Below are 118,494 nucleotides of genomic sequence, written 5' to 3'. Positions count from 1 at the left end.
ACACATACATGCCATGAGGCCTGAAGTGCTAGTAGATTCTAAAATTCTGCTACTTCATTAAACTGTCTCATTTGACATTCCTTTCTATACAATTTCCGTGGGGTTAGGCACATTACCTGTCTTATGAGAACTTTTGTTGTTTAGTCGTTTAGTCGTGTCCGATGTTTCTGCATCTTTGATGGCAAAATATCTGCTTCAACCACATTGATTTTGATGGCTCAGCTGATTTATTTTCAGAGATGGAAACTTCTAAACAAATCAAGAGGGGATTTTTTTTAAAAAAATGCTTTAACTACTTACACAGCTGATCCGAAAAATAAAAAACATGTTCATACCTGCATATAGATGTTGTCTTCTACTGCTGCCACCTGGCAGATTATAATATGGAATGGTTCTTTTACATCAGAATCACTGGAGTTCACATTAGCCTCCTAGAATTTAAAAGCAATCAACACACCTTCTTTTGTTTTTACAGATCTCGGTGCAAGTGCTTTCCCAGGCTTCTCTGTAGAAATGGCATCCCACAAATTCACAATTCCTTCCCTGATTGGCTAGGGGTTTCAAATCCTTTGTCTGTTGGTCCACAATGGGCTACCATCATGAAAGAGGGTTCACATGACCACCACCACCCAAAAGTGCATGTCATGGTGGTCCACAGGGGCAGGACTACTGGTGTGGGACATCTGAGGCAGGACATCATGTGACATCACCTGTCAAACCCTAGGAGACCAATCAAACCCTAGAGGGAGTGTGATTATGTTATATTACTTCACCACCAGCTTGAGGAAGTAGTAAATAAACTGGGCTGTGACATGACATGACATCACTTCATCATGTATTCCTTTGCCCTGTTTTGCTATTGGCTACCACATGGCGATGTCATATCCCTTGTTTCCACTACTGTATGTCCCATGAACAGTGGCCAAGAAAGCTGCTCAGGTGCCTGGGGCAGGACACCAAGGGACAGGGTGAACCGCCCGGTGACACACGCGCGATATCCGTATGGACTGATCATGTGCGGCATCCCATATGGAGTGTGCATGCGCAGCAACCATACGAGCTGCCACGCGTGTGCACTCCATATGGGATGCTGCACATGCACACTCTGTATGGGCTGCCGCTCCCGTGCGGCGGTCGTATGGACTGTTGCTTGCACAGCATCCATACGGGCTGCCGCTTGCACATGTGTGGCATGTGTGGCATCCTGTATGGACTGTGCGTGTGTGGCATCCCGTACGGACTGCGCACGCGCAACAGCCTGTATGGATGGTGCATGAGAGTGGTGCCCATACGGACTGCGCGGGCACTCAGCCGCTGTACAGCTGGGGAGAGGCAGTGGCTGGACTGTTTGGGCAGCGTGGAGCCTGTGCGTGCCCAAGCCACCACTTCTGTCCCAGGAGAGAAGTGTGGCTCAGGCGCACTGCAGGCCCCGAGGTGAGTGCCGCCCGGCATTTTGTCACCCCCTCAGTGGTGACACCCGGGCCAGCCTGCACCTATCGCACCCTCCTTCCTCCGCCCTTGTTCATGCAGAGAAAGGAGAACAACATGCATGAACCTGCATTTTTGGTCATGTCTAATCCCAGCCTTCGTAACAAAGAACAGTCCAAACAATTCTTGTGAGTGATGAAAGGCAAAGGGGGTAAAAATATGTTCCCATCAGGGCAACCTCTCCAAAACTAATACACAATTGTGGCAGCTTAATCCTTTCAGAGACCACACTACTGTGTAGCCTGCACTTGAGTTTCGATAACACAGCTTCTATCACCTCTTTGTGTTATGTTTACTTTAAAGGGGACCCAAACATCCGCGTTTTGAATGAATCAATTGTGTTAACGTGCGGAGAGTGCTTTTGCCTTTTAATCGCATCACGCTGCCTAATGACATCAAGCTTTGATAAAAATTGTGAAATCGCTGCTTCCTCATGTGTTATTTTCATGGTTCCGGCTAACCTGTTCCTTTCACTCCCTCTCAGGCAACCTGATATGTGAACAAACACTTATCTCTGATGTTGTTTTTGCCTTGTAGCAACAAATATCCAAGACACAAAAAAGGAAGCCTATGTACAATATTGAAATTGCTTTAATCTAATTTGGTTATTGGGCATTACATGACTTGCACTTCATCTGCTCTATACAATTAAGCAGTATCATACCACTTTAAACAGCTTCTTCCAAAGAACCCTGGGAATTGTAGTTTGCTAAGCAGAGCCTAGGAGTTGCCGATCAGAAGGTCGGCGGTTCAAAACCCCGCAACGGGGTGAGCTCCCGTTGCTCAGTCCCTGCTCCTGCCCACCTAGCAGTTCGAAAGCATGAAGTGCAAGTAGATAAATAGGTACCGCTCCAGCGGGAAGGTAAACGGCACTTCCGTGCGCTGCTCTGGTTCGCCAGAAGTGGCTTATTCATGCTGGCCACATGACCCGGAAGCTGTACGCCAGCTCCCTTGGCCAGTAAAGCAAGATGAGTGCCGCAACCCCAGAGTCAGTCACGACTGGACCTAATGGTCAGGGGTCCCTTTGCCTTTACCTTTTTAAGGGTGCTGAGACTTGTTAGGAAACCCCTGTTCCTCTCACAGAGCAGCAATTCCCAGAGTGGCTTAACCATCTTTCCCAAGAACTCTTGGGACTGAGTACCAGCAACTCATTCTTTGCCAAATCGGGTCCTCCCTTAAAGAGGGCATGTATTGTGGTGAGACCTGGAAAACCGACACCCTGTGTTGTGGGTGGGTATGACTGGTCAGCTACAACACCCGATTCGTAGGTCCCTCAAAGCTGGGTGCAATCTGGCCAATGGGACACAGTCCAAACGGTTCAAGGGACCTATTTATGCCCATGCACGTGACCTAGAGCTTCCTCTTTCGGCGCGTGCATTCGGAACACCCGCCTACCTCTCCCTACTTTTAGGGCTTTGCGCTTGACCTTGCTATGCCGTCGTGTGTTGTCCGTCGTTGGGACAGGGGCATGGCAGGAATTTTCCCCACTTGGCTGATTGGCTGTTGCCATTTGGGTTTCGCCTGCCGCATAGCAAATCGTCAAAACTTGTAAGGTTGCGGATAGGCTCTGGTTCAGGTGATAGGGATGGGAGAATGCTCTTGCCATCCCTATGTGAAGAGCATCCCTATGTGAAGAGGAATGCAGGGACTCAATGGTTTGGTCAACCTCTGTGAGGGGGTTCTGCCCGTGCCTGAGTCCAGGGGGACATTTGGGTGGCGGAGTTAGCCTGTTCCCGGCTTTCCGCTTATCCAGGTGTTCACCCTTGGCTGACCTATGCTGGAACCCTGGGTCAGTGCTACCTGCATGGCAGGGAGCTAGTCGAACCAGAGCCTATGCAACCAGTCACTTTCTGTAATCACTAAAGTTGTGGCCTAAATTCTGCCAAAAAACTAAACCAAAATTTGAGTCAAGTGTGAATTTATTTAGGGGGGAGGTTTCTGGGTCTGAACACGCAAAAAGAAAAAAGCAACAAAACCAAAAAAGCACACTGCTGTAGGCTACCTATCATGTAGCAGAATGAAGTATAGTTACTACCCACTAAAGAGGTTGTGTTTATGTAATGCAAAAATTGTTAGGTCAGATAATGTGAAACAGAGTCATCACCCGCTCTGTTTGGAACAGAATATACCAATTAGTAGTCAACCCTAGATGAGTACTGGCACTTGGTGTTCAAATTAATTTCAATCTGTATTAATATATCAACTAATTCTAAACACAGAATACATATTTTATACATATATAAAACAGAATACTGTTTTATATTAACATAACATATACCATGTACTGTAACATTTCTGACTATGGACGATAGCGCACAATACACACACCCTTCATCATTCTGAGAAAACCCCTTAATCCCAATTATATTTCATTTTACGAAAAGAAAAACATACACCAATAAATAAATTTTAGAAAGGGGGCACACGGACACACAAAGCATTTTAAAAATAAAAACCAAGAGTAGCTCATAAAGTTCAAGGAAAAAAGTAGATTGCCAACACCTGTTACTCGAATCAGTATTGTGCTTGTCCATATAACTCCACTCTGTAAAAGCAGCAACTACTATGCTATAAGATCCACTGTCCTATGATATCATATATGGTATGTATGGTTGTTGATGGTTTTTATATTAATTTTGCTGTAAAAATGTGTGAGAATACGGTATTGTATTTTTTTGCGTTACCTAGTTTGTACTACTGATGAAGCCTAGGAAGGTGAAACATGGCTAATATTCCAGAAATCCTTGTCTTAGACTCCGTGAAAGGATTCTGTGGAACTGCAACAACCTTTCGTGTGGATTGTTAGACTCTGTGAACAGACAGGTGAAATAGACATTTTCACATACATGGACCTTATGCATAAACTGATTAGAGAATGAACTGATCCACTGGGTCTTGTACTTTTTTCATTGAACTTTATGAGCTACTTCTGTTGAAATCTACCATTCAATACAATGAATAATACCGTATTTTTTGCTCAATAAGACTCACTTTTTCCCTCCTAAAAAGTAAGGGGAAATGTGTGTGCGTCTTATGGAGTGAATGCAGGCTGCACAGCTATCCCAGAAGCCAGAACAGCAAGAGGGATTGCTGCTTTCACTGTGAAGCGATCCCTCTTGCTGTTCTGGCTTCTGAGATTCAGAATTTTTTTTTCTTGTTTTCCTCCTCCAAAAACTAGGTGCATCTTGTGGTCTGGTGCATCTTATAGAGCAAAAAATACGGTATATATTATTTTTTTCAAACGTAGTGCCAGTAACGCCTTGTGTGTTTATTGAATGTTTCACGTAACAAGAGGTTTGTTGTTGTTTTGCCCCTCAGAGCTGGCACATCACACAGGGCTGGAACTCAGCGGCTGCAGCTTCTTCTCCTGCTCCTTGCCAGCTCTCCAGCAGCTGCTACAAGCTGCCTAAGGGAGAGGCAACAGGACGTTCTCTCGCAGCAACCGCTGCAGCCGCTGTCACCTCATCCTCCTCCCAGAACTCGGCAGAAGCAGCACCGGTGAGGGAAACTGAGACATTCCAGGATCAAATCAAAAGCCGGGATGGCTCTTGCAATTCTGGGACTCTCCCTGGAAAATTGCCCCACACGAATGATGAGTGTGCCATAAAATGTTCCCAGAATCCTCTGCAACGTGGGAGAATTTCTGTGGCAGGAGTTCCTTGGCGAATTAATTGATTTGGGAAGGATTCTGAAATCCCTGTTCTAAGAAATGAGTCACCTCTGTGTACATAGCAAAATACTGTTTTGCTGGGCAATTCTAGTAAACTTTCCAGTCCAAGCTTTTAATATAAAAGACCTTTTGTATGTGAGGGAAATATAGTGAGACAGACCCAAGCGTTTCCACACATTTTGGGCGGATGGAATATATTTCCAGTCATCTTTTCCTGATGCCTTTGAATATTAGATGGTTTGCCCTCATTTTAGCATTCCAGGCATGAATAGATAGGGGGGCATATTGGGTGATGATACATTCCTTCTTCCTGATTATCTTTGTTCCTCAGCTCCCAACACGTGACCTTTGCTGGCAGCAAGCAAAAGCTTCGGCCTTCTGCCTACATTAAATTTCACTGTGTTTCTGCCCTCAGGCCTTGCCTGCTGTAAGGCTCCTTTGTTCAACTGGCACATAAAGGCCTGGGAGGTAAATCTAGCTGGGGCTGAACAGGTCTTTCAAGGAGATGTATTAACCTGAGTTGGGGCCAAAAAGAAAAAACAATCCTTACTGGACATTCCAGCTGAGCTGAGCTGGTTTTTGCAGCAAGCATTACACAACGGTGATGCAGAGTGATTTTAGGGGAATCACAAAGTCCTATCACATACCGCATTGCGGGGTGGGGCAGCGAGCACACAAAATGTTTCATGGGTATACCTTAGCTCTTAAATGAGGACTGATGCAATACGTTTCGCCCCATCAGGGAAAGAGGATGAGGAGCACAGAGAAAGGCAGCTGGAGAATGAGTGGACCATTACAAAGGATGAAAGATGGGAGGATCCATGCAGGTCCAAGGAGAGACGCATGTGGATGAAGGTTGAGGAAGTTTCCTTGAGAATCCATTGCAATGTTCAGATGCATGGTGTGCGTAAGCAATGCAGCCATGCGACTAGAATTGAAGGTCGCATCCTTAGAAACTTGCCTGTGGAAGCAAGTCTTCAATTACTGGTTATCATTGTGGCATAGATTACCAAACCATTACCTTGTCCAATGCTTATGGCGAGACAAATTCTCTAGCCTTTGGACTAGTAGAATTCATGCCAAACTCCTGAGTTATGGAATCTCTCCCTCAGATTCCCTAAAACTAGACCAAATCACTGCTCAAAGACTGATCCGCCAAAGACTGGATGACATCGATTTACAGCGAAATTATACGCTGGGGGGAGGTGTTTGTTCACCCCAGAACATTGGTATCACTTTAACTTACTGCGTTCCATCATACCTCTCCTCCCTTTCGACTGTTGCCCATAGACTGGCCTTCACCAAAGCGAGGTTTAACGTTTTTCCCTCCAATGTCCTGAGACATAGGTTCTCAAAGGGCCAAGCCCCGCCGTATGCGAATGTGATAAGGTGACGCTGGAGTCGCTCCAGCACATTATGTTCACTTGCCCCTTGTTTAATGTGCCACGGGCAAATTTGTTGGGATCAATCATACAGAAACTAGAGGGTACCCCACCAAAATTCCACCTTGCCCAAATCTTGCAGGACAAGGATACCCACACGACCCTGAAGGTGGCTAGGTTCCTAGTTGCTGTCCTTTCCCAAAAGCGATGCCAAGGAGCACTACAAGCTAATTAAGGTATAGTATGCCTTTCAATTTTATAGTATTTTATTGTTATAGTGGTGTTTTAGCGATTGCTTTTTTTTCCCCTACGGCACAAGCTGTTATTTATGTGTTGTTTTTATCTGTATGGGCCTATGGCCGTAATAAATGAAATTTCTTTCAGATGCATGGTGGTATGTACTGAAGTTCTCACCCTGGGCCAGCAGGGGGATACTGTAGATAGTTTTCACTCAGGTCCACATATGCAAATAAGGGATTGAAAGTGACGTTCAGTGATTGGATAGTTACAGAAAATGGTTACTGATTGGATAGTTACAGAAAATGGTTACTGTTGCATTCTAGTGGAGCTCTACATAAGCAGGCTGGCTAAACCCTTCAGTTCAGTTCTGTTCTGGCCTGTGAATAAACAAGAGCTGTTTGAAGAATTGCTGTGTCGTCTGATATGTTCACCCACAACTTAACACATAGGGATGGGGAGGAAACAGGAAAGCAAATCAATTCGGGCATCCATTCTTCATGAAGTTAGATAAATGCTAAGACCCTACCTGCCCACAGACTGTCTCGCCAGAGTGGTGCATGCTCTAGTTATCTCCCGCTTGCACGACTGCAATGCGCTCTACGTGGGGCTACCTTTGAAGGTGACCTGGAAACTACAACTAATCCAGAATGCGGCAGCTAGACTGGTGACTGGGGGCGGCTGCTGAGACCACATAACACTGGTCTTGAAAGACCTACATTGGCTCCCAGTACGTTTCCGAGCACAATTCAAAGTGTTGGTGTTGACATTTAAAGCCCTAAACGGCCTTGGGCCAGTATACCTGAAGGAGAGTCTCCACCCCCATCATTCTGCCCGGACACTGAGGTCCGGCTCCGAGGGCCTTCTGGCAATTCCCTCACTGTGAGAAGCAAAGCTACAGGGAACCAGGCAGAGGGCCTTCTCGGTAGTGGCACCTGCCCTGTGGAACGCCCTCCCATCAGATGTCAAAGAGATAAACAACTACCTGACATTTAGAAGACATCTGAAGGCTCAGGGAAGTTTTTAACATGTGACATTTTAATGTATTTTTAATCTTTGTTGGAAGCCACCCAGAGTGGCTGGGAAAACCCAGCCAGATGGGCAGGGTACAAATAATAAATTATGATTATTATGATTATTAATCAGGAAGAATGGACACCAAGGAAGCCAACTCTGGGTGTCCCTCTCTCCAGCAGCCAAAATGGAACGGGTGCTAAAAGGATGTAAGCTGGTCTGTTTACTGCCACATATTCTGTGAAATAGTTCTAAATTCTGGGATCTGGTTTCCAGCTTCCTGTCAAGACTTAACTCCAAGGGATTCCAGCTGAGATTTGTGGCAGCTGTATGGATTTAAATCAATGCATTTAATTAATTACTTAATTAACAGGATTTATACACTTCTTAATTGTAAATGGAACCTCTAAGCAATTTGCAAAATTAGGTAAAATATACATTAAAACTATCAGTCAAAGTCAAAGTTAAAAAACAAGTTTTTGAAAAATATAAATATAAATAAAATCAACAGATTAAAAACTTAAATTACAAACTAAAGGGACAGTTTAAAAAAATAAATCCATAATGGCTGGGTCTGAAAGGGTCTGAACAGCTGGGTAAGATTGCCTTTGAATAAGACTGCGCTGTGTGTGTGTTTGACCAGCATGTTTATTTTTTCAGTGCCTGGACTTGACATGTCAACTGTCAGTGAAGGAAGTTCTCTGACATCAACGCTGTGACAGAAGCAGCAGTTAACATCTATCATGATGCTGATTTTTCTGGATAGTAGGTGTGAAAGGGAATGTTGTCTTAATCCCGGTGCTGCACGCTTGCTGTTGCTAGGGAGGTATTGGCCAAGAACTGCAACCTCCTGTGTCCAACAGAGAGGATTATCATCTAACTGCATTGCTTTGACCAACCGTTGGTCCTGAACAAGAAAAAGGTGAAACTCAAGGCAAAGTTTCTATGGAAACCATTAGCTTTGTTTTGGGAGGTCATCCTTTAGTCTGGTGGTATGTGAGGACGCACAAGACAGCCATGTGTTATCTGGGGATCCTGAAACCACCACCATCTCCTGACCATCCACCATCCCAGTAAATAGCAGCAGGGACAACCCATCCTCTTTCACTGCCTGGGACAAAATAGGAAGGTGTCTTCCCACCACCCCACCTCCAGAAGCCTCGCTTACTCACAAGACCTCACCAGAAGCCACTGCCACTTTTCAGCCGGCAACTTTTTCCACTCAGTCACATCACAGCAAATTCTGCCCTCAAACTCAGGCATTGTCCTTCTAGCTATCTAAGAAATAGAGGAGGGGCCCCACTCATTTGCTCTCTTAATGGCCCATCACCTTTCCTTTGATCTCTTAATGGCCCATCGCCCAAGTGATCACCTGAACACAGAAAGCTAGCCTGGCCTGTTTAGCTTCTAACACTTGCTGGAGCCAGGGATTAGAATTGTCTGGCACACACAAACTCATAACAATATACGCATAATGAGTGGGTGTGGGCATGTTTAGAGAGAGTATATACTATATACTGTGTGCGTGCGTGCACACGTATTTAGAGTATATATTATATATTCACTGTGTGTGTGTGTGTGTGTGTGCGCGCGCGCGCATGTACTGTGGAGTGTGTATATAGTATATATACACAGTGTGTGTGTCTGTGTATTTAGAGTATATATTATATATTCATTTTGTGTGTGTGTGTGTGTATAATTTTCCTGTATAAATAGAAATATAAGGTGTCATCATGCTCTGCCAAGTTCTGTCATCTTTGCTGTTGAAAATTATACCTAACACGACACCACACCCACTTAAAACTCCTGCCAAAAATCTTGGGCTCCACACTATGACCAGGCATGGGATTCAGGTTCGCTCTAGTAACAGCACAAAGGAGCAAGTGGCGTGGCCTGATACATTTTGGGTACTTCCTGCTCCTCTGTCTTGCTTGCACAGTCCATCTGCATGTCAGGGACTGGACTCAAGAGGGCGAGAGGGAGGAGGAATGGCGGAAATCACACACACCCTTCTCCTGATGCTGCAGGAGAAGAGGAACACAGCATTGATTTACAGCAGGGGTTTGAGGAGCTTGAGGGAAGTCATAGCTCAGAGATAGGTGAACAGAAGAGTTGGGAAGTGTTAGAAGAAGCAGTTGAAGAACTGCGGCAGGGCAGCCAGCTGACACGTTGGCACTGGAAAGTATTTCTGATCCCCCTTCTCCCAGAACTCGACGTTCGTTAAGAGTGCAGGAACAACAGAATCAAAGACATTTGACCACCAGCGGCCACCGTAAAGGGAGATGCTGTTGCTAGGAAGGGGGGGAGAAGCCCAGTTTGGAGCAACCCCAGGATTAGGACAGATGGTGTTCCTTTGTCTCTCATTGTTATGATTGATTAAAATAATTAAAAAGGACTTTTATCTTGTTTCTCTGCTTCTTGCTGCCACCGGGGAAGGAACAGCATTGCAGTTCCCATCAGCGACTCTGGGAAATACTCTGAAAGGATGGAAGTTGTAGCACAGCAACATCTGGAGGGCCAACACTTCCCCATCCCTGTTTCATACCCATAAAAGTTGTAAAGGGAACTCCACCAGCCATTTACAGACCCAGATCTTTTTTGCCCTGAAGTCCACATTCACTTTTGACCAAACCTCTGGGAGCCATAGGGCAGCAGCGGGTGTAGTCACCCCATACTCTTGTGCACACTCTCACGAGCACACACAATAGGCACACATCCTCAGGGCACACACAGGATGCACACTGGCAGACACACAATGGCACACAGCCTCCCCTTCTCAGCTGATCCATGCAGATGCCAGTGCTGGATTTACGTATAAGCTAAACAAGCTATAGCTTAGGGCCGCAAAAAAAGTTTAAGGGGGGGGGGAAACTGGATGTACATTTCCAAAATATAAGATGAAAAACAAATAAAATAAAACCTACATACAGCAAAAGTGTTTTGTGTTGTGTAAGCTCCTATGATGTAAGAATTGGACCCCACCTGCTAGCCTGCTCCCTAAAATATCACTGGTTTGCTCATTTCTATATATAGGGTGCCTACATTCTGCATGGACTGGTTGCACGACAACATGTGCAAATGGCTTTAGATACCTATTTAGGTCCATAAATTACCATATAGTATATATTCAACAACAAAAAAGTGACAATTTGTTGTTGACAAAGGACAGCTAGACATACAAAGGGCCCCATTACCTTCAGTAGCTTAGGGCCTCATCAAACCTAAATCCGGCCCTGTGCAGGCCAACCGATCAGTCTCATGAATGGGGAGGAGGCCATTTGCATTCTTACAGGGATGCTGAGCTCTGCACACACCACAGCTGGGTCTACTTTTTCATTTTTTTAATGCCACTCCCACCAAAATTGTTAAGTTGTGGGCGAACATATCAGGCGACACAGCAATTCTTCCAAAGCAGCTCTTTATTTGTAAGCTGGAACAGAACTGAACTGAGGAGCTCAGTCAGCCTGCTTATATAGAGCTCCAGAACAATATAACTGTTGCCATTTTCTAAAACTATCCAATCACTGAACGTCACTTTCGATCCTTCATTTGCCTACAAACTATCCAATCACTGAATGTCACTTTCGATCCTTCATTTGCATAACTATCTACAGTATCCCCCTGCTAGCCCAGGGTGAGAACTTCAGTACATAACAAAAATAGAGAGGGTATTGTGGGGCTAGGGAAAAAACCTTGGGGGCTAGGTTAAGCTTCTGTGCAAGGGCCACACCTGCTCTAGATCAAGAATGACAGTTGTCCAAAGCATACCAGAACACGACTGGTGTAAGGTTGCCAGATTTTTTTCAATGAATCCAGGGACACTTTTCAACTTCCTACTAAATAGATGAAATTTGTCAGGGGCTGATTTGTAAATCTGGGGACTGTCCTGGTAACAGGGACACCTGGTAACCTTTTACTGGTGTGTCATAATAGGCAAATAAATTAAACGTTTTAAAACCTCTGAGGATGTGAAAGCACTTAGCTCTAGAGGAAGCTGCCCGCTGCATCTCTGCATGATTTAATGTTCAGGCCTTCCAATCAGCCTCATCCGAGCATGGAGCCTTCTGCAGATGCGACAGAGAGACAAACTACACATGACATTGAATGCATCACTTGAAGCTGCATGAATCATCATTAAACTGTAAATAGCAGATGCCGTGGGGTTGTGACTGATCGAGATTGGGACCACAGCGCACTGGGAAGGGGGATTAACCCTTTCCTCCCTTATCAAAGCCCCAACAACTCTACCACCACAAAAGCCTCTATTTGGTATAGGACAGCAGCTTCCACTGGGGCCAACACCAGCTTTCTTCCTCCCACTAATTATCAGTTTCCTTGGGAGAGATGGATTTTCACCAGGGTCATGATGCACAGGAAAACTATTCAATCTGTGTCATTTCCCTGCCGCCATAATACCACCCCTTTGGCTCAGATCACTCCATGGCTGCAATTTGCTTTTTAGAATAAAGACAGGCATGTGCCAATGTATTTTTCTTCTATATTCTCTTTTTCCTCCTCCGTACAGAGGTCTGCTCTGTGTTATGGCTGTACTGTGGAGACACCTTGTGGAGAAAGAATAATATTTTTCCTTAGCACACTTACAGCATGATAGCAATTTGGATGGTTGCTTTGTTTTGTTTTAATGCTTTGTAAAATCTGCCTTAGAAGGGATGATTCCCCCCTTCTATTTGTTATAATAGCATTTCTCTCTCTCTCTCTCTCTCTCTCTCTCTCTCACACACACACACACACACACACACACACAGAGAGAGAGAGAGAGAGAGAGAGAGAGAGAGAGAGAGGAGAGAGAGAGGGAGAGAGAGAGAGAGAGAGAGAGAGAGAGAGAGAGAGAGAGAGAGAGATTCAAATGACTTTTTTATTGAATTTATATACTGCCCTATACCCAGGAGTCTCAGGGCAGTTCACAGAATAAAATCAAGATATAAAACCACAAAATACATAATAAAAATGAAAACAACAATCCAGTCGCCCCGCCCCCCCCAAAAAAAACCCCACATTTTAAAAGGGCATAGGATGTAAATCAGATCAACCAAAGTCCTGGTTAAAAAGGAATGTTTTTGCCTGGCGCCAAAAGGTGTATAATGAAGGCGCCAGGCGAACTTCCCCGGGAAGAGCATTCCACAGATGGGGAGCCACTGCAGAGAAGGCCCTGTTCTTGTGTCGCCAGCCTCCGCACCTCTCAAGGAGGTGGCACACGAAGGAGGGCCTCAGAAGATGACCTCAGGTTCTGGGTAGGGTCATATGGGAAGAGGCAGTCCTGGAGGTATTGTGGTCCTGAGCTGTTTATGGCTTTATAGGTCAAAACCAGCACTTTGAATTGGGCCCGGAAACTAACTGGTAGCCAGTGCAGTTGGGCCAGGATCAGTGTAATATGTTCAAACAGTCTTGCTCTGGTGAGCAACCTGGCCATTGAATTGTGCACCAGTTGAAGTTTCCGAACCAACTTCAGAGGCAGCCCTATGTATTTGCTTGAATGTTCAGGAACAAGGCTCAAAAGCTGAACTTCTTCCCCACCAAACTTCATTGCTTTCTCAAAGGAAGAAGACGACGAAGGAAGAAGAAACAGCAGCAACAGCTTAACTCTGGTGAAGGGGACAAATGTAGCGCAATACCACACACTGAACCTGCATTTTTCGACCATCAGTATGTGGGAAAAGAAACCGCATTCAAAAATTATAAAAAGTCAAAGGAAATTTCAGTATTTTCCCTAATACGATCATCTTTGCAGATGTATTTTCCCCAGCGCAATAGATTCTCATATATTAATCTCACTGGCATGTGTCTTTTTTGTAAAGTTTTAAATTTTATTTCATTTTATAATGTATATAAAACAGAGGGAACAGACAAAAATTTGAAGACAAAAAACAAAATTATAAAATAGGCACGTAGAATGAGTAGTTGCCCATGAGTTAAAACAACGAAGTCCAAGAACAGACCATCAACATTGTCAGAACATAAAGTCTAGTTCCAGGTTTGTGACGAGGGCTGTCTGAAAATGATGGTTCTGTGGTATATGTCATAATGGAATGCCAAAACATATAAAAAGTGTCAGGAGGGCCTAGTCCTTGCCAAAATCTCAAATTCAGAGTAATTTTCTCCATTATAGCTATATTCCATAGTAAGTGTAAGATCTAGGACTGTTTTCCATTGAGCTGCAATTACTATTCATGCTGCCAGGGTCATATATAAGGCCAATTCTTTTGACAATATCAGACACATCTTACTTCACATTTTACCCTAATATTTGCATTTTTGTACACATGACTTGGCTGGAGAACTGTACTGCAAAATTCAGATAAGTGCAAATTTCAAAACAGTTGTCTTTCAGTTCACATAGTGTTTCGTAACGTGGTAGATTTGCTTTAAAATGCAAACTGAATGTAATTTTTCACCCATCCCTACAACTGGCTGGCTGGCTGGTCCTGTCCCCAAACAGCAGCTCTTACTTGAGAGTAAGGAAGAGAGCTTTATTGAGTCAAATAATAGTAGAGGCCCAGCAACAAACACTGGGTACACAAGCCAGGATTCCAAGGTAAGCAGGAAAGGCAAGCAAAGCAGAACTGAACACAGGCAATGAAGATGTCCCAACAAGTTATCATACTCTTCTCGCTATGCTTTCAGAGGTAGAGTGAAGTGAGCTAGCTGACAGAATTCTCACACCTTAAGGGACAGGTGCACATTCAAGTGTGTGTTCCACCTGAGTGGGTGCATCTAATTCCACCTACATAGGTGGCATTGATGCTCCTCTGACTCCAGTTCTGCCACCTCCTCCTCCTCCTGCACAGCCCCTCCCACTGGCTGGTCAAAGTCCTCCCCTCTCCCCAATGAGGTTCTGCACTCCACAGCAGGGGCAATGGAGACAACTTCCCCCTCTCGGGCATCTGGTGTCACAAGGATGCCAGCATCCCTGGGTACCAAGCTTCCAGCCCCACCCTACTTCTTCTCCTTCAGTGTCATCCTCTTCCATCTGAGGCCACCAAAGCAGGCCAGATCTTGGCAGAGTCAAGAGGTCTGTAACAGAAAAGCATGTGCTCTACGACTGAGCTACAGCCATTTCCCTAAGACTTATTTACATTCAGAATTTCTGGATGCGATCTGAATTCAAATCCTGCTTGGCAAAAAGAAAGAATGGATGTATGGAGCCCAAAATCACAATGCTTCGAAATTTGCTTTGATTGCTCCTTAATCTCCAAGGGTTACCCATGTTTCCAAAAGGGGTATTGGTTAACTTTCATTTATCTGAGCTACACATGAATGTCAAAAATCAGTTCTGACCCATGAATGTACGCCAACATATCTTTGCCACATACCTAGTCAGTACATTCCTAATACCTGCAAGGACCCAGAATCAAAGCACTATGTTTCACCAAAGCACGTTCAACCTTATCTGGCAGCATTAATAAACAGAGAAGCTTAATCATGTCCTAAAAGATCAACACAGTCGAAAGCCCAGTTCACCAAAGGTAGTGCTAATGAACCTGTTATCCAAGTTATTTGCAATGGAAAGCCTCTTCTCGTCCCACACCAGATGCCCAATTAGCAGGGGTTTCTTGTACCCCACCTAGAAAGTGGTATTTTGAAAAGGGTATTAAAATAAACTCAGCGCTAGAGAGAAAAGTCTAATTACTTGGCGAGAATGGAAGCATGTCTAGCATGAAAAGTGCAGGCTGCAAATGTCAGGGGAGTTCAGAATCAGAACGGCTGTCTCTGGGCTAGGACCAAAGGTGGCAACACTCAGGCTGCAATGCCCAGGAGCAGAGCAAGGAACAACAGGTAAATTGCCACCTTATGATAATTAATGGCAACACAAGACCTTTTTTAAACAAACAAACAAAAAAGCTCGTGACCCGCCCTTCCCTCATTTCCCCTTGCTATGAGCTCTGGGCTCACAACGGCATTAACTCTGGACACCACAAAATGGCTGCCTTTCTTTGTTGACTGTTCTTCGCATTCTCGCTTGCTGCACTCTATGCCTGGGTCTACCTTCCATAACCAACATGGACGACTTCTTCACTTACCTTCTTTCTCTTTTTTTGGCATAATTTTTATTAAGTGTTTCTAGTTTACATTTTAGAATATTCATTTAAACAACCTTAACATATCAATGACTCCCCAGTGTGGTGTAGTGGTTAAGAGCGGTAGACTCGTAATCTGGGGAACCAGGTTCGCGTCTCCGCTCCTCCACATGCAGCTGCTGGGTGACCTTTGTCCAGTCACACTTCTCTGAAGTCTCTCAGCCCCACTCACCTCACAGAGTGTTTGTTGTGGGGGAGGAAGGAAAAGGAGAATGTTAGCCACTTTGAGACTCCTTCGGGTAGTGATAAAGCGGGATATCAAATCCAACTCTTCTTCTTTTTCTTCTTCTTCTTCTTCTTCTTCTCTTTCCATGGTTCAGTTTGCATGCCATAATTCCCTGCATATTTTACATGAACTAAACCATTCAGTATTCCATTGTCACATCCATCAAAACTTATTTACACTGTTGAACTTATCTGAATGCTGCCAACGTTTTCAAGTATACACAATTCCCCCCCCCCCCATATATTGAATAAACATTTTCCAGTCTTCTTTAAATGTATGTTCTTCTTGTTCTCTTATTCTATATGTTAGGCCCGCAAGCTGCCTGTATTCCATCAGTTTAAGTTGCCGTTCTCCTTTAGTTGGGACCTCACTCGTTTTCCATTTGGGGGCTAACAAAACACGGGCTGCAGTAGTGGCATGCATAAATAAGCCTTTTTTGACCCCTGGGAATTTCCATCTGAATTATCCTCAACAAAAAGGATTCTGATTTTGTTTTGGTTTTCGGAACTTTTAAACATTTTTTTCAGTTCATTATAAATTATTTCCCAATACTCTTTTACCAAATGCACCGCATATGATAGAACGTACCCTCAGCCTCATTGCATCTCCAGCTTCACTTATCCTCTTAATCTTCAAGGATGGCCCAAAACATTTTGCTGCCTAAGGCAGAGCAGCAAATGGCTCCCCCCCCCACCTCCACTCCACACACATAAATCAAGGTGCATATATTACCCAAGAATAGCCAGGCAACTAGCCTACAAGTATTATCATACACCAGGGGTCAGAAAACTTTTTCAGCAGGGGGCCAGTCCACTGCCCCTCAGACCTTGTGGGGGGCCAGACTATATTTTGGAAAAAAGGATGAACGAATTCCTGTGCCTCACAAATAACCCAGAGATGCATTTTAAATAAAAGGACACATTCTGCTCATGTAAAAACATGCTGATTCCTGGACCGTACACAGGCCGGATTGAGAAGACAATTGGGCCGGATCCGGCCCCTGGGCCTTAGTTTGCCTACCCCTGTCCTACACTTACCCTTCCTTGGTGGTAACATAACCATGTGTGCCCCTTGCTGACATCAGCCACCTGAGGTGAACACCTTACTTTGCCCAACGTTACAGCTGGACCTGCACATACCACAGCCAACATGAAGCTGAAGGAACTCCATTTGTTCATATTCCCTGTTATTTTCTAAGTGGGCTAGGAAAAGCTTCCATTATTGGTTTGCAGTCATTCCCTGTTATAGAGGGAAGGGCACTGGCAGTGGCATCCTCCCTGTGGCAACCATGTCAGGATGGGACCAGGTAATGAAGCTGAGAGAGCTCCAGACTGGTGGCAGTAACCCTGCAGGTGGTGAACGTTGTCTCTCCCTGTCTTCTTTTCTGTTCCATTCTTTCACTGTCCTTCTTGTTGCTTATGTTTTGCTGGAAGAGAAATTTTTCTCTGAAGGAATGTGCACTTACCTCTCTCACTTTCTCAGTATGTGTGATGGCCTGGGATTCAGACTCGGAGGCTGAACCTGAGGAATCCCAGCCTGCACAGGAGTCCCTGCCTCCAGAACCAGCTGAGCCGGGGCTGGGGCTTGAGCCTGAAGGGTCCTCACCTGTGCTGGATCCTCAGGTGCAGGCACCAGCTGAGTCTGCTCTGGCTCCTGAGGTGATGGAGGACCCATTGCCTGCAGGTGCTCCACTCTCAGCCCCGTCAGGGGAAGCTGAGGTTGCCTCTGGGTCCAGTAACCCTCCAGCCTCTCCTGAGCCGCAGAGGCTCAGGGCAGAGAGGCAGAGAACTAAGTTCCCGCAGGAGGAGTGCTTGCCTCCAGGCCAGGAGAGGCAAGTCACCAGTGGACCAGGGCTGCCCTATGCCTTGGGGCAGATAAAAGCCAGCCAGCCCCAGTCCCAAGTTGTGGGAGCAACATTGTTGGTAGCCTGTTCCTGCCTGCACCTTGTCCTGCTCTTCTGTCCTCACCTGACCTCACCCGACTCCCTGCCTTGGACCCAGCTTCAGCTTTGACAGACTACCTCCATACCGCACACTTGACCTCAGACTGGACTCGGACCTTGCCACATGGTTAACCCTCAGGACCAGCACAGTATGTGTGTGTGGTGGGAAGGGGAAGGGGAAGGGGAAGGGGAAGGGGAAGGGGAAGAGGAGACAGTTCACGGGCAACTGGTAACGAGAGTGGCCTAAAGCACTTCCAAGACTAAACTGACCACTCTTTGAAATTAGTTGGTTGATCGAATATAAGTTTCATGTTGATAATATATGGACAGCATCTTTTCCAGAGCATACAAAAGACACTGTCATTGGAAAGTACCTTTGACTGAAAGAATCTTCAAGTTACAGTAACAGGAACAGTGGAGGCAGTGGAAGCAATGAGAGATTTTACTTTCTTGGGCTCTATGATCACTGCAGATAGTGACAGCAGTCACGAAATTAAAAGATGCCTGCTTCTTGGGAGGAAAGCGATGACAAACCTAGACAGCATCTTAAAAAGCAGAGACATCACCTTGCCAACAAAGGTCCATATAGTTAAAGCCATGGTTTTCCCAGTAGTGATGTATGGAAGTGAGAGCTGGACCATGAAGAAGGCTGATCGTCAAAGAATTGATGCTTTTGAAGTATGGTTCTGGAGGAGACTCTTGAGAGTCCCATGGACTGCAAGAAGATCAAACCTCTCCATTCGGAAGGAAATCAGCCCTGAGTGCTCACTGGAAGGACAGATTGTGAAGCTGAGGCTCCAATACTTTGGCCACCTCATGAGAAGAGAAGACTCCCTGGAAAAGACCCTGATGTTGGGAAAGATTGAGGGCACAAGAAGAAGGGGATGACAGAGGATGAGATGGTTGGACAGTGTTCTCGAAGCTACAAACATGAGTCTGACCAAACTGCAGGAGGCAGTGGAAGACAGGAGTGCCTGGCGTGCTCTGGTCCATGGGGTCACGAAGAGTCGGACACGACTAAATGACTAAACAACAACAACAACAGGAACCAAGATTCCTATGGTAACTTCAAGCCTAACACATTTATTGTGGGTAAACTCTGTAGACGAGAGCCCATTTCATCCGTCGGGTATTGCATAAATCTTTGTTGTCAAGGGGTATATGCAGTTTGGTATAGAGCGTGGGGGGAGTTTATGGACAGTGGGGCCCAAAAGTCTCAAAATGCAAAGGTAAGCCTATCACATCTCTGTATAAATTCCAAATGAATACAAACCAAGACACTCATTCCCAACCAGTTGCCGCTAAGATCATTTCCCTTGCTTTGCTATTTTAGCACCTGAAGAAGGGCAATTACCTTCTGTGGTAGAAACGATGTTCCAATCTAGACTGAGTCCAAATGCAGTCACTTTGAATTTGCTAATGAATTCTCCTTTATCACCTTCATACTGGAACCTTAGATGTTAGTAGCAGAATCCTGAGAGACAGAAATGTCTCCCCAGTAGTCTCTGAATGTTGCAGATTGGTGTTGTGGTGTGTGTTCTTTTATCTCTCTTTCCCTCTTCTTGTTGTTTTGGAAGAGAAAGGTGTTTAGAACATCACTCCTTCAGGCTCACTCAGGATGTGGCCCTGCAACAATGACACACACACACACACACACACACTCCTCCAGTAAGGAAGAAGCATGCTGTTGACTTGATCTACCTCAGCATCGTGGTGAAAACCTTGCTGAAGGCACTGCTAAGGAGTCCTGCAATGGTTACATCTTCTCTATGGACCCACTTAAAAATAGAAAAGGAAAGAAAGATCCGGTAATGATTCATAACTGGCCCATCCAACCAAAATCATGAACACCAATGACCTACCTGTCATCTTTTAGCATTCCACTAACAAGCTTAAAAACCCTGGTAAGGAATAGCATTAAGCCACAAAATCAGCTCCCAAAGAGAAAGGACTCGGGATTTAAAGAGAATCTTGCGTCTTTCAGAAGGTAAGCAATATTCTCTTCAGCAGCACCATCCGTCTGTATAAGACTCAATCTATAGCACTTTAAATGAGGCGTTAACTAATGACCGAGGGGTAGGAAGTCTCTATTACATTCAAAGTAGTGGGGGGAAAGGCAGATATCGGGTTTTCTAAGCTAAGTCATGAAGGAATGTGATTGCTTTCAGTTTATCCAAAGTGAGACATCATCCTAGGGGCAAACAGCCATTCTTTTAAAGGAAATAGATTGGGGAAAGCAAGGCATTTCTGAAATGTCATTGTATAGTTGCCACTTTGGCTGGGAATAGCTTGCAAAAGCACGCATCAATAAGTTCCACGAAAATGAAAAAGGCACACATGCAAATAACAAACTCACTAAGCATTGAAATGGACGCTGTGGTCTTAAGCGAACTTAGCTGCAAGTAAGACTGGAGGAACAAGTGACATCTTTTAAGAGCACTGAAGGTGGAACGACAGAGCCACAATTTACACAGTGTACACATACATTTTCTCATTATGCTTACTTGCTGGATTTGTTAGACTCCTTTCCAAAGAGATCGAGGCAATATGCAGCACCTCATACTGTAAAACATGTTTTTGAAAACTCCCCCCCCCCTTTTTTATTATAAAAAAGCCTGTTTTCTCCAATCAGGTTTCTGAAGAATTACAAAAACTTGTGAACAAAGGCAATAAGGTGAGTCTCTGCACAGCATGGACAATGATGCCCCCCCTCCCTCTCCCTCTCCCTCTCCCTCTCCCTCTCTCTCTCTCTCTCTCATTCCACTTTCATTATCTAGAGAGGAAGGACTCCTCTGTCTCCATGAGTTTGGGATTGCTACTATGTCAGCCTCATTTGACTGAACAGCATGAAATCAACTTCACATCAGCTTCTTTAGCTTAGCTGGTGTGGGCCAACTGCAAATTCAAACGTTCAAAATCAGAAGGCTGCGGCCAAATAAGTTCTATTCAGAGCAGACCCATCGAAATTTATAGACTTAAGTTAGTCACATATGCTAAATAAATAAATAAATATGAAAAAATAATAATTCCTATCAATCTCCTACTCTGAGTATGGCTAACATTAAATACAGCATAGAGTCATGATTTGGATGTTTACAAACTCATTTTAAGAGTCATCCTTTCCTTTGAAATACATGAAACCCTTAAAAATGCATCAATATGTCATCTCCTAAACTGGAAGGTAAATGTAACTTTTAACAACAATGATCCGATTTCTGGTTCATTTATTTGCTTGTTTTGGTGCAGAAGACCTGATGAAGAACACACAGTGGCTTTACCTTTGTGGGCTAGTTGTTGCAGCTTTTCTTCCCGTTAGCTGGCAAATGGTCCTGAAAGATTCGACCGATGAGTCCAGGTAAGAAGCATTTAAGAATGATCGACAGAATGGAGTTGAATCACAGGGACGCAGATACTTGATGAATCCTTGTGGAAATCTTCAGAATATATTTTCAGCACTGTCAAGCTGACACCTAGAAATTTGAACCCTTTTCCCAATCCTCTAATGGAGGAAATAGGATGGTCAGTTTAAGAAAATATAAGGAGATTAACTGGCAACCTCTGTCCACACCCCAGTTAAAGCAGAATTTCGGCATGTATGCCAGCTGAAATATATATTACTACATATTATATACTGCATTTTTCCGTGTATGTTGTTATTTAGTCGTTTAGTCGTGTCCGACTCTTCGTGACCCCATGGACCAGAGCATGCCAGGCCCTCCTGTCTTCCACTGCCTCCCGCAGTTTGGTCAAACTCATGTTCATAGCTTCAAGAACACTGTCCAACCATCACGTCCTCTGTCATCCCCTTCTCCTTGTGCCCTCCATCTTTCCCAACATCAGGGTCTTTTCCAGGGAGTCTTCTCTTCTCATGAGGTGGCCAAAGTATTGGAGCCTCAGCTTCAGGATCTGTCCTTCCAGTGAGCGCTCAGGGCTTATTTCCTTCAGAATGGATAGGTGTGATCTTCTTGCAGTCCATGGGACTCTCAAAAGTCTCCTCCAGCACCATAATTCAAAGGAATCAATTCTTTGGCAGTCAGCCTTCTTTATGGTCCAGCTCTCACTTCCATACATCACTACTGGGAAAACCATAGCTTTAACTATACGGACCTTTGTCGGCAAGGTGATGTCTCTGCTTTTTAAGATGCTGTCTAGGTTTGTCATTGTTTTTCCGTGTATAAGGCTAGGTTTTTTCCCTAAAAAATAATGTCAAAAATTAGGGGGCATCTTATACACGATAGTGTCTCCCTCCATTTTCTTAAATCTGAGTCCCCAAAAATAGAGACAGAAAAATACGGTGTATATATACTGTGCGTTTACTTAAAACACAAGAAGATGGTACAAGTTGGTGCCCTTTGTAAGTTGAATGGGAGCCTTATTTGTGGAAATAAGTTCAGGGTATGCATATGGAGGTCAAGCTCATGCCCCAGTCTGAACCCACACAGTTTATGCACACTCAGTTTAAATTGTGAGCAGACTGTTCTGCAGACACAAATGTAACAGGCATAGATTGTGCATGCACAATCCTTACAAACAGCAGAGTTGTGCAAACTGGCCTACACAGGTACTGTTTGTTTGTAGGTATATCAGGTGTGTTCATAAGACCTACTGGTCATGAATAAGTTGGGGTGGGGCCAGCAGGCATGACTATTACCACCCCAAAAATATGTGTTCTCTTGTCACATGACGTCTGCTGTGTAGGGCTTGTGGTGGCCAGTGTTTAAAAAAACATGATGGGTGCTACTCAGAGTGGACCTCTTGGAATTAAAGGACCTATCTTAGTCTTGTTCATTAATTTCCGTAGGTTCTACTCTGTGTAAAATTTAATTTTTTGATAAGGTGTGATGTGCTATGAAGATACTCTTACTATGGTTAAAAGCAGGCATAGGCAAACTTGGCTCTCCAGATGTTTTGGGACTACAACTCCCATCATCCCTGACCACAGGCCCTGTTAGCTAGGGATGATGGGAGTTGTAGTCCCAAAAATATCTGGAGGGCCGAGTTTGCCTATGCCTGGTTAAAAAAAGGATGTATAATTCTGTCCATTCTTGATTTTGGATACAGGTGGCAGTCTTATGAAACAGAAAGTGCCCATAGCTTTACATCTAATGTCAAAAGACATTCTGAAGGCACCTTTACCAGTGATTTTACTCAATATTTGGACAAAATGAAGGCCAAGGATTTTGTACACTGGCTCATCAATGCCAAACAGTACAGGTATGTGGTAGACTGCAGATCAGTTTTCCAGTCAGAGTAAAGACAAGAGGGCCAGCAGAAAGAAAGACAAAGAAGAATCAAAACCAAGGTGATTCCTGCATAACTATAAAAATACTTTCTTATGCAAGAGCAGGCAGACACAAGATAGTTCTTTGCTTTCTGCAGTAGATCAGCATAGGTTTCAGAGTCCCAGTTGTTTGACAACAGCAAAACAGTGATTATAGTTTATTGTTTAAAGGTTTTATTCTGCTTTATTATGTTTTGTGCTTTTAAATTATGCCCTGCTTTGGGATTAGAGAATAGTGAAAAGTAGGTAGGAAATGTTTTAATAACTTTTTTAAAAAGAAAAAGGAAACACAACAACTTATAATTGAATAAGCAAAAGCTTGATCTAAAGCCTATGATTAGAAGGGAAGTTGATTTTTCAACCTCAGTATGGTAACACTCCAGAATCAAATAAATGAGGGTGTTCTTAATCCTAAACCCGTTTATTTAACCCTACTCTTCATTGATTGGGCCTCAATTTAGCAAAATTGAATTAAATAATCTACTGGTTGAAATGTAAAAGGTTCATTTGTTGTTGTTATTATTGCTATTAATATCATTGTCAATACTACTACAGCTTGATTGATAATTATTCCCAGTTCAGGAACAATCAGCAATGTGGTTATTTATCTAGCTGGTCTAATTATGGTAAAATAGCTGCAGGAAAGTCAGGCTTTAGATCAGTGGTAAGGAACTTTTGTTCCTGGACTACAACTCCCATCATCCCATGCTTGCTGGGACTGATGGGAGTTGTAGTTCAGCAACATCTGGCTGGTTATTTCCACCTACTTTTAGATGTTTGGTGATTTGGGATTGGTTTGGCTCTGTTAGGCTCCAATCCTATGCAACAGGGGTGGAGAACACACAGTCCTTCAGATGTTATAGGATTTCAACTCCACGCTTATAGTACCAGCCAGTATGGCCAATGGTCAAAGATGATGGGAGTTGTAGTCCAGTTACATCCGGAGGGCCAAAGTTTCCCTGTGTCTTACCTAGGAACATTTCCTATTGAATTCAGAGTTCTTTCTAAGTAGACATGCACAGGATTACACTGTTACGGTTGTTTTCATAACTGTTGCCTTATTCCTATTCACAGCTATAAAAAGAGGTTCATCAAGGAAAGTTACCCACCTGGCTTTCTCTCATTCAGGTAAGTCTTACTGCATTTGAAAAGAGAACTGTTACCGTATGACTCACATCCTCAAGACAGATAAGCTTCAAGGGTTCTGACTTTCCCTATTTCTGGAAAGAGAAGGAGAAACCAGTGCCATGCACTAGAAGTGGTCACATTTGACTGATTCAAATCCTTATGTAATAGTAAATACTTCTCTGTCTGCATGTCTGGAAAAATCAGACACTGTGAAATACAGCCGTACCTTGGTTGACAAACGCCTTAGCAGTCAAACGTTTTGGGTCCCGAAAGGCACCAACCCACAAGTGAGTGTTCCGGTTTGCAAACGTTCTTTTGGAAGCTGAATGTCCGGCAGGGCTTCCACAGCTTCCGATTGGCTGCAGGAAACTTCTGCAGCCTACTGGAAGCCTCGCCTTGGAAGTTGAACGAACTACCGGAATGGATTCCATTCAGCTTCCAAGGTACGACTCTACAAGTGATTTTACCAGTCACACAGATGCCACTTCAAACACAGTAAGCCCACAACTCACACACATTTAATTCGTGCACATTCAGCTTTACATGCATGGCAAAAAAATTAAAAGGGAGCATGGTTCCAGGAAAAATGACAGTCCCACCCACCCTTGAACCCAGTGTGTTTTGGCTTTAGACGTGATCCCCAGAACATAACCCCTGTTTAAGTTGCAGTCTTACTGTATTGGATTGTATGAGTTCATTGAATAATCTTAGGACAGTCACTGTCTTTCCACCCAACCTACCTCACAGGGCTGTTCTGTACTTGAGCTTCTTACAGAAAATAGCAAATAGCGTATTTTTCGCTCTATAAGACGCACCAGACCATAAGACGCACCTAGTTTTTGGAAGAGGAAAACAAGAAAAAAAATATTCTGAATCCCAGAAGCCAGGACAGCCAGCGGGATTGCAGTGCAGCGATCCTGCTGGCTGTCCTGGCTTATGGGATAGCCGCACGCAGCCTCTCCCGGGCAGGGGGAGCCTTCATCCCCCTGCCTGCCTGGGAGAGGCTGCACACAGCTAAGGTTCCCCCAAGAGCCACACTCTCTTTAAAAGCCCCAAAGAGCCGCACACACGCTCCATGTGGCTCTTTAAAGGGAGTGCTGAGCAGAGCCTCCCACCTGCATTCGCTCCGTAAGACACACACACATTTCCCCTTATTTTTTAGGAGTCGAAAAGTGCATCTTATAGAGTGAAAAATACGGTAGTTCAAAACTATTTTTCTGAAAGCGGGAGGTGTGCAGCCCCCACCCATAATTGGCCCAGGCAGCTGCTAGGGCACCCCTAAATTCCTTCTGACCTGAACACAGTTCATCTCCTTATTCCATGATTTATCACTTTTACAGATATGCGTAAAAGGAAAACTCAAAATACAAGAATCCCAAGTTCCCCTGCTTTGATGTCCAGCTTCAGCCGACACTGGAGTCTTTTGCTCGACATGGTCTTACCATCATTCTTTAACTCTTCATTGTTTCCAAGTTGGTGAGCTACAGGCACTTATGAAACTTGCTGCTAAATATGTCTGCACTAATTGATGTCACATTAAAAGTGGTTTCTTCCAGCCTCTTTCTTTTGATTTCCCCTGTGTTCCTTGGAGGTGTTTGATGTTAAAGGTGGGATTTATGGGTCAAAACACACCAATGTAAAGGTTCTGTTTTTAATAAGATGTAGATTCTAAACAGTCTGGCCTCTAATAGTTCCAACAGTCTACAACTCCAGGTTAAAGGAATGCAGCAGCAGCATAATTGCTGATGAAAGATTTAAATGATTGGTAGCTACTCATCGCCTAGGACACCCAAGCCATGGTCCATCAAAATGGGAAGCTGTGCAGGTGTGCTGGTCCCGGAAGGTTACCGTGTGGCGTGGTCCGAGTCCAGTCCGAGGTGGAGGGTGTGGTATGGGGCTGTCCGTCAAGGCTGAAGCAGGGTCCAAGGCAAGGAGTCGGGTGAGGTCAGGAACTCTGGCAGAAGAGCAGGAAAGGGTGCCAGCAGGAACAGGTTACCAGCAAAGTTGCTTCCACAACCTGGGACTGGGCTGGCTGGCTTTTATCTCCTCTGAGGCATAGGGCGGCCCTGGTCCATAGGTGACTCGCCTCTCCTGGCCTGGAGGCAAGCACTCCTCCTGCAAGAACTTAGTTCCCTCCGCCTCTCTGCCCTGAGCCTCTGCATCTCAGGAGAGGCTGGAGGGTTACTGGACCCAGAGGCAACCTCACCTTCCCCTGACGGGGCTGAGAGTGGAGCACCTGCAGGCAATGGGTCCTCGATCACCTCCAGAGCCAGAGCAGATTCAGCTGGTGTCTGCTCCTGAGGCACAGGTGAGGGCCCTTCAGGTTCAAGCCCCAGCCCCGGCTCAGCCGGTCCTGGAGGCGGGGACTCCTGTGCAGGCTGGGATTCCTCAGGTTCAGCCTCTGAATCTGATTCCCAGGCCATCACAGCAGGCACAGAACCTCAGCTCTGCTTCCCTATTGTACTTTGCATGTTGATAGCAGCATCTGGGCTTGAGGAGGCATGTGGACCTCACCTGTCCTGAGACTAATCCAGCTGAGGAATCACACACCTCCTTCCAGATCCAACCAGCCCCACCTGGCCAGTTAGTGAGCTGGGCTCTGTGCCCTTGCCTGTCTCAGCTTCCTAGAGTGTTCCTCCCATTCCTCCCTATGCCTTGGAGCCTGCTGTGTTTGTGGAGATGGGGACACCTCCAGCTCTGGTAATGGGTCCCGCTTCTCTGGTGCCTGTGCACTGATCCCCTTGCCATCCTCTGACACCCTGTGAGTATTTTCTATGCCCCCAACCTCTTCCTCCTCCATCCGCAGCTTGTTCTAATGTGTACCAGTGGAGATGGCAGTACTGAATCGGTAGCTCGTGTCCTTCTGGCTTGCACTCTTTATAAAGATTTGAAGAGTGAGGTTATCACCCCTCCATTCCGGGTCGCCCAACCATTGTTACAGTGTCCTTTCTCTTGGCAGATCAAGATGAGCAGGTGACAGCAAAGGTTGCAAGGTTTTTAGTCGGGGCAATTAGAATAAGCTCCATTATTTGACTATTGATCCAAACCCCCAAAATGTATTTTATATAATTGACTTTTTACCTTTAACCTCTGTATACCGCATTTTGTTTGTTTTATTGCTATGGCTGGTGGCTGATGCAAATAAAGATTCATTCGTTCATGTGTACCAGTTGTTGCTACACCCAGCAGCAGGATCCGTTTCCTCCTCCGCATTGTCCTGCCAGCTCATGAAATGAATTCCCATATTGTCCCCATCTTCCTCCCTGCTGAATTGTACAAGGGATAACATTGAGATAAGGGAGGTGGGAACCAGCAGGCTGTGACTGCCACACTTGGAGTGGCTATAGATAAGACAGCAGGGAAGTGGGGGGTGGCAGAGAGCAGACTGCGCTTGGTGGGGCACAGCCCCACTCACCTATGCAGACTATCTTCCAACATTGCATGCTTCTTCATGTATAAAGGCTTCCCCAGGGGACATAAGGCCTCTTTCTTGTGCTGGGTTTCCACCCTCGGACATTTGAAAGAATATCAGAGACAAGAGTGCCTTCCAGCATATGCAGAATGCATATATCTCACCAATGAGCAACCACAGAAGGTAAGGGCTTTCACATCTGAGGGATTGAATCAAGGGTACAGCTGACTCCAGAACTCTCTTAGTTATAAGCTATACACATGTACCGTATTTTTCGCTCTATAAGATGCACCCGACCATAAGATGCACCTAGTTTTTAGGGGAGGAAAACAAGAAATAAGAAGCCTCCAGAGCAAAGAGGGAGTGCTTCTCCCTCTTCGCTCAGGAGGCTTTGCGGGGCTATCCCTGAAGCCAGGAGAGCAAGCGGGATCAGTGCGCACCGATCTCGCTTGCTCTCCTGGCTTCAGTGAAACCAAGCCTCCTGGCTTTCCCCCGACCTCCCGCAAGAGCCATGCACTCTTTAAAGGGAGCGCGGCTCTTGGGGGCTTTTCTGGGAGGTGGGGGAAGGGACAGAGCCATGCGCTCTGTCCCTTCCCCCACCTCCCACAAAAGCCAGAGATAGCTGTGTGAAGCCTCCGCAGGGCAGAGGGATGAAGGCTCCCCTGCAGAGGCTTCACACGGCGAAGCTAGAACAGCTAGAGGGAGTGCTGCGCAGTGCTCCCTCTCGCTGTTCTGGCTTCTGGGATAGCCCACGAAGCCTGCATTCACTCCATAAGACACACACACATTCCCCCTTACTTTTTAGGAGGGGGAAGTGCGTCTTATAGAGCGAAAAATATGGTGCATTGAAATACGTGGGACTTGCTTCTAAGCAATGTGACATTTTGTACTGCAGCTTCCATCAGCCCCAGCTAGCATGAGCATCCTGTGTTATGGTCCAAAACATCTGGAATGTATCGAGTCAGGGATGGCTGCTGTGAATTATACATTCATACGAAGCCTGGTGCACATCTACTTCGTTTGCGAAGTTCAATGGAAGTTGGTCTTGAGCTGCAGTGGGCGTCCCCATATATTTTTAAAAGAGCAGTGCTTCCTTTCAGCATTGAGGTGCTCAGGAGTTTCATAAGGGGGGAGAGGATAGCTACTCAGGCTCAGAGCATACCGAAAGGGAAAAGGAAAGAAAGGGACAGTTGCAAGGAGCAATTTCAGCCAGAAGCAAAGAGGGATGCTGACAAAAATATGTGAAGACAGGCCAGCCTGGCCTCTAGCATCTGCTTATTATCTATGTCTCGAGATGTTTTCTGTTTCACACAGAATCTGGCCTCTGGTAGTTCTTGTGATATGCTTACTGCACTCCCAACTAAATTTGAAAGGATTGGATGACATCACTCCTGGCAAAGTTCTCAATTTCCTGTTAAGACATCCTTGCTACAAATCCTATTGCATCACTTTTCTCAATATTCATGTGGGATACATAATGCAACATTGCATCCTTGGGCTTTGCATTAATTAACCTGGAAGAGGCTTCCACTACTGGTGACTCACTAAGTGACAACCCACCTGTCATGCGCAGTGGCCTGCTGGGGTTCAATAAACTCCCTGTTTTTACTGGTGGCCTGAGACTGCACAAACAGGAAGGGATGGATGCATCTAGCAGGGTGCCACACGTGGCTGCTGGGAATACATCTGGCTTGGTAGGTCACAAGTTGCACAGGCATGATCTGAAAGTCCTCCTCCTGCTCAGGGACCAGGGAACTGTAAATGCTTTCCTTTGTGATGTGATGGAGTAAGTGTGAAAGACTATATTTGATCGACAGGCGTATGCCTGGATCTCAGGTTCTACCAGAGACCACACCTTTTCAGTGACATATCTATGATATCTTGATGATGCATCCTGAGGTGTATTATGGGAAACTTTAAAATACTGAAATACTTTATTAAAATAAAGACATTGAGCATATACTGTGTGTTAATATACCCGTTTCCAGATAGTGTTTTGAAAAGGCCTTTAAAAATCCAACATCCTTTTCCAACAGAAACCATTGTCTTCTGAAAATACACTGTAGAGTGAGTGCTTAGACAAATAAGGGCAGCTTTTATTTTACATTTCTCCTTGTTATTTTGGGTGAATATGTAGATGACAGGCATAATCCTGATTGTCAGAATTTCATCATCAGTGACATTTTAGTCATAAACCGCAAGGCAGAAACCAATGCCTGTTACTATAGAACCAAACAAAAACTATACTATAGTACCGTATATACTCGAGTATAACCCGACCCGAATATAAGCCGAGGCACCTAATTTTAGCACAAAAAACTGGGAAAACTTATTGACTTGCGTATAAGCCGGTTCACCACACCACAAACCTGGTGGTGGCGGCAGCGGCGGAGGAAGAACATTGGAGGAAGAAAGAGCTGCTTTTGGGCTGCTCGTTCTTCCTCCACCGTCGCCGACAGTGGCAAAGGTGGAGGAAGAGGAAGGAGCAGCAGCCCGAAAGGACCCTCGCTCAAGTATATGCCGAGGGGGGCTTTTTCAGCATTTAAAAATGTGCTGAAAAAGTCGGCTTATACTTGAGTATATATGGTAAATAATGATGATGATGATTTATTTATTTATCTTCTGGCCATCTGACTGTACATGTCAATAATACTTGTTTCTTACGTGAATTTAGCAAAAACCCTTTTTGTCGTGCACAAAACAAGTAGCCAGAGTCAATCTTCCAGTTTTCATATTTTATTTACAACATGGAGTGTTATTTTTGAAATTACATCTCTTACAACAAAATAAATATTTTTTTTTCTTTTATTTCTAAAAAGAAAATAATCTCTCTATTTCTACATGTAGCGATTATAGGAGGAAGGAAATACGCTAGAAAAAATGTGCCAGCACCTTTTCTTTATTTGATCCCCCTCCTTCTTCAGTAAGGATTATGAAGCACTTCATGTGGGTTGCGATTTTCAAAGAAGACGGACCCTGCCTTAAGAACTTAACACAGATTCTGTTATCTAAAGCCTTTCAGACAACAAGCTTGTTGGGAGACACTGTGGAACCTGGAGTCAAGCTTATGCCCCACCCCGCAATATTTGTCATCTAATCCCTGTCAGCTATGAGCCATTTCCCTCCTTCCCATCAATACTGGGATGAAGTCAAAATTCCTGCTTTGCTCCGGATAAAGGCTTAGGTTGGCCCAACTGGGTTGTGGTTTCTCTTATGAATGGCGCTAGGAAGGAACAGCTGTGTGCTCAAAGATTCTTCCCTACCAAATAATCCTAGCCAGCTGACTACCTTCCACATCCACACACCCAAAGAAAGAAAGAAAGAAAGAAAGAAAGCTCTGCACAACTGCCTCAGGTTGCAAAAGTTCATGTTCTAAGACTCATGTAAATCTTGACAAATTCCCCAACCTTTGAGCTAGGAGGCTATAGGAGAAGTTCAATGTAGCACTAAGCAGATAACTCCATCTACTTGCCCAATGGAACAACCAGCCTTGTCCTCCCCCATAAGCTGCTCTGGCAATTCTCTGAACCCCATTATCCTAGTAGAAGTCCTTGCATGGGCCTCCACTGGCAGGGCCACTTAACTGAATGGGTGGCATTCAAGAAAGTTTTACTCACCCATTGAAATTAATGGACTTAGCTTAGTAACGTTCATGAATTTCAGTGACTCTACTCTGAGTAAAATTTAGTTGCATACCACCCTATACATTTCAATTTTTGCAAGCAGAATCACCAGGCTACGCCCAGCCATGCTTCGTGTTTTTCTCCTTGCCTTCCTAAATTCCCATAGACAACCGCTCTAGGTTAAAAGTCTTCACTTCTGGGGGCTGGGACCTGCTTCAAGTCCAGGTCCCCCACACACACACACACTTTTCTTTAGTCCAGAATAACCCCAACCACTCTGAACTATGGTCCTGACAGCTCCACAGATCCATCATGCAGCAACACCTTTCTACATTAGACCAAATGAGATTGTTTCTGTCACTTTCTGCTTGGTGCCCATCCAGCACTCTATGATTTGGCCTACAAATGGTGTAGGCTTACCTAAAAGTTCGTGCTGCTTTCCTTTGTTTAGCCATAGATGCCCTTAGAGTCGAGAGAAGCTACATATCTTGGCCTCCTATCAAGATTGCCAAGCAAATATTGCAGGGCCCTTTTGCAGAGACAAGCAGGAGATGCTTAGGGTAGAATTGAAACGAAAGCTGCTGATTATTCATGGCATGAAAATGCAAATTGTCACTTGGCATACAAGGAGAACCATGAATAGAATGAATGCAAATGTTAACATAGATACTCTGGTTTTTCTCGGCTTAACTTTCATGGCTGGTCAAGTGGTAGAGATTTTGAAATTCAAGTCAGAGAGGAAATTCAAAAGTGTGTTTCAATAAAGTGGTGCTTGGTAGGTATAGCTCCATCCATTATTTGACCTGCAATCCAGTTAAGTTCAAGCCGCTGACACCTATACCTTAATCATAACAATCGTTGGAAGTTCCTCTGACTTCAATGAAATAGCCAAGCAAACAGTGGCCCAAAACAATATTTCATCGGTGACAAAGGAGAAACCTAATTCTGCTACACACTATTTTCTGCCTCTGCTTTACCCTGACCAGCTAAATCCCATCCCAGTTATGTTCCTAATTCACCAAACTCTGCTTTGGTTCAATCCCTTACCTGGCAGGTATCATCTCGCTACCACTTGCCTTAGCTTTACTCACTAATGCTACCTGGGCAGGGGACAGAATTTTTGAAATCCTAACTAGCAAATCCTAATGCTAAATGTTCTCACCAATGAAGTATCTTAAAACAATCTCAAATTTGCGTCAGAAAAAAAAAATCAACCCAAGGTTCAGAGTGACTTGCAAACGATTTGCATCCTGTCTCCCAAACCTGCCTCCAGGTTAGGATTGGTAGGTTTATCCTGACCAATTCAGCATGCCCATTCCTGCAGGGCATTTAATGCTCTCTGTTCCCAAGGACAACAGGTGTAACCTAACAGACCTCTTGCCCCCTTTTCCCCATGAAATATACGCCTCTATTCAAGTTGTATAATCTCATAAACCACTCTCAGCATAAGGAATTAAGCCCAGGTATGAAATGTGCTCCTTTGATCTCTGCCAGTCTTAAAGACTGCTTACTTAAAGCATGGAATCCCTACAATTACAGCCACTATCAAAGGGCAATACCACCACTTTGACAACCCCTCCACAGCTCCTTGTGTGCTTGTGAATGAGATGGCTTTGCTCACACCCTTGGAACACAAGACTGCAATGCAGAGCCAGATCAGCTGGCAAGGATGGCAGTCAATAGTGAGGAGTGGGATTTAAGTATGTATGTAAGTGCTTGCTCGGGACACGGGTGGCGCTGTGGGTTAAACCACAGAGCCTAGGACTTGCCGATCAGAAGGTCGGCAGTTCGAATCCCCGCAACAGGGTGAGCTCCCGTTGCTCAGTCCCAGCTCCTGCCAACCTAGCAGTTCGAAAGCATGCCAAAAAGTGCAAGTAGATAAATAGGTACCACTCCGGCGGGAAGGTAAACGGTGCTTCTGTGCGCTGCTCTGGTTTGCCAGAAGCGGCTTAGTCATGCTGGCCACATGACCCGGAAGCTGTACGCTGGCTTCCTCGGCCAATAAAGCGAGATGAGCGCCGCAACCCCAGAGTTGGTCACGACTGGACCTAATGGTCAGGAGTCCCTTTACCCCCCCCCCCCTTTACCTTTACCTAAGTGCTTGCTCCTCCCTTGCTTGCCTCTGTGTGCCATAAGAGGGCCAGCAATGCGGCACAAGAATCTGAGCCAGGGTACTGTCACTCAAAGGAAGCAGACTGCGGGAGGCAGTACCTCCTGGCTCTCACCTTATCACCAAGAACTCATACTCTGAAAGGGGGATAAGGAGAGAAGACTTTTGCTCATTGCCGATCATTTTGTCTATCAATAAAAGTTGTGCTCTTCTTTTCAGTCCAGTTCTTGAGTCTCACGTCTTCATTCTGGGTCTTGATAATAATAGTTTTAATATTTGTACCCCGCCCATCCAGCTGGGTTTCCCCAGCCACTCTTGAGGCAAACATTTACAAGGAAAATAAACCACTCACAACTCTTTCCACCATGCTGGTTTTCTTCACATAGCCAAGAGATGAAGGAATATTGATAAGGAGAGAATCGGAGAAATGAGCAATGTAGTTTGGCTTAAGTTTCATGGAAGGGTAACAGATCTAAACTGCACTTAGATCTAGGTGGAATGAAACTGCTAAAGGATTGCAGAATAAACTGCCATCGCTTCCTCCAAAAAAATCTTGGGAGCAAGAATCGCTGCTAAGAGTCTCCATCACAGAACTTCTGTTCCAGGGTTTTCTACTGTGAAGGAATAGCTTTAAATGAGTTTTAAGCATGTGGTATTGTTGTTCCCATCTTAGTACCCTCTTTCACAATGTGTCCTCAATAAACACATGTCCAACTTCTGAAAATATCAATGAACTTGGTACAGACAAACCCACAGGAAGAACTTGAGAAAAGACAAGACTGTTCTGTCTAGGTTGGAGAACCCTGACCTACTCACCTGGCCTATCATCCCTGCCTTGTCCCTCAAAGGTTTTGGCAAAGTATGGATTGGCCATTGCAGAGCACTGCTTTATGAGGAAATCAACACACACACAATCTGGCTCTTGGGTACAAAAAAGGCAGCAGAAGTCAGGACAGATATTATTGTTTGTTCTGAAAAGTCAGCAGGCCATGCCCATCTCTTTCTTGTCTGTTTAAATTTTTTAACTTCTCTGAATTTTGAGGGGCCCAGGATGGTCAAAATGCTATGCAACCTATTCTTTTGAGGTGCAAGCAGCTTTGGAAGCATAAACTACTTATGCTACCATCAGCCCCCCTGCCACATAGTCAAAGCACCAGATTGGATGGGCGAGGAAGCAGAGTGGTTCCCTGCTCTGTAATACAGTTATGTCTCCCTCCCAGTTGCAGTAGCGGATAATGCACAGGGCCCCAATGGAGCAAACTGGTTGGTTGGCTTCCATGAAACCTGCCCTTGGGGCACCTGAAATCATGGCATCAGTTCAAATGGCCAAGCATCACTTGGGGCAATAGCAGCAGCCCTAGTCATCATTTCTTGGCCAATTAACACTTGAGGAGGTTCACTTCTTGACCTGAAAAGGCACACAAGAACCATGCTTGAGAACCCCAATGTTCTCAAATGATAACAGAAAACAGAATAATCAAGAACCAAATTTCTGTCTAGATCAATTAGCTCTGATGTTATTAATTTGAAAGGGGCAGAAGAATATCATGAACAAAGTTTCCATGCACTGAGGCACTGAGACTCCTGGCCCAATCATCTCAAAGGCAACTTTTGATGTCTGTTGTTCTCAACCTTTGAACTCAACATTTCTGATCACATTTCTGGGCTCAACTGCTGCTCTCCCCATATCAGTCCACTTTTGCCCTCATAATACATTGGGCTGCAGGGATTTGTCAAGAGAGTGCCGATTGTGACATCAATAGCTGTTGACAGAACTGCCCTTCTCTAGCCTGTTAGCTCATTTACATTGCTATGGTCAATGGCTTGGTTGCATTTATCTAGACCATGAAGATCACACACACAGACAAATCAACACAGATATGTTTGGCCCATGTCTATATTGTGACTGAAACATGTAAATGTTCTGATGAATTAGGGTTTCATCATAAAGTAGCTAAAAAAACAAAGGAATTAAAATAATGTGACTTAATTTTTTCTATAACGAGCATTTCAGAAGGCCATTCCCTGCCCCACATTTTCTTGTAAGTTATCTCTTATCAGTTGCTTCTGTGATTCTGTGTAGAAACTCAGGCAAACCCTAACTGAACTATTTCCGCAAAGAATAAGTAAATACAAAGAATAAAAAAGAAAATCCAAACATAGTGGTGGTGTTGTACATTCAAAGTTTAAACGGTTAAAAAAACCAGACACTGAAGAGGGAGACTTTAAGTATGCAGAGACAGCAGTCTCTCTATAGCTAAGAAACTGCAACACGGCAAATGTACACACACACACACACACACACACACACACAGGCTTTAACACTGAATTTTCATTGTTTCATGTGCGTTTTGATTTGCTGGTCTGAAGATAATTAGGATGCCCACTGAAGCACACTAAAGGATATTCAAAACACTTCTGAATGGCTTTTTAATATGAACCCAGTTACTTGTGTGAAGGAAGTACTGGGGCAGTTTGTTTGCTTTCACCCTTTTCCATTGCAAAAGCATTTTTCTTCCTTGCCTGCATGTCTTGGCTCTTCCCTGAGTCATCTTCATGTGCTGCTGCTCCTCATCCAAAGCAGAGGGGCATGAATGGCAAAGCTGTGAACCAAAACATGCTATTAGAGATATATTAATTCTGGACATTCTGAAGGTAGGAATCAATGTGGTTTCTTCTCCAAGTTCCATCTTCTTCTATCAAAGATGATTTAGGGTAACACAAGAGGCGCAGGGGCACTGGGTGCACAACCAAGGAGGGTGCCTTCTCAAAGCCCAGTAAGCACTTGCCTGGCTTGAAGGAGGAGGCATGAGGGCTCTTACAGGGTTCTAGAGTCTTCCTGTCTTCTTCCCAAAGCCAGGCAAGTGTTTACCAGGCTTTGGGAAGGAGGAGGGAGGGCTCTAGGACCTTGCCAGAGCCTTATGCCTCCTTCCCAAAGCCTTGTTTACCTGGCTTAAGCCAGAGGGCCAGAGGATAGCTAACAGGACCAGTGGTCAGGGATGATGAGAACTGTAATCCCAAAACAGCTGGAGATACAAGTTTGGAAACCTTGGACTAGATGATCCTCATGGTCCCTTCCAGCTCTATGAATCTATGACTCTAAGTCCGAGAGCATGAGAAACAGTGTCAGTTTGCCTGTCAGTGACTGTCAAATGCTTGGATCCTTTGCACACATAAATACAGTGCAAAATAGATTAGATGTGCTACCAGACAGCGAGCTCCTAGCACTACCTAATGATTGCTCCACTGTTGTAATCGAAGTGTAGCATTGCAATAGACTTTCCACAGTCCAGACGGCATAATGTTTTGTGTCTGCATGCATACTCTGCTATGTTCTGTCCACCTTAGTGAATGTGGAATGTGGGTGTGGGTGAAATTGTTTAATGCTCTGCTCTCACCAGTACCTTAAATTAACCACTCTAGCTGGCTGGCTTGAAGATTGCATGGGTAAGTACAGGTCCAGGGTCACTGTACAGCGAAATCTCCATACCTCTACTCTTGATTTAGAGCATTTATTGATTCACGATGTTCTTCCACAGAATTGTTTTAGCCATTTCGTCAGTGATGTTGATTTCTAAAGGATCAGGCCTGCAATAAGCATTTTAGTTAGAGATTAACTCCTAGGACAGTGAAATTAAAAGCACTGCAAAATAATGGAAAGTCAACATAAGAGTTTTGTAGTACCTGAAAGACTAACAAGTATGGCCATCTTTAGATCAGTTGCAGAGTGTCCTGGTAGACTCTCTGCCACTGATCATAAAAGTGGCGATTCTTGAAGAAATCAGTTTCAAAGGGAAGCTCCAGTGTGAAACTGCTGAATTGCAATCCACCAAGAAGTTCAGCTCTGTTTATTTGTGACTGAATAGAGACAATGGTCTCCTTGCCCACTACAGATGTTAATTAACACAGCATTGCCGAGTTGAATTTCTATCCCTGCTATTGTAAAAGGCCACTAGAACACAAAATAAGAGATATTCAAAAATAAAAATAAAAGAGGAAACACGCAATTTCTGGATATCTAGAATTCACCAAAATTATCACTCATTTGGTGCCATTTTGTGTTGATTTTATAACCTTCCCAAAGGCTAATATTTTCTTTTTGGCTTCACAATTTTGTGTTTTTACCCGTTTTGTGTTTTTACCTGTTGGTATTTTTTTTAGGAATTTTTGGTGGTGGAGTTCCAGCTCCTGGTACAGTAAGAAAATTTGGCATTTGAACTACAGTTTCTTCTGAAGATTCTTTCATCCTTTCAGACTCCTGTTAGACACAGAAAACTGGCGTAAGGCTGATTTGAGAAACATCACATCGAACAGTAACATTTTATAACAAAGCACGGTGAACAGGAATGTGAACAAAGCCTTAGTCTCTATGCATTCCTCTGAACATGTGAACAAAGCATACAAATATATAAAGTGAGTGAGAGAGTGTTTTGTGTGTGTGTGTGTGTGTGTGTGTGTGTGTACACACAGGGACCCCACTTTTTGCAAGGTTCCTTATTGTGCAAAGAAAGCCTGTGTGCATACAGTTATACGGATCCAGGGGCGGAGGAAGGGGGGTGCGGTGGGTGCGGGCCACAATTCAAGGACAATTACTAATGCTACAGTACACAGCCAGATCATCTCCCATTTAAATTCCTTGCACCGTAACTGGAACTGTGAGGCATTGACTGTCATGGTCCTGGCCAAGCTGAGAGTCAGGAGGATGGATCTGGGATGGCTGAAAAAGTGACTCAGAACAAAGTTCCTGAAGATTGGAAAAACATTGCCTAGCAGAGGACAGAACAGTTGGATATTAATTTAGATTGAACATTTGACCACTTTGAAGAATTATTGTACAGTCGTACCTTGGTTGTCGAACGGAATCCATTCCGGAAGTCCGTTTGACTTCTGAAAATGTTCAACAACCAAGGCGCAGCTTCCTATTGGCTGCAGGAGCATCCTGCACTCAATTGGAAGCCGCAGAAGCCGAGTCAGAAATTTGGCTTCCAAAGAACGTTTGCAAACTGGAACACTCACTTCCGGGTTTGCGGCGCTCAGGAGCCAAAACGTTCGACTCCCAAAGCATTGGGGAACCAAGGTATGACTGTATATACAACTGAGGGATGGCTAACTGGAAGTAATTTGACCTTTTATCTATTTCTTTCTCATTTCCTTTCTCTTTATTCCTTTATTCCTTTCTTTAATATTCTCTCTTACAGTATTTTGATAAGAATTGCATGCAGATGGAGATGATGGACAGTTGGTGAAATGCCGGGCGGCACTCACTGTGGGGTCTGCAGCCCACCCAAGCCACGTATCTCTTCTGGGAGAGACATGGTGGTTTGGGTACACGCAGGCTTTGCACTGCCCAAACGGTCCGCCTGCTGCCTCCCCCCCAGCTGTAGGGTGGCTGAGTGGGAGGAGGCAGGCAGATTCCAGAGGCCCCATGGTGCGCCCTGCCCCTATGGGAGGCTTGTCCCGCCCTCAGCTCGCCTATATGGGCGGCTCGCCCCGCCCTTGGGCGTGCTGCCCCAGGTGCCCAAGCGGCTTCCTCCGCCGCTGTATGAATCTAGGGTGGAAAATGGTAAGGGTCTGGCAACTGATCAGTAAGAGAAAGTTGGGGGGAACTAGATGGTGATAGCACAGGAAAGATCCAAAAGGGCTTGAGTCATGAGATGGGTATCTCAAGAGTAACATGTCTGTGCTCGCCCTTGATTATAAGAAAGTACAAGAGGATCTTATAGCTGGTTCCTAACTTTGCTACAGGGATGCGGGTGGCGCTGTGGGTTAAACCACAGAGCCTAGGACTTGCCGATCAGAAGGTCGGCGGTTCGAATCCCCGCGACGGGGTGAGCTCCCGTTGCTCAGTCCCAGCTCCTGCCAACCTAGCAGTTCGAAAGCATGCCAAAAAGTGCAAGTAGATAAATAGGTACCGCTCCGGCGGGAAGGTAAACAGTGTTTCTGTGCACTGCTCTGGTTTGCCAGAAGCAGCTTAGTCATGCTGGCCACATGACCCGGAAGCTGTACACCGGCTTCCTCGGCCAATAAAGCGAGATGAGCGCCGCAACCCCAGAGTCGGTCACGACTGGACCTAATGGTCAGGGGTCCCTTTACCTTTACCTAACTTTGCTACAGCATAATCAGGTTCTGAAGGGTGGACACATACATGCAATAAATAAACCTGCTTACCTCTGCTTGCTCTGCTTGCTCTGCCACAATCTGTGCATCATCCAATCTTTTCTTCTTGCTCTCTGGCATAAGGTCATCAAGCCAACTGAGTTCCCGCTTTGAAAAGCAGACATCCATGAGCTTCCGTACAAAGACCAACGCCAAAACCTTGTTGTAGTAAGGAGAAGAGAAATGGGAAGGTGGGAAAAGATAAAGAGCACTCACACTCTTAATGAGAGGATTCACCAGCTGGAACAATACACAGATGAAGACAAAGGGGATAAAGGGTACCAGACAGGGGGAGAAAGACACGATTTTCTTTACTCTCCTCTTCGATGATCAAATGTTATGCAAAGATTGCCATTATTGCTGCAGAGTTTTGTTTGTGGCAAGGAGGCCAACAGGAGAGCAAGAAAACTTCATTAATGTGTAATCCCAAAATCCCTCCAAACTAATGCCAAAGTTTTGCATCCTTTTTGTGCCATTTTGTTTGGGGGAATACCTCTGGCTCTCAGTCTATTAACTATGCAGTTTTGGGTGGGGTGGAGGTACCAAACATGGGCTTTTCAGGACAAAATGGCACAAAATGAACACAAAACTTTGGCATCAGTTTGGAGGTGATTAGACAATGCCGGATTTGGGGGTGTTAACTTGGAACCCTGGTTTGCTGTGTCAATTATTCTGCTGGTGGGGAGCACAAAACACAGGGTATGTAGCACAAAAGGAACACATCAGTTTAGTATCAGCTTGGAGGGGATCCAAAATTTTGGGGGTTACATGTTAATGAAAATCCAGCATGTTTGTAACCCAGCTCAGGCAATCAAACAATAGCAATAGTCAGCTATTATGAAGGGGTGAGGGACGCGGGTGGCGCTGTGGGTAAAACCTCAGTGCCTAGGACCTGCCGATCGCATGGTCGGTGGTTCGAATACCCGCGGCGGGGTGAGCTCCCATCATTCGGTCCCACCTCCTGCCCACCTAGCAGTTCGAAAGCACCCCTAAGTGCAAGTAGATAAATAGGGACCGCTTTATAGCGGGAAGGTAAACGGCATTTCCGTGCGCTGCGCTGGTGCTGGCTCGCCGGCTGCAGCTTCGTCACGCTGGCCACATGACCCGGAAGTGTCTTCGGACAGCGCTGGCCCCCGGCCTCTTAAGTGAGATGGGCGCACAACCCTAGAGTCGGACACGACTGGCCCGTACGGGCAGGGGTACCTTTACCTTTACCTTTATGAAGGGGAAGCCAGGGCTGCCTCTACCATGCAGCAGAACAAAGCAACTTGCTTTAGACAACACCATGGGGACAGATGAAGGATAGATGAAGGCAGGAATTGGTGTTGCAGCAAAACTTTCAAAAGTGTTGGCCCTAGTGGGGAGGGAACCATTTAGGCTCTGCTTCGGGGATCAAAATATACTGGGCCAGCACAGGGGACAGCGAGGAACTGAATTGAATCTCCCCCCCCCCCCCAAAAAAAAATAAGGCTGATTGGAACTACTGCCAACTATCTGAACTGGACTGCACACAGATGTTAGATCAGAGTCCATGTTTACATTTGTGGTGGTACTACTGACACCTTAGGGATGCAGGTGGCACTGTGGGTTTAACCACAGAGCCTAGGACTTGCCGATCAGAAGGTCGGTGGTTCGAATCCCCACGACAGGGTGAGCTCCCGTTCCTCGGTCCCTGCTCCTGCCAACCTAGCAGCTTAGTCATGCTGACCACATAACCCAGAAGCTGTACACTGACTCCCTTGGCCAATAAAGCGAGATGAGCACCACAACCCCAGAGTCAGTCACAACAGGACCTAATGGTCAGGGGTCCCTTTACCTTTTTACTGACACCTTCCATCCCTTCCAATTTGGTTAAACTGTGGATGGCTAACCTGCCTTCGCTCACTGGAAGGACAGATTGTGAAGCTGAGGCTCCAATACTTTGGCCACCTCATGAGAAGAGAAGACTTCCTGGAAAAGACCCTGATGTTGGGAAAGATGGAGGGCACAAGGAGAAGGGGACGACAGAGGACGAGATGGTTGGACAGTGTTCTCAAAGCTACCAGCATGAGTCTGACCAAGCTGCGGGAGGCAGTGGAAGACAGGAGGGCCTGGTGTGCTCTGGTCCATGGGGTCATGAAGAGTCAGACACGACTAAACGACTAAACAACAACAAACCTGCCTTCTGGTTCGACTTCTGTTATCCACTTTGTACTCTGGCTTATAAATACTGTGTAACCAAAGAAATATGCTGAGGATACAAAAGCCATTTGGGGAACAGAATTCCCATTAATAAACGGGGCTTTTTAACAGGAGTAACACACAAAACACAGGCCAATTTTTACAGATGCAATCTCGGTCCACGTGATAACTTTATGGCCTGTTCAGCATTAAGTTATAGGTTTTTACCATCATGGGAAAGACAATAGCAGCACGAGATGCCTTAATAGCCCAGAGAATAATGAGGCAGCTCAGTTGGATGGCAGTGAAGAGGTGCACTTTTCGCAATGGAACGTGTCGAAGATAGATGAAGTCCGGCTGGTGTTTGGTTGGCATTCCAATGAGCTTCAGGCGATCAAAGAACTAGGAAGAGCATACAACAGAATAAATCAAGCATTTGAAACACGGCATAAATTACTATAAAGTGCCTACTTCATGAACTACCTTACACAAACCCGCATAAAATAGCTAAGGTCATTTTCCACACAAGACACAGATGCAAAACGCCTTTAACATGTGGGTGTACCTTGAAAGCAATATTAATCTTCACTAGAATGTGCTTTCCATTTTATTAGGAAATGATTCCCTGTCTTCCAGTTATTATCTCATAGTAATAAATAAAAGGGATTTCTGTCACACTGAAAGGCAAGAAAGCCACGCTTTGCCAAAGGCAGGGAGCAGCAGCCCATTCATTAGCAGAAGGCTTGGTAGGCTGCTGCCTCTCCCCTGACCTCCATTGCATTGCTGCTGCTTACCCGGAAGTACAGGGTAAAGGGCGAGGCATTTATGAGGTCAGCACAGTGAATATGCACCAGTGGAGCCCATCCAGCACTCCTTTCGGTGCATTTGCACCATGCCAACCTCACTACCGCCTCACCCCTGCCCCTCTACCTCCTGGCAAGCAGCAGCAACACTGCTGACTGGAGATGTTACTGTGCAAGTAGAAGTGTGGCTGCAGCTTCTGTTTCAGCCATTTTGTTTGCTTGCTAATGACACTGTAAATGTATAGTTTTGCAGCAGTCTTTAATTGTTTTGGTATATGTTTAAGATAACATTTGCTTTCTTGCTAATTATGTTTCTTTAAATGTGTATTTTATGCTTACTTTCATTTGTAATGTTTTATTTTGATATTTTGTAATAGTTTGTTCACCACTTTGAGATTTTTTAAAAAAATTATATACTCAAGACACCTTTCCCCCCAAAAAACATGTTTTGTCTCTTTCACACACACTGGAACTTGCGGTATCAACATTGTGTTTGAAGCAGCCTTTATTTTTATGCACAGTGTTGGAAAGGCGCAAATGTGGGAGGCTGAGAAACCAACACAGCCAGTGAAAGGCAAAACAAACTAATTCTAGATTTGTCCCCAGCCTCCTCTCTGCTGAGTCCTGCAAAGGCATCACTATGACTATGAAGCTGACCGACGATGCTACCCGCTGGAATGGCTGTAAGTAAGAAGGCAAGAAGGTTGGGGCTGGCTGAGGTTGCAGAGGGGAGTGCCCCATTCCCCCCAGTCAAGCAGACTCCACTATCCTAATCTTTGACAGAATAGACTGTGCAGTGTTACATCAGAGGTTTGAGATTACTGACAACAAAAATGAAATTCAAGTCATTTCTACACCCTTGTGTTAGTTCCAAAGGGCAAAAGCCCACTACAATGTTATACATCTGGAAAAAAATGCAAAACAAGGATAAGAGGAGTAATTAAGACATACACAATTAATATTATTATATGTATTACAAAATATATCAGTACTGTTTTGGATGCTGTGCTTTCAATGCACTGGATGCTGTGTATTGTTTTATTGTTGTGCTCTTGTTAATGCTGTGAGCTGCTTCAGTTGGGGAGGCCTAATAATAAATAATACTATTTTTTTTGTACCCCACCCACCTGTCTTGGTTGCCCCAGCCACTCTGGGCAGCTTCCAACTGAATATACATAAACAACAAAACATCACACATTAAAAGCGTCCTGATACAGGGCTGCCTTTAGATGTCTTCAGAAGGTTGCATAATTATTTATCTTTGACATCTGACAGAAGGGCATTCCATAGGGCAGTCGCCAAGAAGGCCTTCTGCCTGGTTCCCTGTAACTTGGCTTCTTGCAATGAGAGAACAGTAAGAAGGCTCTTGGAGCTAGACCTCAGTGTCCGACCTGAAGAATGGGAGTGAAGATGCTCCTTCAAGAAAGGATCCCTTCTACATCGGTGGCAATCTGTGTCTGCTGCACAGAGAGGAACGCTGCAACCTTCAGGGGCCTTTGCCAACTTCAAGGCTTCAACACAGGTGCATAACAACACAGGTGCATAACAACCAACTCCCACCCAGGTAAAGAACATGAGACATAACTATGCCTATGCTGTCTAGAGTGTTTGACTAGGTCCCCATGAAGCTTATCTTGGGCCAGATACCATCTCTCAGTCTAACCTACAATAATTCCAACTCCCTCCCTGATATAGAATACACCTCACCAGGTTATTGTGAATATAAAATGAGAGGAGAATCACATATACTGGCCCGAGTTCCTTGGAAGAAAGGCAGGGGTACCACATAGTGTGAAGGAGTGAAGGGAAAGGAAGGGAAAGGATGGGTGGAAGTGGAAGATGGAATGGTGAAAGTGATATTCGGGGGGGGAGGTAAAAAAAGAGGAAAAGAAAAATAGGGGAAAGAGGAAGGTTCTTCCTATAAGAGATGGTGGAACATTTCCAGACTGCTTTTTCTAATGTGTATTGTGTTGAGACAAAGTAGAGACATCACCTTGCCAATAAAGGTCCGTATAGTAAAAGCTATGGTTTTCCCAGTAGTGATGTATGGAAGTGAGAGCTGGACCATAAAGAAGGCTGATCGCCGAAGAATTGATGCTTTTGAATTATGGTGCTGGAGGAGACTCTTGAGACTCCCATGGACTGCAAGAAGATCAAACCTCTCCATTCTTAAGGAAATCAGCCCTGAGTGCTCACTGGAAGGACAGATCATGAAGCTGAGGCTCCAATACTTTGGCCACCTCATGAGAAGAGAAGACTCTCTGGAAAAGACCCTGATGTTGGGAAAGATGGAGGGCACAAGGAGAAGGGGATGACAGAGGATGAGATGGTTGGATAGTGTTCTCGAAGCTGAGGCTCCAATACTTTGGCCACCTCATGAGAAGAGAAGACTCCCTGGAAAAGACCCTGATGTTGGGAAAGATGGAGGGCACAAGGAGAAGGGGACGACAGAGGATGAGATGGTTGGATAGTGTTCTCGAAGCTACCAGCATGAGTTTGACCAAACTGCGGGAGGCAGTGGAAGACAGAAGTGCCTGGCGTGCTCTGGTCCATGGGGTCACGAAGAGTCGGACAGGACTAAATGACTAAACAACAACAACATTGTGTTGATCTGCCTCTTTTTGGCAATTCCTTGTAGTCAGTAAAATTGCATACCTGAATTCCGTCCAGGGAAGAAACACCCATGTACAGGAACACTCCATAGAGGACAGGCATAGGTATAAACTGGAAAAGGAGTACACACATCATTCCACTATTCATTTATTCATTCACTTCAAGCACTTATACATCATACCTTCTGCCAAAATAACACTCCAAACAGCATCCAAGAACAGTAAAAACAGCATTTAAAAGCATAGTACAAAATTCATAAAGCATAAAGGCTTGGTTGTAAAAAGTCAATAGAGACAACTATAACTAATAAGCAGCAAACTTTGCATTACAAACAGATGAGTTATATATTTATTTGTGGGGCACACTTAATAGGATGCATCAACCTCTTGAAGCACAGTTCCTAGTTGTCATTCTATTGGCAAATAATGTTAAATGATCCACCAAGAAAGCCTAAATCTGCCTTCTCAGCCTCTCCTCCCTGCCTCTGTGATATCTCCTGGCAACTCTTCCAACCCTTATCTTGTCAATGAAATGCAGACTGAGCAAAGACTTAGGCCGCAATCCTAACATTAGGGTCTAACTGTGCAATTGTCTACATGTCAATTTAGTAGCACATGGGAGCCGAGAGAAAGGATATCTTTGCTATTTTGAGTATAAGAGAATTCTCTGGCTCCAACTTAATGCAGAAAAAACTGTGCTCTAGGTACCTATAGTCTGAGGAGCAGAAGGATATAAAGCCCCCATTTAATGAGGCCATCTCTCCAAAACACCTTCTGCAAATACCATAAGTGCACTTTTGGAACAGAAATCCAGGGTTAATTGCTATTGCCAAAGCTGGTTTCTCATATTAAAACCAACACCATCTAATTTCAGCGCTTTCCCAAAAATGGGGTTATTGTCATATTGTAACCTTGAATGTTTACCTGCAACGCACTAGTGATGAAAACCGAGAGGCCCATTAGTATAAAAATCATCAATCCAGTAGCTCTTTGCTCACGTATGCCCAGGAATTTAGGTTGCTCTCCAGGAGCTGCCACAGTGGACTCCAGTTTGAGGCTGTTCACATGACTGATGGAAAGAACAGTGGCAGCAACAAACCAAGGCAACCCCATCACTGAACACACACCAATCATGACGCCCACCGTTAGAAGGTCCAAGTGGTAGCCGCCCCCTTTCTGTGGAGATATAAGTCATTAGCAGATGGCAGCTAGAAGCTTATATATTCAGAGAGCTATCAAACACTAACAAGTTCTAGAGAAAGGTTTGTCACATGTTTGAAATGCAACAGAGGTCACAGGACACCTGATGGCAAAGGTCAGGCCCTAATTCTTCATACCATGGAAGATGATAGTAGGTAAGAAGCAGATTATCCAACCTCTGTCAGATGCAAGATTCTTTCACTTTTGGCAGTACTTTGAACTAGTTAAAACCACACACACACACAATCTCTTAGAGAGCCCACTTTCTCCCATATGTAATTTCCCATACCCTGAGATCTGCTGGGAGGTCAATAGAAAACTGTTGGGTTTTGCAAGTTGTTTTAAAAGTAGAAAGATCTCTGCTTATTTACTGAGCCGACCTATTTCAAGAAAGGCAATAAAGCTGATAAGTAAGTTTGCTAGTAAGTTTGTGGACAAACAAAAGAGGAACATTACCACCTTGATTAATTTAGAACAGGGAAAGAGATTATTAAAAAAAAGAAAAGAAAGAAATTGTAACTTTGCCTTTTGAATTTTATAATTTTATAATTCGTTTATTCATCAGATAACCTAGATCTAATGAGGGCATTACGTGTGATCTGGATATACCTAAGATTAGCAGTGCAGATGAGGATATGTTAAGAAGTGGATATGGAAGAAAATGTGAGACAGGTTATCTGTTTATTGGAACAACCCAATAAACTGTTGGTTTCCAAGCAATTTTATAACAGATTTTTGTAAGACTAATACTTATCACAGAATTCTTAAATAATTATCAGACACATTCCCATTTTTCAAATACTTGAAAAGAGGAAAATTCACACTTATTTTTAAAATAAAATAAGTGGTCATATTGGCCACTTGTGGAATTTTTCTAAATATATTAATCACCACCAGAGTTTAGAAGCAGTTGGGCTTCAGTTCACAATATGAGAAAAGGAATAAATGTAATTGCTGAAAGTGAATATCAGCAGAAACAAGCATGAATTATGTGTTCCTGCGTGTCAGGAAGGCATTTGATTGAGTGGAATAACAGTTTTTATTCATTACATTGTAAAAATGTAGCAGCATGAGATGTGCACTTCCCCAAACCTGAAGATTAGGATGACAAAGAATATATATATATATATATATATATATATATATATATATATATAATACCTGCACGCAAGAGGTTGCATCCAGCTGTACATTGCAATCCTAAACATGCCTACTCAGAAGCAAGACCCATTGAGATTAATGAGATTTACTCCCAGCTAAGGATGGGAGTAGTAATGTTTTAGTCCCATTAAAATCACTGAGGCTTACATTAGTCTAATGTGCTACTAACTCCAATGGGACCAAAGCACTGATTAAAACCAGTGGGTGGCATTCAACTAAGTTTTACTCGGAGCAGACCCACGGAAATGAAAGAACACGGCTAAGTATCTTTCATCTGAGCTTTTTAATGCCATCACAATGCTGTTGTCCTAGTAGGCAGCATAATTATACATCTCATATCATAGTAATAGAAATAAAAGTATTGCAGACTTCAACAAGCAAAGTATACCATTACCTTAAGCTTATGTTCCTTCCTGTTCACGATAACTGCAGTGATCTGCTGGTCCATAAATATCAGTATGGTGCAGAGCAGAGCTGGGATGATAGCTGCTGCTACTGTCCACCCGGGATTGTCACCAACTGGACTAATGAGCCACCCACGGTCGTCTCTTGTTGGCTGCAGAATAATACACAGGGTTTGTGCACTACCCAGTCTCAGCTGCTATTCTTCTTGATGTCCTGAAAATTCTAGGATGTCACAGCACGGTGCACAACAGCCTTGCCTACGGCTCCCCATCCTAAATTTAAAAATGCTCTCCATATGCTTGGGGTGTCATACATTTTGATATGACCCTAAGGATTCACAGTTTTGAGACACTCATCAGATCAGGTACACATATCCTGGCAATAGGCCTATGCCCTATAAAATACAGTGGTACCTCGGAACTTGAACGGCTCCATTGCCGAACGTTTCGGTTCCTGATAGCCAAAAACCCGGAAGTGCTCCAGTTTTTGAATGTCCCTCGGAACGCAAACATCCGATGCAGCTTCCACTGAGAGCAAGAACCAATCAGAAGCTGCGGCTTGGAACCTGAACGTTTCGGAGGTCGAATGGTCTTCCGGAACAGATTACATTCGAGTTCCAAGGTACCACTGTAACTACTTCTCGTGTCAATATAGTGACCAACTTGATCCATGCAATACAGCACTCCTCCTCAATCCATCGCGTTCCACATGCTGTTGAGTTCCAGCTCCCATCAGCCCCTTCCAGCATGGCTAATAGCCAGAGATTATGGAAGTTCCAACTTAATTGGGCAATGTGCATTTTATCCTGGAGTCAATATAAAAAGGTAAAGGTAAAGGACCCCAGACAGTTAAGTCCAGTCACGAATGACTCTGGGGCTGCGGTGCTTATCTCGCTTTACTGGCCGAAGGAATCAACAGTTTTTCCAGGTCGATACAATACGATACGATATCTTTATTGTCATTGTCCCTTGTGGAACAATGAAATTGAAACTGAACTACATAAAACTACATAAAAACTACATAAAACTACCACAAAACTACATAAAACTACATAAAAACAACATAAAACATTCAAAAACCCCTAAAAACTCTAAAACCCCATTTTAAAATACACTATACTACAGAGACCCCATATGCTGCATTTAGAACCAGAATTGCATTAGCGTAGAAACTGTTTTTCAGGCATTTTTCAGGTCATGTGGCCAGCAACTGTTTTTTCAGGCGTTTTTCAGGTCATGTGGCCAGCATGACTAAGCCGCTTCTGGCAAAACCAGAGCAGCGCACAGAAATGCTGTTTACCTTCCCACCGGAGTAGTACCTATTTATCTGCTTGCACTTTGACGAGCTTTTGAACTGCTAGATTGGCAGGAGCTGGGACCAAGCAACGGGAGCTCACCCCGTCGTGGGGATTCGAACCGCCAACCTTCCCAATTTGCCATCTTTCCCTATAACACACACCTGGAGAGGATTCTTGAACTGTGTACTCTAGAATAAGCTCAAGATTCATCTGCAACATGTAGGGATCCCACAGCTGGCCATGCTGGGGTTCCTTAGCACTGTGATGGGGAGGACATTTGAATACCACCACTTTAGGGAATGTGGAGTGGAGCCACATGACAAGTTCAGCAGAGGGCTTTAGGTTTCGCAAAGCAAAACGTTAATTGCAGAGAAGAATAAACATGGTCCCCTGAATCCACCCTTGGGGTGTTTTTCTTAAGGTAAATGGTAAAGGGACCCCTGACCGTTAGGTCCAGTCGTGACCGACTCTGGGGTTGCGGTACTCATCTCGCTTTATTGGTCGAGGGAGCCACCGTACAGCTTCCGTGTCATCTTGCCAGCATGACTAGCAGCGCACGGAAACGCCATTTACCGTCCTGCTGGAGCAGTACCTATTTATCTACTTGCACTTTGACGTGCTTTCGAACTGCTAGGTTGGCAGGAGCAGGGACCAAGCAACGGGAACTCACTCTGTCATGGGGATTCGAACCGCCAACCTTCTGATCAGCAAGTCCTAGGCTCTGTGGTTTAACCCACAGCACCACCCACGTCCCTTTTCTTAAGGTAGCAAGACACAAATATTTTACCATGCACAGGCATCTTTCAAGCATTTCCAGTTATGATGGGACTGTCCGCAACCTTTGCTTGTTTCCACAGTGTCGCTTCTGCCTTGACTGGACGACAGAGCCACCAACTTCTAATTCCACAATTCTTTAGCACTTTCATCTTTCTGTTTCCCACTCTGCTTTTAAGCACCCACCTGATTATCTCAAGCCATGAATTCCTCTCGCCTCCTGTACTCTACATCTTGCCTCATTGCCCTGTAATCTACCTATGCCCAGTTGGGGCAGATGTCCAGAGCCCCTCTCAGCAAAAGGTATAGGAATACTGAAGGGATGACTTACCACATATTGAAGTAAGTGTAGTAATACACATTACTATCCTGGTGATGTCTAAGACATTGAAGCCCAGAGTCTAAAATTACCTAGCTGCATCTCTCTGCCCCATCCACTGCAAATAGTATACACAACTCCCAAACCTCAGTTCCCCCTATGCACATTTAGCTATGAAATATCACTTCTACCCCAGAGAAGCTGTGAGCTTCTGCCCCAATCACATAGACATACCTTATTTTCCACACCAAAAAGTTAGCTGCACTTAAGAAGCCACATCAAATCTATCATCAAAAGAAAGGTGCCTACCTTGAAGACCCTGGGAACATGTAGCTTTGGTGATGGGATTCCAACTAAGTAGTCAATTAGAACCATGATAGCAATGGTAATGAAAATAGCAAAATCACCTACTGTTGAACGAACCTATTGCAAAAAAAAAAAAAAGCAAGAGAGGGCTCAGCAAGAGGATATATGTTGGTTATCAGAGCACTTAACAGGTTAATTAGTATGCAGATGGCTGAGACAGGGGCTGAAAAGGACTGCAGGCCAGAAAGCCGTGAGTTAAGCCGCCTCACCACAATGCAGGACTGTTTGCACACTCTCCTATTTGCAAATTAATGCACATAATCCAGAATACAATGCAGTATGAGAGCCACAGTGGTGTAGTGGTTAGAGGGTCAGACTGAGACCTTGGAGGAAGGGTTCAAATTCCCACTCGAAGAAGAAGAAGAAGAAGAAGAAGAAGAAGAAGAAGAAGAAGAAGAAGAAGAAGAAGAAAAAGAAGAAGAAGAAGAAGAAGAGTTTGGATTTGATATCTCGCTTTATCACTACCCAAAGGAGTCTCAAAGCGGCTAACATTCTCCTTTCCCTTCCTCCCCCACAACAAACACTCTGTGAGGTGAGTGGGGCTGAGAGACTTCAGAGAAGTGAGACTAGCCCAAGGTCACCCAGCAGCTGCATGCGGAGGAGCGGGGAATCGAACCCAGTTCACCAGATTACGAGTCTACCGCTCCTAAACCACTACACCACACTGGCTCTCTCAGCCATGAAGCTCCCTGGATGATCACTTTCTCTCATCTTAACTCATCTCACAGGAGGCAGAGAATTGTGCACACCACCTCAGAAGACGGGTGGGGTGTAAATGCATAAACAAAATAATTAAATAAATTAGTAGAAGGCAAGACTAGGTGGATGCTCAAAAATGCCCTAAAAGCAGGAGGGCCAAGCCACATACTGCAAAAGCAGATGGGGAGGTTACAATACCAGCCTAGGTGGGGTAACATTCACAGAAAACGCTTTGTCTAATGGAATCCAGATTACAACTCAAAATGCAGGTAAAAGCTGAGCACATAACCCAAGCAAGTAAAATGTCTCGTTTAGTTCATTATTTCCTTCATGCAGCCCAAAGTCTCTGCACTCAGTAGCAAATGGCATAGTGAGGTGAGGTGCCTCTGTTCACCTGGTCTCCTATCAGTCAAATTTCTGTCGCTGACCAGGAAATAGAAGAGGAGGGGAGGCAGTGGCAAGGTCATCATGGTGCAAACACACCAGCAAGAGCACTGGATTGGCTCTGCCTGCTTGTTTGCAGAATGCCAACCTCACTGCCACTCTGTCACATGTCCCCTTTTTCCAGGACACACCCTCTTTCTCATGGGTATGTAAAATGAGAGTCGCCATAGCGACCCATAGCTAAAAGTAGAAGTTGGCAAATGTGTCCTCTTTTTTGCTCTTCGTCATATGGCAACCCTAACTTTGCCCCTCCCTGATACCTGACCCTCACCTGCTGCTGCTTATTGTATCTACTATAACTCTGTACTCTGCCATTGTGAAAGAGACAGAAGCAATGTCTCTCCTTTGCCATTGCTCCAGATGCTGGCCACAAACACCTTTTGGCCCTCCCCATGGTAAATGTCAGGTGCCTTAATTTACCCCATAGGGTAGAGGTGAAGATAAGCAGAAAGTCCTCCCCCCCCAAAAAAAATCCAGCCTGTTCATGTGACCAGGGTAATGTGGTAATTATGCAGCACAGAGAAAAATACCGTATTTTTCGCTCTATTGGACGCACCGGACCATAGGACACACTGGACCATAGGAGGGGGAGAACAGGGAAAAAAATGTTTTTTTTTCTTATTCTCCCCCTCTAAGTCAAGGTGCGATCTGTGCGTTCAAGGTGTGTTCACCAAAAGCCTCTGGAGGCTTTGGGTTCCTTTCGACCTGCTCTTTGGGGCTGGCAGGGGGGCGCTGCTTTCCTCCTCTACGAGCCCCAAAGACCAGGTTAGGGAACAGCAGGAAGGCGGCACTCCACCTCCCCGCTGTCTCCCGAGCTTGTGGGGCTGGCAGTGGGGAGAAGCGCTGCTTTCCCCACCGCCAGCCTCCAAACCAGGTCGGGTTTGGAGGCTGCTATCTGCAAGCCTAGGGAGCCCGGCAGGAACTCCTGCCGGGCTCCCCAGGCTTGCGGATATCTGCCCGAAGCCCGGGGCACGCTGCGCAGCGCGCCCCAGGCTTCGGGATGCAGGCTGCTATCTGCAAGCCTGGGGAGCCCAGCGGGCACTCCTGCCGAGCTCCCAAGGCTTGCAGATAGCTTCCTGAAGCCTGGAGAGCGAGAGGGGTCGGTGCGCACCGACCCCTCTCGCTCTGCAGGCTTCAGCGAAAGCCTGCATTCACCCCATAGGATGCACACATATTTCCCCTTCATTTTTGGAGGGGGAAAAGTGCGTCCTATAGAGCGAAAAATACGGTAATTCAGCCAGTCATTGTTACACAGGGTAGACAGCATACATTTGTCAGGGTTTGAATTTGCTGTGCTCACTGCTGCTATCTACTTACTTTTTTGGGGAAATAGCTACTGGTCTTAAATTTCTTCAGCGTACTCGACAGGATAAAGGTGGTAAAAAACAAAATGCAGCACCAGAAATGAACATCCGGGGTGAAAGGGCCATCAACGCCACATGAAGGTCCTGTGAATTCTCCAAGCATCTTCCGGCATTTCTGAACAAACAAGTGTAATCAAAGCATTGAAAAGAAAGCCCAGGCAGCAGGCATGGTAACATCAGTGATTATTAGATGCAATGAACATTTGAATAAATTAAAGGTAAAGGTAAAGGGACCCCTGACTGTTAGGTCCAGTCGTGGCTGACTCTGGGGTTGCAGCGCTCATCTCGCTTTATTGGCCGAGGGAGCCAGCGTACAACTTCCAGGTCATGTGGCCAGCATGACTATGCCGCTTCTGGTGAACCAGAGCAGCGCACGGAAACGCCGTTTACCTTCCCGCTGGAGTGGTACCTATTTATCTACTTGCACTTGACGTGCTTTTGAACTGCTAGGTGGGCAGGAGCTGGGACCGAGCAACGGGAGCTCACCCCGTCACGGGGACTCGAACTGCCAACCTTCTGATTGGCAAGCCCTAGGCTCAGTGGTTTAACCCACAGCGCCACCCGTATCCCCTTGAATAAATTAGGGCTGCTCAATTTGAATACTAAACTTGCAGCAGGGGGGGGGAGATGTGGCTCTCCAGATTGCTGGACTCCCAACTCCACTCATCCTCAACCATCATTGCCAAGGGCCAAGGATTGTGGGAGCTGTAGTCCAACAATCAAGGTGGACATAGGTTGGCAATCCCTACCAGGTAAGAATGGGCAAAATGAGGTTGAAATAAAGTCTCCATTTGGGCTAAATGTGATACTATTCAACAGAACAGCCTGTGGGTGCATGGATGCTGTTATGCAAATTCAACATTGCTTGCGTGGGAGAATCCCAAGCCCACAATCTTAAATGTGCAGAACATGTTCGGCATTTAATACCGTGATAAAGTTGGGCCATGATCAAGTATGTAATGGTTCAGATACTTACTTTAAAAAAGTAAGGGCAAGGGAAGGGTGAGGACATTAAATATAATAAGGAACACTGGTGTGGACACGTCTTAAGCATTAGAGCTAGATGCCAGAGAACCAGTAGAGTAGCCCACAACAGCTCTTCCAAAAGACGAGCCCTTCCCAAATATTAAAACTGTTGTATGAGCAGGCAAATAGTCTGCATAGGTCCAATCAAGCACACTATTAGCTCTTAGAACTTTAAATGGACTATTACGATTCCACCGTACAAAAGGGGGCAACTTGGTTCAGCCCACTTTAGAACTTTATAAGACCAGAGCATTGCCAAAGTTGTTACATGAAGCACCAATGTGGGCCATGGCCAATTTAGACTCACTGCAGAGAGCTCAAAATAATTATTCGCGCTCCTGTCAGTCCCTATTTCTACAAAAATAGCACTACTCCGTGCAGAACTGGGTGTAATGCCCATTAAAGCCCATTAGACCAGCTCTGCTTTTGGAATTAAAAACTATTTTAAAGCAGATATCAGAATCTTTCATGAAAACTTTTGAAGGTATGGCTCCCAACTTGTGGAAACGTGAAATTCAGCTTGCTGCCACAAGCTTGGGACTCTCTGCCCCCTTTCTTGAGAGAGCTAAATAATGCTCCAAAGGCTGGGAGACGCTGAGATGCAATCTCAAGTGGTTGAGATCAACATCTATCAATCGAATAAATTTTATGCTTCTTTTATCCCATTGCACCCATCCCTGCCGAGATATCTGGCAGATTTACCAAATGTTAAAATGAGGATAGCCTTCACACAGGCAAGACTAAATGTCGTTCCATTAGCAGACTGGAATGGCCGACATAAAGGAGTTCCTAAGAAGGATAGAATTTGCGGCTGCAACTCTGTATCAATAGAAGGCATCGCTATGCCCATTGCCAAGATCGCAGAAGGGAAGGTCGTCTCTTTCAAAGACCTGTTTTTTGCTGTCAGGTGTTGAGAGATATACAGTGGTACCTCATCTTAAGTACTTAATTCGTTCCGGAGGTCCGTTCTTAACCTGAAACTGTTCTTAACCTGAAGCACCACTTTAGCTAATGGGGCCTCCCACTGCTGCTGCACGATTTCTGTTCTCATCCTGTAGCAAAGTTCTTAACCCGAGGTAATATTTCTGGGTTAGCGGAGTCTGTAACCTGAAGCGTATGTAACCTGAAGCGTATATAACCCAAGGTACCACTGTATATCCTTTAGAACATTTAAATTTCTTGTTAAGGCTTTACAGATTTGTGTAACAAAACTTGAGGGGGGAACGGGAAGTGATTTATCCATTAGGGGCCAGGGAGTAGAAACGTATGCCATTATTAGTAGCAGTCCCTGTTGTTATTATTATTATTTTATGTGTGTGAAGGCTGCTTGCTAAACACAATAAACCAAACTGACTAACATAGGTTGGAAATTGTTGAAACAAATAAATAAAACAGTGGCTTAAACAAGGTTCAGACAGGTTCTGTCAGCAGTTCATCAAACTTAATTGGCTTGTCAGTAATATGTGAACAAAAAGCCAAAACCATTTTTTTCTCAAACAGTTCTTCTCCAGCAATGAATGAACATGCTTTTTATTTTTAAAATGCTATGTTTCCATATATATATTTTTTGCAAATACAGTGGTACCTCAGTTTAAGTCCTGTTTACAAACGATTCAGTTTACGAACTCCGCAAAACCAGAAGTAGTGTCCCAGTTTGCGAACTTTACCTCAGTCTAAGAACGGAATCTGAACGGTGGAAGGGCACTGGCGGTGGGAGGCCTCATTAGAGAAAGCGCACCATGGTTTAAGAATGGTTTTGGTTTAAGAACAGACTTCCGGAACGGATTAAGTTCGTAAACCGAGGTACCACTGTACATATTTCACTACAACAGTTCTGCTGCAACCCACTGAAAGCTAATGTAGTGCAGGCATCCCCTCCAGATGTTTTGGCCTACAACTCCCACGATCCCTAGCTAACAGGACCAGTGGTCAGGGATGATGGGAACTGTAGTCCAAAACATCTGGAGGGCCGAAGGTTGGGGAAGCCTGATGTAGTGCATTAGTGGGAGTGTCAGACAAGGATCAGAGAAGCCTAATTTCAAATCAGCACAAAGCCATGAAGTTCCTTGGAAAAGGCAGGATCATAGTAATTGTAGACAAGAATTTTAAGGGTACACATGTAAAAAAGAAAATGTGCTAATATTATTGGTTTAATAAATTGCTGATCTAAATAATTGGTAATGCTGTGCTATAGACATCAACCCATCTCCAATGGGGAGGTTTTTTTTTGCAAAGACCAGAGACTTACGGAGACTGTGAGATTAGCCCATGTGACAGCTGAAGGAATGATGTTGTTTTCTTTCCAGTACTTCAGGGTCTCATTGCTGGGATTTGCTGGGGCTGAACACCTGCAGCTGACAGGCAAAGGAAAGGGTTAATAAAGCACACTGAGAATGTCTCAAAAGACAGCCTTGTTTACATCCCAAAGCAAAATGGCATATCCATTTGGGATGGAGTGGGGGGAAACACAAAAACCATATTGTTCCATTTGTGGTAAGTACCTCCATTCGGAAAACATTTACTTGGGAATCATTCCCACAATTGAGACTTTGTTCTGCCCAAATCCTTCATGAGAGGAGAAACTCAACAGAGCTGCCTTTAACTACATGGTCTGAACTGGTGGCCCTGCCTTCCCTCTTCGACTTTACTTCCATGCCTGGATGGATCACGTGACCACTTTACACACCGGTAGTTCCTCATTACTACAGTCATACCTTGGGTTACACACGCTTCAGGTTGCGTTTTTTCAGGTTACGGACCGCCGAAACCCAGAAGTACCGGAACAGGTTACTTCCGGGTTTCGGCGGTCGCGCATGCGCAGAAGCGCTAAAATCGCACTTTGCGCATGTGCATAAGCACCGAATCGCAACCCGCGTGTCCACTGTACGAAGCTTCCGTTAGCTCCAGGCCATTGCTGGAGCGATATTCTAGTCTGCCTGGTCATGGCTACTGCCTATATGCAGCCAGAATCTGGAGCTGTCCATGGTCCTAATTCCCTGTCTGAACTGTAGTTTCACTTTCTTGATCCTCCCTGCAGACTCCACCTGCAACAGAAGTTCTGGCAGGTATAGCAATCAGTAAATAAATGAGACACACAAGAACCCCCTTAAGAAATAGGTTGAGGAATGCACCCTATGCCACAGTATGGGTAGCACAATTCAAAGTGTTGGTGCTGACCTTTAAAGCCTTAAATGACCTCAAAGGCCCAGTAGACCTGAAGGAGTGTCTCCACCCCCATTGTTCAGCCTGGACACTGAGGTCCAGCGCCAAGGGCCTTCTGGCAGTTCCCTCACTGTGAGAAGTGAGTTTACAGGGAACCAGGCAGAGGGCCTTCTCGGTAGTGGTACCCGCCCTGTGGAACGCCCTCCCATCAGTTGTCAAGGAAATAATTAACTATACAACTGTTAGAAGACATCTGAAGGCAGCCCTGTATCAGAAAGTTTTTAATGTTTGATGTTTTATTATGTTTTTATATTTGTTGGAAGCAGCACAGAATGGCTGGGGCAACCCAGCTAGATGGGCGGGTATGAAAATAACAAGAAGAAGAAGAAGAAGAAGAAGAAGAAGAAGAAGAAGAAGAAGAAGAAGAAGCTGCAGCAGACTCCACCTGGAACAGATGTGCTGGCAGATATAGCAACCATTAAATAAACAGCATACACAACAACCCCCTTGAGAAATAGGTCAAGGAATGCACCCTATGCTACAGTATGGGCCATGGCTAATAAGTGCCCAAAAGGCTTATAAATTAACCTTTATAAATTGAAAATGCCAATATCCATACCAGAGAGAGAAAGTGTGGGTCTGTGTATATGTGTAACTGTACAGCATAAAAATCCTTTGAATGACCTCTGTTATCTTCTTTACTAAATGAGCTCCATCCAACTAAAATTATTTCCTCCACTGCCTCCAATATATGAATGGGCTGATATACCTAGATGTATTTTTATTATAGCGTGTTCATTTCAGTGAATCTATCATGCACTAGCACTTGCTTAACCATTGCTGGGGCAATTCCTTTGCTTCCCAGTTCTGTGCAGCAGACATTCTCAGAGCACTCAGTGAATTCAAACAAACCGAAAGAAAAATCAATAGGCTACATTTAAACAAGAAGAGCAACAGCAACTCACTAATACAAGCTCAGTTGATCAAGATCAGTGTGCATATGAAATGGGTAGGTTCTCCCCAACTTAATCAGTTTCTCTAGAGACTCATAGATGAAAATGATGCAGATCAAAGAGGCAAACGCTTCTTCTGTAAAGCGAGTTATGTGGCACACAAGGCAGCTGGCATCAGTTGCTACAAGGAGGACGCACATGAATGTAGTCCACAGGCCAATGCAAGTTCGTAGAGAGAGATAATTTAGGTCATAGTCTCTGCAAAAAAGAAGAAGAAGACCAATTTAGACTCTCTCCATTGCAGAACGTATTTAATTCAAACCCATAATCAGAACAGAAAAAAGCTGCAATGCAATATAGAGTTAAGTAAATGATCCTAAAATGCTATTGACTCTGTTTTGCTTTGTGGCCAAACTCTACCATCCTTAAACGGTAAAGGTAAAGGATCCCTGGACGGTTAAGTCCAGTTGAATTCAACTACTGATTACACACAGTCATAAATATTATCTCCAGCCACAATGAACCCTTTTAATCACAGATGACATCGCTTTATCTTCTGCCACTTTTTTAAAGTTTAGAGGCCCAACGCCATGTGGGTAGGGCTCTCCCCATGTGTCTTTTCCACTGGATGTGGACCACATTGTATGATGAAGGACTGGAAAGAAATTAATTTAATTAAATAATTGAACTTCCAATGTTCAGAATCTTGGTTGATGGCATTCAACCATTTCTGTGAGAGTAAAGAGGAGGGGGGCATTGTCCCTCTCCAGTTATTTTTATTATTTTTATTTTATTAAATTCATTCACAGATATCAGGGCAACTCACAACATAAAACTTAGGGAACAACATAGCAAATCATGAGAAGCAAAATCATGGCAGGTTGCCATTTTCCATTTCCCACATCACTTGCCCCCCTGGCTTGCTATGCATCATGATTAGCCCCAGATCACACCAAAGCAGGGAAGTGGGGTAAGGGGAGAAACATTAGGTTCATTCACCAGACCAACCGACCACCCTCTCTCTGTCTCTGTCTCTCTTCCACGTCCTTTTGTCAAACTATAAAAATTGTTTGCCCCTTAAGAGAGCACACAGCCTTACTTGCAGAATTTGAATAAAATCTTCTCGAAGACCAGTACCGGCCCAGTACTTCCCAAGATGGTGAGAGGCTGACCAGCAAAGAGGGAATACACCACCCCGGTCATTGAGGCTCCAAGCAAGGATTCTATTGCACTCTGCAGGTATGAACAGGTAAAAACAGAAGGGTGGCCATGTTGAGTTAGACTATTGGTCCATTCAGCTCACCTGACTAACTCCAGATTCTACAGCGGAGGCGAAGTTAGAACTTTCAGAGATTCTGATACCTATAGAACAGCCTCCATGTTTTGCCTTCTTCGACATTCTCTTAGCAATGATTGTTTGATTGTCTCATCACCACCACATATTTCTTTTAGCAGAGTTTGTGGTGAGTGGGGGAGTTGCAGCAGTATAAAGAAAAATCACCCTTTCCCTACAAATAGGCTAACTGTGTGGAGATAGATAGCTCAGGAAGCAATTTCAAATGGCACCAGTTTTCAGGTTCAATAGCCCTCAGCCTCTGCTTTCTGCAGTGGCAGGTTATTTCTCACACTCCTTATTATTATGGATCAACTTACTCCCGAATAGCTGTCACCCTTTAATTTATATTCAGACTCATGAATGTCCTTTAAGTATTGCATTCTGTCTATAAGTCTAGTAAATCAATTAAAAAGGAAGTCCAACCACTGAGCATTTTCTGACTGAAAAGTGTTCAGAGGCCATCTGTCAAGGTGAGGAATCCTAAGTACCGTATTTTTTGCTCCATAGGGCGCACCAGACTATAGGGTGTGCCTAGTTTTTAGGGGGGGAATAAAGGGGGGGAAATTATTCCCCCCCCCCAGCCCCAAATAGCAAAGGAGCCAAGACCGCAAGCGGGATGGATCCCGCTCGCTGTCTTGGCTTCATTTTTAGCAGCGGGGCTGGGGCGGGGGAAGCCTGAGCTTCCCCCGACCCCAGCCCCCAGAACAATCCGGGAGCGGCGGCAAGGTTGTGTGCATCCTTGTTGCTGCTCCCAGAGCTTGCGGGGTTGGGTGCGTGCTCCGAAGGCTTGAGGGTAGCTGCCTGAAGACCGGGGAGTGCAGCGGGAGTTGGCGCTGCGCTCCCCGGGCTTCAGGCTGCAGGCTGCTATCCACAAGCCTTCGGAGCATGGGGGGAACTCCTGCTGTGCTCCGAAGGCTTGCGGATAGCAGCCTGAAGCCTGGAGAGTGAAAGCAACGCGAAGGCTCCGGAGCACGGAGGGAGAGCTCCCTCTGCGTTTTGGAGGCTTCCCGTTGCTATCACTGAAGCCAAGGAGCCTGCATTCACTCCATAGGACGCACACACATTTCCCCTTCATTTTGGGAGGGGAAAAAGTGCATCCTATAGAGCGAAAAATACGGTACATACCCTCACCCTCTGTTCTAAAAGAGATTATGGAGAATGTGTCTTCTATAACAAATGAACATCTGAAGGCCACATTCTCCTGGGGGTTTAAAATTCCATAACTTCAGAGATGTGTCACTGGCCACACAAATTGAGTGATGAAGTCTGTCACAGTGAGATAAAAACATTGGCTCTATATTAATGCTGAATAGCACACAAACCTGAAATGTAGAAGAGCAGCAGTTAAGTTAAATGCTTGCTGCTTTTTTGCAATGCTACCTAGGAATTATTCATAACACATGAAAGGAGAGGGGGGAACTTTCTTACTATTTCTCCCTCTGTTGCTTCTCCAAGCAACCCCCCAAAGGTGATCACAGGAGACATGCAGGCACAGTACAGGAAGAGGAAGGAAGCTAAGCACTGCAAACTCATAGCATCTTTATAGTCGCTCCAGTACCAAGGAACCTTCCGTTTCACATCCAAGATCAAGCCACCAAAGAGCCTGCAAAGAAAATACAGGGAGATCAACAAGAAAAAGGTGGGCAGACACATCATTTGATTTCCACAGGGGAGTTAACAAAAGAGGGACAGAGGCATAGTTGAAAGTAGTATGATTGTAGTGTTAGTCGTGCTCATCCAATTATCATGTCAGGTTCTGCAGAAATCTTATTTCACCCCAAATGAGTGTGGGGTGAAAGGTGTGGGTGTGGGTGTGTTTTCACACACATGCAGATAGTGGAGGATGATATCTTCATCACACCACCTTAATCCTCTATAAAATTGTTGTCTATTGGCAACCAGATGACCAATTCACAAAACGAGGGCCTGAATTGTGGCTAATTTGGGCATTACTTATAAATGGGCATCTGCACTTGCTAGAATCATTTGGACTTCTGAATCTCCACTATAAAAAAGTAATGAGGTTTACTGCTGGGTCACTTAATACTTCTAACTAGCCTTCTGACTAGGGCCCTTCATGCTATGAAAGCCACCTGGACCAATGTTTCAAAAACAGAAGTTGTACTTGTGCATCACCAACTTGTGTGGCAGTGAAGGTCATACTTCATGTGAAGAATTGTGGTTTATTTTGTCTGCCTTGAATCTACTGCCAGTTTTGTTGGATGACCATAAACACTCTGCAAGCTCTAGTGCTATGGAAGAGGGAAGGTGGCCTTTAGCAGAAACCATTTGAGGCACCTAGAACGTACCTTCCCGTTCGCTTAAGTTCTGGCCCACCATGGTCATCTTCTGCGTCCTCTTGGCTAATGCTTCCATTAGGGGCTCCTGATGTTCCCTGTAACTTTCTCTTTTCCTAATAAAGTGGGAACATTATGAACAATCCCATTAATTTCTATCCAAGGAATCAAGGAATAGTTCATTAACTGAGTGAAAGTAACTGGAGCCAATCCAGACATGAAAACAGCATTTGGGCTTGAATGGAACTAAGAAAGTGAAAATAAGGAAAGAAAGAAGCAATAGACAGTGGATTGAGTCAATCAGTATAATGCCTATGAAGGCATGCTATATTTATGGCAGGCTGTCCTCTGTCCTGACACTGAAGCAATCACCCAATGGGTTCATTATCTTTGTGCATAATTTCTGTAGGGTGGGAATCAAGGTGCTTTGAGATGGAATTTGAAAGAAGGAAATGAGATGGGGTTCTAGGCAAAAGATCAGCAAGGGAGAACGATTGAAATCATCGAAAGATATATTTGGGTGATGGAGTCGCAAATTTGCAACAAAAGACTACAAACGTGAGCCAAGTCGGCCACATTCTTCCACCATAATATGTGAACGCTCCAACTCAACTCCGTGTATTCTGGTCTGACAAGTGCATTAGCAGTCTAGACCAGGCTTCCTCAACCTCGGCCCTCCAGATGTTTTTGGCCTACAACTCCCATGATCCCTAGCTAGCAGGAGCAGTGGTCAGGGATGCTGGGAATTGTAGTCTCAAAACAACTGGAGGGCCGATGTTGAGGAAACCTGGTCTAGACAGTCAGGGAAGAAGAAGAAGAAGAAGAAGAAGAAGAAGAAGAAGAAGAAGAAGAAGAAGAAGAAGATGATTACTGAGCCTCTAACAGGCTACATGGCTGGTGAGCTGCATTCAGCTTGGCAGGTCACCGATAGTACAACTCCTTCCAGACAAAAGGGTTAGACAAAGCCAGATGCTCTCAATTATTTCAGTTCATGGTGGACAGGAAAAAAGCCCCATCCATACTAGTTCCATTTTATTTCAGCCTGCAGCAGGTCATTTGTTTCCATTGGACAAACTCTCAAAAAGTGATGTTTACAACAAAGGTACCAAAAGCCAAATCCTGTACATCATGTGCAATAGCATATGAGAGACAACATGGGCCTTTCCCCTATAGTTCAATGTTCCAAAAAGGCTGAACAGACTCTCCTTCAGGGCCTTGGTGTGGACAAACAGGTGGAAAGCCTTAAAATGTAACATGGTTTTGATTACACTATTAACGCTGTCCACCTAATCAAGGGACCAACCTACGGAGTCCAAGGGCATCACTTCCAAAAACACAGCCATCATGTTCTAGTGTACTGGAGAAGAAAGTCATTATTTACCTGGGAAGGGAGATTTTTTGGTGGCTCAATTCTAATTGATGGATCCCATTCTCCAGGTGGTAGCACCGTCGCCTGATCTAGAAATTCATCAATCCCAGCTAAAAGGTCGTTACGGTTCCTAGCTTTATAAGCAACATCATGGAAAATCTGTAGGCAGGAGATCACGACAAAGCCATCAGTCTGTTACATTACATACAACAACAACAAAGCCATATGAAATTTGCATGATGTTTTGCCAGATAAATAATTTGCAATCTCAGCTATTGGTTTGTTTGTCCTGAAAAATAGGTAACAAGGTATTCTAATGTATAATGTTAATGTATCTGCTTCTTTATTGTTTTAAAAATTGAATTTCACAAAATGGGTAGCAGCCTGAGCAAAATGTCTCATATTTCTAGCAACAGTTTTGCATTCCTATTCTCTTATCATTGTGTCATTCTTCCTGAAGCTCGAATTATGGCAGAAAGGCAAAGCAATGCAAACAAAAGGAGTGAAAATATATATTGTATTTTACTGTACCTCATCAGTCATGAGGGTAGCCATTGACCTTCCAATCTCATGATACTGTTGTCCTTTCCCTAATGGACCCAGCAAGATAAACATGAACCTAGGGAGAGGGGGGGGAAATGGGGCAGACGTTTTTTAAGGCTTTGAGAAGTTAACATTCCTTTAAGGCAGGCATCCCCAAACTCGGCCCTCCAGATGTTTTGGGACTACAATTCCCATCATCCCTGACCACTAGTCCTGTTAGCTAGGGATGATGGGAATTGTAGTCCCAAAACAGCTGGAGGACCAAGTTTGGGGATGCCTGCTTTAAGCCAAGTATCAACATGTAACATTTCACAAGTATGGGAAGAGAAACTGGGCTCAGATGAAGCCTGTCTTCCATGACCTCCCAACCACCTACATCCATGATGCTGTGATGCAGTTTAATGTAGGGTTACCAGACGTCCCCGGTTCCCAGGGACAGTCCCCGGATTTGCAAATCCGTCCCCGGACAAATTCTGTCCCCAGAATATCCCCAGATTTGCAAATCTGTCCCCGGGAAACGTGGCAGTGGCAGCCTCAGCAGCTCGGAGCCAGCCTGGTAGCACAGTTGGCTCTGGCTGGCTTCGGGAGCTGCTCGCTGCCGCCGCCACTGCCGAAGGGGAACCAGGGGTGTCCAGTGGTGCAGATCTCCTGCCCCCTTCCCCCTTTGTTTTGACAGATTCAGGAGGTTCAGGAGTCATGGGCGGGCGATGCACCATTGCCCATTTTAAAAAAAAACTCTGCGCATTTATGTTTCACAGGGTGCAAAAGAAGGGCTTTGCACCTTTATACAATATGCATGTATGCTTGGGCCCAGGGTCTTTTGCCTCACCATCCCCACAACTGACTCCCTGTTGCTACCATAGATTCCGGCATATTAGGCGACTGGGCATATTAGACAACCCCCAACTTTTCCTATAAAAATATAGAGTTTGGGATATACTCGCCATATAAGACTACCCCCGCCTGCAGCCAACTAGCAGCAGCCTGAGGCGAGGCGAGCGAGCCCCGATCGGCCATCCAGCAAAGCAGCAGGCTATGCTTACTGGCTGGTAGTTCTGGCAGTTATGCCCAGCTCCTTGGAGCCCCGGCTGAAGCCACACTCCACCTCGCCGCGGGAAGGGGAGGCTACAGTTGCTGCTGCTTCAGGATAGCTGCCTGCTATCCGGCAGTCCCCATGGTGGCAGGATGGGCAAGTGAGCGAGAGGGCAAGGGCTTGGAACGGGGTGGGTGGGAAGAGTCGCCGCCGGTTCTTCTCTCCACCCCGCAGCCACTGCCTGGCTGCCTCCCGCGCAGCCGTCGCCACCTGCCACAACCATACCCGGCGTATAAGGCGACCCCCGACTTTGGAGAAGATTTTCTGGGGTTCAAAAGTCACCTTATACGTTGGAATCTACAGTACTCAGCTTAAAAAAAAAAGTGTCCCCGGATTCATTGGAAAAAATCTGGTAACCGTAGTTTAATGATCACAGTGAGGAGAGGATTGGGATCCCAGATATACACTGTCAGAGTCAAGTTCCCTCTCCAACCCATTGGGGCACCAAGCTGAAATGTCAGGCTCACTTTCCTCCCAGCCCCAGCCAACTGGGGCTAGCTCATGCTTGCAGGCTTCCTTTGGCCCTCATTCATTTTGGGGAAGTTGGGGTGGGAGGTGACATCAACCTCTCTTCCAATTCAGGCATTGCACCTTCTTCCTGTCCTGTGACAACAAGGGTTTCAATGGCAGCAGCATGAAACATATCAAGTGGGAACAGAAGGGAAGGAACATTCTGGATTTCCCTACTCACTAAGCTAAAGGTAAAGGTAAAGGGTAAAGGGACCCCTGACCGTTAGGTCCAGTCGTGACCGACTCTGGGGTTGCGGCGCTCATCTCGCTTTATTGGTCGAGGGAGCCAGCGTACAACTTCCCGGTCATGTGGCCAGCATGACTAAGCCGCTTCTGGCGAGCCAGAGCAGCACACGGAAACGCCGTTTACCTTCCTGCTGGAGCAGTACCTATTTATCTACTTGCACTTTGATGTGCTTTCGAACTGCTAGGTTGGCAAGAGCAGGGACTGAGCAACGGGACCTCACCCTGTCGCGGGGATTCGAACTGCTGACCTTCTGATTGGCAAGTCCTAGGCTCTGTGATTTAACCCACAGCGCCACCCATGCTGTTCCTAATTAATCTGGGTCAGTTCCCCAGAGGAAGACCATCTCCACACTTTATGCAGCAAATGTTATATCCTGGAGTAAATATAAAGCATCAATATACATCTTCAATCTCCCAAGCACAAGCACACAAGACCTCTTGTTTCCGAATATATCATAACAGTACAAAACATAAATGCTTGCTTTATATAGGTTTTCTGCTTTGTAGAAATGCTTGCTTTCTACTCTCTCTTTTTTTTTTGAGGTTTTACTCAATCAGCAAGTTTCTATTATCCTAATTTGAAGAAAAGCAGAGGGGAAATGATTGGCAATTTTGGCTCAAAGTGTGGAAAGGCAGGTATCATTTAGGAAACTTGGTCAGTCCCTCAATCAGAAGTTTGGAACCTTTCCCTAATAATAAAGGGGTTATTAATATCAATGCCTGCCCTCAAATATCAGTCTGCTTCCCCCCCCCCCGTCATAGACAAATAATAATTAAGCACAAAATTCCAAATTCTGCAAAAATAAAAATGCAAATGACAGCTGGGCAAATTACAGGCATGCATACAAGTTCTCATTATCACAAATTGTTGTTGTTGTTGTTGTTGTTAAGCCTACAACACCAACAAAACATAGTGATGTATGGAAGTGAGAGCTGGACCATAAAGAAGGCTGATCACCGAAGAATTGATGCTTTTGAATTATGGTGCTGGAGGAGACTCTTGAGAGTCCCAAGGACTGCAAGAAGATCAAAGCTATCCATTCTGAAGGAAATCAGCCCTGAGTGCTCACTGGAAGGACAGATCGTGAAGCTGAGGCTCCAATACTTTGGCCACTTCATGAGAAGAGAAGACACCCTGGAAAAGACCCGGATGTTTGGAAAGATTGAGGGCACAAGGAGAAGGGGACGACAGAGGACGAGATGCCTGGACAGTGTTCTCGAAGCTACCAGCATGGGTTTGACCAGACTGCGGGAAGCAGTGGAAGACAGGAGGGCCTGGCATGCGCTGGTCTAGGGGGTCACGAAGAATCGGACACGACTAAATGACTAAACAACAACACCAACAAAACAACAGTAACAACAACTCTTACCTGGTAGGAAGAGGAATTTCAGTCATGCCTGGGAGAAGAACGGCTGGTGATAAGCGCACAAAGGCAATAACCGGTCGAGAAAGAAAATCCAGCTCTCCCACGAGAACATTTGAGGCTTCTGCTCCAGTGGGAATCTTCTTCATAAAATGAAGCTCTGCCTAATTCCAAAGAACAGGGCATAATTTCTAGGGCTGAGATACAATTTGACCAGCATTTTCACCCACCCAGACAAGGCACTCCTCCTTTTCATGCAAAACAAACCCCTGTGTTGCAATAAGAACCAAACACAACAATACAAACACAACATGCAGGCTAATAGTTAGTAGAGAATATATAACAGAATAATGATATCATTCAAATTATAGGAATAACAGAAGACGTCTCAAAAGTTTCAAAAGTAAAGTCTATCAATATGTCTTCTGTTGAAACTTTTGAAAGACTATTGTGAGACTGTCCTTAGACATCTGTTTTGAACACACGGCTTGAAAGTCCTCACTACCACTCTGTTATATTGTATATATGAACTTTGATTGGCTAATTCCACCTTTTCATACATAATTTTGGGGATACTCCCTCTTCACTGACTTTGACTTTTTTCTTTTTTGCAGGGTAACAAGGGATCAGATAAGCCATCAAGACTTTACATCAAATGTATTCATTAAAAAACAAACAAACAATTGCACCTTCATAATAAGTATTCCTGTTACAGGAAACCAGAGATCTGCCTGCCTTTACCTAACTGACCATTCCACACTGGTCAATTGATCAAGAACAGCAAATTGAGAGGGCAGAGATATTTCTTGCAAGGAAAATCTGAGTCCACTTGTCATAGTAAAACAGGGGCAGAAAGGACAATTGCAGGGAAGAACTGGCAAGCAGTGAGGAATCATCAACCCTTCTCTCACCTACTGTCTCTCCCGTGAAAATGCCCACGCCATAAGTGTACGGCTGCGCATTCACCATACATTTAAAACACTATGGACCAGGACTATGTGTCAATAATCTAGCAAGAGACAGTCTATAATGGCCATCTGCTTCCAGGCAGCAATTTGCTTTTACAGCTCCACTCTACATACCTCTACAGCAGGCATGGCCAAACTTGGCCCTCCAGATGTTTTGGGACTACAACTCCTATCATCCCTAGCTAACAGGACCAGTGGTCAGGGATGATGGGAACTGTAGTCTCAAAACATCTGGAGGGCCAAGTTTGGCAATGCCTGCACTACAGCAATATACGGTATTGCTTTATTATATATAATACAAAATAAAAGTTCTACTATGATAAATAAAAAATATAAAAATCTGCTGTGTACTCTTTGAAACTGTTTTGCATATCCCTAGGGGTACAAGTTATCACACTGCTCTCTTAAAAAAAAAAAAGATTCTTCTGCAATCCAAACAACACAATTTTATTGTTTTAATTTTGAACTGAATCTTATTGGGGGATTCATGTATCTTATTAGCAACATAAGTAAACCAAGAGTCAAGCAACAGTGTTTAAGTTGAATAGACGAGCAAAGAAGATTGCACCTTAGTTAAGTCTGTTGGGGTGATATCATGGATTATTCCATTCTTAGCGTCCAAGCCTGGAGGAGGTGGGGCACTTGGTGAGCTCACTCCTAGGAAGAAATGAAGAGAAATAATTCTATTATTTTTTTTTTAATAGATTTTTATTGATTTTCCAACACATATTAAAAAACAATACAAGACAATACATAAACAAACAAACATATAAACACGTATAATTTCTTGACCTCTTTTTCTTAAACCTTGTTTCAATGACTTCCCCATACCTCCCTTTTCTGCATCCCTGTTTTAAATTTTTCCCAGCAACCCCAATTTCAATACTTGTAATACCATTTCTGATCTTTTTCCTCCTATCCAATTACTTATCGCTGCAATTCTGTTTTACATTACCCATGACATTTTAGCACTCATTAATTTTACAACAGTTCTTAAGGTAAACTTTAAATTTCTTCCAATCTTCTTCCACCGTCTCTCTCCCTTGATCACGGATTCTGCCGGTCATCTCGGCCAGTCCCATATAGTCAATCACCTTCGTCTGCCACTCTTCCAACGTGGGTAGTTCTTGTGTCTTCCAATACTTTGCTAAAAGAACTCTTGCTGCTGTTGTAGCATACATAAAAAACGTCCTATCTTTCCTTGACACCAATTGGCCCACCATGCCCAAGAGGAAGGCCTCTGGTTTCGAAGAGAAATAATTCTAAATGGAATTGCATGTTAATGGTTAGTTTCAGAATATCACCGTCTATAGATACATTTTCACCAAGTGCACATTTATATGCATGAAATCACACACACACACACACAATTTTCTCAGCACAAATTACATGAAGCATTTGTTTTCATCCACAAATCCAATTTTATGTGGATGGTGCTTCTTCATTAAGAGTATTGCTACTCCGGAAAAAATGAAGGGTATCTTTTTATATGATACAGTTGCAGCAAGAGTTCTTATTGCTGCAAAATGGAAGAGTGATGAAATCCCCTCTATTCATGAATAGACTCAAAAATTGACAGAATATGCGGAGTTAGATAGTCTATCAGAGAAAAAATAAAGAATAAACCAAAACAGGAATTTGTCTCAAAATGGGAAGTCTTTAAAGTATATTTGAAAAATAATTACAGCAGTTTAAACTCTGTCACAGCATTCAAATAATTTCAGTAGTAGGTTTAAGAAAGATGTGAGACCTAAGACAAATTAAGGATTAGTTAAATTATGATTAAAATGTGTATTGGCAACAAGTAATATATAATTGAAGTAAGGAATAGACGGGAGTTCGGGCCTATAGTTCAAAGACCAAATCTTGCTTTATGGTTTTGTAAATAATTTGTGTTCATTATTATTTTCATTTGTATTTTTGCTTTTCTTCCTTTTTTTTCTCAGTGTATCAACAAAAAAGGAATTAAAAAAATTAAATTTTAAAAAAGAGTACAGTAGTACCTCAGGTTAAGTACTTAATTCGTTCCGGAGGTCCATTCTTAACCTGAAACTGTTCTTAACCTGAAGCACCACTTTAGCTAATGGGGCCTCCTGCTGCTGCTGCACCACCGGAGCCCGATTTCTGTTCTCATCCTGAAGCAAAGTTCTTAACCTGAAGCACTATTTCTGGGTTAGCGGAGTCTGTAACCTGAGGCGTATGTAACCTGAAGCGTACGTAACCTGAGGTACCACCGTATTGCTACTGTAATTACAATTATTCTAAACCACCACCTTGATGCGATTTACCCACAAAGTAGATAAAAACAGTTAAAAACACAAGAACAGTAAACACAAAACCAAAACAAGACCAAAACTATAGCAAGTGGACACTTGTGGGAAAGACCCATTTATCCACTCGGGGTGGCAAAAATGTTTTCGTCTATTTCCATGAAGCACAGAACAGGGGCAGCCACACCAGAGTGGGCTTCTGAGGTCTCTGGCATTTGCAGGAGATGCTCTCCAGCAGACCACAGATATTGACTGGGTGCATAAGGCAAGTTACTGCCAACACCAGTTTGGACAACAATCCCACCAACCCAACGTACATAAGGAAACAAGTGCGCATAGCTCCTTCCTTGCCACTTTGTATGCTGTCCCCTTCTCTGCCTGAACACTTGGAACAGATCTTCTGATTTAATCCCGCTCTCATGCAAATCAGAAGGCTGATTTTCATTTACACAATTTGCACACAATATGCAGGATTACCGTATTTTTCTCTCCATAAGACGCACCTGACCATAAGACACACCTAGTTTTTAGAGGGGGAATGCAAGAAAAAAAAATCTTTAAAGGGAGCGCTGAGCAGAGCCTGTATGCATCCCAGGCTCTGCTCAGCGCTCCCTTTCACGAGCCGCGTGGAGCGTGTGCGCGGCGCTTGCGGGCCTTTTTCCGAGGAGGGAGAAGGGTAGCCCATCACTGACAGGCTGCCCTTCTCCCTCCTCGGGGAAAAGCCCCCAAGAGCTGCACACACGCTCCGCACAGCTCTTGGGGGCTTTTCCAGGAGGTGGGGGAAGGGACTGAGGGGCTAAGCCAGAAGCTAGAACAGCAAGAGGGAGCACCGCGCAGCGATCCCTCTCACTTTTCTGGCTTCTGGGATAGCCGCACAGCCTGCATTCACTCCATAAGACGCACACACCTTTCCCCTTACTTTTTAGGAGGGAAAAAGTGTGTCTTATAGAGCGAAAAATACGGTAGATCAGATGACCAGTCTCTGCATTTTCAAGCAACGACAGCAGAGGCAGCGCAGGAGAGTTGTATGCACTCACTTCTGCTCCATGTGCTAGGTTAAGTTGGGGACAGGGGGTGGTGAGTATTGCCCAAATGAGCCAATGACCTCCCTAGTGCCCTTTAATATTAGAACCCAGGTAGTGCTGGTGGGTAGGGACACGGGTAGCACTGTGGTGTAAACCACAGAGCCTAGGACTTGCCGATCAGAAGGTCGGCGGTTCAAATCCCCGCGATGGGGTGAGCTCCCGTTGCTCGGTCCCTGCTCCTGCCAACCTAGCAGTTTGAAAGCACGTCTAAGTGCAAGTAGATAAATAGGTACCGCTCCAGCGGGAAGGTAAATGCCGTAAATGTGCTGCACTGGTTTTGCCAGAAGCGGCTTAGTCATGGTGGCCACATGACCTGGAAAAACTGTCTGCAGACAAACACCAGCTCCCTCGGCCAGTAAAGCGGGATGAGCACTGCAACCCCAGAGTCGTTCGCAACTGGACTTAACTGTCAGGGGTCCTTTACCTTTTTAGTGCTGGAGGACAAATTAGCCAGAATAAGGGTCCCAGAGTAGCACCTGAAGGCAAACAAGCGCACCAACTTGCTAAAGCTAAGCAGGTCTATGTCGGGATACAAGACCTCCTGGGAACCATGTGTATGTTGCCCTGGACTCCATAACAGAACAAAGGTGGCACTGAGAAGACTGGTTGGATGCTAGGGAGGCATGATAGGAGATGCACAGGTTATTGTACCAATTCAACCAGACCGTACAGACCTCCAGGGACTCTCACCTGCTTTATCTGTCGAGGGAGGTTCAGTTTTTTTCTGGGAGACATCAGCTAAAGAGCGGACAATTGGGAGGATGTTTTTCTTCTTTCCATTCTGATGGTGATGACTCCTCAAAAGGGCTTCCCAGATTTTTTTACGGGTTTTCTTATCAATCTCCTCAGAAGGTTCATATTGATCCAGAACCATGTCTGAAAGGGAGAAACTCCAAGTCATTAAAATTTTTAGCACCATTCATTTATTGCAATTCATAAAATTCATAAACCACTTGATTGCTTTATATATATATACCGTATATATATATATATATATATATATATATATATATATATATATATATATATATAAAACCTCAAAGAAGTTCAACAAAGAAAATAAACAATAAAATTCACAGTGAAAACAGTTATAAACATCAATTGAAAACATTTTTTTTAATGGCAGTCAAATAAATACTGATTAAAGCATACATCAACATTGTCCAAGTCTGGGTAGGCTTGTCTAAAGAAAATGTTTTTTTAGCGGGTGCCCCAAAGAGTGCAGTGAAGGTGCTTGCCTAGTGTCAATAGGCAGGCAGTTTCAAAGTGTAGATACAACCACATTTAAAGACTGGTTTCTTACAAATGCCAGTTCCACAGACTGAAGTGGCTGAGTGGTCATATATGAGTTAAGGCTATCTTGTGTGTAAATTGGTTCCAAGTGGTTAAGGTTATTAGTGGTTATTTACTAATAATAACAAGGGACGCGGGTGGCGCTGTGAGTTAGGCCACAGAGCCTAGGACTTGCTGATCAGAAGGTCAGCGGTTCGAATCCCCGTGATGGGGTGAGCTCCCATAGTTCAGTCCCTGCTCCTGCCAACCTAGCAGTTCGAAAGCACGTCAAAGTGCAAGCAGATAAATAGGTACCGCTCCAGCGGGAAGGTAAACAGTGTTTCGGTGTGCTGCTCTGGTTCACCAGAAGTGGTTTAGTCATGCTGGCCACATGACCCGGAAGCTGTACACCGGCTCCCTCGGCCAATAAAGCGAGATGAGCGCCGCAACCCCAGAGTCGGTCACGACTGGACCTAATGGCGGGGGGTCCCTTTACCTTTACCTTTTACTAATAATAACACCTTAAATTTGGTCCAATAGCAAATTGGCAACCAATGCAGACCTCTCAGCACAGGTCTGACAAGGTCTCACTTCTGTCACCAATGGTGCCACAGCATTTTGCACTAACTGCAGCTTCCAGATCAAGCATAAGGGAAGCCCCACATACAGCACATTTGTCAGGGAATGGTCTGGATCTGAAGATTGAGGAATGCAGTCGCAGGCAGATCAGCTCCTCTCAGAAGAGGAGGGGGAATATTCGGGGGGGGGGCTCACCTCTAGTATTTTCAGAAGCAGAGAGAGAGGCAGACACAGAAGCTAAACAGATTAAGGAGGAGTAAGCCAGCTATGCGGGTGGTGTTGTGGTGTAAACCACAGAGCCTAGGGCTTGCCGATCAGAAGGTCGGTGGTTTGAATCCCTGCGACAGGATGAGCTCCCGTTGCTCAGTCCCAGCTCCTGCCAACCTAGCAGTTCAAAAGCATGTCAAATGCAAGTAGATAAATAGGTACCACTCCAGTGGGAAGGTAAACGGTGTCTCCGTGTGCTGCTCTGTTTTTGCCAGAAGCGGCTTAGTCATGCTGGCCACATGACCCGGAAAAACTGTCTGCGGACAAATGCCGGCTCCCTCGGCCAGTAAAGCAAGATGAGCGTGCAACCCCAGAGTCGTCCGCAACTGGACTTAACTGTCAGGGGTCCTTTACCTTTACCTTTTTACCCAGCTGACAAGATAATGCTAAGAGATCCAGAAGGGAGGGGGCAGCTGGGAGACACATCAACTGAGAGTGGGGGGGAACCTTCCTCCCCACGGACTCCGAGGTCCGAACATATCAGAAAACAAAGGAGGCAAAGAGGGGGAGGAACTTCCCATTGGCACCCCCTTGCAGTGGAAGTCGGAAGGAGGATTCAAAGTAGGCAACTGATCTCCTTGCGGAGGGTTGTCTGTTTGTGCTTGAAACATGATGCTGTAATAAAAGGACTATAAATCTATCAACTGCTCATTAATTCTTATCTGTGAGCTACCGGAGGGAGAGGCACGCTTGACAGCATTGCAGTAATCCAGTCTTGAATTAACCCATGTATGAACTACTGTAGCCAAGCTTTCTTGGTCCAGGAATGGTCACAGCTGTCGGACCAGTTCCGAGAGCCAATGAGAGCTTTCCTTCCAACAGCAGCTCGGGAGGACCAAATTTTCTCAGGATTGCAAAAATGGAGAAGAGGCTTGCACTCTCCCATCAGCTGTGATCCCAATACAGTAAGTCCTCCACTTACATGCATTTAAGTTGTGCACATTCAGCTTTATGTGTGTAGCAAAAAAAAATATTATTTAAAAGGGAGTGAAAAGGAGGTGGGGTTTTGAGGGGGGATCCTGCCTGCCATTGAACCCAATGGATTTTGACTATACACAATTTTGGCTTTAGGCATGATCCCCAGAATGAAACCCCCAAGTAAATTGAGGGCTTACCGTAATTTTCAATGTACACACATAGCAGCTGCTACTGGCATCTTTTAATACAACAGTAAAACTAATATAGGGATGTGGGTGGCGCCGTGGTCTAAACCACAGAGCCTAGGGCTTGCTGATCGGAAGGTCAGCGGTTCAAATCCCTGCGACGGGGTGAGTTCCTGTGCCTGGGTCCCTGCTCCTGCCAACCTAGCAGTTTGAAAGCACGTCAAGTGCAAGTAGATAAATAGGTACCACTCCGGCGGGAAGGTAAACAGCATTTCCGTGCGCTGCTCTGGTTCACCAGAAGCGGTTTAGTCATGCTGGCCACATGTCCTGGAAGCTGTACGCCGGCTCCCTCGGCCAATAAAGTGAGATGAGCGCCGCAACCCCAGAGTCGGCCACGACTGGACCTAATGGTCAGGGGCCCTTTACCTTTACCTTTAAAACTAACATAACATCTAGCTTGGCCCTTAGTAGTGAAAGAATGTCAAAAATACCCTTACTGGACCACACCCAGTTCCACTGGGTTTGTCTCACTGTTTTTAAGTAGAGCCGGATATATGTGGGAAGCTTACAAGCAAGCCATTCCACTTCTCTGTCCCCAGCATGTGGTGTGCAGAGAGAGACTGCCCCTAAACATGGAGGTTCCCTTTAGCTATCATGACTAATGGCCAACAGCAACCCTACTCCCCAAGAATTTGTCCAGACCTTTTCAAAAACCCATCTAAACCATTGAAGAATGGAGGATGAAGTTAATGAACTATGCAGAATTAGACAAACTAACAGGAAGGATCCGAAACCGGCGGGACCAGAAATTTACCAAACACTGGAGTAAATTTACGAATTAATTGAAAAGTATTGTAAAAATGGAGAAGGGGAGATGTTATGTTAAGAGATGTAAAGACAATACAAAGTTAAGAAATGCATAAGAAATGGTTAAGACGGAGGATCATCAGAGGTGCTGATGGAAGTCCAATAAGTTTGTATTTGTAATAAATTGTGTGGTACGTTTTATAATTTGAATGTTAAAATTAATTAAAATGTATTAAAAAAACACCCATCTAAACCAAGAAAGGAAAATAACTATTGGTGGCCCTAGAGCCAGCATGGAAAGCAAAATACAACCAGAGGAATGACAAGATGGAACTGACAGGAGACGAAGGAATGTTGTGTGAGAGTAGGGGATGGGTGGGGTTGTGTGCAATTTTCATGAGATTTTTAAGTGTAAGAAAAGAAAGCATACCATGTGCAGCCTTATGTTCATAGACCACTGCTCCACTGAACCCAGGACCACCTAGCGACCCTGAACAGAGCAGCTCTCCATGGTCCTGAACAGAGACCTTTCTTAGCCCTGACTTCCAGTGTTTCCTACATCAGAGGTACGGAATATGTGGCCCACCATTCATTGTTGGACTCCCAACTCCCAATTAGTCTCAGCCAGGAATTATGGGAGTTGAAGGTTCTTTACTCTTTGTAGAGATGACAGGGAGTCAACCCAAGACCAGTGATCTACCACTGAGCTACAGGAACAACTTGTAAGGGGACTTGAGGAGAAAGGCTATGGCACAATGGCAGAACATCTGGTTTCCATGCAGAAGGTCCCAGATTCAAACCCCACCACCCCCAGGTAGGGTTTGGGAGAGACCCCTGTCAGAAACCCCAGAGGGCCTGTGGTCCTTTGTGGTCCTGTGGTCCTTTGCCTGCAAGATCCTTTCTCCCTGAGTAAGAACAGACTAGTAGTAATCATGTTGTAGGCGCTTAAGGATGTGAGAGCTCCGGACTGTGGGGAGTGGCACCCATTCTTACCATCCAGTCATCAGGTTAGTTCAGCACTGCTGCTCTCTACCCTGAATTTCCCGGAGGATAACAACCAATTGCCTTAATTCATGGCCTATGACAGTCTCTGTGCTTGAACAGCTATTGTGTAGGATATCCATTTCCACCCTCCAAGTGTGGCAGGCGTGTAATCTTTTCCCCAATAATGCTGAAGATAAAACAGTGAAGGTAAAACATAGCATGTGGTGGACTTGCTCCAAGATTAAAGCCTTTTGGGACACTATATATAATGAATTGAAAAAGGTATTTAAGTATAATTTCAGTAAAAAAAACCAGGGGCTTTCCTGTTGGGGTTAATTGAGGAAATTCAAGTGAAAGATGTAAATTTGTTCCTGTATGCAACAACGGACGCAAGAATACTCCTGGCCCAGAAATGGAAGCAGCAAGAACTCCCCACATTGGAAGATTGGCAAGTAAAGATGGTCGAATATGTGGAGCTGGCGAAGCTGACGGGGAGCATTTGAAATCGCCGTGTTGATTTGTTTCAAAAGGACTGGGGCAAATTTGTACTCTATATGAAAGAAAGTTGTAAACAGTTGACTACGTTTGTAGGTTTAAGATGAAATGTTTGGTAATGGGAAATTAAGGAGCTGATTTACTTATAAGAAGGTGATTTTTAAAAGATTGATTTAAGGTAAAAAAATCAATTTGGGAATGTGGAGAAATCGGTAATGAGATATGGAAGTCTGCTACAGGGAAGGAAGGAGGTCGATGCTTTATTTAAGCAATGTTTTAAGTCATGAATAATTATTATTATTATTTTCTCTAATTCTTTGATACTGAAATGTAATAAAATATGAAAAAATTAATAAAAATTAAACAAAAAACATAGCTCAGTGGCTTCCATGTTCAATCCCTGGCAGCTTCAGGTAAGGCAAGCAAAGTCTCCTGCCTAAAACCCTGGACAGCTGCTTCCAGTCAGTGCAGACAATACTGAGCTAAATGGGCCCATGGTTTGACTCTGTGTTCCTATGTGCCAACAAAGCCAGAGAAACATCACTCAAGCACAAGCGATTCCTCTTCTCTATAAACAATCTAAGTCCTTGGCTCTCTAAAACATATACCCTATTTTTTGCTCTATAGGACGTACTTTTTCCCCTCCAAAAATGAAGGGGAAATGTGTGTGTGTCCTATGGAGCGAATGCAGGCTTTCGCTGAAGCCTGGAGAGCGAGAGGGGTCGGTGCGCACCCCTTTTTTTAAAAAAATTCTTTATTTCCCCCCTAAAAACTGGGTGCGCCCTATGGTCCGGTGCGCCCTATGGAGCAAAAAATACGGTCTAAGCCACAGAAGCCAAGTCCATATGCAGGTTTGTGATGCAGAAGGCTGCAGTGTAGACAATCCCTCTTTGTCTCTGCTGAGAAAGCAGGCGTTTTCCTTCAGTTAATAAGCTTTGCTGAAATGCTAAAGCACTGTCTAAATAATGCATCTGCAACCCCATTCAAGATAATGCAGTTCGCTTCCACAATCTGAGTCAGTTTTATTTCTCTGCGCATCTAATCAAATAAAAAGCAATCTGCAGCACAATGCCTCATTGAAATATCTTGCGTAATTGACTGATATTGGTAACCCTTGTGGGAAGGAAATGTGCTAAGAATTATCAGGGCTTCAATGGAATCTTGTCAATCAAGAGCCCATTTCTACAAAGCTACTTTCCTGGAAGGAAAAAATTAAGGAAGCTCCATTAAGTCTTCCACTGGCTGTTCCATTAACACATTACTTTGGTTATCAGGCAAAAGAGCAACTGCCTCTGAAAACGAATGCTACAAAAATGTCTCAAGCAACTTTCTGTTTTCCAGGAAGCCATGTAAGCTTGAAGTTCACAGAGTTCCAAAAGATGAAGATTTTAACAGCTCAGGGCAGTTTCTCCATCACTCACAAGTGTATGCACTTTCCTGCAGAGGATGACTAGAGTCTGTTACAGCAAACAAAGATAGCATTTCCCATAGCAAACCGGGGCTTTGGCAATAATATCTTAATCAGCTCCTTAATGGGCATGTCTCACAAGGCTGCCAATGGTGTGAGGTCAGGTTTGATGGTGTTTTTAAAAAAATAAAAAGTCATTGTCATGAAAGCTAGCGAAACATTTGCATTTTTTTTAAAAAAATCATTTTTAGCACAGTTTAGTAGAAATATGTAGCATGCAACACACACACATTTTTGCTGGAAAGCACACTCCACTTATAACAACCATGACAAAATCATGAACAGCCGTAACAATTTTCTCAGACTCCGAGGAAATCTTGAGGTTGCAAGCCAACCTGACCAAGTCTAATCAGGGCCATGTAAAATATGTGCATGTAATGTGTCTAAAATGATATGTGGAGGTTTGCATTTGCAGGATATCTGTTTTACAGAGAACTGTAACAAGTGCAAAAAGGTGCACTAATGTTTCAATGTTATGTTAATCGATTACTTATCCCTGGGAGTCTGGATCTCTCTTGGAAGCTAAAAGCATATTGAATAAGTAGCTTGCTTTTCTGAATCTCTCTCTGTAACCAGAGAGAGAATACCGTATTTTTCCATCTATAAGACGCCTCCATGTATGATCCCCCTGTTTTTCAGGGCTCAATTTTAAGAAAATGAGGGGAGATGGCCCAAAGTTGTTGAGCTTCTCCCCCCACGCAGCTGCGGGCAGGAAACACTCCCTAGATCGTTTCCCGCACATAGCGGCATGTGCTCCCGCCAACCGACTGGCAGGCAGGTTCGACGCTTCTCTCCCCCCCCCCCCCCATGCCACTATCCATGTATTGTACGACCCCATGATTTTTGAGTCAAAAAACCTTGTCTAATAGACGGAAAAATGTGGTAGTTATTGGACTATACTAACAAATAAGAACTGAAAGAAAACTGGACTGCATTGATAGTTGTTTAAGAGCAATGTGTTGATTGATATCTGAAATGATTCTTTGTAACAAGTTTAAAGACTGTTTGCAGTAAAACTTTGGAACTCCTTGTGGCGGAGAGTTTATTGATTCATACGCAGCACAAGGTCCAGATCAGGAAATTACACTCACGTAACTCTTAACTGCCACACATATGGACTAGGGCTAAGTCAAAATCCCCCCCTCCCATGAATTTACCATTCCTGTTTGGGGGTGTTTTGGCAAATTTTGGGGTGGGGAGCCAAATAGTTGCAATAGTTTCAGGTGAGTGGGACAAGTACCATGATGGCAATCGGTTCTTTCTTTCTCTCTGTACCCCACTCCCTCCCTCTCCAATCTCTGCTCTGACTGCCACCATTGGTGCACCTTGCATTTTTTTTACACAGTAAAAAACAAAACAAAACAGAAAGTCTCCAGCTGACATGGCAATAACCCCCCTCCCCCAGAAACCATTCATACAATTTCATCACCCCACCCCAAAAATTATGCCCCCATTTCTGGAAGCCAAAATGGGGTGGTTTTACCCCTTCTCTAATATGAATATAAAAGGGACACAGGTGGCGCTGTGGGTTAAACTACAGAGCCTAGGACTTGCCAATCAGAAGGTTGAGGTTCGAATCACCGCGACGGGGTGAGCTCCCGTTGCTCAGTCCCAGCTCCTGCCAACCTAGCAGTTCAAAAGCACGTCAAAGTGCAAGCAGATAAATAGGTACCACTCTGGCGGGAAGGTAAACGGTGTTTCCGTGCACTGCTCTGGTTCACCAGAAGCGGCTTAGTCATGCGGACCACATGACCCGGAAGCTATCTGCGGACAAACGCCGGATCCCTCGGCCTATAGAGTGAGATGAGCGCTGCAACCCCAGAGTCAGTCACGACTGGACCTAATGGTCAGGGGTCCCTTTACCTTTTCCTTTAATATGAATATATGAAGCTGCCTTTTACCCTTGGCCCATATACGGCTCAGTACTGCCTGTTTGACGGGAGACAGCCCTCCAGCGTCTCTGGCAAAAACATCCTTCTAATCTCCACCCCACTACTAAGAAAAGGTGCCGGGCAGTGAAATTAGGGTCTGCTGTATGCAAAGCAGGAGGATGCCATTTGGTTTTTCTGCCCCAGGCTCCAATCCACCTTAAGCTGACTCTCTTCCTTTCCTTTTTAATCATCCTTAACTGGCACCTGCAATTTCTTCGATGGTGCTTGCGTTCATATCCAGAAGGACAATCCCATTGATGATGCAGCTCCTCAGCTCAAAGATACTGTGCAATGAGAGGGTTGCAACGTAGGGTTTACTCCAACGCTCTCCTCCATCTTCCACATCTTCTTCAAACTTCACCCACCTGCAAGTGATGGACACCAACACAATCCAAATCAATAGGAACAGATTTTAAAAAAAACAACAACCAAAAAACCTTGACCCTGGTGCTGAGTACCAATGTGCAAATTTATTTGATTACATTTATATCCTTTCCCAGAACCGAAGGTGGAGGCAGTCTCTTAATCAATCACTAGACCTGCTTAGCTTCAGCAAGGTGGTGGCCTCATGGGCCTTTTTACTTTTATTTTAAGTATTTCTACACCACCTTCCACTTGTTACCCATAATCCTTTAATTTGAGATGCCAGCAATTGAACGTGGGAGCTTCTGCAAGCACTGCTTGTACTCTACCTATAAATTATTGCCCCTTCCCAAAGCGAAGTATGGACGCAGGTGGCACTGTGGTCTAAACCACAGAGCCTAGGGCTTGCCAATCGGAAGGTCGGCAGTTCGAATCCCCACGATGGGATGAGCTCCTGTTGTTCGGTCCCTGCTCCTGCCCACCTAGCAGTTCGAAAGCACGTCAAAGTGCAAGTAGATAAATAGGTACCACTCTGGCAGGAAGGTAAACGGCATTTCTGTGCACTGCTCTGGTTCGCCAGAAGCGGCTTAGTCATGCTGGCCACATGACCTGGAAGCTGTCTGCGGACCAACACCGGCTCCCTCGGCCTATAGAGCAAGATGAGCAAGCAACCCCAAAGTCGTTCGCGACTGGACCTAATGGTTTTACCTTTACCTAAAACCAAGTATTCTCAAAATATGAGAAGTATCTTTCAAGGAAAGTACAATCAGCTGCTATGGGAAGCTGTCAGTAGAACATAAATGAGGCAATTTGTTTTCTTGTTTTCAGAGAGCACTGAGAGTCTTACATTTTGCCACTTCAGGGGGCCCAAAATAGCAGTTCCCTGATTGTAGTGGCTCTGAGAAACCAATGCTTATGAAGCTGTGATCTACCCAGATTACTAGAATGAATTCTCCCAGTGTTCACAAACAAACTGGTACAGAAGGAGTTACAGTCACTTGCTTTGTTTATTTTGAAAATGAACACCTATGGAAACATCTGGAGCTACCAAGGCTGAATGTAGAAAGCACTGGCTGGTAGCAACAACATGTCTTCTGCCAGTAGATGTCACCACTGGGCAAAACAACAGTGAATGTGCTTTGGTTTGTGTGAGCTTGGCAGGTACATTAGCACATGTATTTTGAATAGGTTTGGAAGTGCATTTAAGGCACTTATGAACTAGAGACGCAAAGTGGCATTTGGCAGCAGCTTAACAGCTCTTTGCTCAGCAGAAACAAAACAGCCCAGAGACTGGATTTCCCGGAATCCAGAAGGTCCTGCTGCAAAGCCTGGAAGCCTTCTCCAGTGCTGTTGGCTCAGCAGCCAATGATGAAAAGCCTCCTCAATTGGATTGATGTGATGGCACTACCATCTCATGCTGACTCAGGAAGCTTGTGTGCATGTTCAAAGCAGCCCATATATAACATTAGTAATACCTCTGGAGTCAGCAGTACCCACCAGATACCATTAGAACTGGGACATCTGGAACTGATTCTGGAACAGGAGCAGAAAGTATGGTAGGATTCCAGATGCAAAATCCTGGCCTGCCAGACTGCCTGAGTGAAACTGGGTGCTTCTATCCCTTCTTCGTTCAAGACTTACAGTAATCCCACACAGATATTACTGTACTGACAACTCCCTTGCCACATCTCTGGCAACCCACGTGACAGAAGATCATCTGTTAAATTAATGAATGTTAGAATGATGTTGGATAGAAATTAAGTGGTTTCCAGCTGTAATGCTTCAAGAATATGGAAAAAGGGTATAAATAGGTTAAAACATAATTAAAATGATGTTGGATTGGAAATAAGTGGTATTAGTAACAAAGTTAATAAGAATATGCAAAAATGAATTGATAATGGATGAAAATACTGAGTTATAAAATGTTAAGTTATAGAGATAAGATAAACGAAAGAGGGTAAGGATTTGCTGATTTGATTATTTAAATGGGAATACAAGAAGGGGAGGTGTGAGGAAGTCAAAGAAACAAGCAAATGAGTTTTAAGTTATGAAAAAGGAATTGTTTTTAATTTTTTTTATTTTTTCTGTGTGTTTATTCTTGTTTTTTTGTTTTTTTTATTATGTGTTTTTGTATATTTGTTTTTGTAAAATCTTAATAAATATTTCTTAAAAAAAAAAAAGAAGAAGATCATCTGTTCAGCATCAGCATTGAGGATGCAGTCTGCCCATTTAACTTTCTGGTCCCATAAGCAGGGGAAAGGGTTGCTTGTTTCTTTAAGAATGCTTCTGGCTTAATCCTTTGGAGCTAAACTGACCACACGGGAAGCTGGCGTACAGCTGTTGTCCTTCATTTTTACCTTGCTGTTTCCTTCCACTCTGAATCGTCATCCTCCTTCACGCAGATTTCATCCATCTCTGTGAACAAGTCATGGGGGACATGTTCCTCATCCTCCTCCATGCCAATGATAAACTGAACCCTCCGAGATGGGGAATCTAAGAAAATGGAGCAATAAAAATAACAAACAGGGAGACGAGCTTTGAGAGCATGATTAATTGCTTTCCCCCCTCTCTTTTGAATATCCTGCAAAAAAAAAAGGACACGAGGGAGATGCCTTGCAATGTTTCTAGACATGGGACTTGTAGCTTACAGGAGCAGCACCTCAGCATAAGAACACAACATGCAAAAGAATAATATGCAGTACCACAGGTAATGAAGATTTGTGCAAAGGCAGCAACTTCCTGCACTGCTAGCTGCTTACTACATTTACTACCTAGCCAGAAGTGTACAGCAAAAAAAGTTACTCTACAGCTCTACGATTCTATCGAAGGATCTAATGGTAGCCATGTTGGGAAAGCTTCTGTCTCTGAGGTACTGGAAATCTATATGGGACACTGACCCATGAAGTTGCTTGCCCTACTGTCATGTTCACATCACATAGTAACCCAGCATTGCACACTCACCATTAGACCCAGGCTCTTCTTGCATTTGTCGCACCCGATCTCGCTTCCTGTGCTTCTGGCCATGTCTGTGATGTCTGTGGGTCTGTCTCACTAAAGGCATCCGCACCCCAACATACAGAGTCCTGTGCCCTGGAATCAAAGCAGAGAAGTTTAAGTTTTGTATTGGCTGTAATTGATACAAATCATATCCTGTGCAAACTTCTCCCCTTCTCATTCCAACCCCAGCCATTCTTCAGAACCAGAACAGCCCAAACAGTAACAGCATCTTGAATGGTTTTGGAGCAACTTTCCTGGAAAAACTAGGAATCAAAGCCTTTCCACATGTCCATCCTATTGACATATAAAATAGGGGTGGGGGGCACTGAGTCCACTCTCTTTCCCCTCATGCAATTGCATCAGCCATGTTTCTCTGCTTATGGCTCACTTCTGTTAATCATGGACAGGAACAGAGTAAAGCAGGTAGAGCAATGGACTGCAGGGAAGTAAGGCTCAGAAGGAAGGGTGGAAGATTCAATGCCCATTTCCTATGCACTCCCTTTGAAGATATTCCAAAAAACGGCCTCTACAAAAAGTCTTCTACAAAAAGTGAACCTTTGAATTGCAGGCACCTTCAGTTCCTGGACAAGACAGCATCTACCCAAGTTGGCCATTCCTTGACAGGTGGGAAGTGTAAGAGGGCTTCCTCTTCCAGTCCAACTTTGCTTGAGCAACAAGGTCCTCCTGAGCTGTGGTGTGTTCCTGTATGGTTACTTTTTTGGTCCTGACTTCTGGCTTCCTCATTGACCCCTAGTTTTTCCACTGGCTTGATTTCTACCTTGCTTCTTGGCCGCCCTGTGACTCTGGATTATTCATTGGCCCTGCTGGCTGGCTGGTCCCACAGCCACTAGTAATCCCCAGACTGTTGATCATGGTCCATTCCTGATGGGCATACACTACAATGATTAGCTCAATGGTTTAGTTCAGAAGCACGGCCTGCTGGGACACATGATGAATATATATAGCCCAGGTTGTTTTGGGCATTGTGGTTCATGAATGGCCCAGACGGATTTATGGAGCCAGTGAAGACCCTGGAATGTCAGTTTAATGTGTTTCTGATTACCCATCTTTTTCTGGATGCCAAGACCATGTGTTGCATTACTTCTGAGTAGTCTCTTCAAGTCCCATGTAGACCTAATTGCAGTAAGTCTAGCCTTCAAGCTACGAAAGTAAGAATGAATACTGCCAGTTCAGAATCTGAAAAAGAAACAGCTGCAGCTTTCTAACCAATGTAAGTTCTGAATGGGGGGGTTGGGGGAACTGTTCAATTTAGCCATTTGGAAACCTGCTAAAAGTAAAGGGACCCCTGACTGTTAGGTCCAGTTGCGGATGACTCTGGGGTTGCGGCACTCATCTCGCTGTACAACTTCCAGGTCATGTGGCCAGCATGACTAAACCACTTCTGGCGAACCAGAGCAGCGCATGGAAACACCGTTTACCTTCCTGCCAGAGCAGTACCTATTTATCTACTTGCACTTTGACGTGCTTTCAAACTGCTAGGTTGGCAGGAGCTGGAGCTCACCCCATCGCTGGGATTCGAACCGCCAACCTTCCGATCGGCAAGCCCAAGAGGCTCAGTGGTTTAGACCACAGCGCCACCTGCGTCCCTGCTACCAATATTTTAATATTGGCAGTGAGTTGTTGTTTGAGAAGGGCCATAGCTCGTGGGCAGAGCATTGGCTTTGCATGCAGAACATTCAATGTTTGATCCCTGAGGTTTTTATGAGTTTTTCACCGCATCACTTAACTTTTTCTCTTTTCTTAGGGTTCAAGGATGCAGTTCTACTCGGAAGCTCAGGCCGTGGATACACAACAGTGCAGAAAACGTACTCCACTCTCATTCAGAGCACCCCTGTCCTTGTTGTTACTGCACACCTTCCAAGAAAACAGGTACCTTCTGTTCAAGGTTTGGGTCTGAGTCCCAATAAACCATGACCTTTATTTATATAAAACTGAGAGGGTGAAAAGATTTGTGACATTTTGCTGCTGCGCAATTTATTACTAATTCAAGCACACTGTGCCAGGCTGAATACAAGGAGAGAATAAAAGGAACAAGGAATAAAAAGAACAGTGGAAGGAGCTGCAGAGATTCCCCCTCTTCCACCTTTGTACTTAGAGGGGCTTCCTCTTAAGGGTGACTTCCCTTTGATATAAAAGGGAATTATTTATAGGTATTGACACCCTGCTTGCTTTGCGTAGGATTTTGACAGAGACGAGAATTCACCCTTCGTTTCCAAATCCTGTTAGGATTTGTAAGTCACCTTAAGGGTCTGTTTGAAGCTGATGTGAAAGAGTGTGCAATCCTGTGCATATTTACTCAGGTCTAAGTCCCACTATTCAATGGACTTACCTTCTCCCACTGCAGTGCTGCAGCCTGAGATAAGATGAAGTTTCAGATGCAAATCTCAGGATATTAGTAATAGTGAATGTAACAAATCTCAGACTACAAAGTGCAGCATATTCAGGATTTGGTATTGTGAATCCCATGTTTTACTCCAAGAAGAGCCATTAAAATTAATGATATGACTAAGTTAGATCCATTAACTTCAATGGCTCTACTTAGAGCATGGCCAACAATGGATACAACCCAGAATCCTTTAAAATCTGAATTTCGTCTCCAGCACCTTTTCTATTTCCTGTTGTGGTTTTGCCCTTTAGAATTCCTGTTGGGAGAGTCCTTTGCCATGTTCTTTCTTGCAGGAATACAAGACGCAAGGGGGGGGGGACTTTTGTTTCAGACCACCCTAGGGGGATGTGTTTGAAGTGAAAAAATAATTGATGTGCTGCATTTATGACTGCAATTCTTGTTGACACCTTTTACTAGTTTTTATCACTTGTCACAGGTAACAGAGCTTTCCCCTGCTGGAATGTTTCAAAGTTATGAAGGACAATTTATTCTATAGATTTATTATTATTAATTTATATACCACCTACATGCCAAAGTGGCTTCTAAGAGGTTTACCAGTATGAAATCAATACATTATGAAAATACACAATTAAACAATTCCATCCAAGTATTGAAAGTATCCATAATTTACATATAATGAGGTGAAATGTTAAAGGAAGATAGAAAGTAAAAAGGGGGTTATAGTGATGCTAAGAATTTAGTAAAGATGTTCAGAAGTCAGAAAGAGGGAGGGAAGGAGGTCGGCGCTCAGTCGAGCAATGTTTAAGGTTATTGTTGTATGTAACAAAATGTGGCTATGATAAATATTGAAAACTCAATACACTGGGCAACAATTTTTTACTTTTTGAATGTTGTCTAGATTTCTACAACTGATTTAGGGTATTTTTGCACCGCTGAATCAGGAAATGGCATCCGTTTCTCTCCATCAGGTCAGGTTTTTGTGCTGTGTTGATTTGAAAAAAATCAGATTTCGTGACAAAATCGATTACATTTTTGTGGCATTATCAGCTGATTTTTGTCAACACATATCATCCTAAATATGTTTTTAAGAGAAAAAAATGTTTTTCCAACAACATATATTGATTACCTGATAGAAACATCGATTACTGTAAACTGAATGGTGGGCATTGATAAAGGTAAGTACACGTAAATTGCATGTTGCTTCACCATTTTTCAAACTTCAGGGCTTGAACATCCGTTTCTTGGAACTCCTGGAATGCTCAGCGGCAGGGAGGTCTCTCTTCAGAGTCCAACAGTAGTCAGCCATCATGACTGCATCCCAGCGACCCTGATACCTGGTCTCCATCTCTTTCATGTCCTGATGGAATCTCTCCCCCTGCTCGTCACTCATTGAACCCAGCTTCTCAGGAAACCGGTCCATATGTGAAAATAGGTAGTGCATCTTGACGCTCATGTTGCAGCCCAGGTTTCTGAAAGCAGTCAGCATGTTGTTGACAAGTTCTGCGTAGTTTCTGGCCTTATTCTTGCCAAGAAAGTTCTTCACTACTAGAACAAATGCCTTCCACGCTTCCAGTTCCACTTAATCACCCAGAACTACCCAGAACTATCGGACCTGAATACTTCTTGTCATTAAAATAATCATTTCCAATCAAAACAATTATTTGACATGGCATTTTACCCCCACCAACTTCTTCTAAAATGCTCCACACAAGCGTACATGTGAACAAAAACGTAAAAAAATGACATGTGGCCATAGCTCAAAAACTTGACCTGATTGAGCAAAACCAATGTGATTTTTGGATTCAGCGCATCAGATTCGTCCTAAATCATCTGAAAAAAATGCAGACAACAAATTTGTTGTTGACCAGTGAATAAAATAAAAATAATAAATAAAAATGCAATAAAACAAGCCAGTCAAAAAGCATAACTGCTAAAACATGTAAAACAACAACAACTAAAATAATTAGAAAACAAGATCAACTTGTGATCCACACACAGAGGGAGAATCTTGCTTTGGAAGGAAGCTCTATCAGATCTTTGCTCATGTCGAAAATTTGCATGAAGGCTTGGAACAGTCCGTGCTAAGGAACAATTTCATTCAGAGGGATATTTGGTAGCAGAAGCAGAAGCAGGCTGTGTTTGTTGGGCAAATATTTGCTAGTCATAGTCACATAACACACTGTCACATAACACAAGCTACTTTAAACATGTGTGTGCATCTGAGTGCCCACATAGCAGCAGCTGCTCGACCCGAAGGATGATCGTGCCAATCGCAGAGTTCCAGCGTTCTCTTCACCCAGCATTTGTGAATCCTTGGCCTCAGCACCACTGCTAAAGGAATTGCAGAGTTCTCTGTGGCACCACTGCCAAAGATTCTTTGGCTTCTCAGATTCCAAGTGTAAGAGTGGCTTGCACAAAATCCAATCCCACATTTCAAGTTCCTGAAGAACATCAGTTGTCCTTCTTATATGACAGTCAAGTTTCTAGTCCCTGTGGTTTTGAAAGTGCCATGGCAGTTGTCCAATCAACAGGCAGCTGTCCAATGTAAGTCAGGAGCCAGGAAGCAGCAGCTGGGCCAGGGAGATGGAACCAGGGAAGGAGCAGGCAAGAATGACAAAAGCAGGAATTGGATCCAAGAAGCAAAGAAGAAGTTAGAGCAGATGACAAAGCCAGGAATCAGGACCAAAGGGTAAGACAAGGAACACACCAGAGTTAGGCATATCCTGTGCTCATGCAAACTGGAAGCCCTTTTATAGTCCTTCCTGTCCAGGAGGTGCCAATGACCAGTATGCCTGAGTGAGGCCAGTTCAGGCCTGAAGGTTCTTAACTACTTAGGGCAGCAGATATTCCAGACTTACAGTTCACCAGATGGAACAGCCACATGCAAACAGAAGGTCTCAAGTTTGAGCCCAGCAGCTCCTGAGAGAATATTTTTGAATTCCACCATATTACAGGGGGCAGAGCTTGATTTGGCAGGTTTCCTGCCTCTCCTTCCTGGAATCCTGTCACATTCCACTACCCACAGACTTCTACTGCCCCTCCGCTATGGCGCATATGGAAGGTAGCATTCTGCAGGGTTCATTCAGTGCGTTATACATTAGCATTGCTAAGCCTCTCTTCCCTCATATGATGCACCTGTTGAGTTTTCCTCTCTTCCTTAACATCTGTTTCAGTGCTGGCCGTGAAAAGAGGGAAAGAAGCGTCTCTAAAGTGAAACTGTGTGTGCATACATTGTTGGAACCAGAATCTGAAGTGAAACAAGAATGTGCTGCCCTGCACTGCCACCCTGAAGATTCCCTTACCAGGTTCCAGTGTTATCTCAGGAGACTTCTACAAGATCTCACAAAATCTTGCTGGAAGCTACTGCTGCTGCCTCCACTTCTCTGCCAGCAGCAAAGGGGGCATCGCCTCTTTGGGTTTTGCTGCCCGAGGCAGCTTTCTCAGCCTGCATCATGGGTGGACTGGCCCTGGTCAGACCAATAGCTCTAGGGATGGCGCCATCGTGGGTGCAATGGCACCATCTTGAAACAGCCATGCTCAGGCTCCAGCATACAATGCACTGAACTTCTCAGGTGCCTTCTCAGACACCCTTGAGGGCTTTGTTGTGTATGGGTTGAATATTTTAAACATTTTCCAAAAACTCACAACCTATAGTGCTGTGTTGTTCTAAGAGGCAAGCACAAAAGGCTTCAGGACAAACAGGCAGTGTGAAAAGGAACAGGAGAGGATGTTCTCACTTTCTGGTGCAATGTCTGAGAGACGGTTCAGATTGGCTGGGTTGGGGGGGGGCCTGGGCAATGAAGAAGAAGAAGAAGAAGAAGAAGAAGAAGAAGAAGAAGAAGAAGAAGAAGAGTTTGGATTTGATATCCCGCTTTATCACTACCCGAAGGAGTCTCAAAGCGGCTAACATTCTCCTTTCCCTTCCTCCCCCACAACAAACACTCTGTGAGGTGAGTGAGGCTGAGAGACTTCAGAGAAGTGAGACTAGCCCAAGGTCACCCAGCAGCTGCATGTGGAGGAGCGGGGACACGAACCCGGTTCACCAGATTACAAGTCTACCGCTCTTAACCACTACACCACAGGGGCTCTCAATGCTAGCCACAATAAACTTTATTCAATTACACTGTTTATGGTAATGTCAAACAATGTTGCCCTATGTTCTGTATGTTTTAATAAATCATTGCTGAGTGTGAAGACGTCTTGGTGGGGCCTGAGGATTCCCATATAGAAAACATAGGATGCTACCATGAGAGGAAGCATGTTGAGGCAGCCTCATGATTTGATACACCAAAGTATAGGAAATAGGACAAAGAAAGTGTGTGTGTTTTTGTTTTCATTTTAAAGCAGGTCTTTTTGTTCCCATGAGATGAAATGTAACTCAAAATATGCCATCTACCCTGCAAGGACAAAATGCATCTCTTGCAAGAACACACACACACACCCCTGTAACATGGGAAAAGAAAAGGGATCAATACAGGCAGAAGACAGCATCTGGTATGGATTGGAGGGAAATATATGTAATAGATAAAACTAAGGATGGCTGAATAGTTCAGATCAGGTCACTCCCATTTTTCTGATTCCATATTAGTTTGCAATTAAAAAAAGTTCTCGTGAAAATTCATCAGCATTTTACTACTAATTTCTCACAAACATTTTTGTATACAATTTTCCCTAGTATTTTGTAAAGCAGTTTCCCATAATATAACACAATTTTCTATGTCATTTTCACCAGTATATATATTTTTTCTACATTTGGGGACAGTATATGTATTTTTGTACACATTACTTGGCCAGAGAACCATATTGCAAAATTTGGAGAAGGGGAAATTTCAAAGGAGGGTTGTGTTTCAGTATTCTTATTGATTTGGAAAGTGTGGGTTTAGTAGGTTTGCCTTTAAATGAGAACTGAATCAATTTTGTCCCCCATCCCTATCTCCTACACACTTTTAAAATCACAATACTTGTATAACTCCTGTACATGTACCACCACATGTAACTCATTTTTTTAAAAAAATCAAGATATATTGAATTTTCACACTTGAAATAAAGCAGAATGGAAGTAGTCATGCAAAATAATCAAGTTTCCCAAATCCTGCATGCAGAATTTGAATTTTCTTGCTAAAGAAATTGGATTTTCACCAGAGTCTTGTTTTATGAGACGCAGTATAAGCAGTTTTGGTTCTGTGGTATACAAGACACTGTATCTGGAGCCTTCTCAGATAGAAAGCACATGTACTTCACTTTCCAAATAGTTAATGATGATTAATGGCCTGCCAGAGAAATGGGGGAGAAGGGGGGGGCCAGGAAGGAACAGCCTCACCTTCCAGCTCTTCGGGTTCATAACGAATGTTGACAACATTTCTGGTACCTCCCAGATCCACAACAGCCTCATCCTCCGGTCTCTGGTAGAGAAACAATGAGGGTGCGTCACACATATTATTAACACACAAATCTATGCATCTACCCCATGAACCAGATTAAAGAACAGTGAAGGTCAATGCTGATTCCTGTTCAAGAATACTGTAAATTTCTGACACATACAAATATTCTTTCCCCTCTGTTGAACAGTCACATGTAAACACTGGCCTGCCCAAATATAGCCAGATGTTTGTACATACACAATCACATACAGTTCCTCTCACACACATTTTGGGATGCCTTTGGAAATATCTGCAATATAAACAGCATTATATGAGCTATTCTACGGCTTCGTGGCGATGTTTGCTATAGGAATATGGATGCAAGCAGCCAATACGTTGTCTTACCCCTATTCAATAAAATTGTGCAGTCATTTAAGATTGGTAGAATGGCTGCTGATATCAGAAAATGCCACTAAAGCACTGTGTTAGGGAGTGCCATTCCTTTATGCATTTCCTAGAGGGAAGAGGTTGCAGGTTGTCTAAACACCAGTCAATTGCTTTGTCCTCCTTCTCAAATTTTCATCAATACTTCTCCTGCCGGTGCTGACCCAAAACATTGTGTGGCTTCACAGGGCCCCCACCCCACCCCCTAGGCTAAGGTCAGTGGCGTAGCATCAGCTTCCGAGCACAATTCAAAGTGTTGGTGTTGACCTTTAAAGCCCTAAACGGCCTCGGTCCAGTATACCTGAAGGAGCATCTCCACCCCCGTCATTCTGCCAGAACACTGAGGTCCAGCGCCAAGGGCCTTCTGGCGGTTCCCTCATTGCGAGAAGCAAAGCCACAGGGAACCAGGCAGAGGGCCTTCTCGGTAGTGGCGCCCGCCCTGTGGAACGCCCTCCCATTAGATGTCAAAGAGATAAACAACTACCTGACATTCAGAAGACATCTAAAGGCAGCCCTGTTCAGGGAAGTTTTTAATGTGTGACATTTTAGTGTATTTTTGGTATTTGTGGAAGCCGCCCAGCGTGACTGGGGAAACCCAGCCAGATGGGCGGGGTACAAATAATGTTGTTGTTGTTGTTGTTGTCGTTGTCGGTGCATGGGACAGGTCACATGTGCCAGGCAGGCAGCACATAGACTGGGAGGGGTGCCAGTCCAGCCCTCGCCACCACCACTGGAGTGACCTCACTCCCACAACAGCAAAGCATGGCCATGCTGAACTGTCTGCCTGCCCGCGCAGGGAGCAGCCTGGCTAACCAACACAGCCCTTGGCGGGTGGAGAGGAGTATCACGCCAGGCTGTGCTGGGGGCACCTGCATGGGGGCATCTGGTTCAAACCCACTCAAAAAATTGTGTGCCTGGGGCCATAGCCCCCTGGCACCCTCCACACAATGCCCCTGGCTATGGTCATGTATTGCTGCACCACTTTTTGTCTCCATCTATTTCCCCACATTCACATACTTCATGATGTCTGAAGCAAATCCCTTCCTTCTGCTGCCTAGCAAAGCCAGCCTCTTCTCCTGCCCCAATTCAAAAGTAGGAGAAGAGGCAGAGATGTGTGGCATTATAGAAGCTTACTTGCCCTTTGTGCCAAGGGGACTCACAATCCAAATTTAGATGTGGGGGATGGGAAACATCCAAGTTAAAATTCAGATCATGCATCAACACTCATTTTTCAAGTCCTAGAGAAAATTAAGACTATTAAAGCTTAGCAGTACGGAGAAGCAACAATCTTGTTTAGTCCTTCTCTGTTTCCTGACATAGAAGCTTGGCTGGGGAAAAGGGATTATTTCTCTCTTATCAAAGTGGAAACTGGATGCATTTCAGACTTGTCGCACTTACTATATAGCCTGATAAAGCTCTTCCTCACAGGACACAGTGATTCCATACATCATTTTAATAATTAGATAGATAGAGGAGAAAGGACACTTTGCTAATAGCAAGCTCCAGTGGCACTCTTTTATTTATTTTTCTTCCCTCAACCTAGAAAGATAAATAATGCATAGCTCTGCTGAAGGCAGAATTTCCCACAGGGAAAAGCAAAAGCATTCTTTCCACCCGTAATGAGCAACAGGAGGAACCAACTGTAGGGGCCAGAAGGGGCTTCTGCCCCCTCAATATTTGTGAGCAGGGGGCTGAGCCACCCCAATACTGAGGGTCCCAAAACAGATCAACCTCTCTGCAAACCTGCCCTCCATGCTTCCCATTCCCCGGCCAATGTGCGAGTACTCGTGTCCTGGGCAGGGATGGAGGGCGAAGGTTGATATTTACTCATTGTGCTCTCCAGCCCCTGTCACCGGCAGAGTGCAATGGGGATCTCTGTGGGGGTCCTGGTTCACGCCCCCCCCACTGCACACCTGGGGCAACAGCCCCCATGGCACCCTACACCCGGTGCATGACATTGTGCATATAACATCACACAGCGCTGGGTCCCCTCAATGTGGGAGGCAAGCTGGCAGCCCTGAGCAACAGCAAAACTACAAGATCCAAAAATTCATGAAGAGACAGAGTTGCTGCCAGGATCTTCCCAAACTGGAGTTCAAACTGGGGGTATTGTATTCTCGGTTGCTCTTAGGTTTTCCTCCCCATTGTATCTTCATTTTATTTTCTGTTCCTGCAAGAATACTGCACATCGGAAGCTAGAACAACAGAAAAGGGAGATAAACAAGAACCTCTCACTTTTCCCGCCTAGTTTTCCACCAGCAGAGAATCTTTTACATAGAGGATCATTTAAAATAAATAAATCAGCGCCTCCAGTTGCAGTCTGAAATGACAGTGCACTCTAACACCACCACCACCATCACCTCCTCCTCATAGAACTCATTCTGCTGCCTCCTGTGTAGATCCAGACTCGCGCCTGCTCTGCACATGCCACATAATGCACTGTGAGCATTATGATTATTTATTATATTTATTCGTTGTTTTCCCCAAGATAAATGAAACTTGAAGCAACTTGCAAATATGAACATCAAAAACAAGGATAAGGTAAAGGTAAAGGGACCGCTGACCGTTACTCAGTCCCAGCTCCTGCCAACCTAGCAGTTCGAAAGCACGTCAAAGTGCAAGTAGATAAATAGGTACCGCTCCACCGGGAAGGTAAACAGCGTTTCCATGCACTGCTCTGGTTCGCCAGAAGCGGCTTAGTCATGCTGGCCACATGACCCGGAAAAACTGTCTGGACAAACGCTGGCTCCATCGGCCTATAGTACAAGATGAGCGCCACAACCCCAGAGTCGTCCATGACTGGACCTAATGGTCAGGGGTCCCTTTACCTTTACCTTTAGGGGTTTTAACCATTTGCAGGACTTCCAGTGGGAACTCATCCATCCTCATAAAAGTGCTTTACCTGCAAGTTCCTGAATGATGTCATTGTTATCTTCCGAAGCCGTGCAAGGTCAGAAAGAAAGAAGAATCAATCTTCTTCTACAATTATGTTCAAGGATCTAGGTCCTGGGCTAAGTTCTCTTCTGGTGCAAGTCTGGGTAGCCAAAGGGAGGCTCGAGTCCATTCCATACACCCATTTAGCTGACTAGGTACTGACCCCCAACAGAAGCCACTTGCTACTTCTTAAAGCATCTCTTTCAGACAATCTTCTTTAATGGGCAGGTGGGGAGGGGAGGGAGAAAGGTTGAACCATTGAAGATGCTGCTTCAGCTGGGTTTCCTCGCTAACTCTGTTCCCAGAAGCCACCTGACCTTCATTACTATGACAGCATGGAACACGGCAGCATGAATATTCCAAATGGTACCCATCCTTCTGTCTCATCAAATCCATTCTTAAGGAGCTTTCTTGGAAAGTAAGGGGAGTGGGAGGGAAGGATGTAAACCTTGAGGTCCTGTTCCCACAACTTCCTTGACACTGGAAGTCAGTACAAAATGCACCGGGCTTCATCAGATTGCCCATCTGGTAAGAAGGCAGCAATCTTCTGTTTATAGGCTAGCCATGCGAAAAAGAAGAGGGCAGGGCTACTGAGTCTTTCAAAAGTTGTGTAGAGGAGGGGATTGGGGGCAACGGGGGCCTATAAATATTTATCTTGGGTTGGGGTCCATCCCAGTTCCCTGGAGGGAGAGAACTAAGTTATTCCCATCACATTTCAAGGTGTATTTTAATGGGAAAGCCTTTAAAATCCACCCAAAGCACTTTAAAAAATAGTATTTATGAGGGGGTTCATCCCTCCCCTCCAAAAAAAACCCCAAACTTTTATAACTTCTAAAACAGGGCATCCAGCCACCTACAGCCTGAGCAGCTAATACACAAGGCTCCCTGCACACCACATGCACAGTTAAGTCCTCTTAGGAGGGAGGAGACTTAATGGCAAGATGCATTAGCTGCTGAAACTGTGGATGGCTGGATGATGATAATAATAATAATAATAATAATAATAATAATAATAATAATAATGAATTTTATTTATATCCCGCCCTCCCCAGCCAAAGCCGGGCTCAGAGCAGCTAACAACAGTAAAACGATAAAACATTCTAAAATCATTTCATTATAAAATTAATTCCAATCAAATTAATGGCAACCATTGGGCTAGAAGTTCTGTGAGGATTGCCAAAGGAGGGAGTCAGGCTGTGCCCTAGCCAAAGGCCTGGTGGAACAGCTCTGTCTTGCAGGCCCTGTGGAAAGATGTCAGGTCCCGCAGGGCCCTAGTCTCTTGTGACAGAGCGTTCCACCAGATCGGGGCCACGGCCAAAAAAGCCCTGGCTCTGGTTGAGGTCAGCCTAACCTCCCTGTGGCCTGGGACCTCCAAGATGTTTTTATTTGAAGACCGTAAGGTCCTCTGTGGGACATACCAGGAGAGGCGGTCCCGTAAGTACGAGGGTCCTAGGCTGTATAGGGCTTTGAAGGTTAAAACCAGCACCTTAAACCTGATCCTATACTCCACCGGGAGCCAGTGCAGCTGGTATAGCACCGGGTGAATGTGATCCTGCAGAGAGGACCCCGTAAGGAGTCTCGCCGCGGCATTCTGCACCCGCTGGAGTTTCTGTGTCAGTCTCAAGGGCAGCCCCACGTAGAGTGAGTTACAATAATCCAGTCTGGAGGTGACCGTTGCGTGGATCACAGATGCCCTGTTTACGTTTAGAAGGGGAATTGGGGTGGGGGTACAGAGGTAGACACAGTCCTCTGTAGGAACCTCTGGCCCTACAGATGTTGCTGAACTGCACCCAGCAGCACCCAGGGGGAAAATGTGGGCCATGACCAGGGCCAGATACAAGAAAATAGGGTGTCTATCACAAGAAAAGAGGAACCATCCATGCATATGTACGTTATCTGCGCATTCTAACACAGGCTGCAGTCCTAAGCACACTTACCTGCGTATAAGCTCCCTTGAACACAGTAGGACGAACTTCTGAATAAACATGCATAAGGTTGCACTATTGGGTTTTTTAGGATATATTTCCCTCCTTCTGAAACTCATGAGTGAGCTCTATGTTGAAAATTCTCTTTCCTACAGCAGACAAGCCTTCACGACGACTATGCCTGTTAACAGGCAAGCTCTGCTTGAAATGTGATCATTGACGTAATAGGGCATCCAAAATGAAAAACGACACCAATCAGTTAAAATTAGATGGTGACCATGGCCTTCAGCCCTGTGCCCCTTATTACTGTTTAACAATGGGGAAAACACAAAAGTAAACATCTGGAGAAAACAGAATACGCAGCCCAAGGAAAATGCAAAATCAGTTTCCTTCTGGGCACACTTTTGAGCTGATCTACATGGTGGAGTTATTAATCTACATGTTAAGTTGGGAAGAGCATACAGTACTGGCTGCTGCGACTGCATCACTTTAGACTGCAGGTGGAGAATTGCTTGTTTGAAAGATCCCTAATGTAAGTAGCCTTCCAGAATAAAACAAACTAGTAGCTTGGGAAGAAGCTAGGCTTTTTAAGTGACAGTGAAATTCTCAAAACTTACAGCAATTGCCAGATTCTACGTCAGTGGAAGTGCTGGAATTTCATTCCATGCTCTACAGAACAGCTGAAGTCAAGTCCATTTCTCAATCCCCACAACTATAAATATCTTCCTAACAACAGAGTGTTTTAATGTCATTGTTGGGTCTTTTATTAGTAGCAGTGAAGTGTACACACTGTGGTCAACAGTTGTCTAACAGAACATTGATTGACAGTTGGAGGTATTTCTACATTATATGAGAAACCATAAATCAAATTGTTCCCAGGTCTGGGGGCACAATTGTTCTCCTTATGAACACACACACACAAACTAGAGATGTGGAGAAAATCAATAATACTTTTTAAAGAAAACCCTAGAGAAATCAATGTCCTCATAAATAAGAAAGATTCAAACTCTACCATTTGACACTTACTTCAGAGTTAGTTATTTAGTATTCGTCTCTAGTTATGCAGTGAAGGCAGATAACTTTGCATGTTGCACCAAGCAAATCATTTATTTAATCAATAAATCAGCTACAGAATGACGAAAGCTTGCTTATATCTATTTAACGTGTCCATTCATTTCAAAAGTTAATCCTTGCATGTACCAGTCTGGGCACCTTCATTAAACCGACAACTGGAGGTGGAAACCCAAATGAAGGTTTGTATTTTGGAAAGGAAACACGATACAACACAGAGACTGACTTTAAAACTAACTTTTTCACACTATGTCTTGAAAATGGTAAGTAATAAGTTCTACTCAAAACAAGTGACACGTTAGTGTCCGGTGTTGCTTTTGATAGTGTACACCACTTTGGAGGCCTTGATAATAAAATGGCTTAGTATTATAAACAAACAAGTTCAGCAACACATTGTACAGGTGACTTAGGCTGCAATCCTATACTCACGGACCTGAGAGGAAGCCCCACTGAACTCAGATGGGTGAGGGTATAACTAATAAATTATGATGATGATGATGATGATTTTTTTTTAATACACACCTCTGCAGTTTATTCAAAAGCAGGCAATGCAAAATGTCTTGAACACCTGAGACACACTGATAATGATAAAGGGAGGGATATTACTTATTTCCCTTAGACCTTTCAGTCCTGTAACTAACTTGGTTTAAGAGCTAACACATTAATTTAGCTATTGGTTTGCATTTGGAATGTGGCCGTATTGGAGCATCTAAACAAGGTCTATGCATCCCCTCTCAGAAAATGCATCGCCACATTGCTTGATGGATACATTCAGTGAATAAGTACATGCATGGTGATTATTATTAGCATGCATAGACTTAAGATGGTTAATTCTTCTGGCACATAAGAAGATATGAACATAAGAACATCCTTCAGGAAACCCACAGGGTCCGAGGACAACATCCCTGCCATGTGTTTTCCAGCAACTGGTTAAATGCTAAAAGATTAACAAAAAGATTCTGCAGATCTGAATGCTTAATTTCCTGAGATGCACCAGCAAGAATCTCACTTTTCTTCTTTCAAAGGCGGATGAGGGCATTACAGATCTCTATTCCTTGATCACAACCACCCCAGTTCAGAGGAGCAGCAGAACTGCATGCAAGCACACTGCTCCGCCGTCAATTCAACACTGTCCCACAGGAATGTCTAATGGCCAGCAATAGACCCTCTTTGTCAGTTCCCAGAACTGGAAAAAGTCCATTTTTTCTGTCAGCGCACATATGAGAGGTGTCCTAATGCATATATGGTTACTAAGGCATCACACGGGCAGAGCACGGCTGCAACTGCTTACTACACACGCATGGCTGCTATACTACACTGTGGCTGCTATGTGCTGTGAATTCAAATACAGGCCTAATGTGGTGCCATGCGAATCACATAGAGGGGTCATTTTGTGAAGTGCATTTGGAGTGAAAAGATATCATAGTCACCAGGGTGCAATAGTCAGCCAAACCCACACATCTCAACCTCAGCTAATCGCTTGCCATCTGGGCCTCCTCTCAGCATTACTGTGCCTCCAGATTTGCTGTTGACCTAACAAGCAGGAAGCCACAAGGTTACTAGGTTCAACTGTAGGCCTGGACTCTCTCCAGACATATGTGAAAGCGTTCCTTTCTGGGGAAGCTGGGCTTCTCAAGCCCCCTTTGGGCTCCAGCTCCCATTAGCCACTGTGCCAGTGTGGTCCACTGCCAAGGATGTTGGGAGTTGCAGTCTAGCAACATCTGGAGGGCCACAGATTCCTCATCCCTGTTGTACAATGGCATTTTACCTGTAGCTCCTTTTGTTTATTTATCATGCAAGCAAACAAATGAAACCTTTCTCTTGTGGCAGGAATAACTTTACCCATGTTCCGTGGCACCAAGTTTACATATGTGTTACCTTAAAGGTAAAGGGACCCCTGACCGTTAGGTCCAGTCGCGGATGACTCTGGGATTGTGGCACTCATCTCACTTTATTGGCCGAGGGAGCCGGTGTACAGCTTCCGGGTCATGTGGCCAGCATGACTAAGCCGCTTCTGGCAAACCAGAGCAGCGCACGGAAACGCCGTTTACCTTCCCGCCGGAGCAGTACCAATGTATCTGCTAAGTGGGCAGGAGCAGGGACCGAGCAACGGGAGCTCATCCCGTCGCGGGGATTCGAACTGCCAACCTTCTGATAGGCAAGCACAAGGCTCAGTAGTTTACACCACAGCGCCACCTGCATCCCATACCACATCCCTACCCCACCTCAAACTCAGCTTTAGCATACTAGTACAGGAAATCAATCTGTTTCCATATTGAGAGGGGAGTACTTGGGCGAAGACAACTGTAAGACGCAAATTATAGACTCAAGATACATATATACAAGATACATACACCTTGGGCCTTATTGTGAGAATGCTTTGCTAACTGAATTGTAGAAAATGACCTGGCCTCCAATGCACCCTTTGCTCATGACTGCTAGTATTTGGTGGGTGCAAAGATAAGGAAATATTTATTCGTGTAACTTTCCCAGATTTGTGGTCAAAGAGATGGCAAGCTTAATCATCATGCACCTGTATAAATACATCATTTTCTCTTGTTCTAGAATAGGTCCTAACAATAACGATGGGAGAAACTGAGATGATTGTGTTCAATTATAATCAACCTTGACTCTGCCTATTCAATAACGCTGTTATGCTGCCTTGAGCTTTCTGATACATGAAACCTTATTCTTTTGCCATCTTCCCTTGATCTCACTAGGCCATCTTCAATCTTCAATTCATGTAACTCCTGTTTGGATCCTCAACAGCCAAGAAAACCAACACCCTCAGTGGGAGCCCAGTACTAAAAAAAACTAATCAATTCTTAAAGCTGGGTTTAGTCATACTTTGAACTTCTGCCAATGGTAGTGCTTGCAATTATCCAAGCAGAATGGTTTTCTCAAGCTTTTGGGGGACCCAGTTGATTCTAATGTCCTAAAGCACATATTTAATAAGGTTTAAATTAAATTAGCCTTGAAAATCAGCTTCAAAATTTTTTTCCTAGTCCAATAATTACACAGAGAAAAATTACAATTGAGGTTGCAGCTACATTTGTATTAACACAATGTTCAAAGCAAACATACTTAGAATGAGTTTAAATCTAGAAACCTTCCATCCATTGTCAAAACTGCTTGTAAATATAAAAACTGAAACAGCTACGCCTAATTCACTCACCGATTCCATTGCAGGGATGTGCAATGGCATTTTAGTTTTAGGCTAGTTTAGTTTCTCCATTCATTTTTATTATGAAAACTTCATTTTCTTTCATTATTTGCTCATTTTTCATGTGTTTTAATAACCGATTTGCAATTAAATCATTTGTTTTTATCATTCCCATCCATTTCCCCCCATTGATTTCAATGGGAGACCCAGCCAGTTTTCTGTTGACTGTAAGTTTGATGTGTTCCATCCAAATGACATGGAAACTTCAGGAATACTACTGTGCCTTGAATACAGCACCCCTGCCAAATTTGGGACACATTAGAAAAGGGCATTTTAGAGGCTTTTTTAAAAAAAATCCATTCGATGGGGGGCCCAGGTGTTCATTACTGAGATTTTATGCTTTCTAGAACTTGCTTTGATATCCTATGGGAAAAATGTGCCTCATTAATTTCATTTGTCTTGATAAAATTCTTTAGTTGTAATTACATCCTTTCAATGAGAGACCTAAGTGCTCCTCTCCTGCTTGTAACTTCTGTGTTTTACACCTGTTCCTATGAAATTTTCCGTCATTGTACCATTCCTCAAGTAGATGAGACATTTAATGTTTCAAATAGACAGAGCAAAGGGTTCCCATTTTACATCTGTGAGTTTCAGTGCAGCCTCCCTCTCTTTATCCTTCTGTAACCTTTCAGTTACATGCTGTTCCAAAACATTCCAATTTTCCATTAGAAACTAACGAAAAATGAATCAAACAAATGAGTAATGTGATTTCTAATTAAGAATTCATCCATTTGCAATCTAATTTGTTTTTGCAACAAAAACAAATTAAATCAATGAGGCACAATTGTTTTGTTTTTCATTAGTTATTAAAACAAATGCACACCCTTATTCCATTCCAAGTTCCAGAAAACCTAAGATTCTAATGACAGCCTACCTTCACTTAACTGAGGAGCAAAAATTGAATGCTGGACTGACCTCGCACTGAAACTAGTGTTAGGATTTTATGCATTCTAGAAGCCAGGAAAGATTACATCAGCTAAAAGGAACAGGAAACTTATGCGTTCTAGATTCTGCAATGGAATGGGCAGAATAAATTCATTTCTGCATTGCATTTTTGTGCCTATACAGTGGTACCTTGGGTTACAGACGCTTCAGGTTACCAATGCTTCAGGTTACAGACTCCACTAACCCAGAAATAGTACCTCGGGTTAAGAACTTTGCTTCAGGATGAGAACAGAAATCGTGCGGCGGCAGCAGGAGGCCCCATTAGCTAAAGTAGTACCTCAGGTCAAGAATAGTTTCAGGTTAAGAATGGACCTCCAGAACGAATTAAGTTCTTAACCGAGGTACCACTGTAATTATTCAGCAAGGGGTCCACAAATTCATACACGACACTCACAGCCATGAACATCCCTTCCTACTCTAATTAAAATGGCAAACCACAGCTTTTCTGAGTTCAGTGCTAGGAAGGGCAGAGAATCTTCCCCTGACCTCACGCTGAGCTTCAGATTCAGGTAGGTAGCCATGTTGGTCTGACACGGTCGAAAGAAATAAAAAATAATAAAATATTGTCCAGTAGCACCTTGTTGTTGTTGTTGTGTTGTTTAGTCGTGTCCGACTCTTTGTGACCCCCTGGACCAGAGCACGCCAGGCACTCCTGTCTTCCACTGCCTCCCGCAGTTTGGTCAAACTCATGCTGGTAGCTTCGAGAACACTGTCCAACCATCTTGTCCTCTGTCGTCCCCTTCTCCTTGTGCCCTCAATCTTTCCAAACATCAGGGTCTTTTCCAGGGAGTCTTCTCTTCTCATGAGTATTGGAGCCTCAGCTTCAAGATCTGTCCTTCCAGTGAGCACTCAGGGCTGATTTCCTTCAGAATGGATAGGCTTGATCTTCTTGCAGTCCATGGGACTCTCAAGAGTCTCCTCCAGCACCATAATTCAAAAGCATCAATTCTTCGGCGATCAGCCTTCTTTATGGTCCAGCTCTCACATCCATACATCACTACTGGGAAAACCATAGCTTAAACTATACGGGCCTTTGTTGGCAAGGTCCCCTTCATGGATCACTGCCTTGCTGTAGCAAAGGGGCTTGAATAACTCAGAGAAACTATGAGCTATGCCGTGCAGGGCCACCCAAGATGGACAGGTCATAGGGGAGAGTTTTGCCCAAACGTGATCCGCCTGGAGCAGGAACCGGCAAGCCACTCCAGTATCCCAGCCAAGAAAACTCCATGGACAAAGACAACAGTAGCACTTTAGAGACCAACTAAGTTTGTTCTGGGTATAAGCTTTCGTGTGCATGCACACTTCTCCAGAGGCACTCAAAGTATCTCTGAAGCTTAGAACAGCATTACTGTACATGAAATATTCCCAGCCGTCACAATAATAAGGGGAGGGGAGCATGGTGGGGACCACGGGTTTGGGGGAGCCTTTTACCTACAATAGGGGTGTAAGTAAATGTGGCCTGCTAGATGCTGCTGAACTCCCATCATGCCTAAAGATTGGCCATGGTGGTTTGGAATGATGGGAGCTGGGGTTCCAAGCACATCCCTGACCTAGAAGGATGCTGCAGCGCTAACTACTAAAGTGTATTTTCCAGCTGACAAGAAAAATTATATTTTGAAATGAAGTTCTCCAAATATATTGCTGAGAGTTGCTAACGGCAAGACTCTGCAAAAGATGATAATTGCACTATTTAGGCCAGGGGTAGGCAACCTAAGGCCCAGGGGCTGGATGTGGCCCAATCGCCTTCTCATTCCAGCCCACAGATGGTCTGGGAATCAGCATGTTTTTACATGAGTAGAATGTGTGCTTTTATTTAAAATGCATCTCTGGGTTATTTGAGGGGCATAGGAATTCGTTCATTTTTTTTTTTTTTCAAAATATAGTCTGGCCCACCACATGGTCTGAGGGACGGCTGAAAAAGATTGCTGACCCCTGATTTAGGCCACAGGTAGGCAAACTAAGGCCCGGGGGCTGGATCCGGCCCAATCGCCTTCTAAATCTGGCCTGCGGACGGTCCGGGAATCAGCGTGTTTTTACATGAGTAGAATGTGTGCTTTTATTTAAAATGCATCTCTGGGTTATTTGAGGGGCATAGGAATTTGTTCATTATTTTTTTTCAAAATATAGACCCACCACAAAATATAGCCCAAAATATAGACCCAAAATATAGCCCACCACAAGGTCTGAGGGACAGTGGACCGGCCCCCTGCTGAAAAAGTTTGCTGACCCCTGATTTAGGCTGTAATCCTATGCTTACTTACCTGGGAGTGAACTCTGTCAATCAATGTGGGGGATTTAATTTCTGTGTAAACATTCATGGCTTGCACTACATGTGGAGCTGCTTTCGGTTTGCCTGTCACATGAAAGGCATGTCACTTTTATTATGGATAAATGTTGGAGGCTATGCAACTTACTCCACAGTAGTTTACCTTCTCCAAGCTTATGTGACTGCTGCTCTAGAGTTAGTCAGTTGTAAATCATATATATATATTTGCCCATTTCAGCCTACAAACATATATGCTGTGGCCAAGACCATAGGTAGTCCACAATTCAACAGAAACACAGAATCCAGTATTCAGCAGCAGAATCTGCCTTTGTGCTCAGAATCTTAGTATCACTTTTTACAAAATTTGTAGTTCTCAAAGGAGTGAGAACCTGCAAGTGGGCAAAAAAGCCAAATGCCCCCTGAACAGATACTTGAGCCTCTCTAGGTTCAGAAGAGGCAAAAAAAAGGGTTAGCTTAAATTTGCATCGTTTATACAGGTTGCAGCATTCATTTTCTTGGTGCTAGGTGCAGCAATTTTTAATTTTAAAAAGAACAATGTGTACAGTGGTACCTCGGGTTACATACGCTTCAGGTTACAGACACTTCAGGTTACAGACTCCACTAACCCAGAAATAGTACCTCGGGTTAAGAACTTTGCTTCAGGTTGAGAACAGAAATCATGCTCTGGTGGCATGGCAGCAGCAGGAGGCCCCATTAGCTAAAGTGGTGCTTCAGGTTAAGAACAGTTTCAGGTTAAGAACGGACCTCTGGAATGAATTAAGTACTTAACCCGAGGTACCACTGTACTTGCCTTTAGCTACTGATGGTATCACATAAAAGGTATTTTGGGGTTATAAGAATACAGGGAAGAAACCAGAGAATCATCAGAGAAGAATTAATTTCTCTTCTGCACTCCAGGGAAATGAACTGCTCCTTGCACTCTTGCAACATCAAAAGCTTTCAGAATAAAAGAAACATTGGAGGATCATTAAATTGAGTTTTAAACTTGCTAGATGCTCCTAATTAGCATGATCGCTTGACTGAGCACACAAGGTTGGCTGTTTTTCTTTCAGTCTCAAAGCTTTCTTTCTCCTCCCATCAAAATGTACAGTATTAATGGGGACATGGGTGGCACTGTGGTCTAAACCACTGAGCCTCTGACTTGCTGATCGGAAGCTTGGCGGTTCGGATCTGCACAACAGGATAAGCTCCCATTGCTCTGTTAACCTAGCAGCTCGAAAGCATACCAGTGCAAGAAGATAAATAGGTACCACTGCAGTGGGAAGGAATAGGTATTTCCGTGAGCTCTGGTTTCCGTCACAGTCCTCCATGTGCCAATAGTGATTTAGTCATACTGGCCACATGACCCAGAAAGCTGTTTGTGAACAAACACCAGCTCCCTTAGCCTGAAAAGCGAGATGAGCACCGCACCCCATAGTCGCCTTTGACTGGACTTAACCGTCCTGGGGTCCTTTACCTTTCCTTTTAGAGGAGAAAGTATGGGATTGTATAAACACGACTGTGCAGGGAGGAACATCAGAGGGAAATATTCTTTGGAATTACATACCTTTGGGAATGTTAAGGAAGGTAGGAGAAGATATATTGTTTTGATAGTATCCCTCCTCACTCACGCTAGTGAGTAAACAACAGAGCACATTCCCTTTGCAACTTATTGGAAGCAAGTTGATAATTCTTTAGAACCCTTTAATTAAGCAATCTAGTCTGGCTTGTCCAGTCTGGATTGTTCCTGGTATGTTTCCCCTTTATTTCCCTCTTAAAATAATAATAATAACACAACACGGTCTTCTTTAAAAGTAAGAACAATGTTTTACTCACATTCAGTTCACAGCAGTCATCTGAAGGCAGGCTTTATTTTGTGGTTACAGTGAAAAGAAGTCTGAGCTACATCTCAGACTTTCTGCTCGTGGGCTCCATCCTATGTGAGGAACATAGGGAAATACAGCTACATGCGCTTAAAGCACAGTTACAGTCAGGAATGATAGATATACGCCTAATTCAAACTTTTTTGAGTCATGCCCCAACTTTTCTGTGAAGAATACACCTCAGTAAGTATTCCTGCTTACATAGGGCAGGATTGGGGCCGTTTGCAGCAAAGACATATGGCTGCATATGGTGCCAGAACATACACTAAATGGTGAATCAGTCATTAGCCATCAATTTTTCCCAGCCCCAGATTATATTTCACCACCTACTGGATCTGTATCACTGGAGGTAATGAGGATACATAATAAGTATGATTAATTACTGGGAAGAGCAGGCCCATCTCCCTTTCTCCTCTGCTCAACCTGCAACCTTGAATTAGCTCCACTCAACATCTGTGCTTCTCCAAAAGACCAGGGGTGGGTGGGAAAAGGGCTGCCAACTGATGAACCGGGGAACCTGTTCTGCTCTTGTGCCTTTTAACAGCAGCTTGATCTGCAGACATCAGCAGATTCATTATATTATGAAGCTTTTAGGGCACAGAAGTAAGCATCATCACCACCAGTTAATTACTGCAAGGGGTATCAAAGGCAACTGTTGGGATGAAAGAGCATCAGTGCAGTGGCCAATTCAAAGAGCAATGCAAACAGAGATGTGTGAATCCAGAGATTAGATGCAGGGTCTATAACATGGGTAGGCAAACTAAGGCCCAGGGGCCGGATCTGGCCCAATCACCTTTTAAATTCGGCCCGTGGATGCTCAGGGAATCAGCATGTTTTTACATGAGTAGAATGTGTGCTTTTATTTTAAATGCATCTCTGGGTTATTTGTGGGGCCTGCCTGGTGTTTTTACATGAATAGAATGTGTCATTTTATTTAAAATGCATCTCTGGGTTATTTGTGGGGCATAGGAATTCTTTCATTTCCCTCCCCGCAAAATATGGTCTGGCCCCCCACAAGGTCTGAGGGACAGTGGACCAGCCCCCTGCTGAAAAAGTTTGCTGACCTTTGGTCTATAACATGATATTAAATGCCCTCTGCATCTTTAAAGGTTTGGTAGTCATGGGAGAACCATAGCAAAGTAAAGGTAAAGGGACCCCTGACCATTAGGTCCAGTTGTGGCCGACTCTGGGGTTGCGGCGCTCATCTTGCTTTAATGGCCGAGGGAGATGGCGTACAGCTTCCGGGTCATGTGGCCAGCATGACTAAGCCGCTTCTGGCGAACCAGAGCAGCGCACAGAAACGCCGTTTACCTTCCCACCGGAGCGGTACCTATTTATCTACTTGCACTTTGATGTGCTTTCAAACTGCTAGGTTGGCAGGAGCTGGGACAGAGCACTGGGAGCTCACCCTGTTGTGGGGATTTGAACCACTGACCTTCTGATCGGCAAGTCCTAGGCTCTGTGGTTTAACCCACAGCACCACCCATGTCCCCTATAGCAAAGTACAGTATGTTTAAATGAGGAGGATGCATCAGCAGCAACAGCAATGTTTGGGAAGGAGGTGGTTGTCTCCCTAGCACAAGTTAGGAGGAGTCACTTAAGAGTGTGGTAGTACAATCTCAATCCAGAATCACAATTTCCAGAAGAAAAATGCAAGCCAGTACATACCCTGCATGGCAAAGAACCGAGGGAATTCAGGTACAAATATATATGAAAGACAATGATCTAGAAAAAATAAGCATCAGGAAATAATGTATAGCAGATTACAGAGAAGCCCTATGGTCCAATTTTAGCTTGGATTTGATGAATTGAAAGTTCATTCCAAGATGGTACATTTCATTTGTTTTTATATAGATTTTTCAGTCTCGAGCCTTAAAATTTGCCATTCTGAAGTAAACTCTCACACTGGAAATTCAACTTTCAAATTTCAATTTTAAGAACCACATAAGACACATGCATTTATTATACTGCATTAAGAGGACATTTGCCCCATTTTGTAGCTATGGAACAATCAACCACAGCAATAAGCAACCGAGTCAGTGAATCCACAGCGGGAAAATCTTAAGTAAAATTAGCAGGTGGAAACAGAACATCATCAAATGCTTTCCTCTTCCTACCGCCTGCAGCATCTCCCCTCTGCACACACTTATAATTACAAAGCAATGTGATAGCATTTCTCCAACACAGATCTAAACCCCCCCAACTCTCACTTAATAAAATAAGTGCTGACTCAGCCCCCATTACTCCTCCACTAGTTTTTTCCCCTTTCCTTCTAGTAACCTTTCAAAAACATGTTCCCTTTTTTCACAGTTCTCCACCACCAGCACATCTTGCTATAGTCAGACCCACTAAACTCTTCCTGCCTCTTCTCCACTTTGTATCAAAATGCAGTGCAGAGATCTGTATTCTAAATCTTGGACCATGAGAAGAAAAATATACCTCAGCATATATGTGGAACGCCCTGTGGAATGCCCTCCCATCAGATGTCAAGGAAATAAACAACTATCTGACTTTTAGAAGACATCCGAAGGCAACCCTGTTTAGGGAAGCTTTTAATGACAGATGTTTTAATACAAAAAAAAAAAAAATTTCTTCCAGTAGCACCTTAAAGACCAACTAAGTTAGTTCTTGGTATGAGCTTTCGTGTGCATGCACACGAAAGCTCATACCAAGAACTAACTTAGTTGGTCTTTAAGGTGCTACTGGAAGAAAAAAAAATTTTTTGTTTTGACTATGGCAGACCAACACGGCTACCTATCTGTAACTAGATGTTTTAATGTATTTTTAATATTTTGTGGGAAGCTGCCCAGAGTGACTGGGGAAACCCAGCAAGATGGGTGGGATATAATTAATTTTATTAGTAGTAGTAGTAGTAGTAGTAGTAGTAGTAGTAGTAGAATGTGCACTACTCAATGATTATAATCTCCAGGTCTTTAGGAGTGAGTTGCCTCCAAGCACATGTTTAGCACAGAGATAACGTTCTGTCCATTCCCTAACAGGACAGCCCTGGTTTCCTCTCAACCTACCAATGATTGCCATATTGTTGTTGTTTTTTAGTCGTTTAGTCGTGTCCAACTCTTCGTGACCCCATGGACCAGAGCACGCCAGGCACTCTTGTCTTCCACTGCCTCCCGCAGTTTGGTCAAACTCACGCTGGTAGCTTCGAGAACACTGTCCAACCATCTCGTCCTCTGTCGTCCCCTTCTCCTTGTGCCCTCCATCTTTCCCAACATCAGGGTCTTTCCCAGGGAGTCTTCTCTTCTCATGAGGTGGCCAAAGTATTGGAGCCTCACCTTCAGGATCTGTCCTTCCAGTGAGCACTCAGGGCTGATTTCTTTCAGAATGGATAGGTTTGATCTTCTTGCAGTCCATGGGACTCTCAAGAGTCTCCTCCAGCACCATAATTCAAAAGCATCAATTTTACCATATATTGCCATATATGTTGCCATATATATTTCCATATATGTATATTGTGGTATGTGTTATTAGTGTTATTCTTACAATGTATCTTATTCATGTTCTTAGCTGCTCCAGAATTCAGATCTGGAAGGATGGGATACAAGAGGAATAATAATAATAATACCTCAGCTTCTCTGTTCTAGCAGGTGATTCACGAAATAAAGGTGCCACTTTTCCCCTCTCCTTTCTAAAAAAATAAATGAGTACAGTGGGTGGGGAATGCACTTTTTTCCTTTGTCTGATGCAGTTTATCAATAAATTAATGGCATGGTTGCTGAGCTGATCCCAGTCCTTCCCCTCCAAAAACACCTGCTCTTAGGCCAGTTATGCATTGCCAAAAAAGAGAAAGGTGAAAAACATCAACCAAAAAAAGGAGGAGGATGGGGGAGATTCATAAAGACCAAGCGGGCTTTCTTCCAGGAAGACATTTGTCAGACAATGTGAGAAACATAATAGACATTATGGAGTTATTGGAAGTTAATATTAATACCAAGGCAGTGTTAATTTTTGTGGATGCGGAGAAGGCCTTTGACAACATTTCTTGGAATTTTATGAAAAAGAACCTCCAAGGGATGGGGGTAGGCCAAGGTTTTGAAAATGGTATAAGTGCAATTTATTCTGAACAAAAAGCAAAATTGATTGTAAATAATGTGGTTACAGAAGAGTTTGCCATTGAGAAAGGGACACGACAGGGATGCCCAATATCCCCACTACTTTTTATATCGGTCCTGGAGGTCTTATTAAACATGATTAGAGAGGACCAGCTGGTTAAAGGGATTCAGGTCGGAGCTAAACAGTATAAACTGAGAGCATTTGCAGATGATCTAGTTTTAACCCTGGAAGAGCCAGACACTAGTACGAAAAGAGTTTTAGAATTAATACAAACATTTGGTCAAGTAGCAGGTTTTAAGCTGAATAAACAGAAAACGAAAGTACTGGATAAAAACTTAACAGCTGTTGAAAGGGAGAAGTTTCAGAGTGAAACTGGTTTGACAGTAGCAAAGAAGGTGAAATACCTAGGGATTAATCTGACATCTAAGAATGTGAACTTAGTTAAAGACAATTATGAGAAATGTTGGACAGAAGTTAAGAAAGATCTAGAAATATGGTCAAATCTAAGACTTTCCTTGTTGGGCCGAATTGCTGTTATTAAGATGAATGTCTTGCCGAGAATGTTGTTTTTGTTTCAAACATTGCAGATTTTGGACAAAATGGATTGTTTCAAGAGGTGGCAAAAAGATATATCTAGATTTGTCTGGCAGGGCAAAAAGCCCAGAATAAAATTTAAGATATTAACTGATGCGAAAGAAAGAGGGGGGTTTGCCCTGCCGGACTTAAAGTTGTATTATGAACCAGCGGCCTTTTGCTGGCTGAAAAACTGGCTGCTTCTTGAGAACACAGACATTTTGGATCTGGAAGGGTTCAATAACAGATTTGGCTGGCATGCATATTTATGGTACGACAAGGTAAAAATCCATCAAGGTTTCAAAAACCATATTGTCAGGAAAGCATTATATAATGTTTGGATTCGGTATAAAGATTTGTTAGAAAACAAAACCCCTAGGTGGTTGTCACCAATGGAGGCTAAGGAAGTGAAAAAACTTAATATGGAATCCAAATGGCCGAAGTATTGGGAAATTATAGAACATGAGGAGGGAAAAGTAAAATTGCAGAGTTATGAGAAGTTGAAATTTAAAGTAAGAGACTGGCTACATTACTACCAGATAAATGAAGTTTTTAAACAGGACAGGAAAATTGGCTTCCAGGTGGAGAGGTCAAAATTAGAAACAGAGCTTTTGGAACCCAGCACTAAAAATCTGTCAAGAATGTATAACTTGTTGCTGAAATGGAATACACAGGATGAGATGGTTAAATCAGCTATGATTAAATGGGCACAAGATATTGGTCACGACATTATGTTTGCTGACTGGGAACAGTTATGGACCACCGGTATAAAGTTTACGGCATGTAATGCCTTAAGAGAAAACATTATGAAAATGATCTATAGGTGGTACATGACCCCAGTCAAGCTTGCAAAAATTTACCACACGCCCAATAATAAATGCTGGAAATGTAAGGAAATTGAAGGTACCTTTTACCACCTTTGGTGGACGTGCCCAAGGATTAAGGTCTTCTGGGAAATGATTTATAATGAAATGAAGAAGGTGCTTAAATGCACATTTGTGAAGAAACCAGAGGCCTTTCTCCTGGGCATGGTGGGCCAATTGGTCTCAAAGAAAGATAGGACGTTTTTTATGTATGCTACAACAGCAGCAAGAGTACTTCTGGCAAAGTACTGGAAGACACAAGAACTACCCACACTGGAAGAATGGCAGACCAAGGTGATTGACTACATGGGACTGGCGGAGATGACTGGCAGAATCCGTGACCAAGGGAGAGAGACGGTGGAAGAAGATTGGAAGAAATTTAAAGTTTATCTCAAGAACTGTTGCAAAATTAATGAGTGTTAAAATGTTTTGGGTCAGGTAAAACAGAATTGCGGGGACAAACAATTGGATATGAGAAAAAGGATTTAAAGGGAAAAAAAAGTGTTATAAGTTGACATTGGGGCTTGCTGGAAAACTTTAAAGTAGGGATGCAGAAAAGGGAGGTATGAGGAAGTCGATGAAAGAAGGTCTAAGAAAAAATGTGAAGAAATTATACGTGTTTATATGTTTGTTTGTTTTTGTATTGTTTTGTATTGTCTATTATTATGTGTTAAAAAACCAATAAAAATTTTATTTAAAAAAAAAAAGGAGGAGGAGGACAAAAGAGAACACGTATTTGCATAAAGTGTACCTATGCAAAATGTAGAAATAATGACTATATTTTAAATGGAAATACAATACGTCTCATCATAGTGTGGAAGACCTTGGCTAGGTGACTTGTGCACCTGCTCAGTCTGCTGTCCAGGTGCTAACTGTTGATGGGCAACTGCAAAGCCACCCTGCTCTCCCTTCTTTTGGTATCTGCAAATCAGACTTGGACCGGACAGTCCTTCAGAGAGAGCACTCTGTCAAAGAGATGACATAAAGTTGGGCACATGGCCACCCTAGGCCAGACAGAGCACAACATGCATTTCCTGGTTTCTTGGAAAACTTAGCAGTTACATTGGTACCTAAATTACCTTGGGAAGCTGGTGGAGGAGGGACTCCAATCTGGCACTGAGCACTGAGCATTGAGTGCTTAAAAGCCCTGTTGGCTCAGAACTCTTAAAAATAAAAAAGTACACACAAAAACCCAATTGGCATGCACACAGCTATTGTTGAAAGCAAAGGCTGTATTTTCATCCTCAATAAAGGCAGTGGTGACAATCAGTGGGTGTAATTCAGTACAAAGGGCCACTATAAATATTTAAAGTCTCAAAAAGAATATTTGGATTATATACTCAGAATGCTGTCCAAGGAGATAGAGACACTGCTTAATTTTTAAAAGATGATGTTCCAGTGCACAGATCTACAGTGGGAATAAGAAGCTCCATGGAATGCTCTTTAATTCTGCAATTGCAGGGAAAGACAGCAGTACTCAATGCTGGGAGACAAAGGCACACTGTACATGCTATAGTCTTCATTCTAGTATTTGAAACTGCAAAAAAAGGCTCAGGAATGCATCTATTACTTGCATATATTCATCTGTAAATTAAAATAACTACTCATATTTTCATTTATTATTTGACACCTGCCTTTAAAACAGCTCAGTTGGTTAAAATTGTTTCCTGGAGTAGAGGAAATGCTTCGTTAAAGGAAGGGTGTAGTTACAAAAACACAGCATGTACAACAGATTTTTCTCCTGCTAACTACAGTGGATTGGAGCTATAGGGAGAATTGTACAAGGATAATTCTAAGGTAATAAAAAACAGAGGCTCATATCCCCTTTGAGTTGTTTCCTATTCCAAAACATGCTGCAAAAGGAAGAAGGTAGAAGAGTTTGGATTTGATAATCCCGCTTTATCACGACCCTAAGGAGTCTCAAAGCGGCTAACATTCTCCTTTCCCTTCCTCCCCCACAACAAACACTCTGTGAGGTGAGTGAGGCTGAGAGACTTCAGAGAAGTGTGACTGGCCCAAGGTCACCCGGCAGCTGCATGTGGAGGAGCAGGGAAGCGAACCTGGTTCACCAGATTACGAGACTACCGCTCTTAACCACTACACCACACTGGCTCCTGTTGGGAAAGGGGTGTTTGTACTGAGCAGGAATGGTCACCCAAAGCAATGCTGGTGTAGTTAGATCATTTTAGACCAGGAGTGGGGGGATTTCTTGGCTTCACAGGCCTGATCCTTATTAGGATCAACTTTGCCAGTCAAATTTGACAGGTGAGCAGAGATGCCACCTGGTAAAAAGGCCCTTGCACAACTTTGCAAGTCTAAGCCCCTCCGCCTTTAAATTCCAAAGTTTAAAAGGGGGTCATGGGAAGACTTGCAACAGAGAAAGAGAGAGAGAGATGGGGCAATATAGAAAGTAACATTAGAAGATTGTTCACCAAGAAACATAACGGATGTACTGATGTTGCTGCAAATTTTGTTTGGGTGGGTTACAATATTAAAACACAAAAATACATCCCATACAAACAAAACATAAAGGTAAAGGTAAAGGTACCCCTGACCATTAGGTCCAGTCGTGACTGACTCTGGGGTTGCGGCGCTCATCTCGCTTTATTGGCCAAGGGAGCCGGCGTACAGCTTCTGGGTCATGTGGCCAGCATGACTAAGCTGCTTCTGGAAAACCAGAGCAGCGCACGGAAACGCTGTTTACTTTCCCACCAGAGCGGTACCTATTTATCTACTTGCACTATGACATGCTTTCGAACTGCTAGGTGGGCAGGAGCAGGGACTGAGCAACGGGAGCTCACCCCATCACGGGAATTCGAACCGCCGACCTTTTGATCGGCAGGTCCTAGGCTCTGTGGTTTAACCCGCGTCCCTGTTAAATAAAACATACATACAAGCAAAAACAAACCAGTAGTCCCCAAACACACAGTTTAAAAAGCCATAGATCAGGCTTCCTCAACTTCGGCCCTCCAGATGTTTTTTGAGACTACAATTCCCATCATCCCTGACCACTGGTCCTGCTAGCTAGGGATCATGGGAGTTGTAGGCCAAAAACATCTGGAGAGCCGAGGTTGAGGAAGCCTGCCATAGATTGTTTAACCAGCCAAAGCCCTGGTTCTATAGAAACCCTTTTGCCGGGCACCTAAAATGTAGCAAAGGCACAAGGCGAGCCACATTGGGGAGAGCACTCCACAAGCGGGGAGCCACTGAAGAAAAGACCCATTCTCATGTTGCTACCTTCCAGACCTCTCGTGGAAGAGGCACACAAAGAAGGGCCTCAGGTGATGATTGCAAAGTCCAGGTTGGTTCATATGGAAAGAGGCAGTTCTTGAGGTCCTGAGCTATTTAAATCTTTATAGGTCAAAACCAGCACTTTGAAATTAATCAGCAGCGGGTGCAGCAACCTGGCCTCTGAATTCTGAACCCCTGAAGTTTCTGAACCATCTTCAGAGGCAGCCCCACACAGAACGTGTTGCAGTAATCTAACCTAGAGGTTACCAGAGCACAGACAACAGTAGTTAGGCTATCCCTGTGCAGACAGCGGTACAGCTGGGCCACCAGCCAAAGCTGATGGAAGGCACTCTGCGCCACTGAGGCCACCTGAGCCTCAAGCAACAGCAAAGGATCCAGAAATATTCCCACACTGTTTACCCACTCCTTCAGAGGGCGTGTAATCCCATCAAGTACAGGCAACATCCCAGCCATCTGGTTTAGGAAACCCATCTGTGTCAGTCAGATGGATGGCATATAAATAATAAATTGTTATATTATTATAATCATCAGCATATTTGCTAACAACGTACTCCAAAGCTTCAGATGACACCGCTCAGGGTTTCATGTAAATGTTACACAGCATGGGGGATAAAACTGAGCCCTGAGGAACCCTACATTAAAGGCTCCAGAGAGCCAAAGAGCACTCCTCAAGCATCCAAGTTGGAATGGAACCACCACAAAGTGCTGCCATCCACCTTTAACTCAGGCAAACGCTCCACAAGGATACCATGTCGGATGGTATTAAAAGCCACTAGGAGGTCAAGGAGAATTAACAAGGACACCTTTCCCCTGTTCATTCTTCTGACAGAGGTAACCATATTGGATGGCCAAAGCAGTTTCTATGCCAAAACTGGGCCTAACCCCCAATTAAAACGGATCATGAAAATCAGTTCCTTCCAAGAACACCTGGATCTGGTCCAGGACCACCCACTGAAGAACCTTGTCCAAGAAGAGGAGATGGGCAACTGACCAGGCATTATTTACATTCTCTGGATCCAGGGAGGGTTTGTTGAGGAGTGGTTTCACCACTGCCTCCTTCAAGCAGGCAGGGACCACCCCCTCTTTCAGTGAGGCATTAATCACCTCCTTGGCCCAGCCAGCTGTCCCCTTCCTGCTAGTTTTTATCAGCCAAGAGGGTCAAGGGTCCAGAGCGCAAGTTGTTGCCCTGACTGATCCAAGCACCTTGTCCACATCCTCAAATAAAACTTATCCAACATAACAGGACTAGACAGTGCTCTGAACACCTCCCAGCACTTTTATCCTCAAAATTGCTTTGCAAACAAGTCACAGAGAGCTGCCATTGGTTCTACCACTTCATTTGGGCCAGACTGTAAAAGGCCCCATACTACCCGAGAAAGCTCTGCTATACATCTCAATGAGGATGCAATGGAGGCAGCAAAATATGCCTTCTTTGCTGCCTTCACTGCCACTAGGTGAACCTCACCAGTGTTTGCTTGCAAATAAAAGTTGGCTTTCCCTAGGAGAGCTTATAAGCAACACCCACAAGTGCACTGACAGCCACTAACTGGTGCTGTTGTGCTGCAAAGGTTTCAGTGATGCTATTTATGGTTGCAGAACCTGTGAGAATTCTGGCGTCTCGAAAAAGCAGTTGAGGTCTACGGAATCCATAAAGCTGATGGGCTGCTTCAACTCATAACAGCTTTGGAAGAATGAGATATTAGGACGTTTCCACCATCATTTTCCCTGCCTGCCATCACTCCCTTCTCTTCCCACATCCCACTGTTGCCTTTCCTGAGAATTTGTTTGCTCCTGCTCTGAGGCTGAATCTGCTTTGATTTCTTCTCTCACTACAGCTGAAAGAGCTAGTTCAATCCATCTATTTTTCATAATAATCATGGTGGATTTGTGCTGGGTGGTAACTGTGGTTCAGCATGACCTTGGACAGGGTCATTACATTCCCCCTCATCATCTCTTCCAGATAACTGTGGGCATAATAATCTTACAACATTTGGGGCTTCTTAATGGGGGGGTGTCAGTGAGCAAGGAGGGACATAATAGAAGTGTATGAAATTGCACACTGGGTAAAGACAGTGGAGAGATAGAAGCTTTTCTTCCTTTTGTAGAACCCAGGGACCTCGAGTGGTGCTTGGGTTTCAGACTTCCCTTCTGCCTTGCACTCAGCCTGTAAGGTAAAGGTAAAGGGACCCCTAACCATTAGGTCCAGTCGTGGCCGAATCTGGGGTTGCGGCGCTCATCTCGCTTTATTGGCCGAGGGAGCCGGCGTACAGCTTCCGGGTCATGTGGCCAGCATGACTAAGCTGCTTCTGGCGAACGAGAGCAGCGCACGGAAATGCCGTTTACCTACCCTCTGGAGTGGTACCTATTTATCTATTTGCACTTTGACATGCTTTCGAACTGCTAGGTTGGCAGGAGCAGGGACTGAGCAACGGGAGCTCACCCCGTCGCGGGGATTTGAACCGCCGACCTTCTGATTGGCAAGTCCTTGGCTCTGTGGTTTAACCCACAGCGCCACCCGCGTCCACTTAGTCTGTAGTTTGGTGCAAAATGCTTGTCTCCACCTAGTCAGGCATTCTGAACAACCGGGACCAGGCCAACGCTTCTAGGAAACTGACAAGGAGGACATGAGGCCAGTTGTTGTTTTGTTCTCTGGTGTAGTGCCTCTGAATATGGAGGTTCAGTTTAGTCATCATGTCTAAAATGGGTTCCCATGGGCAGCCCCTTCATCTGCCCCACCTGCAATAAAACACGTCTCTCCTGTACTGGTCTCTACAGCCACAGCAGGCGCTGTAACTCTCATACTGTTTGACTTCACCCAAAAAGGTGCATTGTGTCCTGAGACAGATGGATGCCAATCAGCCTGGGATAGAGCAGTTAGGTGGGACTAAAGGGTAGCGTGAGAGAAGCAGTTTGGCTGGGAACGGGATGGCTGTAGCCTCTGGCTGTCTCTCAGCTTAGCTTACCCACTTCTAAAGTGAGAACTACAGTCTCCTGACGTGTTTGCTGTTTTTAAGTACTATAAATCACACATTTCACTGTGCCGAACTGTAAGGGTTGAAGCTCAGTGGTACAGTACTTGCTTTGCACTCAGAAAAGGTCATCAGCACCTGGTCCCTAACATGATTGGGCTGCAAAGAAAATGTAGAGAGGTGTCCCTCTGTGTAGACTGCACTGAGCTAGATGGAGCAGTGGTCTGACTTGGCAGTGTCCTGTGTCTCTATTTAATAATATTAAACGATAATATTGAGACATGTTACAAAACTCCACCCATCGCATCTTGGATAGTGAATGTGGCATGTACTGCTATAGCCCTAAGACCAACAACAGAGATGATTCTGAATGGAGTATCTGACTCTCTGCTACACTGTTGCTGCTACACATGAATTCTGGCAACAGATGAGAAAATACCAGAGAAACTTTCTGGCCAATATATGCTTACATTCACTTTATAAACCAGTT

At 44.3% G+C, this 118,494-nt stretch overlaps 2 protein-coding genes across 5 annotated transcripts; one reads left to right on the top strand and one right to left on the bottom strand.

Annotated features, from left to right (window-relative positions):
* Positions 1–19,984: 19,984 nt before the first annotated feature.
* On the top strand, positions 19,985–26,486 carry LOC310753573 (exendin-3-like). Its single transcript, XM_083594982.1, has 6 exons — positions 19,985–20,042; positions 20,688–20,729; positions 21,302–21,410; positions 23,117–23,269; positions 24,411–24,464; positions 25,805–26,486. Exons 3-6 carry the CDS (start codon positions 21,310–21,312, stop codon positions 25,812–25,814), a joined length of 318 nt encoding a protein of 105 aa, XP_083451108.1. The 5' UTR covers positions 19,985–20,042; positions 20,688–20,729; positions 21,302–21,309; the 3' UTR covers positions 25,815–26,486.
* Positions 26,487–35,926: 9,440 nt separating this feature from the next.
* SLC4A8 (solute carrier family 4 member 8) lies at positions 35,927–97,094 on the bottom strand. 4 transcript variants are annotated; one of them, XR_014544574.1, is made up of 25 exons: positions 96,901–97,094; positions 91,546–91,627; positions 83,822–83,950; positions 83,218–83,353; positions 80,702–80,862; positions 72,282–72,467; positions 68,805–68,893; positions 67,275–67,432; positions 64,044–64,131; positions 63,525–63,671; positions 62,156–62,259; positions 61,275–61,449; positions 59,610–59,743; positions 58,523–58,768; positions 56,644–56,749; positions 53,323–53,484; positions 50,806–50,919; positions 48,096–48,257; positions 46,265–46,516; positions 45,384–45,452; positions 42,154–42,327; positions 39,778–39,924; positions 37,752–37,867; positions 37,014–37,197; positions 35,927–36,212 (listed from the first exon to the last, which is right to left on the bottom strand). XR_014544574.1 is itself a non-coding variant. In XM_083599187.1 (25 exons), exons 1-24 carry the CDS (start codon positions 96,952–96,954, stop codon positions 37,122–37,124), a joined length of 3,267 nt encoding a protein of 1,088 aa, XP_083455313.1. In that variant the 5' UTR covers positions 96,955–97,094; the 3' UTR covers positions 35,927–36,212; positions 37,100–37,121. The 4 variants fall into 4 exon arrangements, 3 of the variants coding, with proteins under 3 accessions (XP_083455313.1, XP_083455314.1, XP_083455315.1); XM_083599187.1 differs by having other exon boundaries at positions 37,100–37,197; XM_083599188.1 differs by lacking the exon at positions 96,901–97,094 and adding an exon at positions 94,932–95,284 and having other exon boundaries at positions 37,100–37,197.
* Between the last annotated feature and the right edge of the window lie 21,400 nt (positions 97,095–118,494).

This window comes from Podarcis filfolensis, assembly GCF_964270895.1.
Source record: "Podarcis filfolensis genome assembly, chromosome: 2".
NCBI classification, from domain to species: Eukaryota; Metazoa; Chordata; class Lepidosauria; order Squamata; family Lacertidae; genus Podarcis; species Podarcis filfolensis.
Note: the sequence above shows the minus strand (reverse complement) of the source record. Positions and strands in the feature narration are given on the sequence as shown.

Excerpts from the sequence above, each read along its gene's own strand:
- LOC310753573 (XM_083594982.1), top strand. The coding sequence starts at position 21,310 with ATGAAGAACACACAGTGGCTTTACCTTTGTGGGCTAGTTGTTGCAGCT. Across the intron at positions 21,411-23,116 it reads GATTCGACCGATGAGTCCAG|GTGGCAGTCTTATGAAACAG; the intron begins GTAAGAAGCATT and ends TTTTGGATACAG. Across the intron at positions 23,270-24,410 it reads ATCAATGCCAAACAGTACAG|CTATAAAAAGAGGTTCATCA; the intron begins GTATGTGGTAGA and ends TCCTATTCACAG.
- SLC4A8 (XM_083599187.1), bottom strand. The coding sequence starts at position 96,954 with ATGCATGTTTATTCAGAAGTTCGTCCTACTGTGTTCAAGGGAGCTTAT. Across the intron at positions 91,628-96,900 it reads TCAAGGGAGCTTATACGCAG|AGACCGGAGGATGAGGCTGT; the intron begins GTAAGTGTGCTT and ends TTTCTCTACCAG. Across the intron at positions 83,951-91,545 it reads TGAACCCGAAGAGCTGGAAG|GGCACAGGACTCTGTATGTT; the intron begins GTGAGGCTGTTC and ends CTTTGATTCCAG.